This window comes from Alosa pseudoharengus, unplaced genomic scaffold, assembly GCF_046254945.1.
Source record: "Alosa pseudoharengus isolate Yale_2024_CS ecotype anadromous, Long Island Sound unplaced genomic scaffold, YU_APseudo_1.1 YU_APseudo_1.1_scf_4, whole genome shotgun sequence".
NCBI classification, from domain to species: Eukaryota; Metazoa; Chordata; class Actinopteri; order Clupeiformes; family Clupeidae; genus Alosa; species Alosa pseudoharengus.
This window is the reverse complement of record NW_027468774.1, coordinates 35,917,532-36,040,534: the sequence shown is the minus strand read 5'-3', so window position 1 is coordinate 36,040,534 and position 123,003 is coordinate 35,917,532. Positions and strand designations below refer to the sequence as shown.

General features: G+C 41.5%; 8 protein-coding genes and 1 long non-coding RNA gene across 15 annotated transcripts; 6 read left to right on the top strand and 3 right to left on the bottom strand.

Moving 5' to 3' along the window:
- Positions 1–1,363: 1,363 nt before the first annotated feature.
- On the top strand, positions 1,364–13,632 carry LOC143103257 (myosin-16-like). The gene is made up of 42 exons (XM_076267076.1): positions 1,364–1,693; positions 1,962–2,105; positions 2,259–2,415; positions 2,560–2,587; positions 2,683–2,782; positions 2,990–3,082; positions 3,168–3,231; positions 3,314–3,412; positions 3,676–3,779; positions 3,897–4,035; positions 4,139–4,407; positions 4,590–4,760; positions 4,860–5,036; positions 5,310–5,498; positions 5,735–5,822; positions 5,923–6,040; positions 6,161–6,281; positions 6,392–6,528; positions 6,649–6,730; positions 6,829–7,002; positions 7,179–7,406; positions 7,630–7,734; positions 7,927–8,013; positions 8,115–8,260; positions 8,387–8,477; positions 8,562–8,618; positions 8,701–8,787; positions 8,874–9,119; positions 9,228–9,345; positions 9,431–9,558; positions 9,672–9,868; positions 10,102–10,234; positions 10,507–10,723; positions 10,839–10,975; positions 11,150–11,253; positions 11,486–11,678; positions 11,919–12,122; positions 12,246–12,371; positions 12,499–12,669; positions 12,849–13,049; positions 13,215–13,435; positions 13,566–13,632. The coding sequence occupies exons 1-41, from the start codon at positions 1,484–1,486 to the stop codon at positions 13,413–13,415; spliced, it is 5,841 nt and encodes a 1,946-aa protein (XP_076123191.1). The 5' UTR covers positions 1,364–1,483; the 3' UTR covers positions 13,416–13,435; positions 13,566–13,632.
- A 952-nt stretch (positions 13,633–14,584) lies between these two features.
- On the top strand, positions 14,585–20,471 carry arpc1a (actin related protein 2/3 complex, subunit 1A). Of its 2 annotated transcripts, XM_076266080.1 has the most exons (10): positions 14,585–14,745; positions 15,651–15,736; positions 15,823–15,927; positions 16,102–16,324; positions 16,442–16,549; positions 16,736–16,948; positions 18,194–18,269; positions 18,507–18,700; positions 19,830–19,920; positions 20,049–20,471. In XM_076266080.1, the coding sequence occupies exons 2-10, from the start codon at positions 15,673–15,675 to the stop codon at positions 20,085–20,087; spliced, it is 1,113 nt and encodes a 370-aa protein (XP_076122195.1). In that variant the 5' UTR covers positions 14,585–14,745; positions 15,651–15,672; the 3' UTR covers positions 20,088–20,471. The 2 variants fall into 2 exon arrangements, with proteins under 2 accessions (XP_076122195.1, XP_076122196.1); XM_076266081.1 differs by lacking the exons at positions 19,830–19,920; positions 20,049–20,471 and adding an exon at positions 19,674–19,743.
- Positions 20,472–20,992: 521 nt separating this feature from the next.
- arpc1b (actin related protein 2/3 complex, subunit 1B) lies at positions 20,993–27,805 on the top strand. The gene is made up of 10 exons (XM_076266082.1): positions 20,993–21,152; positions 21,795–21,881; positions 23,445–23,549; positions 24,342–24,564; positions 25,358–25,465; positions 25,691–25,897; positions 26,416–26,491; positions 26,592–26,785; positions 27,303–27,393; positions 27,501–27,805. The coding sequence occupies exons 2-10, from the start codon at positions 21,818–21,820 to the stop codon at positions 27,537–27,539; spliced, it is 1,107 nt and encodes a 368-aa protein (XP_076122197.1). The 5' UTR covers positions 20,993–21,152; positions 21,795–21,817; the 3' UTR covers positions 27,540–27,805.
- An 887-nt stretch (positions 27,806–28,692) lies between these two features.
- Positions 28,693–39,383, bottom strand: wipi2 (WD repeat domain, phosphoinositide interacting 2). Of its 2 annotated transcripts, none has more exons than XM_076266077.1 (12): positions 39,111–39,383; positions 37,737–37,819; positions 36,808–36,977; positions 36,263–36,374; positions 35,978–36,075; positions 35,808–35,900; positions 35,631–35,701; positions 35,323–35,430; positions 34,886–35,050; positions 34,643–34,750; positions 31,609–31,706; positions 28,693–30,868 (listed from the first exon to the last, which is right to left on the bottom strand). In XM_076266077.1, the coding sequence occupies exons 1-12, from the start codon at positions 39,182–39,184 to the stop codon at positions 30,756–30,758; spliced, it is 1,293 nt and encodes a 430-aa protein (XP_076122192.1). In that variant the 5' UTR covers positions 39,185–39,383; the 3' UTR covers positions 28,693–30,755. The 2 variants fall into 2 exon arrangements, with proteins under 2 accessions (XP_076122192.1, XP_076122193.1); XM_076266078.1 differs by having other exon boundaries at positions 36,263–36,359; positions 39,111–39,381.
- Positions 39,384–40,217: 834 nt separating this feature from the next.
- Positions 40,218–53,705, top strand: mmd2a (monocyte to macrophage differentiation-associated 2a). 2 transcript variants are annotated; one of them, XM_076266076.1, is made up of 8 exons: positions 40,218–40,464; positions 40,737–40,923; positions 47,510–47,591; positions 48,899–49,059; positions 50,729–50,803; positions 51,082–51,183; positions 51,559–51,628; positions 51,934–53,705. In XM_076266076.1, exons 2-8 carry the CDS (start codon positions 40,895–40,897, stop codon positions 52,135–52,137), a joined length of 723 nt encoding a protein of 240 aa, XP_076122191.1. In that variant the 5' UTR covers positions 40,218–40,464; positions 40,737–40,894; the 3' UTR covers positions 52,138–53,705. The 2 variants fall into 2 exon arrangements, with proteins under 2 accessions (XP_076122191.1, XP_076122190.1); XM_076266075.1 differs by lacking the exon at positions 40,218–40,464 and having other exon boundaries at positions 40,668–40,923.
- On the bottom strand, positions 52,913–65,771 carry ap5z1 (adaptor related protein complex 5 subunit zeta 1). 2 transcript variants are annotated; one of them, XM_076266073.1, is made up of 18 exons: positions 65,664–65,771; positions 65,280–65,420; positions 64,954–65,140; positions 64,727–64,871; positions 64,414–64,526; positions 63,858–64,026; positions 63,676–63,717; positions 62,924–63,064; positions 62,646–62,683; positions 62,160–62,322; positions 61,533–61,711; positions 60,433–60,575; positions 59,128–59,277; positions 58,762–58,873; positions 58,549–58,646; positions 57,919–58,051; positions 57,462–57,676; positions 52,913–54,276 (listed from the first exon to the last, which is right to left on the bottom strand). In XM_076266073.1, exons 1-18 carry the CDS (start codon positions 65,702–65,704, stop codon positions 54,006–54,008), a joined length of 2,481 nt encoding a protein of 826 aa, XP_076122188.1. In that variant the 5' UTR covers positions 65,705–65,771; the 3' UTR covers positions 52,913–54,005. The 2 variants fall into 2 exon arrangements, with proteins under 2 accessions (XP_076122188.1, XP_076122189.1); XM_076266074.1 differs by lacking the exon at positions 63,676–63,717.
- Positions 65,772–69,429: 3,658 nt separating this feature from the next.
- Positions 69,430–75,906, top strand: dnaja3a (DnaJ heat shock protein family (Hsp40) member A3a). Its single transcript, XM_076266072.1, has 11 exons — positions 69,430–69,650; positions 71,615–71,751; positions 71,895–71,978; positions 72,323–72,541; positions 72,692–72,844; positions 73,050–73,197; positions 73,568–73,632; positions 73,902–74,030; positions 74,309–74,424; positions 74,633–74,730; positions 75,092–75,906. The coding sequence occupies exons 1-11, from the start codon at positions 69,443–69,445 to the stop codon at positions 75,112–75,114; spliced, it is 1,380 nt and encodes a 459-aa protein (XP_076122187.1). The 5' UTR covers positions 69,430–69,442; the 3' UTR covers positions 75,115–75,906.
- A 189-nt stretch (positions 75,907–76,095) lies between these two features.
- On the bottom strand, positions 76,096–89,218 carry hmox2b (heme oxygenase 2b). 2 transcript variants are annotated; one of them, XM_076266069.1, is made up of 7 exons: positions 89,138–89,218; positions 87,998–88,053; positions 87,131–87,227; positions 86,670–86,787; positions 85,346–85,837; positions 84,498–84,621; positions 76,096–78,030 (listed from the first exon to the last, which is right to left on the bottom strand). In XM_076266069.1, the coding sequence occupies exons 3-7, from the start codon at positions 87,196–87,198 to the stop codon at positions 77,903–77,905; spliced, it is 930 nt and encodes a 309-aa protein (XP_076122184.1). In that variant the 5' UTR covers positions 87,199–87,227; positions 87,998–88,053; positions 89,138–89,218; the 3' UTR covers positions 76,096–77,902. The 2 variants fall into 2 exon arrangements, with proteins under 2 accessions (XP_076122184.1, XP_076122185.1); XM_076266070.1 differs by lacking the exon at positions 89,138–89,218 and adding an exon at positions 88,864–89,111.
- A 3,653-nt stretch (positions 89,219–92,871) lies between these two features.
- On the top strand, positions 92,872–97,511 carry LOC143102478 (uncharacterized). Of its 2 annotated transcripts, XR_012982596.1 has the most exons (4): positions 92,872–94,322; positions 95,931–95,989; positions 96,557–96,646; positions 96,955–97,511. It is a non-coding gene; the product is annotated as an uncharacterized LOC143102478 (long non-coding RNA). The 2 variants fall into 2 exon arrangements; XR_012982595.1 differs by lacking the exon at positions 92,872–94,322 and having other exon boundaries at positions 94,330–95,989.
- The last annotated feature ends 25,492 nt before the right edge of the window (positions 97,512–123,003 follow it).

The following is a 123,003-nucleotide window of genomic DNA, read 5'->3' as shown; positions in this document are numbered from 1 at the left end:
TAATGCAAACAAGATATCAAAATTATTTTTACAAGGACAAAGATATGGCGCAAATGGCCTTTATCTTCTTGTATGACATGACAGCCCATAGAGAATGCAGTTGACAGTGTTAAGTGTTGAGCAACACTTTTTCAGTTTCTCAGCTTACAGTATGAATGAAAATAATGTTGCTGCTGTTCATGTATTTACAAATTCTGCCGGTTAAACTGTTGTAGGCTAGTGATTTAGATGAGTCAGTCATGGCGTGGGCTTCCATGCCATTAATTTGGCTCCACAAAGACACATACTGTACATTTAGATACAGATGCAGCATGATAACTGGAATGGGCTAAAGATTCTTTGGACAACTGTCTCTGCTAATATACGTAGATATCAGACTGATTTGGGGATGGAACAAAGACACTAAAACACAAAGACCACACATTTACAACTTAAAGTGACTCAACAGACATTAAAAATATACAAAGACATTAACATGGTGAAAACGCCAAACAGCACTAAAACTAAATCACACTCACTACATGCCACACTATAAAAGTATAGTTACATTTATGGGTTCACCAACAATAACGCTACTTTTCCTGGCTACAGCTAGAAACTCTATGGAAAAGAAATCTATCTAATTTGGTCTGAAGATGGTGAGTGTGTGTTCGTTTAAAACTCATTAGCCCCTGTCATCAGCTATTACGTACTACTTGGTAATTTCCCCAGAGGAATACACCAACAGCTGCTTATGTTAACAGTTTTCCTTCAGGAACTAGGTTAGTTAATAGAACTTTAAACTGGAATCATACATTTTGTGGTATAGGAAATCTTTATTTGAAGAACTATTTAAATAAGTATATTTTTTAAAATGTATGTAAAGGCCTAATTGCACTTAACTTCCCTTGCTAAACCAAAGCATTAAGTCAATGAAGTAGCAGATCATGTCACTGAAATGAATGTATCAATGGTATATCATTGTTTTAAAACCAAAATACATATATTTCAACCTGAACTTCTTTATTATGGTTTATTTTTTTTATTATTTACTGAGGATTTACCAATACCTAAATATACAAACACGTTAGTGACACACAGCAACCAGTCTCCTGGCTGCCAAAAAAGGTCATAGAGTGCTTGCAGAATTCCCTATTCTCCAAGCTATGAGAGGATCTTCCTCAGATAGGATAATTCCACCCTTTGGGCTTCTTTAATGGCTCCTGCCATATCTGGAGCCTCCCCGCAAATATATAAACGCCCGTCCAGTGCCCTAGCACCCTCATCATTGCTGCTGGTTTATCTGCTGCCTTATCCCTGGTAAATATCTTGTGGCCTAGTCACTATGTGTTGAGTGTGTACTTGAGGCTTAGCCATAATAATTTTAACCTTCTTTCAGCATTAGAGTTTTACCTCATGTCTTTTGTTTTACAGGTGTACAGCATTCCTGAGGGAACCTCTCTCGGTGCTTTTGGACTAGAGGTTGCGTTTGTCAAGCGTAACCATGCCAGGTGGATACAAAGGAGAGTGTGGGGATGAGGTGGACCCCATGCCATTCCTGGCTCCTACAGAGAAGGAGAAGCTGGATGCCGTTAACAAGCCCTACGACATCAAGAAGTCTTGCTGGGTGAAGGACGACAAAGACGCCTTCGTCGCCGGCGAGATCCAGTCCGATGAGGGAGACAAAGTCACCGTCAAGACTGTGAAAAACGCTGTATGTATACTTTATACACTATAATATTTTTATAGACAGTTTATAAACTGTATATATTTTCAGTTAATGAAAATTACTTACTATATGGAATAAAATTGCATTTGCATTGTTCATCAAACTTTTCTAATTATTTCACTGTGGGAATTCAAAGCCCACAAAATTAACATTAATATTCTACTTACAATATAATTAAGGTTATGGCCTAAACCCATGATGATATTAGAATAACAAAGAACATGTCTTTGTTCTTAATTTTTTTTTTCTTCAGACGGTCAGCATAAAGAAAGATGACCTCCAGCAGATGAATCCACCCAAGTTCTATCAGGCAAACGACATGGCCAATCTGACCTTTCTAAACGAGGCCAGCGTGCTGGAGAATTTGCGCTCCCGATATGTGAACATGAGAATCTATGTAAGCAATTGCAAAAAAATTAAATGCATTTTAATATTCATTTTATATTAAATATTTTGTAAGCCACATCCATAAAAATAACTCATATCCTTAAAAAGTCACCAGGTGATGAACAGGATATTTATTCCGATTCTGAATTTCTCTCTTTGCCAGACATACTCGGGCTTGTTCTGTGTGACTGTGAACCCTTACAAGTGGCTCCCAATTTATGGAGCCAAGGTGGCCAACATGTATAAGGGGAAGAAACGCAACGAAGTTCCTCCTCATCTCTTCTCCATCTCTGATAATGCTTACCATGACATGTTGATGGGTAAGAAATGTATCATTGCATCACTGTATGTTTAAGATAAACATTGCAGGTTTTACATTGTGCATATCAAACACAGCTTCTTGCAAAGTTATTCGCTAACATACCTTTATGCCTGTGTCCTTTTCATATTTCATGTAAATTCAGAGCAAGAAAACCAGTCTATGCTGATCACGTAAGTATATGATCAATTACGGTCATGACACAATAGTGCCGAAGTAATGGTCCACAGACCATTTGCATTTTAATTATGTTTCAATCTATTCATAGTGGAGAATCTGGTGCCGGCAAGACTGAAAACACCAAGAAGGTCATCCAGTACTTTGCAAATATGGGGGCCACTGGGGCCAAGCCAGGAGCAGACTCTAAGGTGATCTTACATTTTAATTTACATTTTTTCCATTTAGCAGCAAAACCTTTAACAGGAAACCTACACATACGTTTACAAAATTAAGATTATATATAAATTAAGATAAATTATATTATTCACAAATGTACAGTATGGAATATTTTATTTGCAAAAAACAATCTGATAAAAAAAAATAGGATAAACTAATATTACCTAATTGTTTATCAGGGCTCCCTGGAGGATCAAATCATCCAGGCTAATCCAGTTCTTGAAGCTTTTGGGAATGCCAAAACCACCAGGAACAACAATTCCTCTCGATTTGTGAGACATCCTTTCTGTAGTTCAGCATTATAAAAGATCATAAGTGATAAGGTTTCATAACTTAAAACTGTAACTCTTCTTTTAGGGTAAATTCATCCGAATCCACTTTGGACCAACAGCAAAGCTGGCTGGTGCTGACATTGAGAGTTGTGAGTTCAATACTGATTGTATTGATTCTGTTGAGTCTATTCACCGCCATGCCAATACTGAATATGTATTCATCTGCTTTAGATCTGCTGGAGAAGTCTCGTGTGATCTCCCAACAAGCTGCGGAACGTGGCTATCACATCTTCTACCAGCTTCTGTCAGGGAAGAAACCTGAACTGCTAGGTGAGTGATTATGGGCAATATCCCTTCACAGGGCTTGGGTAGTGTTCTGATATGTCACAATTTCTTGAAACCTATATTATGATTCTCATAATAAAATGTCATATATAGTTTTACTATTTACCATTTTATTTACTACAGTTTTATAGTTTTACTTAAATTAACATATACAGTATCACTACATTACACAAGTCTTCATTTCAAATAATGTTAATTACACATTTTAAATGAGAAAAACTCATTTGTTTTTGCTTTTTTGTTTTAAGAGGCACTTCTGTTGGTGAAAGACCCAAAACAGTATGTGTGGGTCTGTCAAGGGGTCACTGTGGTAGACAACATGGATGACGGTGAAGAGCTTATGCTCACTGATGTAAGTCTCTCTCCAGCTTGCCTTAGTCAAGCTCTCTGAATTACATGGTGCTTGCACATTTTACATGAATGTTCAGTCACAGAGATAAGTTTTCTTTTTCTCATTCTAATTCAAAAGGTTGCCTTTGATGTTCTCGGCTTTACTCTTGAGGAGAAAATGGGCATCTATAAGCTGACAGGTGCCATAATGCATTTCGGCAACATGAAATTCAAGCAGAAGCCGAGGGAGGAGCAGGCTGACGTTGATTCCACTGAGGGTGTGTGTTTACATCAGACAGCTGAAGCAGAAAATGACACTGTCGGTTTTTATCATCTGTGTCTTGTGTGACTGACTGTGTTCTATTCTCATCCAACGCACAGTGGCTGACAAAGTTGCCCACCTCATGGGGATCCAATCTGGGGACCTCCAGAAGGGAATCACCAGGCCACGAGTCAAAGTTGGAAATGAGTTCGTGACCAAAGGTCAAAACCAGGACCAATGTGTCTACTCCATCGGGGCATTGGCTAAAGCCATCTACGACAGAATGTTCAAGTGGATGGTGCTCAGAATCAACAGGACCCTGGACACCAAAATGCAGCGCCAGTTTTTCATTGGTGTGTTGGACATTGCAGGATTTGAGATCTTTGAGGTAATTTCTATTGATCTTATGATTTATTCATTTACATGTAGTTTTATTTTCATGGTGACTCCTTTATGTCTCGGTTATGAACATGTTTATGTGTATTGGAATGCATAAATACATTTATATATACTTTATACTTATATGTGTTTTGGAATGCATAAATACATTTCTATTGTGTTTTTTTACAGTACAACAGCTTTGAGCAGCTATGCATCAACTTCACCAACGAGAAACTGCAACAGTTTTTCAACCACCACATGTTCGTCCTGGAACAGGAAGAGTACAAGAAAGAGGGCATAGACTGGGTCTTCATTGATTTTGGCCTGGATCTGCAAGCTTGCATCGAGCTTTTAGAGAAGGTAAAGCCTACACCATCGCAGTGTTTCTGAAGGTCATTTTCTAGGTCACTGTAAAAGGAAAAGAAGTTTTGATGTCGTGTCATGGCTTTCTCATTACAGCCAATGGGAATCTTCTCCATTCTGGAGGAGCAGTGTGTATTCCCTAAAGCCACTGATGCCACGTTTAAGGCTGCCCTGTATGACAATCATCTGGGCAAATCAAGCAACTTCCTCAAGCCAAAAGGGGGGAAGAAGGGTCCTGAGGCTCATTTTGAGCTGGTGCATTACGCTGGCACTGTGAGTTTCTTTTTGTTTTTTTTATCATATAACTGTAATTCTGCATTTATTTTGTCATAATTTTGCAAAAACAAAACACCTATTTTTTTAGATAATGTCAAAAAAATTTTAATTAGCTAAACTTTAAAAGCTTTTGATCTAACACTACTTGACTGAGACGGAGTCAGCTGATGAAGCAAGGTCTCCATGGAGGAGACCCTATATTACAGAAGTGACATTACCCAATAACCCTTGAAGCTCATTTGAAAGTCAAGGCTGTTTGCTGCTTTTCAGGTGGGCTACAACATTGCAGGTTGGCTGGAGAAGAACAAGGACCCTCTGAATGAGACAGTGGTGGGCCTGTTCCAGAAGTCCTCCATGCCCCTGCTGGCCATTCTCTTCAAAGAAGAGGAGGTAGCAGCGGGAGTTAAAAAGCAACAGAAGAAGGGTTCCTCCTTCATGACTGTGTCCAATTTCTACAGAGTGAGCTTCAATGTGTTTTAAACAGTGGTATCTGTTTCCTGCATAGACACTGGGTCAGATCAAGCTACTGTATCCTCATTTGAACACTAGTTAAACACAACTTAACAGATGCACAGATGTTTAAGAGCTCATTTGCACCATGGTGAAGCCTTCCCAATGTTCCCATTGCCAGTGCGTGTGTACACAGTGTACAAAACTGTCATATTTCATCAGATAATTTCATGACTCCCAAACAGGAACAACTGAACAAGTTGATGACCACACTGAGAAGCACTGCTCCCCATTTTGTCCGCTGCATCGTTCCCAATGAGTTCAAACAATCTGGTAAGAGCATTAGTCTAATATATCCTCATGTGTGAAAAGTATTTATTCATTATTTGTAGTTGAGCCAGTTGGGTCATTTGTACGTATTTCATCTACCCAGGTGTGTGTGATAGCTTCCTGATCTTGCACCAGCTGGCCTGCAATGGTGTCCTTGAGGGAATTCGTATTTGCAGAAAAGGCTTCCCGAACAGGCTCCAGTATCCTGAGTTCAAACAGAGGTTTATAGTGCTCTTAAACTCTATACACTCTGTGGATGGCACATTGCAATATCAAAGAGGCGATATTAAAGTGCTGCATTAGTCAGCAACAAAATAATCTCTTTATCTGACCTTTTTCAGATACTACATCCTGAACCCCAATGTAATCCCAAAGGGATTTGTTGACAACAAAAAAGCATCAGAACTAATTCTATCCTCAACTGGTTTAGATAACATGGAGTACAGAATTGGACACACCAAGGTACACCCATCAACTATACAGGCCACTGTTGAGAAATGTGAAAGGTTACAGTGCTGCTACACTTATATGAGGCCATCGTAGATTATTGTGCATCGTCTAACGTGTTGCAGGTGTTCTTCCGTGCTGGAGTCCTGGCTAAGCTTGAGGACATGCGTGATGAACGCCTGGCAAAGATCATCACCATGCTGCAGGGTCGTCTCAGAGGAACCCTCATGAGAATTGAATTCAAGAAGATGCTTGACAGAAGGTGTGTGAATAAAGAAAGCATGCAATGTTTCTAACTGAAATACACTCAACATTTAGCTGCTGAGTAGTCCTACTGTAGATGTGTCATTAAACTTTTCCCCCCTCTTTGGCTTGATTTCAGAATTGCGCTCATTGCAATTCAGCGGAATGTGAGAAAGTTCCTCCAGCTGCGATACTGGGGTTGGTGGAAACTCTATACAAAGGTACACCTAATTTGTTTGGCAATTATAAAACCAGAGCACCAGTTTGCAAGACAAACTGAGATGTCACTTCTTCATGACCTCCTCCTCTTCTCCTCCAGGTGAAGCCTTTGCTCCAGGTGGCTCGTCAGGAGGACGTTATGAAGGCCAAAGAGGAAGAGTTGCGAAGTGCTCTTGAGAAGACAGCAGAGATGTTGGAGAAGATCAAAGATCTTGAAGGGAAACTGGCCACTCTCTCCCAAGAGAAGAATGACCTGGCTATGGCACTGGCTGCTGTAAGCCAGCACTGATACATGACACACACACACAACTTACCAAAACTTTAACTTTTAACAGTATCAGAAACTCAGTATAATTTGCTCAGATGAGTTACTTTCGAGAAGGGTGATGTTTCAACTTTAAGTCAACTCATGATGAAAAATGATGTCCATTTTGATCTTTGAACATATAGGAGCAAGATAATACCAGTGATGCAGAGGAACGCTGTGGTCAGCTGATGAAGCAGAAGGTTTCCATGGAGGAGCAGATCCAGGATATGAAAGAAAGGCTGGAGGAGGAGGAGAGTACTGCCAGCCAACTGAGTGCTCAGAAGCGCAAGGTGGAGACAGAGCTCGTTGACCTTAAACGAGATCTGGAGAGCCTGGAATCAACTCTGGCCAAGTCAGAGAAAGAGAGACAGGTGAGAGATGACAACCGTGAGTAAAAAAAACAAAAAACAACATAACTGTGTTTACTGGTGTTTTTCACTAGGGTGAAAAGACTAAGTCTACATTGACGCTGAAGGACAGATATCAAAAACATTATGAAATCAAGCAATTTTTATTTGATTTAATGTAGAAATTTTATCTTCAGAATTTCTTCTGGAGATTCACTTATTCAGAAGTTGTTATTCACTGTTTTAGGCTCTGGACAATAAAGTGCGAGGACTAAGTGGGGATCTTAGTCAGAGGGAGGACGCCATTGCCAAGCTAAACAAGGAGAGAAAAGCCCTCGAGGAACTTCAGCAGGTAAAAGAGTAAAATAAAACACTTTTATATCTTCAAACAGATGCTGGCAAGAAAAACATGGATCAAATCATTAAGTGTGTTACAAAGTTATTAATGTTTTTTAAAACATCTGCCAGAACTTTTTGTGCTATTAATTTGCAAACTGAGAAGAGTTGTTATCCTTGATGAAATCCAATGATATAATTCTGACAGAAAACTCTGGATGACCTTCAAACTGAGGAGGATAGAGTCAACAGCCTGACTAAAACCAATAGCAAGCTCACCACCGAAGTGCATGAGGTAGGAAATCCTAGAAATTGCATTTTGCATGGGTGTTTACTAGTATAGACATAGATGGATGGCAATGGAATCTCTGAAGCTAAAATGTTCTACCTGTTTAGCTGGAAGACAACTGGGAACAGGAGAAGAAAATCCGTGCAGAGGTAGAGAAAGCCCGACGCAAAGCAGAGGGTGATCTCAAAATGACCATTGAGAATCTCAATGAAATGGAGCGAGCTAAGATTGATCTTGAGGAGGTTATCAAAAAGTATGTGGACCATTTCCTGCATGTCCTTCTAGAGCTACTGTATATCAAAGCAGTAATTAATTACCAATGACCTAAAACAGACAACATGATAGGGCTCAGTAACTCAGTGTCTTCTTAACCTTTTAGGAGGGACTTTGAGATAAACAATATGAATGCTAAACTGGAGGATGAGCAGTCTCTAAGCACCACTTTACATCGGAAGCTCAAAGAGCACCAGGTAATAGAAAAAGAATCTGTAATATGCATATGAAAAGCTGCATTTAGTTTCTTTATCCCAACTGACACATCATATTATTGACAGGCTCGTATTGAGGAGCTTGAAGAGGAGCTTGAGGCTGAGCGGGCCATAAGAGCCAAGGTAGATAAGTAGTCATTTAATTTCTTTTCTTTTCCTCAAGTTTGTTATTCAGATACTCAATAGACTTTTTCTTGGTCTTCAGGTAGAGAAACAGCGAATCGATCTGTCTCGAGATCTGGAGGATCTTGGAGACAGACTGGAGGAAGCTGGAGGAGCAACGGTTACTCAGGTACCTCACCAACACACTGACTTCAGCTATATCAAGCAATCTGACTTTGCCAAAACTATATGCTTGATGTTCTTCTTGCCTCTTAGATTGAGCAAAACAGGAAGCGTGAGGCTGAGCTCCTGAAACTCCGAAGGGAACTGGAGGAGGCTTCACTGCAGTCTGAAGCCACTGCTTCAGCTCTCCGCAAGAAACACTCCGATTCGATGGCTGAGCTGGGAGAGCACGTAGAGAATCTACAGAGGGTCCGCATCAAGCTGGAGAAGGACAAGCAGGTCATGAAGGCAGAGATTGATGATCTCAACGCCACAATTGAGTCTGTCCAGAAAGCTAAGGTAAGGGTACTACCCTGATAAAACAGAATTTTTCTGAAGGGTACAGTAAGTACAGCTGAAAGTCTTCAAGCTAAGCTTTGAACTGATTTTTTTCCATATGCATTGCAGATGAACTCTGATGGCCATGTCCGTAAATTGGAAGACAACCTAGCTGAAGCTAATGCAAGGCTAGCAAACATGGAGAAAAACCAGGCAGAGCTGAATGCCTTCAAGATCCGTTTGTCAGGTAAAACCTGACACTGACATTTTCAAAATACAAAACATTCCTTGTTCTGATTTCTTAACACAGTATCATCTGCTTCATTCTGCAGCGGAGAACAGTGATCTGAGTCGTGATCTAGATGAGTCACAAAGTAAGCTCAGCCAGATCACACGTCTGAGGTCAACACTGATCAATCAGGTTGATGAGCTCAAGAGGCAACTGGATGAAGAGTCAAAGGTAAAAACAATAAAGCCTTTTCTCTAGGTCAGACCAGGTACAAGAAATGAATCTTGGCTTACCTACTGCTTTCTATGTCACTCTGATCGCATGTCACTCTATGTCACCCCCAGGCTCGAAGTGCAGCTGTTGTGGGATTGGCCAATGCTCGCCATGACTTGGACCTGCTCAAAGAGCAGCTAGAGGAAGAGCAGGAGGGCAAATCCGAGATGCAGCGTCTCATTTCTAAGCTCAATGCTGATGTCACTACTTGGAGGACTAAGTATGAAACTGATGCCATTCACAAAACGGAGGAGCTAGAGGAAACAAAGTGAGTTCAATAGCGTCATATATGTGCATAAGGAAACACACAAATATTACATACTTTTATTTATTGGACTCTTTAAAGATGGTCAGCATTGCAGTAATAACAGCGTTTCAACATTTGATTGATTGAAAGTAGTGGTAGTGGCAGAAACTTCCTGTCTTACAAGTTGTTCGATAGCCAGTATTTCCACAAGTAACTGCTACCTACGATTTATGGCCGATTGTTCCTTCACACAGACGCAAGCTGGCCATCCGTCTGCAGGAGGCTGAGGAGTCTGCGGAAGGAGCCCAGGCCCGGGCTGCCAGTCTGGAGAAGGTCAAGCAGAGGCTGCAGGGAGAGGTGGAGGATCTCACCATTGACCTCGAGAAGGTACAGCTTACATTTGAAACAGTCAGGGTCAGAAAATAAAATCTTCCCAAATCCACATTCAGAGCCATCTTGAGGTGATCGGTGATATGAGGTAGAGTGAATTATTACATTAGATGGAAAATAAATAAGATTTATTACATGGGACATAAATAATGCATGCTGTTCATCTCTCGGCTTTGGAGGACCAAACTAGCCATCTTCTATCAATGCTTCATTAATTGCACTGCTCCCTTGAAACCACTACTAAGATTGTCTCTCCTGGTCCCATGCAGTCCAATGCAGCTGCAGCTGCACTTGACAAGAAGCAGCGCACCTTTGACAAGATGATTGCCGAGTGGAGCCAGAAGTGTGAGGAGCTTCAGCTGGAGCTGGACACGTCACAGAAGGAGTGCCGCTCCTACATGACTGAGGTGTACAAGCTCAAGACTGCCTATGAGGAGTCCCTCGATCATCTGGAGACTGTGAAGAAGGACAACAAGACCCTCACAGGTGACCCTCACAGGACATTTTCACATGCTATAGGAACATGACAACATACAAATGGTGATTAAGTGGAGGTTTGTTATTTTGTCTGTTCTGTAACAAATTCTAAATTGATGCACAGAGGAGATCAAAGATCTCGTGGACCAGCTTGGTGAAGGTGGGAAGAGTGTCCATGAGCTGCAGAAGGCCAGAAAGAAACTTGAGGTTGAGAAGGACGAACTGCAGATGGCTCTGGAGGAGGCTGAAACCGCTCTGGAAGTAAGTGGAGGCTGCCAGTCAGGCTTGAAAAGACCTCATGTTACATTTTTACTAGTTGGAAAAATACACATTTCCAGACCGATTTTCATAAATCAAAAGTTATTGCTTTTGGCATGTCATTCAATACTGTATGAGGTAGACGGCTCGTGCGAACTTGCTGTTTTTTGCCCCAAGGTTGAAGAGGGGAAGTTGGTCCGTGTCCAGCTGGAACTGGCTCAGGTCAAAGCAGATATTGATCGCCGAATCCACGAGAAGGAGGAAGAGTTTGAAATTACAAGGTTAAAATGATAATACACTTACACATATTTGGTCAACCCCAGATACACACACAGACACAGACACAGACACAGACACACACACACACACACACACACACACACACACACACACACACTGTTCTTCAGATTTGCACAAACTTGTACAAACAGTTTCCATATAATGCTCAACAGGTTTTCAGAAAATGTCTGCTGGATATTTTTACACTTAATTTGCATTGAATTTGTTTCTTAGGAAGAACCACCAGCGTACGGTGGAATCCCTTCAAGCCAGCCTTGAGGCAGAGGCCAAAGGTCGTGCCGAAGCTCTGAGGATGAAAAAGAAAATGGAGACCGATCTCAATGAGATGGAGATCCAACTGGACCATGCCAATAAGAACAACAGCGAGCTGGTCAAAACCCTCAAGAAACTGCAGCAGCAGATCAAAGTGGGCCTAAAAAAACTCAACACAAATCCAACTAATCTTACACTTTTGTAGACTAACGTATGTCTCAAAACAATTAGCACACCAAGATGAGAGGCAAACAATGAACCCTCTGGTGACAAATATATCACCTTGCTCTTGCTGGTACCATTCTGACTGAGCTTTACACACATAATGACAGATATGTGATTTTAGACACTGAATAAATCCCTGTCTGATGTGGTCCCTCTCGGCCCCTGACAGGAGATGCAGATGCAGATGGATGAGGATGCCCGTCACCATGAGGAGCTGCGGGAGCAGTACACCCTGCAGGAGCGCCGCCTCAGCCTGCTCCAGACCGAGATGGAGGAGATCCGCAGCGGACTGGAGGCCTCCGAGCGTTCCCGCAAAAACATGGAGCAGGAGTTGATCGAGGTCACTGAGCGTCACAATGAGCTCCATGTCCAGGTAAAAAAAGAGAGGGCAGCTGGAGTTTGTTCAATACCCAGCTGATAAATAAAGATAGACTAGTTGTCTGTTAAAGAAGTTGAACAATTGCACAATCAACAAAGCATATTTTTTTCCAATCAGAACCAAAGTCTGATCATCATAAAGCGCAAAATGGAATCTGACATGACTCGAATCATGAATGAAAACGAGGAACTGATCAGCGAATTCCGTGCAGCTGATGAGAGAGCCAAGAAAGCAATCACTGATGTGAGTACTTGCCCATTTTAATCCCACTATTACCTCTGACAGTATTATTATACTTAACAATATTATTGTTAAAATTAAACAATATAATCATTACCTAGTTAAACCTGTAATACCAAATGTCTTATAGGCCTCACGTATGGCAGAGGAACTCCGCCAAGAGCATGACCATGCTGCACATTTGGAAAAAATCAAGAAGAACAATGAGATCACCATCAAAGAACTGCTACTTAAGGTTGAGGAGGCAGAGCAGATTGCCTTGAAGGCTGGAAAAAGGACTATCCAAAAATTGGAGATCAGGGTCTGCATTATATTCACTTCTTTTTGCTTCTGTTATTTTCTTTTCTCACATTCTGTTTCCTTCACTCACATACAAGCCTTCTTTCACTCCCACACAAACACAAAAACACAAATTTACATATACAAAAAATGGCCAGCAACACAAACCTCTGACAATGAGGTACTCTTGTGTCTTCCTAGATCCGAGAGGTGGAGACAGAGCTGGATGGCGAGCAGAAACGGCATGTTGAGACAGTGAAGGTCCTGCGTAAGAATGAGCGTCGTCTGAAGGAGCTGGTCTTCCAGACTGAGGAGGACCACAAGACCAATGAGCGCATGCAGGAGCTTGTGGAGAAACTCCAGAACAAGCTCAAGTGTTACAAGAGGCAGATAGAGGAGGCTGTAAGTGTACAACCTCATTTATATAATAGCAGCAAATGTAATTTCAACAAATGAAAACACTGATAATGGGTTTACCAGTTACCTTAGATAAAAAGAAAAATCCAACTCAATCAAATCAGTGAAAATAGGATTAACATTATGTTGTACTTACCTGTGCTTTATTAGGAGGAGCAAGCCAATTCCAGTCTGTCCAAATACAGGAAGACTGTGCATGAGCTTGATGATGCAGAGGAGAGGGCTGGCAATGCAGAGATGGCCCTGAACAAGCTGCGCACCAGGAATCGTGCTTCAGTAGGAAAGGGCTTCACCTCTGTGGAGATCGTTCAGGTCACCAAATCCTCCTCTAAAGGCTCTTCTGAAGAGTAGACCCTCTAGCCAAACAGCTGGTGAGTACTTTCCACTCAGTTCAGCTCTCTGTCATATAAGTTCATAATTAGAGGCTGGATTGGCACAGACAGCAATCAAGAAATGTAATTGTGATATACATTTTCATTCATTGTCATTCTTCTCTTCTAGGGTGACATACCCTCCGAGCCACTCATTTCCTATTTGGAGTTGACTGAAACAAGCTCAAGAATGTTTGGCCCTTAATGGAACCAAATGTCTTAAACTTCACTAAATAGTCTTAAAATGTGAGTGGGGATATGGTATTGTCATTTTTGTGCAAAGCATGTTATGTAAGCTTCTTTTACTTTGTATGTTGTTTTTGTGATTTGTGAGTGCTTCTGTTTTTGTTTGAACAAGCTCTGTTAAAGTCATTTCAAATTTGGGGAATGATGGAAGGAAACCTGCACTCTCATGTCAAGGATGGAGAGTACACCACTGTATGTCACCCAGATGTTATAAGCCCACACTTAGATCCAATAGTCTTAATAAAGCTTGAGCAATTCAATTGTGTGTTCATTCATTCCTATTCTTCAAAATAAGCAGGCTTAGTAGTAGCCTGATGTAGGCCCTAGCTCAATTCTTGTGGGCGGGGTTGAATTCGGGCTGGCTTCCAGGCTAGGCTTAGCCTATTTCCACTGAAATTAAAAAAAGGTGTCTACTGTCTGTTACTTTCAGCATTGACATGCATGCTGTAGGCTATTTGCCAGAAACTGGAGTAGACAATGGTGGAATAGTGTAAGAATTTAGACAGATTATATTTCTATTCTAAACAAATCTGCAATATGTTAATTAGCCTAAGCCTTCTGTCATGAAGACAATACGAACCAAGGTTCCTGGCAAATAAAAAATAGGCCTACAAGATTTTATAAACAATCTCCAGGCTATTAATAGATTGGGAATCAGTGCAACATACCCACCTGATAAATTGGGACTAGGCATGGCCACAGGCCATCGCTAGGCCTAGTGTTTTCGTCTTTTCCGGGCAGAATAGGCTGAATGAGGCTGCTGGCAGCCAAACCTGTTGAACAGGCCTGACGGAGAATGAGGATGACAATGGGTGAGGTCTGATTACTGATAGTAGTGATTTCGCCTAGCTGAGAGGGGCACGCCTTCAACTCGATTTGTACACGCCTGCGCAATGAGTACCGGTCAGTGCATAGACGTTGCCATTTCCTGTATTTCTTGACAGACCGAAACGTTAGCTAGCTAGCAATCGGAGTGAATTCGTGTCGACTGTCCAGAGTCCGCGAATTCAAGTCCGTCCCCGTTCACCAGAGAAGGAGAAGCTACAGATTTCAGTTTTGTAAAGGTACAGTTTTGATTATGTCTGAATGTAGGAAACCAATGGCTGTGTCATGCCGTTATCAAACAGCAGGGAGCGGAAAAAGCCGGCATTTTGTTGGGACTCGTTTTATTTTGTAGCTTCCAAGCTAAGAAGTTAGCAAGATAATGATAAAACAAAAGAGAAATTTGAATTGTTTAACTATGGATACATGTTTGATTGTTTCAGTGTGTGTGGTGGATATGTGATAACGGTACTGATGATCCTGTTAAAGTGGAGTAATATATGATAAGATACGCTAACTATGATATGATAGCGCTAGCTAACAGGGTTGTGGCAAAACGGCTAATAGTCCTAGCTATGTAGCCAATAGCCAGCTGAGTGAAAATACGATTCTTATCAGTACTTCAGGTTTATAATTGAAATAATAGCATTTCCATTATTTTACATGTGTTGGTCAATTAACAATTAGCTATAATAGCACCCGAAATAACAACCTTCCAGTCAGGCTTTAACGTTAGTGTTTGTAAGATTGCCCCGATTTAAGTGGGTGGTGGTGAAATGGCTCATCCCATATTAGCTAATAGCGAGCTACTAGCCATCTAATCTTGCAAGAATGCTATGCTAGTTGGCTAATAGAAAGCTGCTCATTCGTAGTAGACATTTGATGTGGGAACTTGTACACAATCTATAATCGGTAAATTGGACAATTTGTGGAAGTTCGTTTGCGCCCATGAATGTGCTGCTGATGTTACTCATTCATAGTGTTTCTTATTGTAGCCTGGTTGCTTTATGTTAACGTTAGCCATTGTTAGCGGCCTGATAAAGTATTTGTTGGTTAAATGACTATTTTAGTTGATCTTGGTGGTATTATTTTGCCTAGGTTACCTATACATTTTGTAACTAAGTTTTGTTTTTAATCCTCACCACAGATCTTTCAGACAGCTGACCATAATGTCGCTTCATCAGTTTCTTTTGGAGCCCATCACATGTCATGCCTGGAATCGGGACAGAACCCGTAAGTATTTTGTCAAAACCGCAGCTCTTTTTCCCCACTGCATTGTCATCGAAACGTAATCTTTCATGGTAAATATTTATTTTCAGAAATTGCCATCAGTCCGAACAATCACGAAGTCCATATATATAAAAAGAGTGGAAACCAATGGGTCAAAGCCCACGAATTAAAAGAGCACAATGGACACATCACAGGTAATGAAATGTCTTGCCATTTTGAAAATGTACCACTCTTTCTGCTTTGCTGTGTGGGGGTAGTTTTTCTGCTTTGATAGTATTTTGATGTGAACATTCAGTGGATTTGTTAAGAGGAATTGCATGGTGGGATTGGGAGTTTTTCAATGCATGTCATTCTCAAATTATCCTCAGGCATTGATTGGGCCCCTAAAAGTGACCGGATTGTGACCTGTGGAGCGGATCGCAATGCATACGTGTGGAGCCAGAAAGATGGCGTTTGGAAGCCCACTCTTGTCATTCTCAGGATCAACCGTGCTGCCACCTTTGTCAAGTGGTCTCCCTTGGAGAACAAATTTGCTGTCGGCAGTGGAGCTCGCCTCATATCTGTTTGCTACTTTGAGTCTGAAAATGACTGGTACGTTGTGGAACTTGCATTCATTTCCCTTTTAAGCTGTAGAATTCAGGCTGAAGTGATGCAACCATGTCTTCTTTTGTTTTGGTTGGATGAAATTTATCTTTGCATATATTTCAGGTGGGTGAGTAAGCACATCAAGAAGCCTATCCGCTCCACTGTCCTCAGCCTAGACTGGCATCCAAACAATGTGCTTCTGGCAGCAGGATCATGTGACTTCAAGTGCAGGTAATACATCTTATATAGTTCCTTTTTTGTGACCAGATGGCTGAAAAAATAGGTTAGGTTAGAAATACCTACCTAAAAGGCAGTAGGAAAAAATATTTGTAAATAATGGTAAATTTACATTCATTTAGCAGACGTTTTTATCCAAAGCAACTGTACGTGGTGGTGATGAATGTTTTATTTTCATAGGGTATTCTCTGCGTACATAAAGGAAGTAGATGAGAAACCTGCTCCAACACCGTGGGGGTCCAAGATGCCTTTTGGGCAGGTGATGGCAGAGTTCGGTGGCATGGGCAGTGGAGGATGGGTCCACAGTGTAAGCTTTTCTGCCAGTGGAAACAGACTGGCCTGGGTGAGCCACGACAGCACTGTGACGGTGGTGGACCCAACCAAAAGCTCAACGTGAGTGTAACACGGAGGCATGTTTGGTCATTCCAAAGATTATACATAGGCAGAGCAGGATACTTTGTCGTAGTTCATGTCTATGGGTGCGAAATAGGGATAGATTCCTGTCTGCATAAAGAGGCGTGTCATTGACGTATTGATGACGTTCCACCGGTCGGACAGCTAGCAACCGGCCAACAGCAGCAGATTAAATAACAGGTGCACACCTGATATAAGGTCGAATTTATCCAGACTGGAATGCTCAAAAATGCTAAAAATGTACATGATATGGTCAGAAGGGTTTGAGGATCATGAAACCTTGCCCCAAATTCCTCCTGATGAAGTATCTTGCTCCGCCTATGTATAATCTTTGGTAAATCCATGAGGTGGAAAAGTCTGGCTTCAGAAAATAAAAGTCCTACCATGTATTGGTTCTACCTGTGCAGTTAATACAGGTGATCTCACTAATTAGCTAATCTACCAGGCTGAAGAGTTTAAACAAGTCCCCCCACTAAGCGGCCATCTTGGTGACGTGTTTCGGGCAGTAATTGGGAAGCTGTTTTCCTATTCAAATGAATAGGTAAGCATACCTAAGTGAGGTCATATTCACCTAAAGGTAAATTTGAAATCTGAATTGTATGATATTAATATTTCCCCTGCAAATCACCAAAATAAGGCCAAAAATGACAAAAATGTGGTTGGTTACTTACAATAAAAGAAGAGGCAGGATGTGTACAGACAATAACTGCCATGTTTGCATTACGAACTAACCCCATACATTTGGAAGATTTTGAGTGATGTGTCTCCTCATAAGGAAGTCTCTGGTTGAAGTAGGATCAGCTGGTGTAAGTGAAGGATTGGCACAGATATGTGGTAGAACTTTTGCTCTCTGAATCTGGACTTTTTCGCCTCTGGTAAATCTACAGACCAAAATGTCATGACGTTAATACTGTGGTCCAAGTGATGCAATACTCTCAGCCATTTGACAATGAGTCACACAATATGAATGGCATGCTGTGTAAGTGAATTGTATTTGTATTTGTTATAAGGACTAAGTTAAAATTCACTGTGTATTTGCAGTGTCCATCATAATAATGTAACATTTTATGTCTATACATTACACACGAAGGGTACTTTATCTGAATGTTAATATTGAACATGTAATCGTTTGTTACTGGTAGTATTATGATGTGGTATTGCAGCGTAGTGACTCCCCAGGAATGCTATTTAATGCTTCTCTGTAATGTAAAATATTTCCTCCAGACCAAGCCAACTGAAGACAGAATTCCTTGCACTTCTAAGTGTGATATTCATTTCTGAGAACAACATTGTGGCAGCAGTAAGTGATCACTTTAACACATTAGCTTCTCATGGGACTAGTTTGTTCCATGTGTAGTACATGTTATATGTATATGTTCTGATGGGACTAGTGTGTTCTATGTGTAGGTATTTTGTTAATTTCATATGATTATTAGACAGCTTTCATTTCAAAACGATCCTATTAAGTAAAGTTAACTTGAATGAACTGTGCATGGCTGAGTGGAATTCTGACTTTGCGGCCCCTTTCCTCTTTCAGGGCCACGACTGCTGCCCAATGCTGTTCAGTTTTGATGACGGTGGAGCCCTCACATTTATTTCCAAGTTGGACATTCCAAAGCAGAGCATCCAGCGCAACATCTCTGCCATGGAGCGCTTCCGCAACATGGACAAGAGAGCCACCACAGAGGATCGCAACAGCACCCTGGAGACCCTGCACCAGAACAGCATCACGTAAGGCCAATGCAGCATTACTCGCTCAGACTAGCTCCACACGTACCACACAGTTCCAAAAAGCTCAGGGAGTCATTTGGTCATTTCCCTGTCTGGGCCCTTTGTCAATTGTTCCCCCCGGTTCAGAAATGGTTTGAAGATGTTTCACAGATTTGGCCGTAAAGGAACACGCCAACTTTTTGGAAAAAGTATGCCCCGTTCGATTTGCGAACTCGTAGCTCGTCAGTGACGTCATGTAATACGAGCTGTTTGCGTTCTGTTTGTCAACCAGCTATGCTACCGTGTGTTAGCATTTGGCTATTGTTAGCAGTTGTTACTAGCCAGTTTGTAACAAAACATTAACACAGTGTTTTACCCAAACAAACGTCATAACTTCATAGCGACAGATAGAGGTTGGACACTGTTGTTTCTACGACTGATGTAATGTGACACAAATCCAACAGAACTGCTAATAAACAGAGCATATAAGGCTCGCCTTTACTGTAAATGGGCGCAGCCATCTTGGAAATTCAAACTCGTAGTACTCTGGACTAGACCGAGTTGAACTGAAAACAGCTCGGAAAATGACTTGAAAAGACAAATAGAACGGGGTATTACTGTATACCCTAGAGTTAGATAAGACCAGTTAACCTATAAGATACCCTACAGCTAAAATGAGCTGTAAGTTAACTAGTCTAACCCACTTCCAGTGAATTATGCTAAGCATATTGCAAGCACAGGGAAGAGGAGGATATGTATCATCTTATGTAACTCTAGGGTAGACAGCAAATGAGCTGATAATTCCCAAAAAGTTTGTGTGTTCCTCCTATAGATATATATGGCAGACAGTGAAGCAGGGAAAGGGAGACAGAAGTAAACCCAATTCAACCATAGGTGTCTAACCTGAAAATTCCTTTAAAAAAAATATTAAAAAAAACATTTTTGTGGCTTGTCTTTCTAAAAAAACTTTATTCTCTCACATTTGTATCTGTAGCCAAAGTCAGGTGGAATGCATAGGTTACAACGGTATACAATATAAAAGGTATTAACTACCTCAGCACAGAGATTGACATATTGCGTTTGTTATTGAGTATATGATAACATTGTATTGTATTACAACAGTGTTGTTCACGCTGTTTTTTCTTCATAGCCAAGTGTCTATATATGAAGGAGACAAAAGAGATTGTCGTAAATTCTGCACTACTGGAATCGATGGCGCGATGACCATATGGGATTTCAAGGTTCGTTTAAAATGATGAGCAGCAAATGTACACAATCTGCTATACACAGAACACACACTATTCTTCAGACTATATATGATGAATTAACATTAATAATAATCATTCTTTCCCTACTTTCACTCCCACAGACTCTGGAGTCATCCATCCAAGGACTGCGGATCATGTAATCAAGCTCACTCTGATCACTAGCATGACCCCAGCACAAGCAATACAGCTGGAAGACTAGGACAAGGAGATTTGATAACACATCTGAAAGTTTTTAACTGAAACACTACAAAAAGAAAGAAAAAGAAAAAAAAAACATGTGAAGCACTGAACGGCGGTGTGAACTGACCTGTGATATTATTCACTCCTTCAAATGGGAAATACACTAATGGAAAAAAGGGTTTAGAATCTTTGGGTTTTAAAGTTCTATGCCAAAGCTGGTACTCCAGCAGTGAGACCTCCTGATCATGGTGCTCTGAGACCCCAGAGGAACTAAAGAGTAGTTAACTTAAAAGGAGAATTTTATGTAAATGGTCTGCTAGAAATAAATGAAGTATACTACACCACATATGTCTGGTGTGGCCTTGTTTTGTGTGTGTATGTTTTGAGCTTGAGATCTTATTCTTTTAAGTTGTACACTTTGGTGTGTCTTCAACAAAATATAACACACTGGTTTTAATATAATATTATTTGGGTATGCTCTAAAAACAACTTCACCAGTGTGTGCCCCCTCTCAGCACTTAAGAGTGTTGACATCTCCATGCAAAAGGAGTGGTTTTGTTTGGGAGCACACAGTGAATTTTATTCAGCTGATCTCATGTGATGGCACAGACACAATCTGCTGTTCAGCCTGAAAAAAAAAAAAATGAAGGAGAAACTACAAGCCCTCCGGCTGCAGCCTCCTGTCCAGTTGGAGAGCTTTTGCAAAGGCGTGCACTAGAGTTATGCTTTTCCACGGCCGTGTTGCATGTCATGTTAAGGGGAGTTGAGGCCAAGGGCCCTCCTCGCCTGCAGACAAACGCCCACACAAGGAAGTGGTTATGTGTCTAGGGCAGGAAGAGGGAAGTGGACCGTTTTTTGAGAGAAACTAACGTCTAAGGAAATACCTTAGTTCATTCTGAGGCAAGCCAGCGTTTGTGTTGACTGCTCAGAGTCCACGAACTTGGGCTACTGGTTCACATCTTGACGACCCCCTGCTCCTGAGGGATTTGTTTCAACCCCCACCCTCTCTTTTTTCACTTACCAGGGTAAGTAGGATAACACATGTTTTTTGTTTATTTCAGCTTGAAAAGTAATTTTTAGGTGCGGAGAAGCGCAGGGTGCTGACCTCTAACTTTAGAGAACATGACATTTGTATTGGTCTAAAAAGTATTAAAGTTTATTGTTTCATTCAGATGATTTTAATATGACTTTTGAAAGGCCTGGTGACATTTTCTAAATTTAACTAATTTGATATTGCTGGTAACAAAAAAAGACAATCCTGCACTTTGTGGTGAAGCAAGTGGAACACTGAAAAGGTCTTACGTGTGTTTTATTTTTGAACTAGTATGCTTTGTCTGCCTTTACATTCCTTTCTGGTCTGGTTTCAATTTACCAAGAAACTGGATGTATATATAATCCATGTTTTTCTTCGGTCTTGCTACATCTAAACCAAAATGCAACATGGTCAGTGAGCAAATCAGAAAGACAAAAAGTGTAAAACATTTGGGTACAATGATAGTTTTATAACTTCTCTTTTTGAGAAACATTTGCGGAAGTTACTGCAGCAGCATGCAACACCACCTTTCAAACCTGTAGCATCCGTCACACGTGAGATCATCAGACACTGTGGTGGCACTTGCCCTGTAGAGCACCAACCTCATTAAACTCAACCTACATCTCGTTTGCAGCGTCTGACTTCTCTGTAGCACCAATGGCTTACCACAGCTTCCTGCTGGAACCAATCAGCTGTCATGCCTGGAACAAAGACTCGAGCCGTGAGTTTACTACTTCTGACTGCAGTTCACAACTCTATGTCCAGTATCAAAGAAGTCTTAAGATGATGGGTCTTGAAAGTGGGGACATGTTGAAGTCCCTTAAAGTAAGAAAAATATTAAAAGTAAAGTTACATTTGCATACTGTATGCTCATGCCTTCCAGAGATGAGCAGAAGTGATCTTTTTTTTTACTTCCCTTGTTTCAAGATGTCCTGTGAAGTGGGCATGTATCATATGTACAGTTAGGAAGTTAAATATAACTGTTGGCTAAAGGCCAGGTATCGCGAAGAATTTCCTCCATAGTCAAATAGACTAGGTCTTCAGTCTTCGAGTCTCTAGTTTCTGTGATTTTAAGGGAACTTGACACTTACTACAGAGAAACTCACAACAGGGCACATACTGTAGTATGTGAAATACGGTATCATGTTGCTTTAATCTAAGCTCCTCTGGTTCAGAGGTGAATCATGGTACAGAAAATGTTATAGGAAGAGGTCTGAGACATTTTAAATGAGTGTGCACAATTACACATTCATCTCGTTCTGAATCTAGCCCCCACTTCTTGGCTCCCGGTGACTTTCATGTCTTTGCTGACTTCCCGTCTGCTGAGTTGTGCATTTAACAGACTTTTGCAGATTCTTTTTTTTCTTGTTACATAAAGCCCCAGAAGTAGCAGCATACATGGAACATGTCTCTAGGTGTTCCCCCTCCACAATAACAGTTCCTCACCATTACCAAAATCACTCTAGCTCTGTGTACGCTGGTGCCCACCTCCCAGCCTCCTGAGAGGAAGGTTTGAGCCATGAGAAGGTAGACACTCGTTAGGTTAGAATCTACGCTCTGTCTGGAGGCTGAACGCTAAAGAATGTGAACACTGAGGCTCATTTGGATGATTAAAAGCAGAGGTTTGGGATCACACGGACATGGTAATTTGCTCTCTGACTCAAAACCACCACACTTGTGTGTGTGTGTGTGTGTGTGTGTGTGTGTGTGTGTGTGTGTGCGCGCACGCTTTTTTTTCTTCCCCCCTCTTCTTTTTCTCCGGCCTGATGAGAGAAGCAGTGATGACTAATTCTCCCCTGACTTCCTGTTTTACCCTGACTTACTGTTTTACCCTGACTTCCTGTTTTACCATGAATGGTGCTCTGTTGCTGATGTCGGATGTCTTGAACAGACCAGACTACAGAGTATAGGCGAGAGGCTCGGGCTTCTCTGGGCTGCTGGCAGGCCTTCCAGTGTGGCAGCAGCAGGAACAACAGAGGCCTTATTAGCCCACATCAGAGGATGACAAGAATAGCAATTATGAAACATTAAGGCCAGGGTAGTTATTCAGTGTGGCCATTTTCCTCTGGCAAATGTCTGATGGCTAATTTGTTGTCTTGTCTAGTGTGTAAATTTGCACAGGATGTTTTGCACGGCTGCAGTAGCCCTGCAGGATTAGGATCAAACATTCTCACGTCTTGGAAACTGGCTGGGTCTGAAATACAATGTCAGCTTCCTTTGTGTTTGTGATGACATGAATAAGAACACTGCCCCCCCCCCCCTTTTTTTTTTTTACTTTGTCAAGAGATTGCCTTGTGTCCAAACAACCATGAGGTTCATATCTACAAGAAGGCAGGCAACAGCTGGACCAAAATTCATGAACTGAAGGAGCACAATGGCCAAGTGACCGGTAAGGCCCTTGACAAATGTGTCTCTGCAAACAGTTAAGGTGGCCTAATTGTGTAATGTTTCAGTATATATTTCAATATGCATTTTATGAAATGTTCCTATGTGGCCTTCTGCTCAAAAACTATAATGGCATAATAAAATGAATAACATTATTTTTTGTCTGCTTCAAGCTCATTAATCATTCATGCAATCACTCACTCCATCAGTAGTCATACATCTCAACATTTTAAGTAGAACATTTATATTGAGTGACTATTGTAATTTGTTAGCTGAATTTGTAGCTAAAGGAAAACATTAGCCCTGAGTGTAGTTCTAATCTATTTATGCTTGTAACAACATTATTGATGTTGACAGTTGACATTGACAGTGCCATATTTGTATTCTCTTATCTAAATGAGACCATTGTAAATGTAGTAATATCAGGGTTCCCACTTTAAGTAAAGTGTAAAATTCCATGACTTTTCCCCGACAAAAACCCTGAATTTCCATGACAAATGAGAAGATTTCAAAGCAGCTGCATAGCGTTCAAGAATCTTTGCCTTTTTTTAAAGCGGAATATGAATAAATGGGCATTGAATAAACAAATTTGGGCTAACCATCATCACTCAAACAAGCAGTAAAGCTAATAACCAGATATACACCAATTATGTGTGGATATATATTTATATTAATGTGGCAAGTATATTCTAAACTGCTACAACAAAATTCCCTGATATTCCATGACTTTGGCCCAAACATGATACAATTCCCTAATCCTAATTCCTAATCTGATATCACCCTACGTTTCGCTCAGGGATTGACTGGGCCCCAGAGAGCAACCGTATCGTGACCTGTGGCACTGACCGTAACGCCTACGTGTGGACCTTGAAGGGGGACACCTGGAAGCCAACCCTGGTCATCTTGAGGATCAATCGCGCTGCCCGTTGTGTGAAGTGGTCCCCAAAGGAGAACAAGTTTGCCGTGGGCAGTGGTTCCCGCCTCATCTCCGTGTGTTACTTCGAGCAGGAAAATGACTGGTGAGTTGCCATCTTTTCTCCCATCCCTTTGCTGGAAATGGTTATCTAGATATATTTGAGTGAGCACAGTCTGAAACTGGTAGTCTGCTTATGGTGGGGTGTTTTGGATCATTTTAATGACAGATTTTGTCTGCTGCACAGCCAGTCAGTCTTCTCATTTTGTGTCCTTTAGCTGCTCCTGACATTTCTCTGCTAATACCAACGCAAAACACAAGATGGTGTTTAGTATTTATGGTACTCAAAACTCCTCTAAGCTATGTTCACATAAATCTATCTAAAAAGATTTCAAAAATAGCTCAACCATCTGTTCCTATGGTGTGGGCCATACTGGCCATCAATATATGATGACAACATATTGTGCTGTCATTAGTCCCATCAAATCTTCTCTCATGATACTGTGACAGACAAGATCTGCACAACAGCTTCATAATTTGGATAATGCATGCTGGTATGGTATTAAAATTCATATTTTGAAGGATGGTGAGCATTTGCGTATGTGAGGGCCCATATGGCATGCTGATGTGGGAACCGTAACAGGGGAATACTCACTGGCGTATTTATTCCTGAACCCCCTGCTGTTCTCATGCAGTTGGGCCAGAGCCACATAATCCTGTCGGCTTCAAAGACCTGAGTCACTGTCCACTGATGTCGGTCAAACATTGAAAAGCTGGCCTGCATGCCCCAGAATGTCTGTGTCCCACAATGATGCATGAAATGTATGCAGTTCCCATGGTGAATCGATGGAATGTCCCCAGTTTCCAGTGTGTAATCTTTGTGTGTGTGTGTGTTCTAGGTGGGTGTGCAAGCACATCAAGAAGCCCATTCGTTCCACTATCCTGTGCTTGGACTGGCACCCAAACAATGTTCTGCTGGCAGCTGGGTCATGTGACTTCAAGTGCAGGTGTGCATGAAAGTCAGGCTGCTGGGTTTTCTGTGTGGTGTTGCCAGTACTAAATGTCAATGGCCTATGGCCAAGTTGTTATTATGAGCTATTTTGTGTAGGACACTGCTTTAAGGTGTCCACAAAATGTTGCTTGAAAAAGTAGTGGCTTTTTGGAATATTTGAAGGGGTAATAGGAGACTAAGATAACTAATCTGAGGTCTTGTTTTGTTGTTCTTTTTCTAGAATTTTCTCTGCTTACATCAAGGAGGTGGAGGAGAAGCCTGCGCCTACTCCATGGGGCTCCAAAATGCCCTTTGGGGAGGTGATGTTTGAGTCCAGTGGCACCGCTGGTTGGGTCCACGGAGTGAGCTTCTCTAGCAGTGGAGGCCGGGTGGCCTGGGCCAGTCATGACAGCACAGTGGCCGTGGCCGAAGGGGGCAAGACCGCTGTGTGAGTACCGGTACTACTATTTGTGTTCACATTATATAGCAACCAAAACATGGGACGGGGGTCATCTTAAAAAAATGATATCCTTAGTACTGAATTAACCGGTAGAGCATGGGTTGAGGCAACACAGTGGTTGTAGGTTTAGCTGAAAGCAGACAAGCCTACAACGGACACATATGCACTTAAGTCATATTATGGTTACAAGTCTCTGTGAAATCACTAAATATAATTTAACTCCACTGTGGTTTTTAGTATTGCACGACCACTGGTGTGGTTTCTGAGTACATGTTTCTTTAGCTTTTGTTCATACGACACCATTTCATTTTCCACTCCTTCATTTTATGTGTAACAGTGAGTACAGGTATATTGCAGTGCAGGTATAAATATTTTACCTGAAGGTGTCCAAAAATGCTCCATTTATCTTTACCAGTGCTTGTTTTTCCTTCTGACACTAAGACACAGTGGTTAATATTATCTCTGTTGTGTGGGCACTTTGCTCATGCATTCTTTCACGGCAAAAGGATCGCTAGTCTGTCCTCTGAGACTCTGCCTCTACTATGTGTGACCTTCATCACAGAGAACAGCATCGTGGCAGCTGTGAGTACATTTCTCCTTCTGCTCAACAACAGGCTGGAAACAGAGACTGAGAACAAAGGCTCCAACGTGTTTTCCCCATGACGTGTGTATGTCTCTCCAGGGGCACGACTGCTACCCTGTGCTGTTTGCGTATGATGCTGGAAAAGGGGCCATCACCTTTGGCGGGAAGCTGGACGTGCCCAAGCAGAGCGTCCAGAAGGGCCTGAGTGCCAGGGAGCGTTTCCAGAACTTGGACAAGAAGGGCGCAGAGACCAAAGAGACTGGACTGAACTCGCTGCACAAGAACAGCATCAGGCAAGAGATGTACTTTGGAAGACATAACACTGGTGCTTCAACTTTTTGCATGACTTGTTTGCGGTGCAGTGGAAATTCAATGTCACAACTCCAAACATGTTTTAAAAATATAGATGCACCATTTTGATAATTGAATCATCTTGAATTAATTCAAATTTAATTGAGAAAATTTCACGTTACATAGATTATTTATTTAACTTCTCCGCCTGAACAGTTGTGACAGCCAGTCACAATCTCAAACAGGCCTCAAAACTTCTTTTAATCATAATATTTTCCAGGCCCTGAAGGGATGGCCTCTTGGTAGACTTGATCTCCCTCACCACTAAGGAAATTCTCTAATTGACTAAGAATGCTCTCTCTGTCTTTGATGCCAAGCATATCATGTGTCCTGCTCACAATGGCCTTTACTCTGTCCTCTTTATCCCATGCCTTGGTATGAGTCATCTCATGACCTGCAGCTAAAAACACTGGAATTGTGTATAACAGATCCTGACACTTTGTCCTCTTTCATCCGTAGCCAAATCTCCATTCTGGAAGGTGGGAAAGCCAAGTGTGCCAAATTCTGCACTACTGGAATGGATGGGGGAATGGCCATTTGGGATGTGAAGGTAACTGCTTATCATCGTATTGGTACTATCTAATTGTGTGCCACAAGTTTTTTTCACTTGTTCCCTCCAGGTTGTTGAAAAATAATGTCACCCACATTTTATTTCAGACTATTGAATCTGCAATGAAGGACCTGAAGATCCAGTAAATGTTGAGCAATTAACTGCACCATGGTACTCAATTTGCTTTTTATACAAATACTATATGAAGTAATAAAACAACTGTTTTTTTCTGCTGTCTTTTTTATCAACCAGTGCCAAATTGGCATGGCAAAGTTGTTATGCTTTCAAAAAATAAAGCAGTTACTTAACGCTGCTCGTCAGTTATATGCTGGTCATAAAATGCTTTCTGTTCAAGTCAAGATATGACTTAAATGTTCTTATCTGTTTGAAATGAATAAAAAATTTCACCTGATGTAACTTTCTTTGATGAAATAATTGACATTTTACCCAACAAACAAATATGTATAAGTAGTTAGTTTTGTTGCTTGTTTTTTGGAATCAAAATATAAAAAGATTAAAGGTATACTATAAAAGTTCAAGTATTAGAGCCGTGATATATTTATATTTTACTCTGCCATTGTAAATGGCCTACTTCTCGTGGTTTGTTCCACCTGTACACAATGAAAATGCTTTTTTTGCTGAGGTGAAGCGCCCTCCTACGTACTTCCGCTCAATTTTAATTTCCCTTCAGTATGTCGTCTGGGATTTCGGTATATTCATGGGATTTCTCAGGCCAAATTTTACCTGTCCAATCAGCGAACAGAGGTGGTGGCTGAGAACGATGCCGTTGAGGTTGTGCGCTAGTTTGAGCATGGCGTACGTCACGATCAAACGTTAGCGATTGGTTATGGCAGATCCAGAGTGGCTCTGGGCAGAGCCAATAGTTTTAAACTTCATCAGAGTACTTGCCTTCAAGAAGTTAACGCTTGGTAATGGAAAGTGGCCAGACTCTCTGTACATTATGAAATGTACGAGAGTATGGTAGGACCAGGCTAGGATTAACTAGGTCCAAAGACCTATATCTACTGAAGGTAATGTTTCACAATTGTCGCGAGATGTCTTCGGTGCGCTGTTCTTGAAGTTGCATGACTGGTTCTCTCGTTAGCGACTCACTACGTCTATGCTGTATGGCTTTGCTAGGTGAACGATTCCAAGTTTGTTTACCATCAAATCGGCTTCGTAAAGGTTATATTGAGATAAAAATCTTGCATAGTGTACCTTTTAAGGTAAAAATGTTGCATAGTGTACCTTTAAATCATTGTTAGGAATCATTGATGTCACTGTATGCACAGACATGAATTGGACTTTCAATTGATTATTTATTTGACCTTTATATGGAACAATTCACATTTTATACAAAAATCATTAGAAAAGAAATGATAGGGCCTTTGAGCAATAGAGTCCATTGGTTGTGGCGATAAGTTATTACATTAATCATGTTGCTATGTGGTCTGGCAACTTAAGACCAAGACAAGCTTAAGGATTTCTCATGCATATCAATAACATCTCAAAATCTAGGGTGTTTTGAAGGTGCTCCACTTCTTTCTTGGCCATCTTGATGGAAAATGTGTGTAACTGTATGGTACACACCCCAAACACAATTTCCTGTTCTGTCTAAAATTAGACCCCATCCAAACATTTTCATTACTTCTGCATTTGGAGGTAGGGCTCCTGGGGACTTTGCCCTTTAAAGAGAGACTCCCACTGCCCAGGAGACCCGAAGGCTCTCATTTGACCCGTTGTGGTTCTGGCTCCGACACTGCCTACGTGACCCAAGCCCATGTTTGTTTATTAACTGAGAGCGTGCAGTGATGTCCGTGGGAACCTGCCTGGAGCCTGTGCTAGTGTTCGGCCGGTTACCAACATCAGCCCTGCGGGTCTGGGAGAGGCAAGGGAGATGGACACAGGCACTGAAGGCCGGCCTTTTCTTCTGCTCCAGCTACTCTCTCGTCTCCCACGTTCCCGGAGCCTTTTAACGATCAATTTAAAGCATGGTGACTTCCAGGGAGATATATGACTGCTGGGTAAGATTCAAAGCCAGGCCTGTCCTTGTTGACCACTGACTATTGTTATCATTAAATGCCATCACTAGGATGTGGGACGTTTGAAGTAATTTATTCAGGGGGATGGGGAAACTAAAAATTCCCACTGGGAAAACAAAATAGTGACTAATGGCTGACATTCCATCACATCTGCTGGAGTACCAGCTCCTCCTTAAAAATTAATGGAAAATCAACCATATTCAAGTTCCCATCAGGTCCTCGTAAAAACTCAAGCAATAAAACCATAACAATGAAAACGGTCTGGGCACAGTGTGGGGGACATTAGGACTAAAACAAGGGAATTATCACACCGACGTGTCGCACTTCATTAATGTTTGAATGGAGAAGTGAGCTTCATCAACAGTACAAAAAAAGAACAAACAAAAAGAAAATCAGACTGAGCACTTCTTTTCTGTCATTTTGCTTTGAGCGTTAAGTAATTTGTCATTTGGATTAAGATCAGTAGTTGCTGACTTCACAGAAGGGAGAGAGGAAAAACAGTTATCCGAAAATACTGTTTACATTAGGCCATTGGGTTCAGCGCTGGTCATGCTAAGTCAGGCTGTCAGTGTTCTGTAGCGGCGCGTCACAATTGTGCCTTGCTCAGGTAGACAATAATATTTACAAGCTCTGTGCAGAAGATGTATTCAGTCACACACACAAACACACAAGAAATTCCTCTCTGAAACAACAGGGACACTGTACACATTCCGATGTGGACAGGCAGAGAAGTCAAACTCACCGTTTTCAGTTCGATAATTTCTATTGTTGTCTTTCTTTCTTTTAAAAAAGGAGAAAATCACATTTAATTTCTGACAAGGCTTGAGAGACAAGAGTCCACCATACAGATCAGAACCATCGACATGAGAGCAAAGTTTTTGTTTGTTTTCTAAAACATCCTACACTTGGCACATGTACATGCAAAGCTAAGGGAGCAACACCTGCAGCTTGTCATTTCTTTTTTTGTTTTTGCTCATTTCGATCGATGATTAAATGTATAGATCTGGCCTTTGAAATTCTACCAGATGATCGTTTTTTTTGCATGTTTGTTTTCAAAAAGCCACAAGGGAGAAAACACATCTATATGTAACAATAGACAGAATAAGGCTACAGCTAGGCCTGCTTTTTAAAAATGCCCTTTCTGTTTAATCCCTCCGACTTCCATCCACCATGTCACATACGCCTTAGCAGCACCCAAGGAGGAGACCTCCCACTTACCCCCTCCCGAAACCCCCCCTCCCCAAATGTCTCTCAGTTGGTGTGGCCCTCTCTTTCTCCGCTTTCTCGCTCTCACCCTCCTCCATTTCATTCGTTTTTTGTTCAGTCTGTTTCCAGGATCAAGGGAGGCTGCTCGTTCTCCTCGTCCAGATGCAGGGTGTTCATGTCGTCCTCCACTCCGGCTCCGCCTACTGCCCCCTGGTCCTCAGAGTAACCTGGCCAAGTTGGAGGAGAGCTTAAGGTGTTTGCACATTCACTGCCCAGACAAACACCAACAAACTCCAACCAACATCAACAGTTGGATCAGTGGGCAATGCACCGTCAGTCTGTGTCTGCGGGGGTTTGTTCAATGGAGATGTTCAAGTTGTCTTGTCAATTACTGTTTGTGCGGTGTGGGGCTGAAAGTTGGTTTTCTGACCATTCTAAAGACTGCAACCAACAACTGCCAACTTTAGAGCTTAAGTCCAGCATGACTTAACACAGGACTAGGAAGTAACTACATTTAGAAACTGAATGTCATGGCTTATAATACATTGCATAGTGATTAGTTGATCAGAGTTGAAGTTGTTGTAGTTACGTTATGTAGAACTACAGTGTTAATACAGGACAACTCCAGTAAGTAAAAATGCTTTAAATCGTACTTCACTGTACTGAAACAGCTTTGTTCAAAAAAGCATGGCATCCCTTCCTAGCATGGAGGACAACTGACATGCAGACATGCAGTCCTCCTCACCTTGACTAACCTTCGACAGCATTCAGCTGAAGCCCAATCAAAACAATTTTGGCAGTTAACATTTAAACTGAATCCGTTTTTTTTCTTTCTCACTAGCACTGCAGATAGAAAGGTCAAAGCAATTAAATATCACAAGCACACCACCTTCATGTCTGTATACAACACAGATGTAAAAGAACATATCTGCGTGTGTCTACTGAGGGCTTTGAATGGTGAGCCTACCTTTGGCTACAGCAGCACTGTAGGTCTGTGGCACGAGTGGACGGTCATGTGCTGTCTGTTCTAGGATTTCATTGGCTGGTTCAGCGCTGCCATCCAATCTGAGTGAGGTGATAAAAATAGTTATGGTTATGGTTATGGTTATGGAATTTGGCCGATGCTTTTGTCCGAAGCGACAAATTAAATTGAAGGGACTGCCGTTGCATAGACAAACGTCACTGGTCATGTTTTTATTTTATTTTGTGATGTTTTGAGCTGTGTGGCTCTTCCTCTTCACAAATAAAATAAAACACTGTTAATGGGAGCTATCTGGTATGTGGATCATCTCGTTTGGATACTGATGTGCTGTAGAACCAGTAGAACCATGAAGCCGTGAAACTAGTTATAAGCGATGCAAAAGGCAAAGTAATTTAACAAGGAACCGTTTCTGAATGACAAAGTTAACTGTTATGCTCCAGTTTGCAAATTTGGATTTTTATTTGGACGTCAATCTCAAATACAATGGCAGAACGTACAACCCCAAAACAGAAAAAGTTGGGACATTGTGTAAAATGCAAATAAAAACAGAATGTCACAATATACAAGTCTCATAAACCTATATTTAGCAGCAAAAAAGACATAGATAACATATCAAATGTTGAAAATTAAATGTTGGACTCTTTCATGGAAAGTACATGTTAATTTTGAAATTGAGGCCAGCAACATGTTTCAAAAAAAGTTGGGACGGGAGCATGTTTACCACTGTACTGCTTCACCTCTTCATTTAACACAATTCTGTAAATGTTTAGGAACTGAGGAGACCATTTGCTACAGTTCTGAGAATGAAATGTTGTCCCATTACTCCCCGATATAGGATTTCAGTTGCTCAACAGTATGGGTTATTCTTAGTAATGCTTTTCATTCCATTATGCACCTAATTTGACAAATCTGGACTGCAGACAGGCCATCGTAGTACCTGGACTCTTCCTCTATGGATAAATACTATTTAAATATGTGCAGAATTCATTTTGGCATTGTTTTCCTGAAATATTCAAGGTCATCCCTGAAAAAGCCATTACCTTGATGGCAGTATATGTTGCTCAAAACCTGTATACATTATTCAGAATTGATTGTGCTTTGCCAAATGGTCAAGATGCTCATGCTGTAGGCACTAATGCTCCTCCACACCGTCATAGATGTTGGGTTTCGAACTGAGCGCTAAAACAAGTTGGATAGGTTGAATACTTGGATAGGCCCTCTCCTCTTTAGCCCAGATGAGTCCATCATTTCCAAAAAGAATGGCAGACTTTGATTGGTCTAACCACAGGACCTTTTTCCACGTTACAAGCTCAGGCCCAGATAAGAGGGTGGTATTTTCTGTATCATGTCTCAATACAATTTTTGCTGTTACAATTTTGACTGAATTGAGTATCAAACTGTGCACATAGACTATGGTTATCAGAGGTTTTCCTGAGCCCATACAATGACAGGTCTGGAAACACATCTGGTGTTGATGCAGTGCCATCTGAGGTCCAAAAGACCACGGCCATCCAATTTGTTTTTTAGCTATTTCCCTTGTTTGCAAAGATTTCTCTGGATTCTCTGAATGTTTTAATAATATTATGTCCTGTAGATGTTGAACTCCCTAAATATGTCACAATTTCATGTGAAGAAGCATTAAAATGACATTGTTTCATCATTTGTGCACACAGGTTTAATACTCCTACTTCTTTACTTCTAAGAGACCCTGCCTCTTTGGGCTGCTCTTTTTCATACCCAATTGTGTTGCCACCAGTGTTGTAGTACTCGAGTCCGAACAGCAAAATTGTGAATTTGAAATTGTGTAGGCTATTTAACAGCCAGAATTTTTTTTTAAATGCCCAGGGGAGGCCCTTTTATGATCCAAATTACCTCTTACAAAATAGGCCTACTCCAACGTCCATCTAGCTCTTGTGAAATATGAACTTCTACAACACTGCCTATACAATTGTCAGCAGTCAGTAACAGCATAATGTGACTTAATGGCCTGTATGATTGGGATGTGGATTGCTCATTTATTATGAGTAGGCCTATAGGCTATGGTATGGCTATGGTATTGTATTCTCTCCGATATAATAAATACAACACATTGGGTTTGGCAAGAAATTTGGCAATACTACTTTCACACAAGTGATGGCACCCCTGCTTGGAGACAGAAGATTGTCCGTTTTGCTTTTGCTTTTAAGGATTTCATCTGCAATGGGAAAAAATGGAACTACATGTAGGCTATGCTTACTTTAGTGCTGGACTTGGACTCGACTTGATCAATAGGGACTCGACTCGGACTCGACGTGGATCAATAGTGACTCGACTCGGACTTGACTCGGATGAGTAGTGGACTCGACTCGGACTTGACTTAGAATTTTTTTTTAATGACTTGGACTTGACTCGGACTTGAACACTGGGGACTCGAACCTGGACTCGGATTCGAGGCATAGTGACTTGACTACAACACTGGTTGCCACTTACCCTAATTAGTTGTGAAACATTCCTCCTTTTGTTTTCTTTATCATTACACAACTTTTCCAGCATTTTGTTACCCCCGTCCCAACTTTTTTTGAAACATGTTGCTGGTATCAAATTCAAAATGAACATATATTTTCCATGAAATAGTCAAATTTGCCATTTTCAATATTTGATATGTTGTCTGTGTCCTTTTTACAACCAAATTATGGGTTTAAGAGATTTGCAGATTATTACATTTTATTTTTATTCACATTTTACACAACGTCCCAACTTTTTCTGTTTTGGGGTTGTAAATGATGCACAGGTGTGCCCTTAAGCAAGAATTGCTAATATATTCACTTGATAAATGCATGGACATAGGCTGATGTTAAATGACAATGCTATTTATAAGGTTTTAATGATGTTTTGACAAGGATTTCCCCCTCATGCCCTATTGCACTGGACCCCCTATAAGAAGACCACCTGGAAAGTGGCCCGTAACAAATCGAGTTTGAGACCCCTGCCTTAAAAGCACAGTAATTATGTTCATGAGAAGCTTGTATATAAGCCTTACTTGTGCTGCTTCATTAGTGTGCATTCTCCACCCTCCTGTGGATCCAGGTTGTACAAGTATAGGTACCCATCTGCCGCTGCCACCAGAAGACGTGGAATCTTTTGGATTCTGTGGTAAGCATTCCATACATAAGACCGGGTCTCCAAAACACTTCACATCCCCACCCCCATAAAGCTAAACAGGAAAAACAGGACAATTATATTCTTTATTGGTGGCTCTGAGTTCAAATTAGAGACCGCTTACGTGGCAAGGGCGCAAATGTTCTTGTGTCCGGAAAATGGCAGTCTAACAGTAGCAAATGCTCGGCCTTGGGTGAACATCTCCGTCACCTGAGCTGGCAGGTATGTGGTGGATGCCATAAGTACCTTACCAAAGTACCCCGTCCAAGTAGTAGGCTCTTCCTGTGGTCTGATGAAGAAATAAAAGAAAATAAACAGACTTAAATATAAACATACTCCAAACATAAAAATGCATCTTTAGCATGTTTTTGTAGAAAGATGGGCTCATCAGAGCACAGCAGAGACTTTCCATCTACAGAAACAGGAAGCTAGCGCTAACTTGCCACATCTGGCTTTGTGTTATGTTTAGGACATACAGAGGACGTGAAAAGTTATTTATGCGAGTCGCTCTGATTTAAGCTGGCCAAACATTCCACATGGTAGAGACCCAAACCCACTTACTTCTCTCTCTGAGTCTCCAGCTTGAAGATGTGAACCGTCTCAGTGTTGCTGGAGGCAGACAGATAGAGTCCCTCCATGCTGAAGGCCAACGAGCAGATGCTCACACATCTGTTAGACAAGAGAAGCTGTTTTACTGTGCTTGTAAAGAATACCGCTAATATTCACAGACGATGACATGGCTCACTGACATAATTCTAATGAGAGGAGCCCTTTCACCGGGCTTGTAAGGAATATTTCTAATATTCACAGGTGATGACACCGCTCACTAATATGCCCTTCCATAGGGTGCTTCAGCCATGCCAACACACCTCTTCACTCCTCTTCGAAACTCAAAGAGCTTCTGCCCTTCTGGAATGGAAAACACCCGAATGACAGTTCCCTGACAAAACACAAAACACAACAACCAGAGTTTAAGGAGGACCATTTACTTATCAGAATTTAATTAATCTTATGCAACCCACAAATACTACACTACACTAAAATACCTTCTCTGAGGCAGTGGCAAGCTTTGTGCCACTGGCATCGAAGGCCAAAGCAGCAAGTGGACTATCATGAGCGGGGATCATGTTAGCTGCCCTCTGAAAAGACAAACCAGCTTAGTTCCACGTCCTTAAAAACACAGGTGTATTCCAAAAATAGTGAACTGAGATCTTACCAGGTTGATTGTGTCAAAGACTTGAACCTCTCCTATTGTTGCACTTCCAGGATAGGCCAAATAGCAGTTATCATTACTGATGGAAAGTGCACACAACCCTGCGAGGAAAATAAAACATATTAGACCTGGATAAGTTGTCTACATTAAAAAGGTACCAATTTCACACACTCTGACAAATTATCAGTAATATAACTACAAGATAACACACAAAGTTAGGATGATCTGATGCACAGCCCCTTCAAATGTACATCACAATGTATAAGGTTTTAATGAGAGTAGTATTACCTGATGGGTTTGGGGGAGTTTCTCGAATAGTATGCAGTACTTTCATATCCCTGATATTGTGGATATAAAGTGATTCTTCCAGGCATACTATCAATCTCTGAAAAAGAGAAGTCTTGATAATAAAGTATGAATGAAAGCAGATAAATGAAATTAAACATGAAGGCAGAGTAATTCACTTCCTGTGAATATACAAACTGCTATTATCTACTTGTGTCGTTTGATACTGAACAAAAGCAGTCACATTAGCTGTTGGTGAAAGGGTGCTTTGTGCCCCAGATCCAGAAAAAGGAGATTTTTCTCAAACTGCAAGACGGCCTATACTTTTGTAAAGACCACAGCAAATGAAACATCATAACCCTCATATCTATGTAAGCTAAAATATATTGTACATAACTACTGTTAACAAGTTACAAAGTTAAAATCGGTGAAAAATCATTAACTTTTACTCTTTTTAAGGGAAATTGGTTAAATCTCTAGAAGATTATACAGTATTTTCTATATTGTATTATGCTAAATAGAAAATGCACATAAAACATTTATTTTACCTGTCTATTTAGTTTCACTGCCAATATAGTGTTAGAGTAGCTGTAGTTACAAATCTCAGTCCCTTTCTTGAAGTGGCACACTTTCAACTTTCTGGGTGCTTTAAGGCTAACAATAGCAACAAGGCTGCTGGAAAACAGCCTTTCCACAATGCACACATCTTCTGTGTCAGCTGTGGAAGCAAAGAAGAAAACAGCTTACGCAACGTGTTGAAAATGTAATGACAGATTTATGCTGTCCATAATACGTCTGTGAAAATTTACTAGGATTTATCTTCCCATTGAATAGCCTATTGCAACCACAAAATAACCTTGACATCATCCTGTCCAGGTTGCTTTCATCACCGAGTGACATAAAAAGCCATGATCCCAAAATTATATCACTGACAATGCATCCAATTGTAAGTTTTCAAGACACACAAAAGACCTGACATTAAGTCAGACAGAAAGTGAAAGACGGATCTGAGGTATGCTGAAACCTTAAAATAACCCGAGTCTCTCAGAAAAGGAAGTTGAATCTTAACGTCTGGACACTTCTCGTACTCTGTTCCTGCAGTAGGCCAATGTTGCAACAGAACATGTTTTTCCCCCTTCTTCCACCATTTTTGGGAGGTGTCTCTCAAGATGGTACAGACAACTCTAATGCCTTATTGGCTACACAAACAATGTGTTGAGTAAAATGACAGCATATACCGGTATGTGATACAAATAGATAACTATGACACATGTCCATTGTTTTAATTAAATTAAATTATTTGCCCTTGTATTGTTTACAAATGTTTGTTCAAAGGGAATTCTAACAGGATTAGATACATTATATGGTATCCTACAGTTTACTTATAGTGAAACATTAACTAAATAGCATTTATAAATTGTGGCCCCTCTTGCAAATCAGAAACAATTAATGTGTGCTTGGAAATTATGTTACTTACTACATTCATAAATCTGTTCCAATTTGTCTACTGAGGACAATGAAAAAAACTTGTAGCCAGATTTTGTACCAACAGCCAAGGACCTGTAGTGTTGAGACAGGAACAATATTATATATTGAAATGACGTTATATACCTGTAATGCTATGCACAGTAACGTTATGCAACATTAAAAAAAAAACACACACACATTTAAGTTTCACTGGCTACAGGCTAACTCTACCAAGGTGTGAACTCGCTAACTGTTACCTAGTGACATCATACCGTTTTAATTTTGTTCACCGTTTGTAAATAACCTGCAAAAGTTACAACGTGTAACGTTGGTTGTCCAAATTAACATTCAGCAAACGACTTACTGCTAACGTTTATTAAATCATTACATTAAAAACATTAAAGTTACGTTAGAGTTAATGGGAGTTATCTGGTGTCAATGTTAGCTAACGTTAAGGTTAGTGCATGTACATGAGCTTAACAGACATTTACCAAGCAAGAAACAGTAGGTTAACTGCCAACAGTAAATTGCCAATTGTGCTCTACATCACAGACAACAAGAAAACATAAATGTGTAGATGTCTGACTTTCTTGTAACTCCTCTAATTTTTCATAAGCTAACGTTAATGTTATCACACCTAACGTTACGATGGCTAGCCAGCTAATGGACGTGTTAAGAGCTACTAGGGGTAGAAGCTAGCTAATGAGCTACCAAGAGCCACGGTTTTATTTAATGGACTTTTGTTTTTGTTGTTATGTGTTTAAGTGATGACCGCGTTAACTGGAAGAGATTGAGTGATGAATATCAGTTAACCTCATAATACTCGATGAGAAAAGCTGCCAAGACTGACGCGGACATGTTTTGAAACAATGATACTTGCTTACACAGATGCCAAACATTACCCAAGACAGCTAATGTTAGCCAAGGCTTCTAGCTACTAGCTAGCGGTTAGGTTTCGCATTAACGTCAACGTTCTACTAATAAGACCAATGCGTTAACAGGGTAGCAGTGCTAATTCAATTATAATCGACGTATACTACTGATGTCTGTATGTGAAATGTGTATTTGCTATTCGCATGGTAATATAGCTCTAACAACCTGCCAAAACAAAAATGACAAAACTGCTAGCCATCACAGCTGTCCCCACATAGCCAGTTAGCCAGACTATCTGGCTAAGCTAGTTATCAGGCTAGACGTCTTGCGATCTTTCTTATGTGCTTAGCATTTCAAGGGCCTTTAAGGGGTTCAACCACCTTTCTGTCTTGAACAACGTCAATGAACACATATGACAGATGAAAGGGTGTTACAAGACAACATATTCATGATTAGTCTGTGGGCCGCAACATCACCGATCTTAAAAAACACTGTCCCTGTTTCGCCTTACGTGTTGTCCTGGTTAAAGTTGGCGAAGAGAAGCTGGCTGCAGCCGGCCTCCCCGCTCTGACTCGCCAGGTTCATGGGCTCAGCACCATTTACAAGTAACAGCTGAAGTAGAAATAGCCGTAAAGACAACTGAGTGATACTGTCTTAGTTAATCTGAATTCTTCACTGATCCATGCGTTCCTCCCTTATTCCCGTTATTGTTGTTGTTTTTCACTGACTGTTGCTGTTCATCCCACGTACGCAAGCGCAACACAGCAACGTGCCTCGAGTCTATAACATTTAAAGGGAACACGACGTCCTCAGAGCCTCTGGACGCCCAATGCTGTTTTTTACCCACCCTCACTCTGAGCCCACAACTTTTAATAGGCTACAAACATTTTGCAATGCATGAAAGCCTACTTTTCTACATCCGACCTGTTAGGTTATTGCATGAATTGCTGGACTAATATTAATTAACATGACATGTTCTACCCATAAATTACACCCTAAATTCTTATCAGCAACACACAGATAATGGCAAATGTTGGTTGCTGTGTTGGAGGTGTGTGCCTGCAAAGCCTGACATTATTTTGTTAAAACAATATGAGTATTTGCATAATTTCATTCATCCCTGGACAACTGATAATTTAATGGTGGCAAACAATCTAAAAATAATGTTAGTTTATGGCACCACTTAGGAAGTAGCCTATAGCAAGTGGAAGTCTTTCTCATTTTGGTGTTCAAGTAGTCCTATCTATAGGCCTATAGCCCTATCTGTTTGCAGTGAGTGACATGAATGGATAACAATGTTTTGAAGATAGGTGTAGGCCTACTAGTTGGCACATTAAACGAAAGGACTTGTCAGGTTTACAGCCCACATTTTCAAAAATGGTTAATACCTTTTAACATTTTCTCCACCTCCAATAATGCTGCGGCCAGCAGGGGGCTTAGCATCCCATGCTTTTACGATCGTTGATTGTAAAAATGTTTTAAAACGCCTTGTGTTTAAATTCAGTATTCTATATTAGGCTATCAGTGCATCACACGTCATAATAGCCTAGACCACAAAATACATGAGCCAGTTTTTATATTTCTGTAGAGGTTCGGTTGATGTAGGCTACGAATCTATTCTTTTATTTAATCCCAAGTTTCCTTTCATTAGCCGTGAAGGGTGCCAACTGATCTCTCTGGAATGCCTTATGACCTGTTGCCATGCAAAGGCACTGGCTTTTGTGAAATAGACTCGGCTAGTCTATCGTTTTTGTCATTCCTTAAATCAGTCTAGACAAACAGTTCGGAAATCAGTTCGATTCATCCATTTATTTTGCCTTGAGACTTGACACATAATTTGCACGAAACCAACATGCTATTTTATGGTAGGCCTATTATTATTGTCTGTATTTATGGTATTATTATTGTCTGTATATTTTTTGAGAATGACATGATACATTTTGCACGCTTCTGGCAAAAACTGTAATGCCAGGCGATTGCTTTCTCGTAGGATTTCTCTGTGTTTACTTGGAATATCGAAGGGGAGGGGATTTAAACACGTTATCTGTCAAGCGCATAGGCTATTAGGAGGGGTCACGGAACAGAGTTTCGGATGTGGAGACAAGAGCAATTCCAATACTTTCTCTCTCTTTCTAAGGATTTCTGGAGAGGGAATTATGCATCCCACGTGTTTAATAATATTTCAACAAAATATCTGCGCGACTTGGAGAGGATAGAACACCCGGAGTCAGAATCTGGTTTGCCGCGCACAGGCTACTTACGGAACAACTTATAAAATGTACAACTATTTGCAATATGGATTTTAAGAAGACAAAGTATGGAAGGTAAGATACAGCTCATACATAACAGATTACACAAGGCGTTATGTCTGTTTAAGAAGTTCTCTATTGAGTTTAAGTAGCTCTTAGGCAGAGTATTGCTGTGTTGAGAGCAGGTAAGCTAAATAGAGAGATATTAATCTATATTCTTGCGAACTGAACAAGTTTATGGAGAAGGCTACAAGATCACATGGCTCACGTTTTGGGAATTCTCTGCTCCCATGGGCAACAATTGGGCAAAATCCTTTAGATGGGAAGACTGTTTTGATTAGGACTTGTGATCTGGCTACCTGGTACTATCAAGGTGCATATTTAAAAAAAAATCATATTGGCCGTATTGTTGTTGTTGTTGTTGTTGTTGTTGTTGTTGTTGTTAGACAGGTATTACAATAGTAGGGACACTTCTGCCGTTAGATAGCCTAATCACTCGCAGAGTAGGCTATAACCAAGTATACAGTTCCTTTGAATTTGCTGTTTGCAGTTCAAACATCAGTAATCTTCCAAATGGGTCGAAATTCTTTGATTCTGTAGACTCATAGGCTAGCTGGACTATTTCTTGGAAATTAACTTTGCTTTTCTAATCCACTAAATGCAATACAAAGAGAATATTATCACTGTAGGTTTGGGAAACCTCTACATAGGCTACTTTCTATCCCTTCTTTTAAAAATGCCATTGGTTTAAAAACACCAATCTTCTTACTGTTAGAAATCCTCTTAATGTATGGGGTTCTGTTATGGTTATGGGTATTGTATTTACCGCACGCTTTTGTCCAAAGCGACTTACAGAATATGAACCTTACAATAGTCAAAATGAACAGTAAACAGTTTTTAAAAGTTGGTATTAACGGCAACCCCCATTACCAAGGACAATTCCTTTGAAATATAATTAGGTAATTATTTTTTTCTTTTCAATCTGCACTTAAGTAAACTTGTTCCTCAAATAGCCTATGAGGATGCATTTGTCAATTGAGCCTCAAGGAAAATGGCAATCCACTCAACTTCAGCTCAACTATCAAAACATTGACAATGTATCATGCTCTATAGATTGTTTTGTTGTAGTAGCCTGGGTTATGCAATTGTTCTTAAAAAAAGGTGGGCAGAAAGAAAAACATCCTCATAGGACTTGTGAGGACTTGGGTGAAATGTTTGTAGGCCAGTAACAGGATTTCCTGTTTTAGCCATAAGGGATGTGCACACACAATACTTACACTCCAGACTTGGAGATGGAAGTGTCTCAGTGTCAAGAGTCTTGTGATGCAATGCTTCATGGAAGACCTAAGCTGCACATTCCAATTCCTATCAGCACGTCTGTCTCAGGATTTATGGTGCCAAATGTTCACCTTTTGATTTGAAACCTTCTTTGACTGAGAATTTTCATGAATTATGAATGATTAAGCATATAGTCATATTAGTCAGTGTGTGATACTTACATCTTAGGTTGTCACTGTTGTCGCTGTTAGTGTTACATCAGCCTAAAGAATGAGGCCAGATGGATTTTAAGTGGCTGCCGCAACTAAAATGTGACCTAACTAATATTTGTTTAACTAATTAATCTGCTTTTTGTAGAATTATAGTGATTTAAACGGTTTGCCTCATTACTATTTTGTGTTTATTTATTTATTCTGCCCACACTTCTAACTGCATTCTGATCATTTTGTAATGACCTCTATTTTATTAAAATGAAGATTTCTCCAGCTTAGCGGCCTGTGACACTTTAGCTAATCGTTGTGTGCCATGAAGATGCTGTTGAGTGTGAGCACTGTTTTATCATTGCACTACCTAAATAAGAGAGCAGTAAGACTGCAGTCGACAATGTAAACGTGAAAGAAAGGGGTGAGAACAGAGACAATGTAATCGTAAAGGCCTGCACCATTCTGATCCATCTGAATTGACATGTTCATTAAAGGCCAACTTTGATGGGAACGACAAGCCTGGTCTCTGTCATGTGTGATTACCCTCACTCTTTAATAAGTTAATCAACAGATATTACTGACTGGGTTGCTATGAGTTGGACCCTTTCATAACGGCAGTGGACCCAGGCAGATGAATGGGTAAATTCTGAGAACGGTTGGCAGGCAAAGCTTTTTGTTGGTCCCCATGACCCGAGGCGTTTTCTCTTCCCTGGCTACTGACCATGTTGGAATATGAAACAGGCTGATCAACTCAAGGTGGATTGTGTAATATGTATTCATTCAGTTGTGTTCAAGTGATATTTATTAGTGAATGTTCAACACCCTGATCCGTACCATGTTCCCCACTGCCGTCTGTCTGGAATTAACATTTTTAAAGGTTTAAATTGTCTTCTGATTTCATTTGAAAAGTTCAGCACTCTGGGAAAACATGCCTTTGATTGAACAGAGGGGAAAGTTTTTGGCCTGCACTTCGGACTAGCTCCATGCTCCATGAATCATGTTGCCAACACAGACTATGGAGGCATGCTAGGCATAAACAATTTAGATTGTTCTGCTTCACTGAGCAGTTGTCAGGGGCCACTGGTGAGGCAATCATGTCATTTTCAAAAGGATAGATAGTTCAGGTCTAAATTCTTTCCATATTGTGCTATTAAGCTTATTACTCTAATGTTATGTAATATATAAACACCTGTGGTTGCGGAGCAGTTTAGTACATTGTTATAAAATTTAGTAATACAGCATTTCAGCAGCAGTGTGCATGCATGGGAGGAAATGACTGGACTGCCATGCAGAACTGTAAGTACGTGGGCAGTTGTTTGTGGGTCAGCAAGCTTAGTGTATCTCCTCAGATGTCAGGCAGCCCCTTATCCTATATGACTGTGGGCGGAGGATGTAATGTAAACCACACTACTCAAATCACTCTTTTGTCTTTTATACATAACTGCCCAATCTTGCCAAACAAGACTAACCTCATGAAACCATTTCTACTGTGTGTTTTTTTTTACACAGCCAATTATTCATTGTAAATGTGTACTTTCATTTTGTTAGATTTTTTTTCTTTTGTAATTCTGTCCCCCCAAGAGAATGGTAAATGACTACACAACCCATTGGTGTGAAAAAGGAAAAATCTGCTCTCCAAATCAAAGCACTTAAGGGCTCCTTCTGCATGAACTCACTTGGTGTTTTATTTCATTACTGTGCCAAATGTACACGCTCTGGCTCTGCTCTGCACAAAGGCACCTGGACCATCTTTGTGAAAGGATTCATCCAGCGTGTGGACCTCACACCTGAGCCTTTACGGAAAACAGTCCAATCACTTATGCCATGTAGTGAGGTGAAATTCAGAGTAACCATTGCTAAATGTCATTCAGCACCCCCCCCACCCCCACCCCAAACAATATAAAATGATATGCAAGAATGTGACTGACATGTCTTGTGAAAACTGGTTTCATAACAGTCCCAGATAAATGGTAACTCTTTATGTAACCCTTGTTTTTTTTGGTGGGAAATAAAAACAGATTTAGTACTGATTGGATTGCATCATCTGACAACCAGTCTGGAGCTGGAGGACAGCCTAGCATCATTCCAAAATCAAATAAAGCCGACATACATTTACAGTCTCCCAGGTGGCGTGTTGCTCTAAGGTTGATACTACATGGGGGAACTCTTTAAGCAATGCTGGACACATATAATCAGTTCCATGTGTTCTGGTTGGATAAGATAATTTGCGTACTGATTATAACTGGTCATTTTAAGATTCACATAGACAGTCCTAACGATAGCACTTTTAAAGAATCTATGCCTTCTTTGACATGTTTTATTTGGTACAGCATATAACTGATGCCCCTCATATCCAAGGTCATACTCTGGATTTAGTTATCAATAACGGTCTCAGTATTCATTCAGTGAATGATGGACTGGAATGTTATGGACTGGAGCTCAATATGATAATTTCATTGATGGACTGCATGGTCTTTCCAATCACCCAAACCTAATCTAACACTGCCAATAACAAGTACATTAATGAGAATACCAGCACTCTTTTTATGGAAGCCATACAAATATAACAACTGAGTGTGTCGAAGACAATCTTAGTCACTTCAACTCTTAATATTCAGGGTTCTTGACTTTATAGCACCTGCCTGGGTTAAAAAGATTTTAGTGAACCTGAAGCATCATGGAAGAATATAACAACGGGAGCAAATTAGAAGAGAGAATGTGGGAAAAGCTTCACATTGACCACAATATCTTCAAATGCTTATTACTCTGAGTTAAGTAGGGCCAGACCATTTGTTCCTTTAATATGATTCATCAATAGGAACATGTATATATATGGTGCTCTGTTTGCCACTGTTGATAAGTTAACAAATTCCCCAACACACTTACTTCAAGGGTTTATGTCAGATAAAAAATATCCAACCTCTCCTGAAAAGAGAAATCTGGAATTGTCTATGCTTAACAACTACAGGCCTATTTCAAACTTTCCCTTCATGGGCAAGGTTACTGTGAAAGTAGTTTCTAACCAAATTAATAACTACTTAAACATGAATGGCCTGACAACCTCCAGTCAGGCTTTCGTCAACATCATAGTACTGAAACTGCTCTAGTTAAGGTAATAATTGAGATTCACCTGAATACAGTTATGGGCAAAATCTCCATTTTCATTCATCATTCTGTAAGTCATGTACTGCAAGATTTTAATGCAGCCTTAGTTGATCATAAAATACTGCCTAACAGATTAGAATACTGTGTTGGATTCTCAGGAAGTGTCCTCAGATGGTTCAAGTCCTTCAGAGGACAGGGATTACTTTCTTTCTTTTGCACCTATCAGAGAAAATGTCATGTAAGATCCCATAAGGATCCATTCTTGGGACTCTTTTGTTGAACTTATACGTGCCCTCACTTGGCCAAATCTTTCAAGAGTACAAGTTGGCTTATCATAGCTATGATACTGATATAGTTCTGCTTGGGAACAGGCAAATTGAAACTCAGCACCTACATCAAGGGCACTTAAGACTAGAACCTTTGTCAAAAACCGTGATCATAGATGGGATCATTTTATATAAGCACTTGATAATGAAGCCTATTTGTTGCGCACAGAGGCTGCTTTGTTGGTGATTTTGTATTTGGTTTGGTTTGTTGTCGGTATTTATTGGTAGAGGACCCATCATGAAAGTGTTGAGCCTTATGGAGGTGTCATGGGCCTAATTCAATGAAACGCCTATAAAAGAAGGTGCCTGCTTGATAACCCCAGTGAAATGCTCTTTGAAGGCTGTTCTGTTGTTGATGTTTTTGTTAGTGATTTGTAATTTTGGTTTTGACCGGAATCGAAATAGGCTTGGTTGTAGATTGGCCGCTGTGTGAATAGCACAAGGAATTTAACATCTCTCCTCTATATGTGAAATATACATATTCTTATTTACATAAATGTTTTTGTTTGTTTTTCTTTTAGATTTATATTATTTTATCTTTATAGTGCTGATCTATAATTGTCCTATGCAAAAAAGCACATTAAATGACCATTGTGTATGATAATATAAATAAATGCACGTGAATGTGAACATTGCTCAGAAAGTTGCTTTGTGTGTCATCAGCTAAAAGGCCTTGTACGCTGTCACTCCACGAGGCTTCCCACCCATAGTCAAAACTGAACCCTGTTAATTAAATTACACACATGAAGTGTGGTTAGTGGCAAATACAAAGAAAATGTCCAAGCCTCTGGTTGTCATGGGTACCGTGACATCATCACTCAGGCAGTCCACTGGGCACTCAGTATGTGTCGCATAAAGACTCTGAGATTCCAGACTGGATTACTGTAGACTGGGCTGCTTACTGATTGTTTGATAATGCTGTAAGCAAGTCTAAAATGTCCGGTAATTTTTAAATAACGTGATGTGGATCAGAAAGATTTTGAAGCTGTGTCATAGCCAAAAAAGGGCTGATAAAGAGCCTTTATACCCTTGGGTAAAGAACAAAATCTTTTTCCAAATCCTAAAACTATACCTGCTTATTCCTGGCCCTTGATGTTCTTTCACATAAAACCAGTCTCATTTTATTGTCGATACAGGGTGCGGAAATACCAAGTGCCCTTTAAATGGAGAGGAATTCACTGCCTCTCCCTGCTGGTGGCCTCAGTCATGCAAGTCAAATCACCCACTAAACCACAGGGACCAGTCAGACTAACAATTAGTTGTGTGCGAGGCAGGGATATGTCCATACAGGTTGGTAAACTCCAACACTGTTCTTTCCCTACTACGTCTTAGATGAATGACAAGCCAAATACAACCCACACACACACACTCACGCTTCAGCAGACCGGCTCGATAGATTAAATTCAGTCTTGTCAATGTGCAGCTGTTACTGCAGCTACAAGCTTAGTGCTTCCTCTCCTCCTCACCCATTGCCGATGTGATTACTCTCTCTAAGCTGAACTGATTGATGTCCAGGGGCTACACGTCAGTCCACACCAGAACCGGTGGTAATGATCTGGATGGGATCTGAATGGGAGGTCTCCACATTGACACAGAAACCTTGAAGCCATAAAACTGGAGTGGTGTTGGGGATGTGGTGCTCAGCATATGTGTTTCAGGTTTTGAGACAAACCAAAATTGTCATCCCTCATCATTAATATAGAGTTCACAAACTTAATTTGGAATGTTCTGTTTGTTGTCTTTTTTTAGATTCATGAACAGTAGAGTTCCCCCTACCAAGAGGTATCAGCCCACAGAATACGAACATGCTGCCAACTGTGCCACCCATGGGGTAGGTATGGTGATAAAGGGACTTTTCTTTACCACTTTCTGTGACCTCAGTGGGGTTTCTGTGGTCTACAAAGTTAAACTACAACTGAAAGCAAAACTGCCATAACACAGCAACTGTAACAATAAGGGAATGGGCATTGTTGTTTCAGTAACTGTCACACACGGATATGCTTTCACCTACTAAAAAAAACATTATCTGCACTGTGTTTTCTGCTTTATCTGCATATGTTTTAGTTGTCTTGACTTCCCTACAATGCTGGTGTTTTTTTCCTGTGTCTTCTTTGGTCCTTCTTTACAGTAATAGACCTCTCACTGCCGAGAGATCCCCCCCCCCCCTTTTTTATGAGCATGTTCCTGTGGTCTTGCAGAAGTGGTGCTGTTTGGATAACATCCTGTGCAGGCTGATCCCTGCTCGTTACAGCAGCACATCTGGCAGGCCTGCTCAAAGTGCAGGCTAGCGTGGAAGCGCAGCACGTCCGCGAACCAGAGATAAAATCCTCTCTGACCTCTTTACTAAACACACTAATACCACCGTGTATGCTGTGGATTTTTTTTTTTTTAAAGGAATCTAACGTATTTTCACTCAGTCAGTTAGCGTGTTGCTCTGTTTACTGTACTCTACCGTTCTTAAATTGTCCTAAAATTGTTGAGAGAATTGCTTAAAACTTAAACTGTTTACCATGTTGTTAGTCACTTTGGTTAAAAATGTAATGTAATGTAAGCTTTCCTTCCTCCTGAGGAGAGTGTCAGTCGCTGTCGCTTGCATCTCTTCCCTGGTTGTTCATGGGTGGGGTGAGAATTTGTGGAAGTCATTAGGCACCATTCACATTAGAGCCAGTGATCTGACAGCTTCGGCTATGTTCGCCACCCACAGTGGGAGGTAAAATCTGTAACCTTCCCAGGGCACTGTGAGCATTGACAGATAAATGTTTGATCTCGCGGACTCAGAGTGACAGATGGACAGAAGGAACCGGCAGAGGGCCCTTAGGTTTAATCTGAACCGCAGGCTTTGCCAGTCAATCAGTCTTCTGCTTCGCCTTGACCTGATGTGAAGCGAGTTACCCAATTTGTAAAACGTACTGGAGTGCCGCAGGGACCCTCAGTGCTTAGGGAGGGATTTAATTACCGGAAAAAGGAGGATGACTTAATTTTTTTCATCTGATAGTTGATGATTCAAAGTGCTGTAGCTAAATGATAATGCAAAGAGCAGATAATAATTTCCCCCGCTGCTTGCTAAGAGGTCTCTAGATGTGCTAATGTGGATGTCTCTCTCTCTCTCTTTCTCTCTCTCTCTCTCACTCCACTCAGCTTTGGATAATTCCTAGCATCCTGGGTGGGACTCTGCTCTACTTTCAGTCAGATGACCACTGGAAGTCCGTCACAGCCTGGATGTATGGTAGTGGGCTGTCCGGCTTGTTCATCATGTCAACCATGTTCCATACCATATCCTGGAAGAAAAGTCACCTCAGGTTTGTACACTGAAAGGGACAAACACGCATTGCACAAGGAGGCTCTGCAGATGTTGTACCCATCCTTCCCAAACAATTCTTCATTAAATAAGGGCTACTCATGATGATGTATCCCGTTGTAGATAACAGTCAGGTTTCAACCTTCTGTTCCCACCCCCTGGGAAGTAAAATAAGCACACAGTACCATACTCATTATAAATTGCCCTAGATATTATGAGTACTAATGAGTTTGTGTGTGTGTGTGTTTATGTTTGTGTACATTCAGTGCTGTAAGAGTAGTAGAAATGTACTTAAATTGGAAATTTACTTTATTTAAGTGGAAATATACTATTGTCTCATTTGTTGAACAAAATGCGTCAAGAGCTATACCAAATACAGCTGAGGTATTTAAGCCAAGATACATACTTTTGCCTGACAGCATGTTCTTTGTTGACTGTAAACAAAGGATGGAGTCAGGTGACACCTTTTCCCCTATAGACATTAGATCCTGGTAGGTTATTAACATGAGACTTAGATGTCAAAGCAAGTGCTGACACATATGCAAATAATAGGATATGCAAATATATTGGTGGAAGATATACAAACAACGGCAGTTGGAGTTATCTGGTGTGTAGCCTTGCATGACATGTTCCGTTGTTCCGCTACAATGTCTGGTGTAGCCAGTTCCATTGATTACAGTGGCAGCTAATTGTTGCAACAGACACTCCGTGAACAGAACACTTGAGTTACATGCCTGGTGTAGCCTCCCTGTTAGTTTTTGCAGTGTAATTGTTTTCTTGCAGCTCTGGCCTATGCAGTGGGGTCATAGGAACATAATTTATTAAAGTAGGCTGTTAGCCTAAAATGCATGCAAAGACTGCCACTGCAATGATCAGAACATAGAACAACAGTTGAGGTGATTTTAATATAGTGGGAAAAATCTTCGTAGTCCTACTTATGGCACATTTCCAATGCCTGACATTCACACACACTTTTGCAAGTCAGCCTCAGACATTGAAGAGCAATGAAGGCAAAACAGCTAATTGTATCTTTGGCTTGTTTTTTTGCCTTCAACTGTTATCAAAAAGGTTTTGAAACTATGTATTCCATTTAATTTGCATGAACAAGCAACCCCAGAGTACATCTATCACAGTAAAATTCAATAACTAAACTTTTAAAAAAAAACAGAGAACCGTGGCAATAGATACGCACAAGCTCCCTCCATAGGGTTACCTCAACTGTCTCTCCAAATAGTTGTTTTGCATCAGTCATCCTGCAGGTCTAATGACTCATCTGGACATGACATTTCATGTCTAATTCACTTATTCAGGTCTGCAGGAACTGCTGATGTTGGTCAACAAAATGCAAAAGGTAACTCACGCGGCATGGCATGAATCAGAACTAATTTGAATAAGCCATCATTCAATCTGTAGATATGACTCCATGCCAGAGACTTAACTATAGGAAGGAGAATACGTGAGGACATAGACCATGTTATGTGTTATTACACTTTCACTCTTTTTTGTGTGAAAGTGACACTTTGTCCTATTAGACTCATGCACACTTAACCCAGTGTTTTGTTTTGTTTCATTCGGACTCTCGGGAGTGCTGGGGAACAAAGGTGCTCCTTTCTGTGCTTGATGAAAGGTTGGCATGGCTCTCCTGAACACCTTTGTCCTTGTTTTGACAGGGCTATGGAGCAGCGCTTTCACATGTGCGACCGGATGGCCATCTACTTCTTCATCGCTGCTTCCTATGCCCCCTGGTGAGAGCAGGATGCATGTTCAGTCCACAGCATCGTGGCCCACATGCCGCCTATGATCCCAGTGTTATTTTTATTTTTGCCCTGCTTATTTCCCTAAATCCATTAAAAAAAAACATCCATTACTTATAATGAGGTTTCTTTTTTTCTGATTGCTGTTGAAGTATGGTTAGGGCTGGAAGTAGAACCCTTAAAATGGCATTAGACTGGCCTCGACTTGGTCCCCAGGCTGTGTTGTGGGTTTGTTAATGGGCTGTGTGGTGTGCTGTGCTGTTTGTCAGGCTCAACCTAAGAGAGCTGGGGCCCTGGGCTGGCCACATGCGCTGGGTGGTGTGGATCATGGCGTGCGTCGGCTCTGCGTACGTCTTCTTCTTTCATGAGAGGTTAGAAAACCCGCCAAGCTGTGCACCTTCTCATCATATTCTTTAGTCTTAAGAGATGTTCACAGTGTACAGTGCAGGGAGCAGGACTCAATCCCTTTCCACACAAAGAGCTCTTTGTTGAAAAATGGGTCCTGTGGGATCAGACAGATTCATTTACAGCTTCTTTTTACATTATACAATGAATCCCTCCTCAAAGGGCTCAAACTAAAACCTTTTAAGGACTCTTAAGAAGGGACAAAGAAGCTTAATGCATTCATTGTTCTGTGAATATTTACATTCATTGTGGTGAAAACACATAGCGTTTCCACAAAAAAACATAATCCAGGCTACAGCACATCAACTCATTCTGATGGGTTTTTCTGTTATGTATTTAAGGTACAAGATTTTAGAGCTGCTCTGTTACGTTACCATGGGTGTTGTCCCTGCCTTGGTGTTGTTGTCCATGGTAAGTGAAACTACCTGTACTAATATTTCAATTTTCTTTTCAGTTAAACAATCTTAATAGTAAACATCCCCATCATTCCACCCAAAATAAATGCAAAATATATTATTTAATTATCTATGTGAATGACAGAGTACAGTAGTTGCATAAAAGCTAGAATCAAGTGATTCTAGATGTGAAGCTGGTCTGTCACATTGAACATCCATAGGACACTTCAGAATCAGAGGAAACACTGATCAGTGATGTTCTGAATGTCCGCAACAAACAAGGTGAGGTCACCACTCATGTGTCCCACCCGTCCCCTGCAGGCTAACCGAGACGGCGTGCTGGAACTTTCCGTGGGTGGTGTCTTCTACTGCCTTGGTGTCGTCTTTTTCAAGAGTGACGGCCTCATTCCTTTTGCCCATGCCATCTGGCACGTCTTCGTGGCCATTGGAGCAGGCATCCACTACTACGCCATCTACGCCTATCTGTATTCGACGGAGAGCGGTTACATGAAGACGTCCAGGTGACAGTCTCTCAATCTGACAAAGAACCCCCCCCCCCCCCCCACGAGAGATCGGGGCGCAGGGACACACTGACAGGCCACCCAGAGGTGAAGAGCAGTGTGTGACAGCTGGGTTTTCTGACACACGCCGCAAACGCTGCCTTGATGGTCCTACTGGCAGCACAGTACGTTCCTGACATCTGATCACAAGTAGCCTTATAAACCTCCAAATGATAGATGACAACAAGAGGGATAAACTGTGGACCACTGATTTTGACTGAAATTGTTCTTCTGTCCTCAGAAAAAATCTGTTTACTGGTAGAACTTGAGAAAATCACTGAACTTGCAGACCCAATCCAATACACACAGTTAAACGACTGTACTGTTGCTGCATTTTATAGATTCCATTTTAATGTGTTCTGTGTTAGATGTTAAATTATTAAGAGCCATATCAGAGATCTTTCGAAGAGATTATACTGCCTTTTTTTCTAGTAGGAAGCGATCCTCCACGTATGTTTATGAATCAGATTTTTACTTCACTCGTGCCACCAAGAATCATTGTGTGACATGCTGTGTCATTCTGAGGTCATTCGAAACTGGTGGGACGAGCATATTCTATCAGCCTGCCCTCTTACCCTCAATAGTTTCTACTACGGATCATCAGTTACAATTGAGATACATCACTGCATATATATGCAGTACATGTGTGGGTGTATTACAGAGTGGGTTTATTAAACTTCCATGACTAGTATTATCTCTAATCCAGGTGATCTCATTGCAGAACAGTTTTCCGCTCCAGCTTTAGAGCTCATTAGCCATTGCTGCAGTGTTTGTTTGCAATCGTCGGTGGTGGTGATTATGTGTTGTTGAAGCATTCAGCTGCTTGTAAGTGCCATATGTGAGAATTCACTCCTTTGATGACAATGATCGATCATATCCTGCACAAGTTTGTCATGTATTTTTGACATACAGAGTAATATTGTGAATCTCCTGTTAGACGACTGAAAAATATCTTTATTTTATTTGTACAAGGCATATAATGTCTTTTTTTCAACCTCTGAAAAACAAAACTGACCGACAATCAACACTATTTAGTCAATGTTATTGTTGTATGTGCCTAACATACAGCAGTGATACTCAGGAAACTTCACATTTTCATGATAAGATGTAAGTCACAGAACTTTCTCATATCAGAATGCATTCCATGAGCATTAAAATAGTACAAGGCACATTGATTTGTAAACAAAGGGCAGATGATTCTGCTAAATTATCATTTAATTTGATGTTAATTCAGGAGAAAAATGTGTTCCCTTGTGACCTTATATCACGTTCATGGTGCTTGACCTTTTTCCAACATTCCAATCCAAGATGGTGTAGAACCGCTTTGTAGTCATTTTCCATGTATCAAAGTCAAGTATGCACATATATGCACTATAGCGTTACGACTGTTAGAACAGCTGAGGCTACTGATAAGGAGAAGTTAATGAGATGTTTATGTGTTCTTTGCAATTCAATGGCTGGACAATGTTTTGTGTGTTGACACCTGCAATGTATGTAATTTCAACCTGGAAATTAAAATGATTTTTAAGTGCATCATGATTTTCTGTCATTGTAGACATCAAAGGAAGAAGGGAGGATAAAGTGCATTAATTAATGCAATTGTGGCTAGGGGTGTGTGTGTGTGTGTGTGTGCGCGCCTGTGTGCGTGCATGTGTGCACAGAAGGCCACTCCAGACATCGCCATGAGCCTTCCGAATCAGTCTCACGGTCTCAGTCCTCTGTCCCGCTGAGCTCCACTGATTGAGTGATTGATTGATTGACAGCTGTCAACTCTTGACGCCCACAGAGGCAGCTGGCCGCCTCAGTCGGTCAGTCAGATAGTCAGTCTCCCACTCAGCCCGGGAGGAAGTTGGACTGTTTGTGCAGCAGTTCAGTGATGGTCCTCATGGCGCGGGGCAGGGATGTGTTGGTGTCCCGGTGCCATCGTGCGCTTTCGCCCAACGCGGGCGGCGCCAGCACGAACTGGGCCACGCTGGGCAGCTTCAGCAGGTTGGTGAGCTCGTGGGCGCGCGTGATGATCTCCTCCGTGTCCTCCTCACTGTAGCAGGCCAGCACGGGCTTACTGCGAGCGAACGTGCACAGCTTTGACAGGCTCAGAGACAACCTGGGGAGGACACACAAGGTGATTGGTCAGTGAGGGGGGCAAAAGAAAAGAAACACTACTATTACATGATGACAGTAACAAAGTGTTACACATCCATTTTCAAGCCTTCTTACACCAAGTGTAGAGTTTTAACTGCAGAGCTGAAATATTATCCCATTCCCACCGCAGAGTTTTTAAACAATGACAGATCCAAACAGAACTGAGAAACAGGAGAAAGAGAGGTTGGAGAGATGACAGGCAGCACAGTAAGACGAAGTGAGGAGCCTGCCGGAATGTTCCGGAATACAGGCAAGTGTCCATATGTAGCCCACGCTGTGTTAGACTGTAGTCTCTAGCCCAGGGCGCAGGAGATATTTTGAAAGTGAGGGGGACCAAATTGTGAACACAAACCCATAGTGAGATCAGATTTCCAGATATTGGATCGCCACCTCTGGCCCACTTTCGACCATCATATTTTAAACTTGCCAGAATATTAAGATAATACCCTTGATTGTTTTCAAAATATTTTTTGATAAAAATGGAGAAAACTGTGAGATGGGCACAACGCCAGATCTGCCCTCAGACCAGCTTCTTGCTATGTACAATTATTTAAAAAAAAAATTTTTTTGATTTATTTCACACTACTTGGGCCAATGGTAGAATACTGGTCACTACTTGGGCCAATGGTAGAAAAAAGCAACATGGGATGTTGATATTTTATGAAGCCATGAATGAATCATCATGCCTATGATCCAAACATAGACTACATGATCAAATAGCCTAGTTAGGCCTACTTAAATGGTCTGTAAACCAAATAAACTCTCCACTGTGTGTTTGCAGTTAATATTTATGCAACGTTAGAACTTAACAAGTGTTGGCTTAACAAGTTACCAGTCCAGAACACACAGAAAATTGCAACAGAAAGTTGCCTTTATAATCAGAAAGTTGCCTTTATAATCAACTATTTGTTCCAACAGCATTTAAACAAAGCATTTATAAAATTGAAAAAAGAAATTACATAAGAAGTAAAATAAAATACTGTTAGTGTAGTAACTGTATCACATTATCCCAAGCTTCAAAGAGCTCCCCATGTCTGTGACAGGCAGACGTGACACCGCTAAATTCTCAGCTTGTTTATACCCCACACTGAACGCATAAGAACGCTAGGCCCATCACTCTGGGGTGTGGTAGCCTACTCTCTGGGATTTATGCACCAAGGTAACTGAAGTATCCAATTTGTGTCTTGAAATGTTTGAAATAAATGTCTTAGAACAAAAACGTTGATAGACTTGTATTTTATAGTTAGGCTAGTGAAAATGAGTTGATAAGTAGGCTAGTTGAGTTTGTTATCAATAAACATAACAGCTAATGTCATGTTGAGCAGGAGGAGTTGAGCACTAGGCTACCATAAATCCTCAAATTATGCCCGGCATTGATTCTATTTATAGCAGGACAAATAAAGGCAGGTTCCCATATACAATTGCCTGATATACCAACAATTGCCATCAGTCCACTAGAAGACATTGTTTCGATTTAAGTCAATGAAATAACACCTCTTCTTAATATTTTATTATATGTTGTATTGTATTTTATTATGTTGGTTGGATTAATAGCCTACGGTTGGCAAAGAAAAGTCGTTTTCCTACCATGGGTCTCCAACACAGTTCTCAAGCTCATTCTCTTGCCGACCCTTTCGAGCTAATTGCCAGAGGCTGAAGCCTTAAACACAATTGTTGCGACTCAAGGCATTCCAGCCCACAAATTTTATAAAAAAAGTACTAAATGATGCATAATTAAACAATAACTCAATTTAGGCTACGCAAAAAGGTTTCCATTAGGGCCTACAGCACAACCCCTATTCAATGAAGGGCTGCCTTGTCTCGCAATAAACAGCAGTGGAAATCCTGACACTTTTTCAACTGCATGAAACTTAACAATGAACCATCAAATATCTCCCAGATTTCAGTGCCCATCAGTCCCAACATTTAGCAATATAATCATACAGTCCAAAAGTAAATTAAATCCCAAACCAAACCGAAAATGCTTTTGATAGCCTACCTGTATGCCGCTCCAAACGAAACGCATGTCTAAATGCAGGTTAGAAATATTTAAAAAAGCCTGCCTCGAATACCAGCCTGCCTCAAATAAAGATGATGATGAATGATCCAGCAAGTAGCCTGGATTATTTTATGATTGTTAGTAGACAAACTGGCTTCAGATATCCAACAGAGTGAATATGAGATTGTGCAGTCTTACAGTATTGTAGATGGCTGTGGTTTTCATGATGTGATGCTGTTAATGGGGAGTTTTACATAGTTAGCACAAATCCTATAGGTTATTATTTATTTAGCGTACCTATAAGGCTTTTTGTCCTTATCAAAAGTGAGGGGGACGACGGCTGTCTCTTCAGCACTGCGGGGGACATATCCCCCACATCCCCCATGCCTCCTGCGCCCCTGCTCTAGCCTAAAGCTCGAACCCGCAAACGTGCAGCCCCTTGGACTCAGAGGGGTGGGTGCTAGGTGCTAGCATGGAGGCTGAAACCCATGGGTTAAAAGCTAAAGCTGACTGATATTTAGCAGATGCTTCCATTCAAATTGACCCGAACTTGACCAAGTGTTAGTCGGTGACATGACTGCTGCTCCCCCACGCCCACCCATGGATGCTACTGTAACGTCTCTCGCTAGCACGTGTTTTAAAGTGTCCAGGGGGGTGGTCTACATACTTACCACATAGCTAATGTATCCACTGGCTAACATTAAAGACAAACATTTTTTTTTCAGTTGATCACAAAGAGGAAATATGCTGCCGCCTAGAGAAGAAGCACTGCAACCATTTTGTTTTTCAGAGCATTCTACCTGTTTTGTGTGGCCAATATGTGCGCTTCTAGTAATTATCTCTGAACTTTTCAGAAAGTGTTCTGCCATAAAAACAACCTCCACAACCACCATAATGGTATACGATGTATGTATATGTATGTATGCATTTATTTTTTTATTTATCCTTTGTTTAACTAGGGTAATCACAGTGAGGACATCTCTTTTCCAAGTGAGCCCTGGCCAAGAAAAAATGTACAAACCCTGGCCATTGCATAAAACTGCAACGACCCACAGTGCCATGTCTAGACAGCTAGACAGGAGAAGACTCAGTGTTATGGAAGCAGGAGAAGTGAGGAGAGGAACGGGACACCGCTCCTTCACATGTACCTGGGGATGAGGTCCTGGCTGCGGGAGGCGAGCTTGGCCAACGTGGTCATGAGGGTGGTGAGGACGTGTGGCGGGTAGGAGGGCGGGCTGGCCGACTGGCGCACCTGTGAGATCTCGAAGAGCACCGCCTCCAAGCTCTCGAAGAACGAAGTGATGAGCTCCACAGAGCAGCGTGGGTCGTGTGCCACTGACAGGTATTCACCGATGAGCCACACCTGGATAGCCACACACACACACTAATGTTGATTTGATATAACTTCATGGCATTATTGCTAATAAAAAGAAAACCAGCTTGACAGGTTTCTCAAATATGCCCCAGGGTTTCTGTCCATAACTGAATTTGGGGATTGAGAAATCCTGTCTAGTCAACAATCCATCCACGTCAGTCCTGAGCATCCGACCACTAGAGGCAGCATAGGAGCTTTGATGAGGAGCTTTGTCCTCCCCTTGAACTCACCACATTGGTGTAGAGATCCTCCTTGCTGTAGATGTTGGCCGTGCTCCCAGCAAAGTCCAGCAGCTCCCGGGACTGGTCAACAATGAGAGAAGGGTGGAGCTTGCACAAGGCACGAATATGAGTGCTGAAGACCCTTTAGCGGGAGAGAGAGAGAGAGAGAGACTTAGAGACAGAGACAGACAGATTAGTCAACTGACACTCACCACATCCCACTGAGAAGATTGCATGACAATAGCAGTGCCAATATATTCAAGTTCAGCATTCTCAGACACCTAAGGTCTATGTCAATCATTTTGTCAAAGCAAACTTTGAGAATAATTCAGTGACTATATACTCCATGACAATCAAACAATGTTCATTTTTTGATAATCCCCCTTGATCAACATTTAGACAAAACAACCTCTAGCCACTGGTAGTGATTAGACATGAACTCACTGATTTGGAATAATATGAACTAATCATAATTTTAAGAAAGACTGGGGGGTTTGTTTGAGCATTGAAACCAGCACTTATTTGGGGTTAAGGAATGAGTATTTTCCTAGGCATTAAGTATAATTATATTTATTGAATAAGATACAATATGGCACTCATGACTAGAACACAATCCCTGCTCTCTCACCAGACACTTACCTGAATAGCTCTATTTTAAATTGATTGATGTTGTAGAGCAGGCTGCTTCTTTCCAGCAAGACCAGGGTAAGCTGGTTTGTCAGCTTCTGATCAGCAAACTAAAGGGAGGCATCAAGCAAATCTACTTATTTTATGTTTACACATATGTTTTATGTTTTCTGGTATATATTATAAGGCAATATTAAAAACAATAATGCAATGGCTGCCATTTACTTCAGTGACGTTATTGAAGAAGACGTGAAGTAACACAGGGACAACTTGGGCACACTGCATGACCCGCGGACTTGCAGCCATTTCAGACAGGACCTCATGGAGTATGTTTAATCTGTGGCACACAAGCAAACCCTTTCACCAAGAGGACCAAATACAAGCAGTGACAGTAATAGTGTCATTTTACCAGCATCTAGGCCAATAGCTAAAATGCCTACAGGACCGATACATACTAATAATAACAATCTTAACACTATATTCACAAGCTTGACCTCTGTGTGAGATTTGCAAAAAACTGTGAGCCATATTTGAAAACTGCATGGGATCTTTAAAGACCTCCTTGAAAATGTTCCCACAGATAGTACTTACCTGTCTATGGTGTCCCCGGAGCCAGCCTCAGGCCGGAGGATATACAGAAACAGGCCTCTGTAAGATGGCTGCCTGAAGACCTCCAGAGCGCCGGCGATCTTGGAGCCATGGTCCCACAGCACACGTTCAGAGGCCTGGTAGGTGGCCGACCTGCATAGAGCACCACCAGCCGAACCACTCAGTCTTTTGATTGAAACAAACTTAGTTTTTAATTCAGTGCCATGCCCAATGGATGAGTGTAACGGTATCTAGCTGTTACGACAGCTGCGCAGTATGCACGTTAAGTAAACCTCCTTCTCGCCGCCTTAAGAGACATGCTAGTAAGAGATGCTAGCACCCATGGGTTTTTAGCTCCCTTGCTAGCGCACTTGTCTCCCAATCCAATGATACTGCAAGTTGGGGTTTCGAGTCCAGGCAAGTGCTTACTGTAATTTCCTGTGTATTAGCCGCATTGTGTATAAGCCGCAGGACAGTGTTTTATGCACTGTATTAGTATTTATGTTTTACCCTTGGTTATGCTACCAACACATCTGGGTTGAGTTACAGGAGGAAATATATTTTGTAATATCTCCATAAAAATAACACAGCCTGAATAAAGGATTGGCTAATGGAAGAGTCTGCTGGTAAGAAACAAGTTAGTATGCTTTGAGTAAGACTTGCAGACTGACACCGTTTGAGCAAGCCAACCCTGCCTTAGGTCACAGGTCTCTGCAAAAATATTTCCTCCAGACTGTTTATCTTCGTGCTGCTGTTATTACACTGAGAATTTCAACACAGATCTCCCTGTAACGTCTGTTGGCTTTGGGAATGGGATGTACCCCTGTTCCAAGATTTAAAGAGACAAAACAAGGTTTCAAACCACTCAAAGCTGACTATCCATGTTTACAATTTGTCCTGTTGACTATAAAAAAAGTCAGCAATATTCACAGCAAAATTGGATTGATCCCATTCTGAGCCAGAGCATGCATGGAAATATAAAATTGGCCAGGTCCACAAAGAATGGTCCATACTTGGTAAAATTCCAGTCAGTTTTAGTTTCTTCCAGTGGCTTCACTTTTGACTGTGTCTTTTTTAATTGGCCTTAAACACAGTCCTGCAGTTTACACACAATGTCGCTAACACACAGAAAATTACTGTATAACAGTTACTTGATTGCCAGCATAGACTATATACAGTCTATGATTGCCAGGTTTTTGATTTGAACCTCTATAACTCAGGAGACCTGGAGGTTTACAGTGTAACTGTTGACTTGAATTTCCAGCAGGCAGCTTGCATACTAGCGTGCTTGTATGGAATTATCCTTACCTTTGCTGAAGGTCCAGTGTGGCGGCCAGGCATGGCAGGTCCAGCAGGGAGTGGAGGATTTCCACAGCTGTGTCCGGGCTCATCAGTGAGGGCAGCAGCTCCATGTAGTCAGAGATGAGGGCAGGGCTGTTCCAGGCCAAGAACTGACGCAGGGGGAGGAGAAGCAACACAAGAAGTCAAGTGAATATTCTTAAAAAAAGTTTCAGTGCTCCCAAACATCTAACGTATCCAAGCATATAGTGTACGTCAGGGGTGTCAAACTCATTAGGTAGTGGGCCGGATTTGTTGGAATGAGACCTCGTGGGGGGCCGTCATTTCATGGTCATTTGTCTGCATGGGTATCAGAGTGTTATTTGATGATATCACTTATGAGCAAACAAGTACAAATAATGTACTGCTGTCATAAACTGCTCTCTCTCTTGAAATGCCCAACTTCCATGTTAGTTTTTCCGCTTCTTCCTTCCTGAGGATGGTTTGGAGTGCATATCTTTGTGAATATCTTTTTTTCTAATTTTCCCTTCCTACCTAAAACATCTGGGAGGCCGTATGAAACCTGCTGGCGGGCCTGATCAGGCCCCCAGGCCTTATTTTTGGCACCCCTGATCTATGTCGACCTGTTACTGCACAAATTCTAAAGTAACAAAATGCAGGAATTCCCCTTTTTCGTAAATTTACAATGTACCAGGCAGAGGTACCCGTCAAAAAACAAGGGAAAAAAAGGCCCATGCTCCTATCCATGATAATAGTCAGAGAGGCAAGAAGTTAGTGTTAGTAAGTTAGTGAATTTTTTTGCCTAGCTATTAAATTAGCTTTAGTTAGACTTTAGACTTTGCACTTTGCCCATCATTAAAGTTAGGGCACATTGTGTTGCTTTAAACTGTGTAAAAAAATATATGAAAATATATGCAAGCTAAGTCCATATTGCTGCAATCTGGAACAGAACATTCTATGTGGTTATAAGTTGGAAAATGTCTCATTTTTCAGATAGAATTTGCTAAGGTTAGGCATCTAATTCATGTCACCAAACTCTGTTATTCAACTGTATGAGGTATTTAGGCCCCGCTACAAAAGGTGTAATGACCCATGTACCCTGCACTTACCTTAAACAGGTTGGGAAAACTCTGCCTGTACAGTGAAACTCCATCCTTGAGCACAGCTATGTTGGCTCTGCAGAACTGGACCAATTCGTATGCCAGCGCTGGTTCGTTGAACAGCTCAGATGGGAAGCGAGAGAAGAGCTGTCTGAACACCACCTCCGAGTCCACTGCTGCCATCTCACCTAAAAACCACACATCTCAATTGGGCACCTCATTTTTACACATGTATGTTCTCATGAAACTATTGCCTGATTAAGCATTATTTGTATTTGCCAAAGATACACTGTATGAGCCAAATCAGTCATTATAAACATAGACCTTTTTGTTACATGTCATAAGGCATTACCATCTGGCTTCACTGATACTGACAATATTGAATAGCCTTGAATTTCCCCTTGGGGATCAATAAAGTATCTATCTATCTATCTATCTATCTATCTAATATAAAACAGTTATAATGAATAATGAATAAATGTTCTTGACAAATGCAAAATTAATTCCTTGTATACTGTACATCATTAGATAGTCATTAAAAGCAGCAGAAGTAAAGCAAAAATATGCTCTATTATGCAAAAGGATGCTCAAAGGTGGAGCAGTGATTTGACCTGGAGACTGGCGTGGAGCACTTACTGTGGTTGAGGTAGAACTGGGCGATGGGGATTAGGACTCGGGCATAAGCCAGCTCGACACTTATGCGGCCGTAGAGGGCCTTCACGCTGGGGAAGGCACGGTACACGTACGATGGGTCTTCTTTACAGATGATATCCATAATGGTGACTGCCTCCACTATGCACTGAGAAAGCAGGATGATATTTGTGAGAAACCTTGGTAAGCATACTCCATTGAATATAAACTGGATATTCTTTTTGTGTAGACCTTGATTGATGTTAAACTGAGGAGTGCCAAGCTTATTGTAAATGACACTGTAAGCATCATTAAATCCATTCTTAGTTTCTATACCATATTATTCCAATGACACCTTAATGGGTCTTCTTTTATCCTTTCATACTATATTTTATCTATAAGTTCTATGTAATAGAAAGTTCCACAGTAATCTCACATCTGACATTAGTATAAAGAATAAATGCAGAAAAGTCACATTAGAACACTTCATACCGCTTTCTGAAGTTCTGTGTCAGTCCTTTTTATCGCCTCTGCAATAAGCACAAATGATCACATTTACGATATGAGAGAGCTCTGATAAAACATAAATACCCTCACTGCCATTAAAATATTTAACATCAGCTCACAGCAACCTGCTGTACATCTGCATTCACAGGAGGGGACATTCTCACTCAGCTAATTGATCATGTTGCAAGCAACAGTATGCATATGTATACAATAAACAATATCAGCAAGGGATACGGTGGAATAAGGGATAAGGCGTGACTCACTGCGGTCACTCTGTTCAATGAGCCGGTGGCAGTACTCAAAGGCCTTCTCCCGGAGCCTCTCCTTCGGGGGCAGGAGCCTGCTGGACGAAGATGTGGCTGAGACCATGGACACTACTGAGCTGTCCACCTCCGACCGGTCATCTGCTCAAAGCAAGAAACCCCCCTTGTCATTCACCCTCCCTGCTGTTTGTACTTATCTGTGTGTGTGTGTGTGTGTGTGTGTGTGTGTGTGTGTGCACGTACGTGTGTTTGTGCACCCATGTGAGTTTGTGTTTGTGTCAGCATCCTAACTGTCTTGCCTTTGAACATCTACCATCCCACAGAGTTAAGCTGCAACTTCTTCTGAGGGATTCAAGGCTGGACACCTAGTGGTAGTGAGTCTTATGTCCTTAGTCTGATTGCTAAATAGGCAGCTTAAGAATTATTATGATCAGCCAGCTCCATATAAAGGTGAAACAAACATGAGGTAAGGCCTTATGTGTCCAAAACCTCCACATACAGTATCTCTACCATTAACAACGTCACAGGATCAAGATGCAATTCAAAACCTGAGACATTATTATGAAGACAATTAAGATAATTGCAAATAGGGTGTGGCATGCTTGCACACACATGCATTTCTTTATTCAGCCCATTTGTAGCCCTTGATTAAAAAAGTAATGATCAGAGGCCTAATTTCAGAATGTTATTGAAGCCTTGATGGCGAGAAGAACGGCACACTGGGGGCGGACGGCTTATGTTCTGCAGCTTACCTTGTACCTGTGACAGCATGATCTGAATTGGACTAAGGTGGGCTAGCAAAGATAAAAATCCAACTGAATTATTTTTCTTTCACGTAAATGTATACTTAAATAAAACAATTGAAATCTTCCCCAACTGCGATCAAAGGAGACCATAAGTTCCAATAGAACACATGAAAGTAAAGTTCATCTACCTGACTCTCCACCAGAGGTTCCTTCGGTGTCGTAGGTGAGCAGCCACTTCCTGATCATGGAGAAGGCATACATGTTCATCCACTGGTCCTCCCCGAAGCTCCGACCCACACACAGCACGGTGAAGAAGTCCCCTGCCACTGCACCATCCACCTCTGTCACCGGAACAGGCTGGTGGCCAGCAGACGTTAACATACGGTTAATTATTTCCCTCTGATACATACACATTTAATTATTTTGAAGACGCATCATTTTGAATAACTTCCAGTGAAGACCTATTTTTCAGGCTGAGTGTTTTTTCTTCCATTTAGGGAAGTTGAGTTAAGAGTCCAAGTGGTCTGACACAGCTGTAAGGAATGGGGTTGAGTGAGGTGAGTGTTGGGGGTTCGAGTTCAGGTTTGTGTGTGGACAGGTAATGGTTAAATGCAGTTTGTTGACAGTTACTGAGTTAGTACGTAACTGGGAACACAAATAATTGAAAAGTGCTTTTGTTCAGTAGTAATTAATCTGAATGAACAGACTGAAGGCCAAGAGAGGGGTCTCTAGACACTACTTTACCTGTCGTGTTCTCGGTCCACTGAAAAAGCTACCAGAAGACATGGTGGCTCCCTGCTGAATGCTGGCATACCTCAACCAGTCGACCAGCTTCCGGCTCACCAGATTTACCTGATCTGTTGGACAGTAAGCTTGCATTAGTTGTTTTAACTGTGTTCCAAATCACAGAAGCATACACATATCAAGAAACATCTACAATAGCTACAATGTCCTATGCATCTGAAATATGTGTCGTTTCTGCATCACACTGAACAATGAACTACTGTTAAAGTGGATCCCAAATAGAAAAGGGTGAATTGGTGTTTATGTTGCTTACCCTCAGTGAGAATCTCTGGAGAGTAGCTGATAAGCTTGGTGAGAATGGGAAGCGTGTGTTTACATATTTGCCCGTCGGTTTGGCGGGCTTCCATGCATTTCAGCATATGCTGACAGACAGGGGCCACATCATCTTTACAAGCAACCTACGTATGGACACAAATTATTAACACAGGTGCACATTACGCGCATGGATAGGCTACTAACAACGAAAAGGGTTAACGTTACCTGCGAAAGAACAACAGCTGCAACATAGCTGCTGGATTTGACGTCCTCTGCTAGACCGGTAGAGAGGTCCTGGATGCTCAGGGGAAGGCTCTCCCGAAGAACAGACGAGAAGAGGACCTGAATCTGCTCCGGATGTGCCTTGGAAACCAACAACATCTGCAACTTCTTCTTGAGGTCTGATGGGAGTCTAGGAGTAGAATAACAACAGACGTTCACAAATTAACTTACTTCCCACGTTCACAAATTAACTTACTTCCCTATAATTTGGGCAAATGACGCCGAAGACAGGGGAAGCTAATCTTATACCAGCACTTTGTAAAACTTACGTCTTCGCATATTTCGTTGCTGAAACAATCAAGTTGAGCCTCTGAAGAGAGTCGATGGTTTCGTTTCCAAGATCTCTGTTGGTGTTTAGTAGTTTAGAAATGCGACCATAAAACTTCTGAAGCTCCTCGTCTTGTATTTCTCTGCCCAAAACAAATTGACACCAGTGACATCAACTGAAGGGATTCATAAACATATTTTGCAAGTAGGTCAAATGTTATTTTCCAGCAGCCTGCTGTCATGTCATGTCATGGGGTAGCCTAATATACTTGATGACATCCAGTTAGCCTCCTAAAAATATAGGAAGTAAACTAAATGTATCTAATTTGCTGTAAGAAGTGTCCTCTTTAACATTCACAATTTAAACTAAACAAGGCATAGCCTACCTGGCCTGTTTCAGCAGACTCTCGGTGCCAGTTGAATACATTTTCCTTGACACCTTTTGAAATCCAAAACAGAAACATTGATTCCGTTCATAAATATGTCCCGACTACAAATCACGTGCTATTTCTTGGGTTCCGGTTGACCCTGTGTGCTCATGTTTCTCACATGAGCACACATGCTAAAACGAAGCATCATATAGTTAACACGATCAGCCTGTTAATAATTAGTATAATAATTATACAGTTTCCCACAATAACGAAGCACTTTGGTAAATGTCACAAAATGACGCTGATTTTAAAGTTGAAGGGCCAGAGCCGTATACGGCTCTGTGAAGGGCTTAACTCTGGCGACATCTAGCGGTCATTTCACAAAATCAACTGACGTGACGGGCAGATGTTGCTGATGGGATCATGAGTGGGTGCCTGTGTTCCAGTTTAGATGGTGAGCAGGTTAACTTGTGATATTTGCATAAAATCCGTGAATATTCAACAAGACCCTGCCTACTTGTTAACAACGCTTTGCTCTGCCTCCGCCCTTCCAGTGCTGGAGATTCACATTTTCACAAGCCTACAGTGCGTCAGAATATGAAGCAAGATCTTGCCGAAAACATGCGGGAATCGCTATGTATAATGCATGTCTGCTTAAGCATCCACACAAAATGTTGTGCAAACAGGAAATGTGTCAAAGTAAATCAGCGAAGGTTTTGTTGGGTTTCGAACATGAGTCTCACTGAGGCAAAATGTTCTAAGCAGTAAGCACTATCACCACTACACCACAGAGAGCAACACTTGTTGTTAGTCTATTAGACTAGTCTACTAGCTTACTAACTATCCTGATGTCCATGTTAACTGGTGATAGCCTATAACATGAGAAAACACAGCGAATGCATGCCTTGAATAATGCAGATTAATTTTGCCTCAGTAATTTTGCATCACAAACAGTAACAAATGACCCTATCAGACGTAGCTCGTTTATTGTGCAGAAAGCAAAAATTATGAAGATCACTTAGGCCTCGAACTGCTCAATAAAATAGCAAGCTAGCAGCAATAGTCCACCCTGCTAACCAATTGCACCACTGGTTATTTTGTATCTATGCAATAGCATGGTGTTCCTATTAAATGAATGTAGGTCTATGTTGTCTTGTGACAGCTTATTTGTCAATCGATCAAGATATTCATTATAGCAAACATCTATAGGCTAAGTGAATGTTTTGCAACAGGCTGCTGAACAAGCAGTAAGTAGGCTAAACTATTTTCTAATTTAGGCTACGTGGGAATCTGAAACAGCAACATCTGTCATAAAACTCTCTCATCAAAGTTTTGTAATATATGCTACCATGATAACCATTTTGTGTCGTCAAATTAGGACCAACAAATTAAATAATATTTAACTCGGAGAAAATAAGTTTCATGTGTTCACTTCAAATCATTAGACAGCTCACTGCATAACTTCACCGAGACATGACACTAAGTTATGATAATTTTTGCACATGACTGACGTATTTCATATTATTAACCCCCAAAACGGAATAAAGTGTTAGTGGGACATGCCAGTTTGTTGTACATCAGTTAGGTTTTGGCATGTGAGGCAAAGATGAACCTATTTTGTTGTTTTGAGGCTTGCATATGCCCATGTTAAATTGTGATGGCACCAGTTAACATGGGCGTATATTTCTCACTTATGTTAACCTGTGTTAACTTTGACTAACAGTTCAATATATACATAGAAATCTGGCATTGGTTTCAGTGGCTCGTAGTGTAGTGGTATAGACGATGTAGAAGCTAATCCAATCAACTTTCTTGTCCATGCGTGGTTCGAATCCCAGCTAGATCGCTAGTTTTATTTTTTTCCATTCATTCAGTATGTGTCATATTTGTGGATAATGCTTAAACGGACATGTATTAGACATACACTGGTGATGTTTTCAGCGATATCCGTTATATTGTCTCACTTGCAAACACTTCGTGAAAATGTAGCCTAATATAAACCTGCACTATTGGAGGCAGAGCAGATTAAGAAGTAGGCAGGGTCTTGTTGAATATTCACTGATTTTATGCAAATATCACCAGTTAAACTGCTCACCATCTAAACTGGAACACCTGCATCAAGAGGCTTGCAATTTATATACCGGACACAGCATCGAAGTGGAATGATTTTTTTGGTAAGATTTTTTTGGTATTTGTTGGCGACTACGAGTGTGAAGGGGGTGGGTCTGGTATAGGTAGCTTTCTGGAAGTGCCCTGGGCCTAATTCAACGAAACTATGATAAAGGAAGGTGCCTAATTGCTAAACCCAGTGAAATGCACAAAAGTTGCTTTGTTGAGGATTTTGTTTTAGATGGTAAATGCTTGGTTGTTGATTGGCAGCTCTGGGTAATCCTTTAGTAAGGGTTCTCAAACTTTCTGATTCAAAGGAAAACATGTAGGGAAAGAAAATAATCATAACAATTATGCCATTCGTATTCTCTGAAGTTGTGGCCAGGTTTACCATCCCATGTTCTCTGGCAGGTTTGTAACTTGGTCGTATGTCTTATGTATGGGGGTGGGAGCAAAGACACAATTTGCTTATTGTTTTATCAGTGGAAAGGGTAGTCATCTGTAGATATGATTTGTGTGATATGATTATGTAAGCCCAAGGAGGGAAACAAAGAAATCACACTTAATGCACATCAAGACTGTGTATGATAGGTTATTCTATTATTCAAAATGTTTAAATTATCCAGACTTCCTGCGGGCTGCAGCGAGATGTAGCCTACTTGGATGTGGCTGGCTCCAATAGCCTACACCTCCCAATAGTGACAAAAGAACTCTAACATTTTCCTATTTACATGCTGTGATTTGTATAGTTATAACATGTACAAATAACTATGTCAAATGAGACACAGCCATTTTGTAAGCATACATACTTGGAACTATGTTTTCATTCAGGCAAAGCACTGCGCCTTGGGGTTTGAAGAAGTAACACCGGAGTTTTTCAGGTGCTGCCTGCAAAAGGAATCATATGGGAGAAGTGGCTGAGTACCCTGAACAAACAGTGACAGTTCTTCTCCATAGGCCTAAGAGTGAATGAGAATTGTAACCCATCTATTGTTTTGAGTGATGCATTTTCTTCTCAGCTTTGAATGCCTGTTTATTTTGGCTATTTACCCTACATTTATTTAAATTAGTTTAATTCATCCTTTCTTAAACAAGTAATTTAACCATTTTCACCCACACTTATTTGTAATATATCAAGTAAATTCAATCTTATATGGTTCTCTACAAATTGTAACATTAATATTGGTGATATTTAGGATAATGTAGATTAAGAATGACACATTCAATGGTCTGACAGTAGGACCAATGTTTAAACATGCTATTTAAAGCTGTATGTCCATATCATATTCCCGATAACAGGAAGCTAAAGCGATCCCCATCCTCAGCTGTGCTTTTTTTTTTATGTATGTAAAGTGACAGCCTCTTTTCTGTCTTAACTCTCCACTGGCCCTCCAGGCCTATACTAAGTACAGTAAGGCCTAATGCAATACTTGGAATGGATACATCTGTAAATAACCACGAAGGAACAGCTGAATACACCACTTATGGGCTTATTTTCAATGTATATTTCCATTTAATTTACCCTTTGCTTTATTATCCAGCCATAACTTTTGACCATTCCCTCTGTACTATCAACACTGTCTGGTTCACACTCCACCAACTCTTGAGGTTTACATCGTCAACCGTTTACGCATGCGTTTGGTTGAGAACATGCGCAGAGAACACCGTGAGGCTTGCACGGCGAAATGATGGCGTCCACGGCGGCCCGATGCACCTCACGTTGGATATCGTTTTCAGTGTCGACGGGCCACCGGCGGCCTGTGTCTGTCCTCAGTTGCCGTTTTATTGAAGCTAGTCGGGCTGTGTCAAATGTAGGAGGACGGCAACTATGGACAAGATGCCCCATCATAGCTGGGGGGACCACTAAAGGGTTGACATTGACGGGGTTGCCAGGTGAGACATGGCCAAGACAGCCAGCTGACAAGCAGGAACCTCTATATTTTAGTATTCCATTTTTATAAGTGTGATACTTGAAGTGAGCAACGTTGATATTTGGCTGCATCATCGGTGAATGTAGATTACGGTCACGATTGTAGGCCTATCAAGTTCAGAACTGAAATGTGACCAACTAGCTGCCCCTTATTGCTAGCTTGAACATGTGATGTAGGCTAATGTAACGTTAACCTCAGAGTGGAGTTTATGGGTCACCCAGCCAGCTAGCTAACATGCAAACAAGTTCTCAAAGTGCCAGACTTCGGCTTGTCGATATAACGCGAGAAGTGGTTGAAATACTGTGGATACTTTACGTTAATCACTTGCCTCCTCTTTCAGCATGTAATACGATTGGCGTGAGCTGATTCTCATGTCGTTTGACACACTCGATTTGTATTTATTTACTTAGGGTGTCATTCTTGTGGGTTGGTTTTGTGCTCAGCGCTGGAGTCTGTGCTTGATATCTGAGGTTACAATGTGTCAGCCTGATACTGTCAGATGAATGTGAAACTTTGACGTGATCAGGTTTGGATTAGCATATTAGGCTATAAAGTAATACGTTAGCTAACGATCTTGTTTTTTGCAGGGTCAGTATTCTCATGACATGTCAATTCAGACTCCCTGTCTTTTTGTTCTTGGCTAATACTACAGTAGTGTAGCATTACATTATGTTACACCATATACACACTGCCTGGCCAAAACGTAGCACACTGACATTTCATTGGATGATATTTCGCTATAATAATGGCGACCATTCATGCACCATGGCATTGTTTCCACAACCTTATGCAAAATCACAATATTTGTTTTTGTCCTCAGTTGCATGAATTTTGTGCCAAGATTCCTCAGTGATGGGTGTTATGACCTAGGGGTAAGGCCACAACAAAAGAGGGAGTCGAGAGGTTGGATCTTTAACTAAAATATGGATTTATTAACCAAATAACAAACAAACAGTGCGAGGTGGGTCAAAGTCAGTCATCAGTAATGCATGGATGTTGTGTGTTTGTAATGTGTCTGAGTGCAGTGTTGCATGTCCAAAACCCAAAGTAAGAATGGCCCTCCTAAGGGGAGAGGCAACAGCCCTTTTAACTGGACACCTGCCCTCAGGTGCAGCTCATCAGCTCGTTAGCTCTTGAAGCACCTGAAGACAAGCAGACAAAACGAGCAGAGGGCCTAGTGGCCCTTCACATGGGATACTGCGGAAAGTCTCCAGCACATACCAAAGTCCCAGTGGTGTTAAGGTCAGAACTCTATAGTTGCCAATTAATGTGTGGAAATGATTCCCCATCCTCCCTAAACCACTCTTTCACAGTTTGAGACAGATGAATCCTGGTGTTGTTGCCCTGGAATGCGCCCATGCCAGCATTATGAGAAGATTGATACCACCTCAGATCATATCACTGCATCCAGAGGCATTTACAGTAGACACTATGCATGATTGGTGCATTTCCACACACACAAGGCATTTGAAAACTTCTATATTCCTATATACTATATTCCAGGATAACAATGCCAGAATTCATTGGGCTCAGATTATGGAAGAATGATCCAGGGAGCACGATGAATCATTTTCACACATAAACTGGCCACCACATAGTCCTGGCCTTAAACCCATTGAAACTCTTTAGCAAAATAAATGTGATCTCACACAAGGTCGTCAAAACAATGCCATAGCAAAAGGGAGCTGTATTAAAAGCTAAAGATAGTCCCAACAAATTTTAGAGTGTGTGACTGATTTTTGGCCAGTAGGGTTGCCCTTACAGATCGCAGGGTCATTGTTCATTGATTTGTCAATTCAGACATCTGGGATGTTCCTATACAAGATGGTGGTTAGGTGACTTTACTTTATGACAATTGGCCCATGAGTATAGCAATAGGACTAAACACTGATTTTATGTGTTTTACCTGATGGCTTGCACCCACAGGAGTGAGGCCCCATAATGCCATTTGCTCATCGTCCTTCCACACAAGCTGTTGGGCTCAAGGGAAACAGGACTTCTACCAGATCCTTGGGGTTCCTCGCACTGCGACCCAGAAAGAAATTAAAAAGGCCTACTACCAGGTACTTACCCTCCAGCTCAACACATAATCTGAAACATTTCCTAAATGTAATTTTTTTTCCCTTACACTTCATTCAACACCAGTTTCTATCTATTTATGCCATCTCTTGAAAACCGTGTTTATGAAATGTATATCCTCTTGTAGATGGCCAAGAAGTACCATCCTGACACCAATAAAGAAGACCCTCAAGCTAAGGAGAAGTTTGCACAACTTGCTGAAGCTTATGAGGTCTGATCAGCACTATCATCTAACAATCAGTCAAATTACATGAGGGTGAATCAATGTGTCATGTCACTGAGATTTTGAGGTGTAACAGTTAGTGAAACTAACATATTCTCATCTGTGGAAATGCTATGTGGAATATTCTCATCTGTGGAAATGGAAAATTATATACCTGTGGTATTTCATTAAGCCCCATCTTAACCGGGTCAGAAATTACTTTGATTGTATTATGTGTGTGGTCAAGCATAACAGTTTCAGTTGAGGTGAGTTATGACCCTGTGACCAGTATTGAGCATGCTCAGAGTGACCTAGTTCAAGTACAGACTTGTAGTTTTGCTGTGTGTGTGCAGATCTTGAGTGATGAGGGCAGGAGGAAACAGTATGACACATACGGATCAGCTGGATTTGACCCAGGACAAGCAGGAGGCGGCCAGCAGCAGTACTGGAGTGGAGGGGGTAGCAGCGTGGACCCTGAGGAGCTTTTCAGAAAGATCTTTGGAGAATTCTCTGGAGCACGGGGATTTGGAGACATCTTTGGAGACAACACCATTTTTAATCGTCCACAGGAGGTCAGACAGGCAGTCTGTGTATATGTATTAAGGCACTGATATTCAGTCAAGCACATTGTTTGTGAATGCATATGGTAACACTGGCCTGAACTGAATTTTTGGTAGATTAATTAGTGTGATATAACTACGATGTTCTGTGTCTGCTTCCAGTATGTGATGGAGCTGACATTCACCCAAGCTGCCAAAGGTGTGAACAAGGAAATTACTGTGGCCATCGATGGCACATGCCAGCGCTGTGATGGCAAAGGGCATGAACCTGGCAGTCAAGTTCAGCACTGCCACAGCTGCAATGGCACTGGCATGGTAGGTCAAATGCCATAAACTGTATATTGAATAAAAGGTTTGCGCTACTAAACTAAATGCAAAAAATGTTAAAAGATGCAAATGGCAAAAGATAATTATCTCAACTAGCCCAGATCATCAAGAAACTGTTTTCAGTTAAATATGTGATGTAGATGAATGCATACACTGAGGTAAATGGATACCTGTATGTTTGTCACTCTCAAAGGAAACGGTGAACACAGGGCCATTTGTGATGCGTTCTACGTGCCGGCGATGTGGTGGACGGGGATCTGTCATTTCTTCACCGTGTAGGTCTTGCCAAGGGACAGGGCAGACCAAACAGAAACGCACAGTTATGGTGCCTGTGCCAGCAGGTACCTACATATGTTTGTCTTTTGACAATCAAGCTATTTGTAAATTCTATTGTATGATATAATATAATCTAATATAATATGATAGCAATTATGCATTATGACGAAGTAAGTCTAATGTAATCTATCAAATCTATTATAATAGTCTTTTAACCCAGAAACCAAATACTGTTGTCTTATGTTCCCAAATATTGGTCTTCATTGTGAAAACAGGGCTGAGACATTTTAAAAGTGCAATGTGCCTGTACCATTTGTCTTTTCATTAAGTCACATGCGGGGCGTATCCTGTGTAGAAAATGTTTTTTTGAATGGACTAGGACATGGAGCAAAGGAATATGCATACAAGTCTAACTGTAACTCTGTGTGTTAACAGGCATTGAGGATGGGCAGACAGTTCGGATGCCAGTTGGGCAGAAGGAAATATTTATCACATTCAAGGTGAGTCTCAAAGTCAATCTTTTAACCTTTATTCAAGATTAACTATAACTTGACTATACCTCAAATGCTTTCTGTTTTTGTCTTGAGACTGCTTGTATTTTTAGTTGGAATGCGTTGTATTGACTCATGTGCATCATCATTAGTTTTTCTTCATAGCTATAGTGAATGTGATCAGACAGTTATGTAGATTTGTAACAACCTCTACATTGTCCTTAACCACACCCATACAATTTTGTCATAACTATGTGGTATCCTGGTGTGTCATTTAGGTCCAGAAGAGTCCGGTTTTCAGGCGGGATGGGGCTGACATCCACTCTGATGTGCTGGTGTCAGTGGCTCAGGCCATCCTTGGGGGCACAGTACGGGCACAGGGACTTTACGAGACCCTCAACTTAACGGTAAGAAAATCTTCAGTCGGAAGCTTCTCACTGTATAATCCTGTAACGTTACTGACAAAAATCTAAATCAGTAAATATTTTTCCTCTGTGCCCTTGGAATTACTCTTGCAGGCTAGTTCTGAAATGTTATTTCCTGTAGTCACAAATAAATTAGTCCAGACTATGAATGTTTTTTCTTTCCTAGCTTTCTGGGGGAATAATTTCTAATGAAATTATTGTGGTTATTTGATGAAAGCTCTTGCTACTTGAACAGTCCTAATGGTCATACTCTCATACAGATCCCAGCTGGTATTCAAACAGACCAGCGTATTCTTCTATCTGGTAAAGGCATTTCACGGGTCAGTGGCTATGGATATGGAGATCACTACGTTCACATCAAGATAAAGATTCCCAAGTAAGAACGTTATGAATTGAGGTTAAATATCTTTGATTTAAAGGCTTATCTTTGTATGACTACATACTAGTAATATACTTTCAGATTTCGGAAGTTTTTAAAAAACGAATGTGCCATGGTGTGTTTAGACCTCCAAGCAGATAGTGAATCAATTTAGTGAATATGTACTACTGTTCATCTTTTAAATTTTTTTTGTGCTGATGGATAGGATGCTGACAGACAGACAAAGAGCTCTTCTTACAAGCTATGCAGAGGATGAGACCGATGTCGAGGGGACAGTCAATGGAGTCACCAACACCACAGCAGGTACAGGACTCAAACATGCAGATCAGACACAATCATTATTAGACGAATGGAATTACTGTTACCTGTCTATTAAGATGTTGCAGTGGTAGAGTGTCAGGGCAGGACTAAGTGAAGGAAAAAACAGTTGTTTTTTTTTGCACCATCAGTATAATCAGCCCAAGTTCTCTGCCAGGAAGGTTGAAAGTTTTGTCTATCTAAACTCATGGCCAGATAAACTGGTAGGTCATTTCAAGATGTCATTTTGGTGGGTGCAATCAAATGGCCAAAGCAATTGCCTGTCCTTGCCAGGATCGTCCTAAGACCCCTCCATAAAAAGTGATCCACTGTGTAGCTTGGTTTCTAACTATTTATTTCTGTGCAGGAAAGAGATGGACAGGGAACTAGGGGCTATGTGACGAAGGAATGGACACAACCAGGAAGAATGGCTCCGGTGGAGACCAGTTGCAAGGACCTAGTGAAAAGCTGACAAGCAGTCACACACACAGTATCTGCAGAAAGACTCTCCCTCATTTACTACCTGTAGAAGAGTGCTCCAATATCCCAGAGGAATCCCTTAGCAGGTGCAGGTGAAACATTCTTTCAGTCAATATGGAAGTGTAACTAATCAAGGCATAAATGTCAAGGATGGCCTAAATCCATGGATAACATAAAGTGGAAGAACAGTTAATGTTTAAGAAATTGATTATCTGTAGCCATGGTAAATCTAATCCGATCCAAAAAAATTTGATGACTATTGAAGAGGACACTTGGACAATAATGGACTTCCTTATTCAGAGCAATCAGAGCAGTGTAAACTGGGCACAAAAACAAACTTACAGGACATGTGCCTTCGATTTGTGCTGCTCAACAGAAGGCGCTGCCCAGTACCTTTCAGCTGTGCATAGTCTGCACAAAAATCACACCCTCAAATCTTGGCAACATGGAAACTCTGGTCAGTTTAGTTGTGTATGAATTCTGGTGATGAGAAGTTCTCAAAGATGGATTTGTCAGGCATCTCAAATGCACATGAATGGCAGGAAACTACAGTTTGTTTCTTCTTGACCATTTAGGCTTCCCAGTTTTCTCCACTTGTTCTGCCATGCAAAATCTGTACATAGATTGCTGTTCAAAGTGCTATAATGTCTGTAGAAAATGTGTCTTAGGTGGCCTAATATTAAACATTACATGGAAAAATAACATGAAATGCATGGTCTTGTCTTCATCTTCAAACATGTTTCACATCAAGACTGGTATCTTCCCATCAAATGGATGGATTAACATTTAGATAGATAGATAGATAGATAGATACTTTATTGATCCCCAAGGGGAAATTTAAGTTTCCAACAAACTAAAGTATTTAATGTAAAAAGAGACGGACAGACAATGGACTCTTAGCACAGTTTATTTCACAAGTATACTGATAGCTAACTGTTAGCTAGCATTAAACTGGAATTAACTTTGTCACTGATGATGCTGGATAGATTGCACAATTTGGATGGATTAGATTATTGAACAGCAGCTCAACCGTTCTCAAGCAGGCACACATACAGCAGGTCAAATGTAAATTGTTTCAATCTGACAATGAATCCTAATGTTGTGCCACTAGGGAATGTGTTTTTACTTATGTGCCTTATTTGTTGGCCTGTGCAATGGAGGCAAACAATATGTTTTTTTTTTCACAAACCACAGTTGTTATGAAGCTGACTGTGATACAAGCATTCTTCAGTCTTGATGAATTGCAATATTTAATACTGATGGAGTTCATGGGCTCTGTCCGCCCTTGGACGGTCCACACTGTTCCCAAAATTCTATGATACCGCGCTAGCATTAAGTAACCTATATGCACAACACGTTATCATACCAAAGCTTTGAACCAATGAAAAATGCAATGCTGTTCCACAGCTTGGCCTAAGGTTTGAAATTAAAGAAACAAGGACTTAATCTAAATTTGCATCTAACATACCATAACTAATGCCATAATACATTGCAACTGGTATTCTTAGCAGCTAGTGCTGCACCTTCAAAATCATTCACACAAGTTATTGCTAAGGCAAAGATCCCACATACAGACTATTACCTGCTGTGGACAAGGCAAAAAAGCCAACCATAGCCTTAGCAGTATTTCAAGCCACACATTCTACCTGTCTATGCAACTGCCTGGCAGGACTACTGAATGATTATCTAATTAAGTACTTAACTAATGTATGGCAGTATCTTACTTTATTGTGCTGGGGCCCATTTTTAACTGCATACCAGTATATATTTGCATTCAAGTGACCTCTGAATCTAATTAGTAGGTATAAAACGACCAACAATGCAAAGTTAGTTTCATTAACCTTATATGAGGTATCATTATGGCATAGAGTCAGGGGTTTAACCAATAGACCAACCATTGGTCAATAAATGTTATCAAATGACAACGTAAGGAATACAGACATTGCTTCAATTAATTAAGAAGGTAACTGACTTAACTGAGTTGTGGTAAATGGACGCTTGACTCACACCCAAGAGTGGGAGCCTTGGAGTGACTGCAAGTGCAATCCTGCAGCTCGGCAGGGAGGGATGAGGCGTTCATCTACTTATTGCAGATGAAAGATGATACGACCTGTCTAAAAATTATTCTTAACTTGTGCATCAAATTGATATAGGGTTGCAAGTAACATAACACCATCAAACTCCATCCCATGGCCTCTTCAATAGCCAGTTCACAAACCAAAATCATACTTGTGTTGTGTATATTTACATTACAGCAAATTTCAACTCATCACTTTGTCCGTTGTCATTCTCAGTAATGATGTTTTATACCCATTCACTTGCCACTTCTGACAACAATCCATTATCCACCCAAGATTGTTTTTTTTTTTTTGTTGGTTTGTTTAACCGTATACAACACTGATTTGTGGCAAGAGTACAATGAGCGTCCTCCATGTGGACACTGGGAGATAATAGTAGAGTGGTAGGGCAGAACAGCACACTCAATGATGCAAGTTCACAGGACGGACCTCGGGGAACTAAAGGACTTAGAGAAGAGCAAGAGATGATTTGGAGGAGAGGAAGTCATCCATAAAGGGGTGTGGGGGGGGATTTCATCTCAACTGAGCTGCCAGCCCCTACTCTTCCTGCCCTTCTGCAATCTTCATTGAAAAACTCTTCTCCCAATTTCCTGCAGCATTCCTACTTGGTATAGATGGGATCACATTAGGTACCAGGCTGCCAATCCGGCCAAAGCAGCAACCCAGGCCGCCAGTAGGACCTGGCCAGTGGGATGTCGGAGGACGGACATGGCCATCTGACAGGCGTACGCTGACCCACCACTGGCCGCTGAGGAAAAAATAAACAGATCAGATTCACAACTTCAGTTCACCACAATGCATTCAAACACCCAGTATAGAATCTGTACTATTTCTACTAATGCCAAACCTGTCCACCACCTCCCTACTATGGCCACGTCACTGGCAGAAGAATTTAAAATTGTAGAAAACACACAAGATGCTATTATTTACTTCATTTATCATTTAATGCCATATATCATTTGTTTGTTCTTTCAAGGCTACCATGACATCTCTACTGTGACAACAGACATCAAGCAAATCATCATTTGTTACATTATCAATAGACTAGTGTTGCACGGTGTATCGATACTAGAAAGATATCACGATGCCTTCATGTAAAAAACGATACGATTTCCGACATTTTTAGAATCGATACTTTATTAAAATAATAACGTTCTATGTCTGTGTGGACTGCTCCTACTCTCCATGCTCCTTGCACGCATCTAAGCAAGTGGGCGTGTCAAGCAGGCAGCGCTGAGTGAGTGAGTGTGCAGCCAACGTCAACATAGTTCTTTGCCGACAGTCCTAGGCTTGCAACGTCAACATAGTTCTTTGCCGACAGTCCTAGGCTTGTGGATAAAAAAAAAGGTGAAGTGAATTCTGGAACTCTTTCGGATACATCGCGGAGCCTATCAGGTAGCCTACACAGAGGCCCGTTTCAGAGCCCGTCTACGGAGAGCCTGGCCACTCCGTATTAAGTCCCATTGTACCGAATTTTGGTTGCAGTTCCACCAGAGTTCCACTGGGGGCGATCGCCATGAGTGCAGAATGAATGGGAGTCAATGGAGCTAGTCTCTTTCTCTTTCTCTTTCACCTGATTGTCGTTGACAAATTTCAGATTTGATTGTAGTTTGTATAACTTCAACATGGGTTATAGGTCAAAAGTTGAATGAACGAGTACTTATGTCCTTTTGATTTCTTACAGGTTGGGTCGTTGTTGCCCATAACACGCTAGCATTGTGCTAATGAATGACTTGACACGTTTGAAAGGCTTTTTAGAACAATTAAGTGACTTTAGAAAATATAATACTCAACCAAGTGTATTTTCTTTGCCTCCCCTTTCAAATACAATATTCAAATTACTTGAAAAAAAATTATATCCCGAGAAAAGTGGATTTTGAGGGGTACAGCTCCATAGACCTCCATGCATTCTGCACTCGTGGACGAGCGCCCTCATGTGGAACCACAGACGGAACTGCAACCAGTTCAGAAACCGGAAGTTTTCCGAGAGTGGCAGTTCTCCCCTTATTAGACATTCTCTGCCCGTTTGTAAAATATGTCATTCAAAAGCAGTAGGCTACACATAGAATTTGGCTAGCACCTCGCAGACATATCCCAACATTTTTAAAGAGTTCAAAGAACGACAGATTAACGAACAGGCTATAGAAAACACCACTACATGATTAGTGCCAAATTCATCTCTTCAGTTTTAGTCTAGCCTAGGGATCGACCAATTATCGGCCTGGCCGATTATTAGGGCCGATATTTAGCATTTTTATAATAATCGGTATCGGTCATTTTTTCCACCGATAAGCCGATATTGAAATGGATAAAAAATGAAATGCGCTATTTTGTCTGTAAAGCGTCTCCCTGCATTTGCTACTCTGTGGTCAAGAGCATTGTCCCGCCCACTACACCGTCTGATTTGTATAGCACGAATGCAGCCAATCAGGATCGAAGACTGAACACAGATAAAGTTTAGGATTTTCACTGAGGCAGGCTGGGCTTCAGCTGTAGCCTACGGAGCTATTTTTTGAAGGCAAGGAAGGTAGCCTACATTGCTGAAGTTGCAGTGAATCACAATCATCTACACTGAAGTTACAAAAAACACCACGTTGTAAGCTATTGTCTCTTTGATCCGGATCAATAAGTAGCCTAAAGCACCCACTTCCTTCATTAAGCGAATTCCCGATTGATGCATGTTACTGATGCTGTTTACTAGTTAGCCCACAAACTCGGGTGCTGCGCGTCGGGAGTTCTCTGCCTCCGCCTCGTTCGTTAATTGTGAATAACGGGACACCTCGGCGGAGGACGGACATAGTACAGACAAGTCCTAAATTATGCGATAGCGAACGTCAAAAAGTCTAATAGCTCCTTTTTGAAACGGACTGTCAGAAAAGACTACATGCACCCAGGGCCAACCGTAATTTAATCTGACCTGAACAAAATCACGTCATGAGCTGGCTATTAACGTGCCTTTTAGGCTCTCAAAAGTGTAGCTTAGCCTTATATCCTACACATAGACACAAATTGCATGCTTAAATAGCCTAAGAACTATTTTAAAACTGTTTTGTTAAACTATTCAACCGTAACACTTGCCATCACGCATGCACCTCTTCCTCTCCCTCTCTCGTGCACTCACACACACGATGGCAAAGCATCCTCTTTGTGACAGGTCCCTTAACAAGCACATAGCCCATTGTGCAGGCCTACTCTATGAAAATAATTGCTATCACTCAGCTCTTGGATTAACATGATACACAGGATTTACACTTGCAAAGTGATGCAAGTTGATAAACAATTGTGTATCAAAAGAAGAAAGAAAAGTTTGCATAATTAAATGATTTTTTATTGAATTTTTGCAGCATATAGCCTTTACTATCTACCCCCCTTTTTGACAACTGACATATCGGTTTTACATATCGGTTATCGGGCCTCCTGTTTTGGTAATAATTGATATCGGTATCGGCCCTGAAAAAAACATATCGGTCGATCCCTAGTCTAGCCTACAAGTAGCCTATGGTTTTCTGGGATAAAGCGAACCTTCCTTCAGTGAATTTCCGTAACTTCCGTATCCATCCAACTTCCGGGCGTCGATTGTCTATGGGAAATAACATGGCGTTTCGATATATCATACCGGTAAAACATCTGTAGGTAGCGAAGTAGAAAAAAATGGTGGGCCGATTGGCCTACACACTTCTGCCATCTAGTTTCCAATGGGTTTTTTGATTGTCGGTGCCGTTAAAGTAGAAATATATCAGTAAGAAGCACTAAGCTAACGCATGCTTCAGACGCCGCGACTCCCCCAGTCAAGGTTGCATAGCAACGGCAATGTTTCATAGTTTGTCTTCACCGAAATGGAGTTCGTGACACCAGAGCCTGTCTACGGAGGTGGCACTAACCCTGCTTGAAATCATCATGTTTGATAGGTTGTTAATACATTCTGAAAACGTTACTGTTCTGATCAAGATCATGCAAAATAAAGCTATCGACTCAATACGATTCAGCCTCTGATTCCTAGTCTGCTTATCATTATCTGTTATAGGGATGTCCCGATCCGATATTTGGATCGGATCGGCCGCCGATATTAGCAAAAAATATGGGATCAGCCTGCACGGGAAAATTCCGATCCGGACTCCCGATCCAGTTTGTTTTCAAAACTCCGGTCCGTGTTTTCCAGTGCACCGATGTAGGTAATCCATTCCAGATTTTTCAACTCCCCCCCCCCCCCCCCCCCAAAGCCGGTCCGCGTTTTTCAGCACACCTAGCGACCAGTCCATCCCACTTGTCTGTGCATGTCCCACTAAGAATTTAAAGTTATCGAGCAAACATTTCATGTCACAGTTGAATTAATATAGCCTAATGTTAACCGCGAGTGTCCGCGAGACCCTCTTACTATTAAGGCTCTTATGCATGTTGCTGCTGACAGCTTTGCCTGTCTAACGAATGTTATCTCCGCGATTTAAGATTGTTTGTGTAATGTGTAGGCACAGCACGCACTTTAATTTCCCTATTTTTACAATCGGCTAGCCTAACAAACGCATTTAATTTCAAAAAGCAACCTGGTCAATCGCTAACAACTAAGTGCACCTAGGCCTACAACTCTACACATCCAAAAGGGTAGAAGCTTCCAGTAGGCTATCATAACTTTTTTTACCGTTTAGTCTGTACATCGGCGCAGCCTACGACGATGTGAATTAGTGACAGCTGTTGTCGCAGTAAACTTAAGCTCCTGTCTCTAAATAGTGTAGGTAGGCCTACTTGCTATGTTGCTTGATTTTCTGTAATAAATGCAGCCTGTAGCCTAGGTTACTTCAGCAAACCCAGACCAGTTGTGGCATCAGTTTCGCTTTTAAAACGCAACAGTGAGAGGCTTTTTAGCGCAGTCTCACTTATCATTGATGAGCACAGGAGCAGGCTGACACCTGAGCATGTTGAAATGATCACCTTTGTGAAGAAGAATCTCCCCATCATGCTCAGACTGCAGCCAGGGCAAACAGTAGAAATTGAAGGGAGTATGGAGATGGAGCAGTAAAGTGTGGAGGAGATAGCAATACTGTAGAAGGCGTGACAGCTAATTGGGTTGTTATAGCCAATTCAGTGTGTGTGTGGTAATTTGACTATTTTCTACTCAGGTTTTGTGTGTGTTGCTTTTATATATAATTTTATATTGTTTACAATATTGTTTACACTGATGGCTTTTTTAAGCCTTGGTTTACACTCTTGAGCAGAGCACTGATGCCAATTCCGTTTGTGTGGTTAATTGACTATTTATTTTCTACTCAGCTTTTCTGTGTGTTTTGCTTTTTTTTATAGTTTACAATATTGTTTGCACTGATGGCTTTTTAAGCCTTGGTTTACACTCTTGTTGTTCAAGAGCAGAGCACTGATGCCAATTCAGTTTGTGTGGTTAATTGACTATTTATTATTTTGTGTTTATTTAACCCTGTTAAGAATAAACAGGTCAGCTTTTCATTACCAACCACTGTGGATTATTCAAACTAACCTAATTAAGTTGGCTAGTTGTTAAGAGTAAAACCCTTTTCAACATGAGTATAACAACAAAATAAGTAAATATCTTTAATCTTTAATACATGCTTGGATCGGCCGGTATCGGTATCGGCCGATGCTAAAAGCTACAATATCGGTATCGGATCGGAAGTGCAAAAAGCTGGATCGGGACATCCCTAATCTGTTATTCATGAAAAAAAAACTCATCTCGTCATGTCTTTAGTGTCTTCGTCGGCAATTTCTTTCTTTTTCAAATATCTCGATAACAGCCAACAAACTCGCACAGTCAAACCAAAGTTAAGTCATGTTGAAAAGAGGCTGAACCTTGCAAACGATTTACATTTATAGACCACTGAAACCACGCATGAATCACACGTGAAAATGACCATCACGTTAGGTTGTGACTGGTTGGCTGTGAGCAAGATCTAACGCCCTCCTCCGCCCGCGTACATCGGAACTAGCTCCCGGTTAGCATTAATAATCGTTTACTACTTAAACGGCACCGACAATCAAAAAATCCAGTGGAAACTAGATGGCAGAAGTGTGTAGGCCAATCGGCCCACCAGCTTTTTCTACTTTGTCACCTACAGAGTTTGACAGGTACGATCTTTCAAAACGCCATGTTATTTCCCATAGACATTTGACGACCGGAAGTTGGATGGATCGGAAGTTACGGAGGCGGGACTTATTCTGGAGAGGTCAATGTTCACGCTAGTACATCACCATAACTTGCAAACGATCTATTTAATATTCGGGCAGTACTACTGGCAATGTTTGTCATATGGCATGGTAGACTGCAATTTGTTCAATAATTATTGCCCAGCTGTAGGATAGGCTACCCGAAATGCGCTAATTAAAGCCCACAGCATATAATACCACTGAAGCGTGTTGAGTTCTAATAATAATAGCAGCTTATTGTTACGAGGTAGCAAATAATGTTATCAAAGAAATATACGTAATGTACACAGATATATTGCAACAGGTAGCCTAATGGTGTAGGCCTATCTGACGAAGACCTGGTTGGAACGTCGTACTTGTACACTGGTCCCCTTTGCAACTGTCAAAGAAATTCCATAAACAAGGGAAGGCCTAGGTAGCCTACAGTAGGCTACATCAGATGGCCTAAAGATTAGGCCCTTCTGCATAGCATTCAGTGATTTGCATGCAGTAATTTCAACACTGACCTAGCCTAACTTTGGCTATTTAAAGGTACTTTATTGCCAAAACACAACACAATGTAAATTAACTATAACAAACAATAAAGGACTTAATCACACACAAATTACTATTTTACTGACTATAAAAAATAATAATTATGTAGGAAGTTTATAAGTTTAGAACCCATAATTGACCTGCACACTACAAAAATGCACCAAATTCAACACAAATGACTCAATACACTTGGAGGAGGTCTGCGTCCTTTCTTTTCCAGATATTTTAGGATTTCGCCGTGGTATTGTTTCAGTATCGAGCATCGAGATATTTATGGCAGGTATCGTATCGAAGTCATAATTTTGGTATCGTGACAACACTACAATAGACAACAAATTCCAACACACTAAATCAGACATAATCAAGTGTCAGAACTGAGTTGGCATTAATAAGCACATCATCATTGGTAAATCCCTTTTCTGCCCCGTAGGCTCTGTAGATTTTAGTAGTGTGACCAACTGTCTTTCAACAGGTTACAGACCAGTTTGTTTAGCTGTCTACGTCCATGCTTACCCATTTTAGCAGCATAGTAGGGGCATTTATTTATGTCTCCATCCATAGCTCCGTGAACGGGCATGCCTGCGTCCATCACCTCATCCTTTAAAGTTTTCCCAATTTCTTCCATCTCCTCAAACACCTATGCACACAAATGTTCGCACAGAGAGAGAGGCACACAGACTTATATTATATATAATACTGAAATTAGACCATCCGAAAAAACTTTACATCTACTTTAGTCAAGTTCACTGTAATCTGATTTTATCTTCTCATGGGATATTTGGCAGGCCATATATGTAACAATGATTTCCAAGCCATTTTTTTACCAACTTTTTCAAACACTAGGCCTATTTCAAGGCAGGGATGCAAACACATGCGGTGAAAAAAAATAGTAACACAACCACTTACACACTAATCAAGTCCACAGTTGCGTGTTAAAACTTCCAGCTGAAGTAGATGTACTGCAGAGGTAAGATAGGTAGGTAGGCCTAGCCTAGTGTGAACTGAGAGAGTTGCCTCCAAATGGAATGAGTGTAGCCTATATTTTCTTAGATGAGTGACAGAAGCACCGGACATTTGACCAGCAGGCCCATATGGGAAACACTGCTCTGGTTCATCTAGTAGCCTGCGGTAGATGACATGAAAAAAGCGAGTCGCAGAAAATCACGCTGTTGCATCCCTGACAGAGCCTCTCAGACCAACACCCTCCGCCCCCCCCCCCCGAAAAAAAACTATAAAACTCTTCGGATCTGCATGATTCACATAAGTCACCCAAACTGTAGTGAATTAAACGAGGGGCCGAGAAGCGAGCTGTTTGCATCCCTGTCAAGGCCACTGTATACACTGTATAAACTGTCTGTTACCTCAATGTTGAAGTGGAAGGCATGAACAGCCTCCTGCACTATCTTCTCCTTGGTAGCAGCATCTAGGTCAAGCTCATTCATCCGGCTACGATACAGCTGTTTGAAGGCCTTGGCACTGTGGATCCCTTCAAAGTGGTAGAACTCCAGCCCTTCCCCTGTGGCTGGCAACTTCAGCGCCCGCTGTGCCACTTTCTTGAGCACCTGCCCACCTGACAGGTCACCCATGTAGCGGGTATATGAGTGGGCTACCAGCAGAACAGGGTCTGACTGGCCCACCTCGTGGATGCGGTCCACATAGTGCTGTGCGGCAGGGGAGCAGCTGACCACGTTCTGCCAGTCTGGACCATAGAAGTACTCCAGATCCCTGGCCAAGGCCTCATGCCGGTGCAGCTCTGTGGGGAAGTAAAGTGGAGCAAACTGGGGATGGTCTTTGTTCTTCTCTATCTCCTCTTCCAGGGCTGTGTAAGTGAAATACAAGGCAACTGCCCCCAGCTGTAAGGAAAACGCATGATCAGACGTCAGGGTTTACCATCAGGAAGAAAGATTGCTGGCGCTTCCGAAACTGCTTCTATTAGTGGCTAGTCAGCTGACCTGTTGTGTAAGAGCATGACAGACACTGACAGCTCTTATTACTCCCTTATACACTATGTAAACAGAGTGTCATAGCAAACATATAACAAAAGAATGGTCATATTACTAGTGAATTGCTTGTTTAAACCTTAACTGATCAACTCATGTCATTATCTGAAAATGTAAAATGTCCCAAACTTAAATTTACTTGATTTATTTTATTTTATTGATCTGATGAAAGGTAATAAGGCAAAGGCGAGTGGGATTTAGCAGACAGGGTAGTCAAGATATATTTAGATTTATAAAGTATTGGTGATCTGAGGCTCACTTCACAGGTGGCCCAAACTGCCACAATGCTTTCAATCATGAATCATGCAAATATTAATGAGCGCAAAGTGGTGCGCAACCTACAACCCCCCCCCCCCCCCTTCCCCTAACAAAGCCTTCTATGAAGTTAGACAGCACTATGAAGCCGGGTCGACACTGTGCTGTTTTTTTTTTTTTTTTTGCATACGATGTGGTAAATCAGACTGTATGTTAAATCGAATCGGAACTGGAATATTCATTGGTACATCTTCTAATTGGTTCTTAGACAGCCTTTGCATAGAGAAATAGGCCAACATGTCTATAGATCACAGGCAGCCAACTCATTTCAGATCAGCTTATGCATCTCTAGAAGGGATTTGAAAGGAATTTCAAGTCAATACAGTGTGGACTGACAACAGATCAAGCGGCCGGTGTCAGTAAGGCAGACCTTAAAGAGCTCTTTGCGGATCCGGCCTCTCAGGAAATCTTTGACAAACTGGTTGTTCTCTGCTTTCTCATGGATATCCTTGGTGCCTGCAGCCAGCAGCTCAGACAGGTCATCTGGCCTGTGGTAGAAAAGGAAAAGTAAGATTATTTGCCCACAATACTGTTTGAAGGAACACACCAACCTTTTATGAAATTAGGTTATTTGCCATGTATCCCAGAGTTACATAAGAGGATACATACTTATCTGTGCCTGCAATAACCCTGTCTGACACTGTTAGCCTAGCTTAGCACAATTCAATGGACGTGGGTTAGACCAGTTAGCCTATATCTAGCCTACTGGGCGTCATTTTGGATCAAATGTTGTAACATGGCACCATCACATCTTATGTTATTTGGTAACTAACTAGGCCTTGCAAATATGTACAATTGTGCAAAAGGATCTTTGTGATTGGAAGGCAGTACCTGACATCGTCCTCCTCCTTCTTGTCATAAGCTACTCCAGTTCCGTTTCCCACCTTCTCAGTCGCCATCTTTCATTCAACCACAGGCTACACTTATTCTGAAAATGTGAACAGGAGATCTTATTCAGTTACACCAGTTTGGGAAATTCATTCAAGGATGCATTCGACATTGTCCAACCCATGATAAATTATCACTTGTACTATTGCACCACTAGCCACAGTATGGGAACTGTGTCAATGTCATGATATGCTCCTTTAATGTTTTTCAGGTAAGAACTAAATATTAAGTTCTTTAGGTCATGACACTCAACATAAGCATAATACATATTTCATGACTGATATTTGAAGCATCCATACGTTGTTTCAATTAGAAATTAATCATTATTCATGCTAACTTGAAAAACACATTTTTTTAGAGTGCACTGGAAGATATTTTCTGTTGTTTCTGCACCATTTCCGCCCCAGAGTAGATGGAGGAAGACTACTGATGTATTACAACAAACATGGAACAGTAAGTTCCCGAGGATAAACAAACCAGGAGGCTGTGAGAATCCCATAGGTTCTCATTGTTCGCATATACACAAACGTTACAGACATACATGAACATACATAATGTCCATTCATCAGGATATAGTTTATTTATATTTGTACAGTTATAATCATATAAACTGTACTCTGCAAGTCTGTATTTACCATAAACCTCCCACAGGGAGTTATCCTCATGAGGTAACTGTAAAGTGAATGTATATGCATTTCCAGGCAAGTTCCAGAGAAAAACTTGAATGCGTTATTGTGGCTTTATAACAACAGCAACATCAAACTCATAAAATAGCCTGAAAAATCACAGAGCATAACAGATTCTGTTTACCTTAAATTCTGTAGAGGTTGTGTTGTGTGGGAGTTATGACCTTCTCCAGGCACGTACTGTTGATGCAAGGAAATGTGAACATGTGACTAGTAGGGATATGAAACAGAAAAACTAGTCCGGCCTATCAGCAACTGGCTAAGAGCATGACAACATAGCACATGACAGAACACTCGCATTATACACTCTTTTAACTTGTCAACAATTCTATGTTTACCACGAGTGTACATGAAATGTTTTGTCAACAAAACAATAGTTTCACCTCACTGGATCTGTCTACCGAGCCACCAAGTTGATTTACGGTTTGGCGAACATGTATTCTCGAACAATTCGCAGCTGTTCAAGTTAAACATTGCCATCACTGCCATATACTGCCTTACTGGCGAAGTGTTAAATATCGTTGCCCTGGTGGTTGTTGGGCTGTTTTCTAATAGCAGGCCTACTAGCTAACCAAGGCTTCAGAGCATTCTTCACAGCTGGGGGGACCTACGCAGACTGCCAGAACTGTTATTGCACTGTTTAAAGATAAAAGTTTGTCCATAATGAGGGTTTAGTAGCTTCAGTTAAGTCTAACTTAATTTCTACAAACGTCATTTGCCGTTGGAAAGCTAATGTTAACGTTTGTCCAGTACAATTTACCTCTGGGACTAACCCCAGTTTAGATGACTAGCTTCTAATGTTTAACGTTAGATTACTTTTTAACGTTAAAATGAGCTCAATCTGAAGTAAGATTAGTCAGAAAGTTAGCTAAACTAACATACCTGTACTGTCCGTAGTTAAGTAACGACAACAGTATCTGTGTACCTAAATAGCAACTCGTTTCAAATGGAACGTCAACAATGTAAACAAACAACAAAGGCACTGCTAACCTTGCAGACTCTGATAGCTGATTCTCTGTAACATGTAGCAAGAGGCGCCTTAGCTAGCTAGCTAGCTGACAGGCTAATGTTTGTTAGTTGCTTCACCAATGTCTTGGGAAAAACTAATGCTCTGCTAACAAGGTTATAACCATGCAATAACAAAGTAGTATCAAAACATCTAACTGCTGATGATCAAACTTTATAATCACAACAAAATCGTTTAAAATATTAGCTAGATATAGTAATGTTATATCATATGACAAGCTGGAAAAAAGAAACAAACCCTTTTGACATTTGCCGCAGTACGAGCAAATAACAACTTGCTAAGAAGCTCCCTTCCGGTCTCTATTTACCGATGGGAGACAGGAACATTTCAAAATAAAAGCTTGCTAGCACAGTTAGCTCACTGATGGAAGGTACCCAGATAGAGTGTGCCAGTGACTTCCGTTTTACTTCCGCTACAAGGGACCTGTCTTTCAAAAAAATATGAACGGGAGTTAATGGAGAGATAACAATTATTATTAATTATTACACTCTATAGCAAGAGGCTGGCGGACCACTGTCGGTCCATTGGGGGCATAGCTGGCGGTCTGCTGGCATTTTGCTCATCGGTTCTCTGGCGGTCCACTGGCGGGTCGCAGACAAATTGCCCAATATTTTGCCACTATTAGTCTAAAATCGTTTTAATTTGTTCAGTTATACAACCCCAAAACAGAAAAAGTTGGGACATTGTGTAAAATGTTAATAAAAACAGAATGTAATAATCTGCAAATCTCTTAAACTCATATTTAGTTGCAACATATCAAATGTTGAAAATGACAAATTTAACTATTTCATGGAAAATATATGTTAATTTTAAATTTGATACCAGCAACATGTTTCAAAAAAAGTTGGGATGGGGGTTAGCCTGGGTGTTCCCATGCTGCCTTGCGCGCGATTTGATTCACAAGGCAGCCTGGAGACCATGGAGCAAATTTTCGCCTGAGATAGGGGACCAATCACAGAACAAGGGGGAAAGCAAGACGATGATGAGCTATGCACAGGCGCATTTGATAGACATCCCAATAAACGGATCTGGGCATTTTTTTCAAATACGAGAAAATTAACATTTGGTTCCCAGACCACGTCTCATTGAGAAGTGGTGGCGCTAGCCAGGCTAGATGGGGGTAACAAAATGCTGGAAAGTTGTGTAGCCTAATGATAAAGAAAACAAAAGGAAGAATGTTTCACAACTAATTAGGGTAGGCTAACTGGCAACACCATTGGGTATGAAAAAGAGCATCCCAGAGAGGCAGGGTCTCTTAGAAGTAAAGATGTAGGGTATTCATCACTCTGTGTAAACCTGTGTGCACAAATGATGAAACAATGTCATTTTAATGCTTCTTAACATGAAATTGTGACGTATTTAGGGAGTTCATCATCTACAGGACATAATATTATTAAAACATTCAGAGAATCCAGAGAAATCTTTGCAAACAGGGGAAATAGCTGAAAAACAAATTGGATGGCCGTGGTCTTTTGGACCTCAGATGGCATTGCATCAACACCAGACCTGTCTCCAGACCTAACATTGTATGGGCTCAGGTCAGGAAAACCTCTGATAACCATTGTCTATGTGCCCAGTTTGATACTCAATTCAAAAACTGCAGGCAAAATTGTAACAGCTAAAATTGTATTGAGACATGATACAGAAAATACCACCCTCTTATCTGGGCCTGAGCTTGTTTAAAATGGACTGAGGTAATGTGGAAAAAGGTCCTGTGGTTAGACCAATCAAAGTTTGCCATTCTTTTTGGAAATGATGGACTCTGGGCTAAAGCCTATCCAATTATCCAATCTTTCCAACTTGTTTTAGTGCTCAGGTCGAAACCCAACATCTATGACGGTGTGAAGGAGCATTAATGCCTACAGCATGGGCATCTTGCACATTTGGCAAAGCACAATCAATTCTGAATGATGTATACAGGTTTTGAGCAACATATACTGCCATCCAGGCAATGTCTTTTTCAGGGACGACCTTGAATATTTCAGGAAAACAATGCCAAAATTAATTCTACACATATTTAAATAGTATTTCTCCATAGAGGAAGAGTCCAGGTGCTAAGATGGCCTGTCTGCAGTCCAGATTTGTCAAATTAGGTGCATAATGGAATGAAAAGCATTACTAAGAATTAGGGGTGTGAATCTCTCATGTTAAAGATGATACGATTCACATCTAGATACATGGGCACGATTCGATACAAGAAAAGATACATGTTCATAAAAAACGATTCAGTACGATTCGATGCGATGCAATTCGATGCAGTTGAAGAATGGAAAGCATTCTGAAAGATTTTTTATCATTTGCTTAAGGTGCACATACATTTTATATTATCAATTATCATGGTCATGTCAATTAGGCAAAAACAAATGTGTGAATATGATTATCTAAACTGAGGTTTGTATCATATGCTGTATTGAAATGAAAAAAAGAATAGTCTACATTTCAGTCAAACACAGCAGCCAAATACAACATAAAAATACATTTTTATAGACTTTATAGAGTTATATCTGATTGTTTTCAAGGAGCTGTAGCCTATTGTTGAGGTAAGACAATACCGAAATAAAATAAAACTGTGCTTAAGACAATCTTGGCCTTTTCTCATATAGCCTACAAGAATAAAATAGGCCTATGAACTGGGCCTATTTTGTTCCAAGTCTGAGTGAATATGAACAAAATAATAATAATTTGTGCATCGTTTTAGCAGCAAGGGCCAAATTATTATTTAACATTAAGGAAATCCCTTCATCAAACGTAAGGCTACTCTACAGACTGTCGTTGCCATTTAGAAAATGCTATAGTAACTGTTTAATTTTGCGCTGGATTTTGAAAAACAATGAGTGCGAGTTGTCACGTCCTTAAGTTGCAGTAGATGTATGGGTAATGAAGTCCTTTGACAACTTTGGGCAATTAATGTAGCCCAAAACGAACTGCATTACCCACAAATCCGTGCCACGTGTAGTTTCAAAACAGGAAGTGGGATGAACGCGCTGCTTGCAACGTAAATGAGAGTCTGAGCGAGCAGAAAAGATTGTGAACCGATTCGTAACAAGTAACTCGATATAACGACCGGTTCATTTCAGTTTTATTCCGATACGGGTTCCGATATGGTCCCCCCAGGTTCTAAACATTTACAGAATTGTATACAATGAAGAGGTGAAGCAGCACAGTGGTAAACATGCTTCCGTCCCAACTTTTTTTGAAACATGTTGCTGGCATCAAATACAAACACTGGCGGCTTAATGCAGGGGCTTACCTGGGCTTTAGCCCAGGGGCCTCGACCAGTGAGGGGCCTCCTAATAATAATAATGATAATCAATAATAATAAACGGCGTGTCCGTATTCGCGGCGTCATTAGCCTACTCTGGAGCTAGCCTAAATAATTGAGCACATCGTACTGCTCTACAATTACATCCATGCAGAGGCCCCCTTTGTCTTCTCCAATTCTAAAATGTAACAAAATGTAACAAAACGTAATAAATCCCAACGGGTGTAGAGGAGAGGCTGAAACTGACTGACAAACTTATCATACAAACTCTGGAGATAACGTGGGTAGGATTGAAGCAACGATAAACGAATGACGTGGATTCCTGTAACTGTCCATGAAAACAAGGCATATGAGGTAAATATCGTAACAAATAGCCTGGAAATGAAACGGCTTTAAAAACATGTATTTCACTTGTCTCATTGGAGTGAACGCAGAACATGGGCTGTGGCGCAAATAAATGAATTAGTGATCTGCATCTCCGTTCACCAACAGCTAAGTTTGTGCTAACCCATTCGCACATATAATAGTCTATGTTATGTTTTCTCCATTGTTAACGTGAGATATGTCTCCATGTAGTGTGATAATGCATAAGGTAGCCATGTTCACGTCACATGAGACAGCTTGTTCTGTAGGCTAAAAGTATTTCTGTCCCTCCCAAACTGCGTTAAACTTGTGTGTTAAGTAGACAGAATTTCAAAAAAACTCCTGGGGAACCCCCGACACGACAAACACATGCACTTTTGAAAAGCGTTTAAACGTCCATGTGTACCCATCTTTTAACTTAGCCTACAGCCAGTGTTGTAAAAGTTCAACGCTTGTTTTCGTGCAGTAGGCTAGCCTTTTTGATAAGCGATGTCATGGGTAGGCTGACGTGATTCGAGGGCTTTCTGTTCCTGTTTATGTAAAGGTTTTACGTGCTGAATAATGATAGGCTACACTGTATTCCCCAACAGTGTTGTAAACTCAATAAAATTGCTGAGCTGTACTCAAAGCTGCCATATTGTTCAGGCACCACAAAAGTTTTAAGTTCACTCGACTAGTTTCCCAGTTATTGATTATTTTGACAAGATTAACTCTTAGTATATGAGTAGAACTGACCCCCAAACTCATTTTTTTCAAGAGTGGATTGAAATTACGTCTGACGTAATAAAGACGTGCAACTTCATTGGTTAGGTTCATATCAACATGGCAAATAACCTAATAACCTACACAAACCAACATAAACCAATAAAAAAAATCAGAAATCCCAATGAATGGTGAATTAACTAGTCTACGATCGATTGTGGCAGTTAGTAGGGGTGTGACTTTCGAAACTGACGTCTCGAATCAGTGTCGAGGCTTCGAAGCACAAGTGTTTCGAAACGTGGTTCAAAACAGCCATATCATGTGACCACTGCTTCGAAACATCGTTCAAAATCCCCATATCATGTGACCAAAGTTAAGTGAACCTTCGGTACGTTTCACCGGTGTCGGCAGGCGTGCCAGCGCGTTCAATTAACAGTGTAGCTTTCTATTAAGCAATAACCATGATGGTGTAGTGGTTAGTGAGGGTGTTTTTTGCACGGTAGACCAGGCTGCTCAAATGTGGTTCGATCCCCGTTTGATTTGTAAGGTATTGTTTCAGATCGTAGGCCTATCTGTTTATGTTTTCTTACTTCACCATTAACCACACAGTTTCAACTAAACTCTCAAAAATCGAGAGTTTTTATAAGAAGAAAGTGATTTAGAGAACACATAGTTGCAGCAATAAGATTCTCTTTATTGTGACTTCATGTGGTCTCCCATCCAGTAATTGACCAAGGGTATGCTGCTTAGCTTTTCACAAAGACTGAACACAGGTAACACAGCGAGCCACGAACTTTAAAGACTACATTTCCAATACGAAGTATTTGACAGATTTGTTTCACCCTAAACAGCTCTAAGGTGTCGGAATTGTTTCAAAGCTTCGGAACAATTCGGCACAATTGCTTGGAACGTTTCAGTGTTTCATAAAGGCTCGCTTTGCCCATCCCTAGCAGTTAGTAAATTGATACACTTTGACATCGTAGGCCTAAGACTAATTGTTTGCAAGGACTGCTGCGCACCCGGATGTAGGCAGGCAAGCTGCAAGCAATCAATGAGATGATCCATCAATCATCATCAGACTGCTACTACACAAAGGTAAGAACGCGCCTAAATGGAGGTGTAGCCTACTTTGTTTATTTATTTGTGTAGCCTACCGTCTTCCAGCGGGCAGACCTCAGCTAAAGTGTAGGCTATGTAAGAGAGACCTTTTGCGGGCTAGCTGCATGTTTTATAGCGAGTTAACTAAAGTTTGTTGTCTGAGCTGTCAGCCAGCCAGCCAGCCTGTTGTTGCACTACTTTAGTGGAAACTGGACAGACAAACAGTATGGTTTAGCATTACCAAAGATCCTTTTATCAACCGTTTCTGGTGTGGCCTACTTTGGCCGCGCAGGTTAGACACCAAAGCAACGTTTCATAAGTTGGAAATAAAACACATGACACGCACAAACAGGCAGCGCACTTTTAAACATTTTATTAGTAGCATAAGGTGCCATAAGCTATATGGTTTGCATTAGCTGCTAGATGTAATGCAAAGTAACACTGCAGGGTAATTCTTCAACTATGATACTTTTCTTGTCCTTGGAAGAAATAAGAAAAACTAAAACATATTTAGGCTACTTTGGTTTTTGGTGGTGGAAATGGCATTGCCCTAAAAACACAGTTTATTTGCTTCATAGTAGGCCTACTAAAGAATCTAGTAGAAAAAAACATCATAATAACATAACATTTGGCAGGGACGCATTTTTTTTTAAAAATCTTAATGCTTTTAAATCTTAAATTTGTCTATGTATGTCATGTCATCTCCACCACACTTTGTCATTTCCAAGCACAACACATATTTTAAGTTAAACATGTAAAAATAATACAACATACAACATTTCTGGAAAATTAATAAATTGAATATTTTGGCTGATATGTGTAATATTTAATAAAATACATTTGGAACAGTAGATGTTATTTTTGCTTGAAAACACACGTTTTGTTGTGTTTTGGAAACATGTGATTGGGCAGTTGTGGCCTACTGGTTAGGGCTTCGGACTTGTAACCGGAGGGTTGCTGGTTCGAACCCCGACCGGTAGGAACGGCTGAAGTGCCCTTGAGCAAGGCACCTAACCCCTCACTGCTCCCCGAGCGTGGCTGTAGCAGGCAGCTCACTGCATTGGGATTAGTGTGTGCTTCACCTCAGTGTGTGTTCACTGTGTACTGAGTGTGTTTCACTAATTCACGGATTGGGATAAATGCAAAGACCAAATTTCCCTCACGGGATCAAAAGAGTATATATACTTACTTATACTGGAAATGACAGTTAGACTTTTGGAATAAAATGTCAAAAATATATATTATTCAAGTGAAATCTTTACAGCCACTATTAGGGCAAGTTTCTAGAAAGAGTAGATAATTAAACCATGCAAAAAGATTTTTACTGAAAGATGTTACATTTTCTGAAAATTACCAGGTCAAAGAGCGCCATAGTTGAAGAATAACCCTGCAATAGCATATGTCTTATATTAACGTCAATTCCAGTTTTGTTAACACGGATAGGAAGCCAAGTTGTAGCTCCGAACTTAATGACAATAGCCTAAGCATGATCAATGGCAACATCCGACTCTGATAGGCCTGCCTATACAGAAGAAGAAGAGACTGTCTGACTGACTTTTGTTCATAAAAGTGAAATAATACTGTTCATAATATTTTTCCCCTCAGGACCAGATGGCTGTGTGACATGTTTTCAGTTCTGTGCAAGGAACCACCATCACACCATGGTAAGTGATAACTTATTTGTCCTCCATTTACTAGTGTCACAATGTAGCCAACGTGTAGCCTATATTATTATAAGTTATAGGGATATTTTGTAAGCATTTATTTATGAGAATGAGAATAGCCTAGCCTAATGTTATCCCTTTGCATCTCTCCACAGGGATACACAAAGGCTAGGGTTGAGTGATGTTTTTGTATCAAAGAAGGGGTGACACCTTAGACTTATTTTATGTGGCATTTTCAAAATGTGTTGGCTATGCAGGTCATGTGACGCCTCTTCCGAGACACAGGCTCAGTTACTTAGTTAAATCACAGTCAGTTTTCAAGGGTCAGCCCATTACCATGCATACACCACTCATGCATTTGCTCATTCCAGTCTATTAATGCACTGAACATTCATCTCTCACGATTTCATAGAAAGACAGAGCAGGAGGTTGCATATCAGGAGCGTGAAGGAGTTAATCTTGTATTTACATGTCACCTGTACTATAGTCTTATTTAATATATGCATAGGATTAATATTCTGCTGATTTGTGTCTTCCACTTTGGCCAAAATCCCTCTGTCTTTCTAGGAAGACGTCAATGTCAACAGCAGAAGGAAAATTACTCTGCAGGCCCTTCCCATCTTCCTGTGGGAAGATGGATTTTTTAAGACCTGGAATGTAAGTTTTTGATTAAATAGTGTGTCCTTTTTCACTCTCTTCTTTTTTTACTTTGTCTTCTCTATATATCTCTATTTCTATTCAGCCCTCTCTGATACTACCTTGCAGCCAAAAGACAACAACCACAACCATCTTCCTAGCCACCAGAATAGCAAATAAATCATACTACAGTAATTCACCAAGAATGTCATATTTGGGAATTTTACATTAACTTTTCATTCACTGGTATTTCATATTATATTAAATACACACGTAGTGTTTTTCATTGACTACTCTACTCATTAACTAATTACTGTCATGTTCTTCAGGCAGAAGAAATTGACCTGCCAGACTTCTCAGCTATTCTCACTGTCTCGGGTGATACAGACTCCCTTGTGAAGTTTGGTCCTGCTATCCATTCTATAGTTCTTGACGGAGATATTGTTGTGTGTGATATAGCAGAGTTGACAGAGACATAATTTGGCTATTTGGCTTAATTTATGCACTTCATCTCGATTATCCAAAGCAATTGTCCTACACATTTAATTTCATTCAAAAAAATATAATGGGTTTGGAAGACCTGAAGCGGTTACCTCCTAGACTGCTGCTTAGCCTTAAAAATAAATTGCTGATGATGGATGAGTAAGCATTCTGTTTTCCAAATGTCATGGTTGATATTGCCAGCATGTTAATACTCAAGCAAGCAATGGAGCTTTTTCGCTTTTATTTATGTTGGCCTATTATTTTGTTATTTGAGTATTATTACCTTTGTTGAAGTGGTAAAAGTTTGTTATTTCTTTGATGTTCTGTATTAACCGCATTGCTGGGGATGTTGTTCTGTTAGAATTCTAATGGAATTCTTAAATAAATGGAATCTGCATTGAAATTGTCTTTTGAGTAGTTTTTTATTTGAATCATACAAATAAAATATTTTTGATTTTGAGGTAAATAGTAAACCTAAACAGTCAAAAAATGTGTTTCAATAGAGTGAAGTCGACTTAAAAATATAAGAGACTGAAGTGACAATGTTTAGGTTTGAGAAACTGAATGAGTCATGGTGATAACATGAATATATTATTAGGAGTGATAACTTAAAAAAATCAACTCCATTTCCAGTGTCAATTTTGTTAGTTTTAACAATGGTTTCAAAATTATCAGGTTCATTGAACTTATCAACAATTTAAGTAGCGATTACTTAAAATGTTTGTTTGTCAAATTATTATGTTTCAGTTCATCAACTTCCTAAAAAAATGAGTGTGAATAACTTCTAGTTTAGAGTAGTAATTACTTAAAATGTTTGTTTGTTGAAATTATTTGTTTTAATGTTGTTCATTTTCTCAAAGATTTGGAGTCTTAAGAGCTTGTCTGACTAATGTAACAATAACTTAAAATATCTATTTCTCACATTATTCTTTTTAATTTTATCCTTGTCCTTAAAGATTTTGAGCATTAAAAAAAGTCTCATTTTAAGTAGAAATTACTTAAAATATTTTTTAACATAGCTAAATATTTTGAGGTAATAAGTTTCATCAAATATTTTGAGTTCATTGAACCTGTTGGGGTTTACAGTGTACACTGCATGTTATTAACCAAAAGCGCACGCTATGTGTCGGGTCAGATCGCGGGCCGGGTATCATTTAATCATAATTAATATTTGCGGTTGGGGGGGGGGGGGGGTCCTTAAAAAACATATAGCCCAGGGGCCTCTGGTGGTGTTAAGGCGCCCCTGAATACAAAATTAACATTATGATATGTTGTCTATGTCCTTTTTGCTGCTAAATATGGGTTTACGAGACTTGTATATTATGACATTCTGTTTTTATTTGCATTTTACACAATATCCCAACTTTTTCTGTTTTGGGGTTGTACTCCATATATCATTTTATTAACTTTTCTTAATATTCATGACAAGTTAAGTTTAAAGAGATGGTGGTCCAACGGCGGACCACAAGTGGAACGCCACCGGTGGCATACCACCAGGCGGTCCTCTATCTGCCAATCTGATTTTGCTATCTGGGTAGTTAGGTGACCCAATGATAAAACATAGTGGCTAGGGCTGCACGATTATGGCCAAAATGATAATCACGATTATTTTGATCAATATTGAGATCACGATTATTTATCACGATTATTAATTAATTTTAGTGACAAAAATATTTTTTCCCTTAAACATATTGGACTTGCAATCTGGCTCACCCAAATTCTTCCCCTCACATTTACTCCCCAAAATTACTGCAAATATAGATTGACTGCGACTTCCAAACTTCCAGCTTGCTACTTTGTTAATATTTGGGGAAACGTTAACGGCAACACAGTAATGACAAAGTATTAAGAAATACTGTTAATTTGATGCTTTTTATTCATTTATAAATGGTGCACTGTCAATTTAAGACCCTTTGCCAGATCCACTCAAATAGCCTATGGCTAGTGCTGTGCCCACTGTTGCCATTGCGCTCTCTCTCGTGCACGCTCAAATGCGTTCCCAATTAAATGGAGTAGCATAACGTAGTTATCTGCTGCAATGGAGATACTATGTATCTCGATGTAACAAGCTGTTTTGACATTGACATTGTAAACGTTCTTTAGGAAGAGTGTAAAGCAGTTTGCAGTAGCCTGAAGTTAATCACAACGTCGTCTATCGCTGGGAAAAAAATAGCTAGCTATGATAACCTAATTATATGTGTAGTGAATTGGAGTTGAGGCGTCTGTGCCTTTAAGACACAGCGGCCGTATTGTGTCACACCTGACTGACGTCACTTGATGCGACACTCATTGTACCAATTGAGGGCTCCGGTGTTTCTTTAAAAAGTACGGCGCTGGTAATGCCACTGCAGCGGCAGAGTTTTGTTTGATTGTTTACCGTGTGTCGGTGTTCAATTCGGGTTTCTTCGGCGAGCTGGAGCCTGTGGATATTCGTCTCTTGACTGCAAAGGGTGCAGTTGTTGGCGTTGTGCTTAATAGCATCACTGGCGGTGCTTTTGCTGTCCTTCCCCCTGAGAGCAACCGGAGTGTTGCAGGCCGGAGGCTAGGTGGTTTCTGCCTTTTCGTTTCGGCTGCTTAGGTTGACTGTACGCCCCTTCCCGTTGCGAGGAAGTCCCTGTGAATCCCCGGTTGCGGTGGCCTGCTCACTGCAAGTAACTGAGGCTTCCTTCTCCCACTGACTGCTGTTTTGTTTATAGTGAATTTTATAATACGACCACCTTTTGATCATTGAGCCCGGCCCGTCCTTCACGTGTGCCCAGATCCTCAGCGTGGTAAGAGTCTGCATGCGTGATTGTGAGGTGTGGGGGTGCATGTGTGTATATGTGTGTGTGTGTGTAAGTGGGGTGCATGTGTATGTGTGTAATTGCGTGCATGTGGTTATTTGGTTAGTCTCATTTGGGTTTGTGTAGTTTCCCCATTCTGTGTGTCATATTTTGTTTGTTTTGTCTCTGTATCCTCTTTCTTCTTTTTGTGAAACCCCATTTGTGGCATGTTCCTCCCCATGTCTTGGCGCCTAACACCGTGTCGTTTGCCTGGGTATTTGTAGTGATTTCTTCTTAACGTGCCTTGCGGTGCCTGTTTGGGGTGTATTGGTTTGCTGTGCTGAATGTATCTGTCTGTGTAAACCACTCTTGTTTTATAACCGCCTAAGCAGACTAAAGGGGACATCTGTCGGCCGTAGAGGCCTGGGTTATATGCTGCATAACCGGTGTGGGTTTTGCCGTGTCTTACCCCTTTTCTTTTGTTTCAGGAGTGGAGACTCTCGGCAGGGAGGCTGGGCACCTGGTGGTAGGGAATCTGTGTGTCTCACCGTCAGTGCAGTGTAGTGTCACCTTGGTGTGCAGTGTTCACGTGTGGTCTCTTTGACCCCTCTTCCAGATCGCCTCCCTGCAGTAAGTTCTCCCTCCTAGTTTATGTGTGTTTTCCCATACCCACAGAACCAGTAGGCCTACTATAACCCAAACCAGTTCTGATTGTGTGTTGCTGCCCCATTTCTGTCCGAGTGCTTTGCACTCCTTTTACTGTCTTGTAACGTAACTTTGTGAAGAGAAATAAAGAAATTATTTATTGTCATAGAATCCTGTCTCTGCTTCATCCTTGCACGAACCTGTGTGCTTTATGTTCTGGTATCCTTTGTTAAGGCTATCCAATTTAGTTATCAATCTTTTCCCAAGGGTGACGTAGGTCCCCTAGGTGGCGTAGTCGACACTTCCAAATTCTAATTGGTAACCTGGTCCCGCTACATAGGATTAAAGTGTGGCGGGCCGGATCTATGATAAACTAATAAATGCTTGGCGGGCCGGATTAAAGTGCGTGGCGGACCGCAGTTTGGACACCCCTGGTTTAGTCATTCGTTGATATGTAAAACACTGACGTGTAGGCTACAATTTCATTATTGTTCACTCGTTTTGAGTAGGCTGTGTCTTGAAACGCATATGCATTGTAGGTTGCACATGTAGCTTATAAAATACATGAATATAATTCACGGATCCCGTCGTTAGCTCAACTCTTATTATAGGCTATATCGGAGGAAGCAAACAAGGACTAAAAGTTAACGTGATAAAAAGGCATGTGTGGTTTGATGTGATGTGTTTCACGGTATGAGTTGAGAGCCCTGCTTTGCTTAAGTTTTTGGTTAACTCCACTTGCCTGAAATCCGAAATATTTTCGAACAACGGATGATCCGTTTCGAGGGACAAGCTCTTGGCCTGCTGTGCCACACATTTGATTTTTGATCGTCGTTTTTTTTGTATAGTCTAACTAGCCTACTAATAGTTAACATAATGCTACTAGTCCACAGTGCATCCAAACTGAGCATTGCATCAGGCTGAGCAGTGCAGGGAACAGTTGTCATTGGTAGGCTGCATGCAGGCACATTGTTTTGTAGCGGAGTGTTCTATGGGTAGAGCACGCATTTTTAATATCGCTCGATCACGCAAATTTGATCGTGGGAAGCCAAAATCGTGATTAAAATTCGATTAATTGTGCAGCCCTAATAGTGGCTTTTAATTCATTTATTATATTTCCTTACATAAATATACTAATTTATAAGTTAATATTTATAATATATAATTTATAATATTTATTTAGGGTTTTCTGTTTGTCTTGGTGATAGTGGTGAACAAATACATCAATCCCATATAGGCCTAGTGTAGAAATCTGAACCTCATATATATATCCTTATAAATGCAGACATATAAGAGAAAAACTAACCGTGCAGCTTATACAAGCTCTACAATATGCCCTCAGAACTATTGAAGAAGGAACTGCTTTGAAGGCTGCAGTGTTTAGGCTGCAAAGCAGTTCTCTTTCAGTCGAACTACTCGGCGTTAACGGGAATACATTCCACGATCACGTGATCGCAACTGAAGTCCTCTTACAGGTCCTGCTAAGGTTCTGTTGGCGCGAAAAACGGCTCGGCTATAATAAGCCGCCGCGGCCAACGACAATCACTTTTTCATTCTTCAGCAACGTCGCTTGAAGTTCCCACAAGAGAATCAACACGGTCTTGCGAGAAAGAGGAAAGGCAGAGGATATCAGGAGAAGTTTAAGGAGCAGGAGAGACGAGACAGGTGTCATCGACTTCAGCCTTGCCGGGGAAGAAGACGACTGCTGCCGACTCTCTTTCTTTCTATACCTCTCTCTATTTTTCTCGCTTTTTCTGTCTTGCTTCTTAAATAAAGGTTAAAAAAAAATAATCTTTAAAGCATGTCTGAGTCGGTGACCGCCCAGATGCGTAGGTGCGGTCGGAGCTGCGGGATGTGGATCCCCGCTCTGGACCCACACCCGGTCTGCATAAGCTGCCTGGGTGTCGACCATGCCCGCGCAGCTTTGGTGGCCCCCGAATCCTGCCCGCACTGCGAGAGGTTGGGGCCGAAAGTTGTCATATACCGGGCTTGTGTGCTCGAGGAAATGGCAGCCAACGGCCCCCCTCCCAGCTTGGCCCTGGTGATGTGCTTGCGCTCCCGGAGCAGGGAGAGGCAACTTTGCCCGGGACGGCTGCAGGGTCCCCCGCTGGCTTTTTTGCTGAGACCTCCGCAGACAGCTCTCATGAGTCCGATGACGATGACAGAGTGTCCCTCGTCGCCTCAGAGAGCTGCTCGCTGGAGCAGCAGGGCCCGGTTGAGAGCACGGGGGATGATGCTCCACCAGAGTCTGCCCTCTCTCCCGAGAGCTGGCCACCGTTCTGGAGCACGCCACTAAGTTGCTCGGCATTCAGTAGTTAGGGAAAGTTAGGCTTTTTTTTCGCCAATCTGCAAAAAAAAATCTTACCAATAGCTTTTTTTACCATGTGTTCCTATAGGTGTAGTACAACCAGGAACATCATTGTGTGGTGGTCCGCCACAAATAAGTCAATGTATGGGAAACCCTGGACTCTCTCACAAACATTCACAACCACACACACACGCATCTATGCACATTGACTCTCTCACAAACACATTCACAACCACCCACCCACCCAAACACATATGCACACACTTACAAATAAAGTTCACACCTTCACTGATACTGTCTCTCTCTGTCTCTCACACACACGCACAAATACACACACATGCAAAATGTCCTTTCTCACACACACCATGTTGAGACAAAACTGTCTGTGATTATAGTACCAGTGTGTTACACGCAAAGTGTGTGAGTGTGTGTGTGTGAGAGAGAGAGAGAGAGAGAGAGAGAGAGTCCAATGCGGAGAGTGGATGGCGATCAACAAAATGTAAAACTCATGAGGATTAACAGAGTTAACTTTCTCTGCCCTAGATGGGACGGAGGACCAGGGGCTGGCTCACCTCCCTGAGGTGGAGGAGACGCTGGCGGCGTATCTTTGCCCCCAGGGAGCATCGGCCCGGGGACCGCCGGCACTGCCATCCAAGCCCTGTCGGGTTACGGCTGGCCAGGCATCCAAAGCGTATGCCTGTGTAGGGCAGGCTTGCCGGGCTGGAGCTGCTCTTCGATAGGAACGCAACCACTTGGGGCGCTGGTTTTCACTTTCCCTCCCTATGGAGAGGGCATTGTTTGGGCTTTCAACGATGGATGTAAGGAGGCTAGCCTATGACCTGGCAGAGAAATTAGGCTTGAACCATTGTTTTAATTTAGAGCGCAAGATGGCAGGGAAAGACCGGTTCTATGAAGACAAGGAACCCTGTCTGTCAGGACTCAAGAGGCAATAAGCATATGGTGGGGTTCAACAGACCAAAAGTGGACCTGTTCTTCCATATTTATGAGGACGAACTCCATATGCTAGGCGAAAACGTTGACCCCCACCCGTCTGTGGAATATGGATGAGGTGGGTGTCCAGAACGTACAGAAGCCAAACAAAATTGTTGTTACAAAGGGGAAGAAAGAGGCAGGTGCAAGAGTCACAAGCGCAGAAAGAGGCTTTACTGTCACTGCTGCCTGTTCCATGAATGCCGCTGGGCAGTTTGTACCACCACTGTTAATTTTTCCAATAAAAAGAATGAATGAGCGCCTGCTGTATGGTGTCCCAGCAGGATCAATTGATGGAACTACTGACTCAGGGTGGATGGACAGCACACTGTTTCATCAGTTACTGAGACATTTTTGTGACACCATTGGATGCACTCCTCAGAGGCCTCATAATTTGATACTGGATGGCCACAACTCGCATAAGACCCTCGAGGCCGTGTTGCTTGCGAGAGAGCGTGGGGTGATAATGATTACCATCCCACCCCACTGCAGCCACAAGATGCAGACATTAGACCGCACCTTTTTCAAGTCTTTTAAATCAAAATAGAACACAGCTGCAGATAACTGGATGACCTTTCACCCAGGACAACAAATTGATATTCATGCTGTGTGTGGTGTTTTCGATAAAGCCTACATCATCAAAACATAAGCATCATGTAGGCCAGCATTTCTCTATGGGCCGCAGTCCGCAAAGTGGACACTGCTGGTCTGCAGAGTGAAATTATTCCAGGGGCTTCATCTGATAATTTGCAGCGCAATTGATCAAGGAACGGCGGACCGACAGAGAAAGAAAACAAATGTTTCTGCAATCAGTAGAAAATACTTGCTAATTTGGGGTCATTAAACATAGAGGCATACAATTAAGTCGTGGTATGAGCGTTTATTCAATGCATGCGTGTGCACATCTGCGCGAGAAACCACTCGATAATGTTGGTAGTAGCAAAGCTCCGCTCCAACCTATTGGAAGGCTATTTAATTATGAAATTACATTTAATAGAACGACGTGGATTTATGCAACTTCCTTAAAAACAGAGCACAGACTATATAAAACACAGTCTAGCATTAAGTATTAAAAGTCAAATTTGAATATAACGTGGCCAAAAGCTATTGATTAGTCTTAATTACTAAGATCTCCAGATCAGTGATTTAGGCCTATCTGATCCATTTACAATTCACAAAAGCTTGTATTGTGTTTCCTGAATCCTTACATTCAGGCATTCAAATGAAATGTAATTAAATAGCATATTCTTTCTGCCTCCCAGTGTATGATGCTTGCACAAGGGAAACACCCCAAAACAATGGCACCCATATAATTGCTGTTGTTTTGAGAAGTGTTTTTCTCATGCAAGCATCATGCAACCATGCAAAAACAATGAAACTAAAGTAATTAAATGTTACATTAGTAAAGCAGTCCTCTGATGTGCATGTTTTCACAAACTTTTGTGAACAATCTTAGCACTTTAAACATTGACTGCTTTGAAGTGCATGCATAACAATATAGCATAACAATAAATGGAGATATCATAATGATAATTTGATTGGGGGGGGGGGGGGAGGTTCATAGGTGGGCCCTATGACCCCAAAGTATGCCTTGACTGAGCCTCAGGTCAGAGAAGTTTGAGAAAGGCAGAATTGTAGGCGACAAAGCAGCAAGGAGGCGTCATGATCATTTAAATGAATTTTATGACAAGGTCGGTGAGGATGGGGGAAATCTTATATTTCTGGCAAACTTTGCCCGCCGGCTTTCAAAAAAGAAAATCCACACTTCAGTCACATCCACAGCAAACCTGAAACAGCATGTTGAACTGAAACACCCGGCTAGCCTTTCAAGGTATGTACAATCCGATAAAAAATCGAAAGACAGATCCTCGACCCTAATCCCATTAACTGCATTCTATATGGGCTCTGGTAATAATTGTGAAAAATAATAGCTCGCAGCAACATATGAAAAAAAGAACTATGAACTAGTTCATTTTTTGGAACTGTGAACTTAGTTCAAAATTTGGAATATTGAACTATGAACTGAACTAGTTCATTTTAAAATGTGTGAACTGAACTTTGAACTAGTTCACTAGTAACACTGCCTCTATTACTGTTAGGCTACTGTCATTGTCATCATCATCATTATCTTATTCATCACTAAATTGTATGTTTGTATGTGTGTGTTCTTTTGACAGGCCTCAGTGGGTTTCTGGATTCTAATGTATTTTTTTACAATTTAAAGGACCGAGTCAGTCACCCTCCTGGATTCTAGAAGAGCTGTCCCCAAGGCCAAGAATAAAAAACAAGAGGCCACGAAAGAGGGCATGGGAATCTTCAGCTGTGCTGACCTTCTCTCCATATATATTTTTTGTTTGGAGGACAAGATAGCTGTGCACGAAACAAATGGCTGCCCCAAGTAGGCCACGGCTGCCCCAGCTGGGAAAGGCTGTCGCAAATCCCTTGAACAGGTGGTCAATCAGAGATTTCAAACAAACGAGGGAACAACATATCACAATGCAACATGCTGTTTTCCCTTGATGAAAGTGAAACCATGAGTTTAACCACATCTCAACTTTGGCCAAAGTTTTCAGAAATAATCGTTTTCAGTGATAAAACCACATTGAAATAATATGTATTTTCCTAGCCTAGAAATCTAGAAATTACATTTGCTGCCAGGGCTAGTCTAGCAACTCTCCGTTGGCTTGTGAGCTTGAAAAATTAAACTTCTATCAGGCCAATCAAATCGTGTATAGAGTCATTAGGCGGGCTTAACATAATGATTGATGGCAGAGTTGCAACGGTTTGGCTTGAATTCCCTGCTACTTGAAAACAAATAAGATAATGTTGCTGTTGGCGAACAGTGTGACACGAGTTAAGCTTTTATAAACTAGCCAACTAGCTCCGCTGGTGGGAAACGCATGGGACTCATAGCGCTGTCCTATTGCGTGCAGAGGGAATTTGAAAGACAACCGATTATCCCGCCCCTCGGACTGAGCACTGCGAACGGTGAGTGCCCAGACCCTACATTTTAATCAGGCTAGCATTTTCCATATGGGGTCTTAGAAGCCATCTGTCTTCTTCTAGCCACAGCGTTTTTTTTTGCAAACATAATCAACCTAAGCATGCTCAGATCACGTGATAGACGATGCGCTGTTGCTCACCTGTCCATCATCATAAAGCCCGATTTGATTGGTCCACCAGATTTGGGGCGAGCATAGTTGCTCCACAACGGAGCAATGCCAGACCGAACTTCCCGACCTCAAATGTTGTGGGTGGTTCTAAGTTCGGCTGGCACCCAGGCTAAAGGGGTTCCTTAACATGGGGGAGAATGGTGGAGTGCTCAGGTTTTGCTGCCTTCTCTATGACACCATCTATCAACTTAGCAACTTCTCCAAGTCACTGCAGAGGTCAGTGTCAACCCTGGCTGAAGCTCAGAGCTGCCTTTCCTCCACTCAGGCTGTCATAGAAAAGTACAAGTCAAGGTATGTATCATATATCCTACAATTTATGATTTGATTTTAGGTTGTGTTGGTGTGTTTTTACCTCAGTATAAATAAATAATAATAATAAAAAAAGATGCTCATCCATCTATCTCTGCACAACTCTAGACCTGGACCTAAACTGAGAGCAGTGCTGGACAGAGACACCTATGAGGGAGTCCTCCTGAAGCCTACTGATGCCGACCAGCATGACAAGAAAGAATGAGCTAATCGATTCTCTGTGCCGGTGCATCACTGCTAGATTAAGTGATGTAAACAGTGGTGTCCTGCAGGCTATGCGGCTGACCAGCTATGAGGCAGACGTTCAGGTTAGGAATTCAAATGTAATGAACAAATCTTTGCACATTTTATGTTTTAAGACAACTGCTTAACTTTATATTAATGTTTTCCCTTTTGTTCTTAGATTTTGGTGATGAAGAGGTAGACAAACTCATCAGTTACTTCTGACCTCTTTTACTGTCTAGTCTTTAACTTGTCTTTATAGTCTTTTCTAGTCTCAGTCTTTTCAGGAGGCGAATCAAACCGACATCGCTGAAGTGATATCCTTCGTGCAGAAGGAGCTGCGGGGAAATGGCCAGATGGAATATCGTTGGATGCACCTTCGAGCAATCCAGAATGGATGGTGGTCTCGCAAGATACAATAAGGCAGATCATCAAGTTGCTTGATCCACAGGGTGTGGAAATGAGACTAGCCCATCGTCTGAGGCGGCGCCAGTATACTACTACTAGGCCTATTCACGGTTATGACTTTATTCTTGTAGCCTAACATTATGACTTTATTCTCGTAACGTTACGACTTTAATCTCGAAGTATAATACTTTTTTTTGTATTTGCGTGGCCCTAATACTCTTCCGTCTTTGAGTAATCGTATAATACGATTACAAACAATTATCGAGGAAAATTCTCTGACTCAAAGCTTTGTTTAATTCCTATCACTTGCGTTATGTGGCCTAGTGAGCTCAGGTATTATCGCTTCACACGGACTGACGCGCACACCACTTTCAGCATTAAGTGGGTGAGATGACAGAGAGCCAAGAAATCGTCCATAAAAGGCAGAGAATGTCCAAAGGTTTGGGATCATTTCAAACTTAGAAAAGAAGACAAGGTGCAATGTGTCTACTGCAAAGCAGAACTGGCGTAGGCTAGCACAACAGCGAACAATGATTCAACATCTGAGCCGAAAGCAGCTCTCCAAGCGTAGCCGACATAAGGCAACGTAAACACTGATGTTAGCTGATTTAATGTATTATCTAGTTAGAATGTACGGTATTTGTAGCGGCTGTAGCCTAATGTCGTGAGTCGATACAATGTTAAGTTGTGGACATTTTAACTAGTAAACTAATTTATGTAACATTACAAGTGAGCCAAATTCATCACACACAATATATTAAAGCCCAAAATAACTGCATTACTTCAAGTGTCAAAACTGCAGTTTTCTGAGTATCAAAACAGTTTTTGAGGAAATATTAAAGTTGCAGGAAGTATTTTGGACACTGTATTGTACTGCCTACTATACTTTACTGCAAAAATGCAGTATTTTGGACATGAAGTACTGCACTGTATTATAGTCTAACTACACTGTAAAAACTGCAGTTATTTTTTGTAAGGGAGGTTATTTGGTAGTATTGGTAAATGCTGCAGATGCACAAATAATTTACTTTAAAGTGACTAGGGCTAGTTTACAGCACAACATTTGTTGTACATATTAATAAATTGCACTTAATAACGCAAAATTATTTTTATCCAATTAATCGATGAAATAATTGCTAGAATACTCGATTCCAAAAAGAATCGATAGCTGCAGCCCTACTTGAAAGTGACATGAGTTGTCTCTCCCTGGTTGTGCCTGCACTACTGGACTTAAAGAGCCACCTGTCAGACTTCTCCCTTGCTCATGCCAAGAGCTACAGGAATGTAGCTACACCGGAACAGAAGATGTCTGCAAACATGGATTTACGCTTCGGCTGTTTTCTGGATTTGTAGGCAAGCAAGTTTTCTCTTATTGCAACTGCTTGTTTTGTTGACACTAGTGTGTCAGCAGAAGCCTTGATTGACAATGATAAAGATGACATACAGAATTTCTCAAGTAAAACTGAAGAGTACATCATTGGCAGTGTACCAAGAAGAGGTGGCTGATGATGAGGACATTGAAAATGCAGAGGTCTCAGAGGCGCCTCTGCAAAAGCGTCCTAGTTTCAGTTTTTTTAGTGTCCATCGGCCATCAAGACCAAGGACCTCCAAGATCTCCATCAGACAAGAGGTCCAAAAATTCAAAGAAGCGTCCCATGCCCAGAAGAATGAGGCATGGATTTCTGGTCTTCTCGGCCATTCGTGGGCGTCTCCCAGCGGAGCATCGCTCTCCGTCAGCGCAAATCACTTCGGGCACTTTGCTATAAGCGGGAGAAAATGCTTGAGCGCAAGGTACACTGTTAAGAGCTCTGTTAAGATCATTTATGTGCAGCTGCTGCAGCTGTCTGTTCCATGTCCCCCTGATCGCTCGCCCGTCGCACACCCCTCCCCAGCCAAGGAGGCTGGCGTCTGTAGTCACAACCTGCCTGTGAGCTACTCTCCCAAGCGGGGCTCCAGTTGAGAGGTTCTCGGAGGTGCACCAATAGGCAAGAGCTTTCCAGCATCCCCGATCCACTCGAACGCGCTTGTGTCTGTCCCTGACAGGATGTGCATGGAGCGCTGCAAACCATACTTGGGGATCTCACATGTGGAGAAGGCCGAGGGGAACCGAATGCAAAGCCGCCACCATTAGCCCCAGAAGGCGTAGCGTAGGCATAGGGTCTCAGCGAAAACTGCTGATGCAGCACTGAAGGCCTGTCCGACATGCCTGAGACATTTTCACTGTCTTGCCCACCGCTGTCACGGGTAGGAGGCGCTAGAGCCACACCCTTTAAGTCTTTTTACCACCGCTGGTGAGCGTGCTGTACCCTTCAATAAAGCCAGAGACTAAACATTAGTATAAAAATATATTTATTGCTTTTAGGCTAAAAATGTGCTAGTCAGACTCAAAGTCCACATGGCAGTCCGGGTAGTAGTCTTCAGATGGCAGCACACCAGTCTTGAGCTCCTGACCCCACCTCAGTCCTCCTTGGGGATTAATTGACCTGTCGCTAAGCCCCGCCCCCCATTGTTACCGTGTGACAACTCGGACAAACAAACCAGACTTGAATAGAAATACATTGTGGACAATGGCAGCTGACAGTATATGAAAGCAGGCTTTGAGGACGTTTTGGTCGATAAAAGGATTTACTTTCCTCCAGAAGCTATCAAAAGGGACTTAATTATGCTATGGAGGGGTGTTTTCAAAACTTTAGAATACATACAAGGTGACAAGCAGTTGTGGCGAGTAGCCGTGCAAATCACCTGCAAAAACCACTGACGTTAATGCTAGCTAGCTAGTGGAAGATTGATACTAAGATATGTTAGGTTACGTTAATATTTGATGTAGTAAGAATATAGTTGGTTAATGAGCGTTTTCATCTTGGGATTTAACAGGGAACCTGTGCCCACGTTGTTGGCTTAGTAGCCTACATTATGTCGAGCTGTTGCAAACGCGAGAGACGTCCTGTAGGCTACTGTTGATGAAAATATACCCCGTTTTCTAGCATCTCGGGATACCGGCTATCAGTATTACACGTCCCCCATGCAAAAAGTTTGACCATGGTTATCCGTCGGGGTTTTTTGAGTTAATAAATTCCATAAATAACCATTAATTTGTCATTTTATGCCTGCTCCCTGTTGTTTCCTATGGAGTTGTCCGAGCTGATGTCCGAGTCCCGTCGAGGCTGGACTGTCATTGGCTCATCAGCATTCTAAGGATGGCGCTTAGCGACAGGTCAATTGGGCGAAGGCTGGCAAATGGAAGGGTGACCCATGTGGAATCCTGGTCCACCGTCTCAATCCTCTGTGGTAGGCTAGAAAACAGGCAGGGGCAACAGTGTTTGAGCGTCGATTATGCTATGCACAGCAATCCTCCCGCCGCTTAGGCCCATTTGAGATAACAGAAGTTTCTCATAATCACAATCACAGCATACGTGAAAAGCACAACATCCAATTCCCACTACCCCCACTAAATGGCTACTGAAGGTAGCGAAACTTGTATCAATCACCAGTATGAAAGGTAAACTTAATTTCACAGCAACCAATAAAAGCACTGCAAGTAAACGGCTTCAAATCGGCTGTTACTCGTCAGGGCGTTGGAACATGCAGGTAAGTAGGGGTGTCACGATTCTCCAAATCCTCGATTCGATTTAATATTCGATTTTCGATCTTTTTTAAAACTATTACTATTAATGCATTGCTTATGTTATTTATTTTGGCCTTTTCTGGATCGTGGGGCTTTTATTTTGAAACCACTTTTTATTTTGAAACGTTCCAACCACGAGGTTGTAATGTAAACAGAACAAACATTAGGCTAAACAGAGACGTGAACATAGTCAAATGAAACACATGAATGATAATTTGATTGTTTCAGCACACTCCGAAGAGTCCCAAGGTTAGTGTTCATGGAATATTATCAATGCATTTTAAGCCTTAACATTTTTGGACTGTAACTTGATCATCTTTTCACTTGCTACGCTGAGTAGGCTAAGTTAACGTTCGTGTGAATTGACATGAATGAACGACAAAATACTTCCACACGGTGATTTCCGAGTAGCAAGAGGGGCTTTGATTTCGGTAGGTTGATGTGTTAACTTAGCCTGGCGGGCCATCCTATATCATTGAAATGTATAGTCTGGAATCGAATCATTCACCTGCTTAATCCAAGGGGCGGGCAGAGAATTGTCTTTCAAACTGCCTAGGCATGCAATAGGCCAGCGCTACGATCATATCTGGTCGGCAAAACGGCAAATACATCCTTCTTCGAAAGGAATGACTTAAGTGCATTGTGTTGCTCTACTTTCAAAGAAAAGCACAAGTCCAACTCCTCCAAAGTTGACGCCAACGCCGATTCAAACAACCGCTCTTCGTTCGCCATAGCCACCTTCCTTGTTGTTTACCGTCGCAGGACTGTCGTTATCCTGTTAAGCCCGCCTTAAGACTCTCTAACGAAATAGAGCGCTGTGATTGGAGAACATCCACGGTGTTAAGCCAATAGAAATTCCTATGGTTCGATTCTAGACGTACAGGCTGAGCAAATTAATTTGCTGCCGCTAGGGTGCGTCTAGATTTCTAGGCTAGTGTTAACTGGCTGCAGCCTAAAATTAGAGGAGTGTTGACGTCGCAGTTCAGCACGTGCGTGTGCGTTTGTGCGTCTTGGCATACATGTTGCACATGAGATTGGGGGTGTGGCTGCATCGTCGATTCTACTTTTGAGTTCGAAGTTCGAGATTAAGAGATAACTTCGATCGATTTCGATATAAAATCGAAATCGTGACACCCCTACAGGTAAGTCGCTATGACGGTATTTATGCAACAAACACTTTAAACAGCTAAGTCCAATTTAGTCCAGGGGTGTGGCGCGAGTGCGCCGCCATGAGAGAGGGGAGGAGAAGCAATAGGAGGGAGAGCAAAGACAACGGACGCCACAGGAATTAATCAACCATTTAAAAGCAATACGGTCAACATTCAGGGAAACCCGGAGGTACAGAAGGGCTACTTAACTCGGCGAGGGGTGAACGATTTCACCCCTCTATCATCTCTCAGAGCCGTGATCACAAGGGGATTATCCCAGGCTTCGTAGCGTTCGTGGCTCGTAGAGCCCAGGCAGCAACACTCCAAACTGGCCTCTAAAGGATCCGTTTCCACGGTCCGCGGCTTGGCCGCTGTGGGCGACACGTCTTGTGGGCGCCCCGTCCAGGCCTTCTCGTGCACTGAAAGCCTATGGTTTAAAAACCCAAGCCCAAAACCCGTGCACCAATCACCACCACCACATTTTCCCGCTACACACCTGTAAGCCATTGTAAACAATCTCCCGGCTAGGGAGCGGCCATCTTGGTGTTCCCCCAAAAGGGTCCCCCACGGAAGCTCAGTGTCAACCCATACTTAATTCCCCCCGCACTGTTCTTTCCCCATTTAGTCACCCTGTGACACCGAATCGAGCTCCAGTCCCAGGTAGGGATTGTCTGCGCGGGCGTGAGTCGGCTCTTTGCCCAATTCACCTGGAAACCTAGTCGCTTGAGATGGCCAAGTGTCTCGGCTACATGCTGTTCCAGAAGGGCCCTGGAGTCTGCCAGTAAGACCCAGTCGTCCAGATAATTCAATATACGAATACCTCGCCTCCTGAGAGGGGCCAACGCCTCCTGAACGACCTTGGTAAAGCTAGCCCAAAGCATAAGACCGAAAACTCCTACACCTCGTCCTCGAACACAAAGCGCAGGTATTTTCTGTGCCGAGGATGAATCGGAACATGAAAATATGTATTCTTCAAGTCTATTGTGACCATCTAATCTCCCTGCTGCACACTCTGAACAATGCGCTGCAGCGTCAGCATCTTGAACAGAATCTTTGATAAGTATGTGTTCAGTGGTCGGAGGTCTAGGATGGGCCGAAGGCTGCCATCCTTCTTGGGAACTAAAAAGGAGGCTTTGCTAACGTATTGTAACCTGTTGAAAGCGAACCACGATAGCCATCAGCACGAAGTTACATTGACATTACATACAGTACAACTTTGGCAGATTTTGACATTGGTTTAACAAAATTTATTACACGGTTCTTCACAAGGCAAGTAGAACGCTCCATTGACTTGAATGGGCTTTCCCAAAGTTCTACGGTAAAATATTTTCATGTAATTACCGCTGCAAACATATAATTACCGCTGTCAACGGAGTTTGTGCTTCTACTTCAGGTATTTCATTAGCCTAGAAATCTAGACACACCCTAGCGGCAGCAAATTACATTTGCTGCCAGGGCTAGTCTAGCAATTCTCCGTTGGCTTGTGAGCTCGAAAAATTAAACTTCTATCAGGCCAATCAAATTGTGTATAGAGTCGTTAGGCAGGCTTAACATAATGATTGATGGCATGGAGTTGCATGATGGAGTTGCAACGTTTTGGCTTGAATTCCCTGCTACTTGAAAACAAATAAGATAATGTTGCTGTTGGCGAACAGTGTGACGAGTTAAGCTTTTATTAAGTTGGCAAAAGTTTGAACTAGCCAACTAGCTCCGCTGGTGGGAAATGTATGGGACTTATAGCGCTGTCCTATTGCGTGCAGAGAGAATTTGAAAGACAACCGATTATCCCGCCCCTCGGACTGAGCACTACGAACGGTGAGTGCCCAGACCCTACATTTTAATGTGGGTCTGGCTTTCATATCACTACGCAAGAACTGGAACTTCATTCAAAAGTGAAAGCAGACGGTTGATCAGCTGTGTTCTAAAGAATGTTTGATTCAAGTTCAACGTGTGTTGTTGCGAACTATGTATCTCAGCAAATGCCACGACGAACAGTAACAAATAGGCTAGGCTATGTAGGCTAAAGTCATATCGTGGGAAGTTCATTATTTCGTTTTGGCAAGTAGCCGTGTAATAAGCGGGATAATGTATAGAACGCCGGTAATTATTGGGAAAATAAGTCCCTTCAGGGCGCTGCACGTCGGAGTCCGGTTTGCCCTGTCGGGACTTATTTTCCTAATAATGACCGGCGTTCTATACATTACCCCTTACCTATTTTAATGACTGCAGCACTGTGTGGGTTACTACACTAACCACCATGTTAACAAGTAACAGTATTTGATTTAGTACAATTTATTCATATCGAACATTGCAAGCTTACCTGATCGTATGGGTCCCAAGGGTCCAGAAATGAGATATGTCTGGTGCAGTACGTTGGTCTACCACCCGATGATCTCACAGTCAACCAAAAATCGATTTTCAATCATATTTCCCAGTCGATGGCTTTTTTAACAACAGGTCGTTTCCCGGTCAACTCTTAATCAATTACTTTTCAACACATTGGCAATATCACCCGGTAACTCAAATATCAATGCTTATCAATCATAATAGATCATTGTTCCAATTTTGTTGCTATCAACATTAATAACGTCAGGTTTCATCAATATGGTAATGGTGATTCAACATTTATTTTCCATTACACATTTCAATATCAACCATAATGATTAAATGTCAGCGGAAAAAATAATTCTTTAGAGATGCACCAATTGATTAGCCTGGCTAACGCCAGACCTCAACTCATTGAGATGGGGTCTGGTAACTACACATTAATTTTCTCGTATTTGAGACGTGGCTTACGAATGCCCGGAGCCGTTTATTGGGCACTACCTATGTCTATCAAATGCGTCTGTATGTAGCTCATAGCCGCTTCGGTGTGTCGTCATCGTCTTGCTGTCCCCCCTCCGTTCTGTGATTGGTTCCTTCGTTGAGGTGAAAATCGGGTCCATGGAATCCAGGCTGCCTAGCAGCGCGAATAAAATCGCACGCGCAAGGCAGCAGGGGGAAACCCAGGCTGGTGACTGGAATTGGACGATTTTCACGTGATGGGCCATGAACGACGACCGCCCAGTCAGTCTGAGACATGCCGATTTTATGCCGGTCAAATGCACTCGCATTTGTAACAACACTCAGCTGAGTTTGCAAAGTTTGAAGAAGTTAGCAACCAGGCCAACACTCAGGGCTGGATGTACAAAGAAGCGCTAATAGGCTACTGAGTTTTTCTATGCAGCGGACGCTGTGCTTTGCCATATTGCGTGGAATTTACTAAGCTGTCACTTCATTAGGCTACATAAACATTGCTCATGGCCGCCTGTCCCTGCCGCTAATTGCGTGCCCACAGCTGAACCACAAGCTCAGCTGAACGGAGATAACCGACCTTTATCTACATTAAAAAGAATAAAAATTTCGATCATAGGCTACATGATGTCAACAAGCAACGACATACAGCAGCCCTAGTAGTTCTACTCCACTTTGTATTTTTAGTTGGATATTGGATGTGGAAAAAAAAAAAAAAGTGTGTTTCATAACAGTACATTTATATTAGTATTGTGTGAAATTAATGTCCCACACTGGGAAGCATTGATACTGCAGCTGAAGTTAGACTTGAAGAAGAATCTCTCTGCTCACCGGTTCCCACCGGTGCCATTCCATTATTGATAAGTTGATTATATTTCTATATTAAAGGACAATTCCTCTCACGTTGCACGATGTTGGACTGGAGCAACGTGAGCTGAACTGACTGTTTTCCCAAGATGGCACCCGCTTGTATATGTGAACGGTACTGTTTTTAAACGATCTTTTTAATAAACTGTCTGTACACTTACAAAGTTCTCAATGCTTCGGTTTACATGTAGGGCCCCTCATAATGCTACTGTGGAAGTGTGGTGCTATTTTGAGCCTTGTTAGTGGTATAGAAATAGTGATTTCTTTTTACTTTGCGTGTGCCCCAAATACTAAACCCCGAAGGTTAAACGCTAATTATTCAAGTCAGTTTTATTTAGTATAGCGCATTTAACATGCACAAAGTGCAACCCAAAGCGCTCCACATACAGGACATTGACAAAAAAACAAAAGACAATAAGACAAAAAATGCCAGACGGAGCGGCGTAGTCACTAGCGTTGACACCACATGACAAAAAAAACATTTTAAAAATAACAAACCTGCCAGATCTGCACCTGATAGAGGTTTCAGCTCTGCTAGCAATGCTGTTTTATCACCGGTTTACAGATTTGTCCCAGGTCCGATTTCCGCAACTCAACCGGAAGTCAGGAGATGCGTTTAAAATACAAAACACTGATTTGGCCTAAACCTGGATTACGGATATGAGCCGGAGGACCAAACTGTTCCCTCTGTTTTTTTGTCACTCCCTTGGATGAAGTAGCCTATTGCCAGTTCTACCACTACACCAGGAGATCGTGTCTCGACGAAGTTTTCAACACATTTGTGTAAGTATTTGGTCATGCAAACATTGACATTTAAGGTTGAATAATGGTTGATAAATGATATGCTGCCTTTAGTTCAGGACTGACATTTTGTTAGGTCAATGTAGTTATCATGCATTCCAAATTAAGGATATTTTTTCATTATGGAACAAGCATGGAGGCTGTGAACTAGCACGGCTATGAGCTAGCACTTAGGGTAGGCTAGCCTCCATAACTTTCCTTGATAAGAAGTCTTTGTTTCTTGTGACTTCCACCATTCACATTCGTTTTGTTATTCATTTTCATTATTACTGACTGAATATGCATTAACTGTGTGAGAGTAGGGGCAGGGAAAAGCAGTTCAACATCACACCATAGACTCACACTTAGACTTGCGTGGAATGTGCATTGTGCACTTATCGCGATTGTTAGTTAGCTGAGATAAATTTGCGGGATTTCCTGCTTATTAGCCTCTGCCTACATAGCAATGAGCATTGAGCCCAATGAGATGTGCCAGTCCAGCACGCTCCTAGAAAATATTAGGACCAGCCTCAGCATCAGCATTCACACCTGCACTAGCCTCAGCATCAGCCCCAGCATTAGCACTCACACCTGAAGTAGCCGTTCTTAACTTATCACTTGACTTGATGGACATTTTCACCCTGCCAATGCATGAGGAAAGTTTATTTGTGTTTCTTGAGCGTAATGAAGCACCAAGGACCACCAGGCTACGGATTCACAGGGGGAATGCCTTTAAAAATGGGACTGTTTCTATGGATGAGCTGCTATTGGAAATTGAGATGGTACTTCCAAACGGCACAACTGAGGAAGGAGAAGACAATGGTGGAATTCTGCGTGACACATGGGAGTGAGTATTGGGAGACCTTCTTCACGAAATGCACATCTGGGAACAATCTGAAAATACCAATGACATAACATGAAGGATGACTGGGTAAACGTTGCAAAAGTCCTCGTCCATGGCTACATGGTGAAGTATTTCCCCATCGTCCTTGCAAAGCCCTTCGTTGCCTACTGCCTTGGAATGGAAGTTAAGGAGGAATATCTTCTTGGGACCTTCTTGGAAACGGTACCCTAAAAAGAGAAGCAGGTTCTGGTGCAGGCACTGAGAGATTTAAAAGAAACATCAGGGAGTGAAGAATTTTTGGATTTCCTGGAGGCGCATGACATAAAAACCCATGTGACCGAGTCCAATTTCCACAAAACTCTTTTCGAGGTTGCACACAAGGAGATCATACAGGAACCTGCATACATTGCAGAGTGTTGGCACAGTGTGCTAAAGCAGCTTAAGCTTCCCAGCAGAAGACTGGATGAGGTGCTGACCAGTCTAACGCCAACTGCCAGGAAGGTTGTGTCTATTCTACAACATGAGACCATGCTGAGCAAAAGAGACAGCCAAACTCTGGATTTCCTGAAGAAGTTTATCAGGAACTGCAGTGAACTTAGGCTGCAGAAATTCCTTAGATTTTGCACTGGTCATTTTCGTTGGTTGGTAAAGTAACTATTAGTTATGTAGTGGAGGCATAACTACATTATTATGACCGCCGCGCAGCGAAGCGGCGGTCATATAGGTTTAGTCAGATTTTTTTTTTCGCATGTCCAAATTTCCGTAAAGGATTCCCGGGACACTGAAAGACCGGGGTAGACGAAACTTGGTGGGCATGTAACCCCATATGGATAGCATGGAACCATCGTTTTTCGTTTTGATCTGTAGCCCCCCCGCTGGACTGGACCCCCTGAAAGGAGGGTAGGGCAGACACAGTTTTCTGTGAATATCTCGAGAACCGTAGGGTTTAGGAGGACCATTTCTTTTTGTATGTTGATCTCAAAGGGCCATGTCAACCCATTCCATAACCACTCATTTCATGTATAGCGCCACCTAGTTAAACACAAAAAAGTAAAAATGAGGTGTTGTACTCGCAGGTATTTGTGACCTAACATAGTCAAAACTGCAAGAAATTGGAAGTGTAGGATCATTATCACACCCTCTGAATGCACGCCAAGTTTCGTGGAATTCCGTTCATGGGGGGCCACACAATAAATTAATTTATGTTACTATACACTAACTGGCCTGTAGGTGGCCGGAGACCGTTTTCTGTGAATATCTCGAGAACCGTAGGGCCTAAGACAGGGGTGGGCAACTAATTTCCCCAAGGGGCCACATGACAAACTGGGACTGTTGAGGAGGGCCGGACTCAAAATACCGAACTCAAGTCTGAACTCAATTCTGTTCAATTCTATTCTGTTCTTGTATAACATTAAGTAAATCATATGGTTTTGTTTACTAGTCGTAAGAACAGATGAAAATGTGAGGGAGACAAAGGAAAAACAGCAATATTTAATCTATGTCCAGTATTTAATCCTCATTCTCGAAAATTATTTTTTGACATTGACATTTTTTCAGTTTTCAAAGACTGATATAAAAAAGTACTACAATATCTATATAATTAGGCTAGGTCATGAAAATGTGAAGGAGTCAGTACCTACAACTGATAGGCCTGTGCCACCATTTCATCAACACTCAGCAATATTTCATCATTAAATCATTACCATCATTAAATTAACTCTATGCAAAATTAGACTACGAAAATGTGGAGCAGACAGTAGTAGGCTGTCATTAGTTAATCAACATGCACAAAGAAAACTATTTAAAAAATGTAGGCTATGTTTTTGCTTTAACTTTATGCACATAACTGTGATTGGTGAACTCGCTCTGTGTGTTGAGCCGGCTGCTTCAAGCAACCTGTGAGTAGTAGCAGCATCATACTAGTTCGCTAACAAAAGCTTTGCAAATAATTACGGGGTTATCCGATTGTAAACTGTCTATCTGCCAGTAACGTTTTGAAATGAACACTTCGTATCGCCAACGAGCAGCAGTAGGAGTTCGTTCTAACAACCTTTGCGGTGGTGAGCGACGCAGACATAAGAGACACAAAACTTTGAAAGGTTTACGCCGACATAAAGGCAACTGCATTGTGTCGACGCAGAAGCATAAATTCTATTCACCAGCACATCAGTGGGGTATACTACGAAGCACGTTAGACATATCTAGGCTATGTAGACATATCGAGGCTTGACAAAGCCTTGACTCAAGGGTATACGTTAAGTGATACTACGATTGCAGTTATGTGATATATTTGTCGAACTAGGCTTTCAGCTCAGATCTGTGCGCGTTCTCTGTGTTGGGATGACTTTGGCCAATCGTGTAACGTGGAGACTCACAAGACCGCCTCTATTTAAAAACAATTACTTCCGCATTCATGAGCGATAGCTTAATCTACACTGCGGTGATTTTTTGTGTCTAACCTATAACAACAAATAAATCAATTGTCACCAGTTGTTGTATGGTATGCACGTCCATAGTGGGATATTTGCACGCACAGCACTATTAAAGCGCATTCGAGATCCAAAATGTTAGTAGAGGCGGAGCTCCACCTGTAAGATATATGACAGAATCCTACACGTGAGATAACTTCGTTTTTAAGACAATTGATTGGTCAGTGTGCGGTAGATTACACGATTTGAGCTATAACTTAGCACATAACCTCCTCCCGACCAGGTTTGTTTGACAGCATAAGATACCATGGTGATATAGCTACACTAAAACAGATCCACTTTCGTGTCACAGCATAGCCTGGCTTTGAACGCAACATACCTCGCTAACCCACTAATCGAGATTCGTAGTACACCCCACAGTGAGGGTGTTTACGTCGTATGCATCCACGCACAAATGGATGGGCGTACAAATAGCAGTCGCTTTCAAAATAAAAACAACGATATTGATTTGCATGCATTGTCTCTATAGGCTCTTGACTATTGTTCTTTCAAGGACCTTACGCGGGCCGGTCAGGGAAAGCCCACGGGCCGGATGTTGCCCATGTATGGCCTAGGAGGTCCACCTTTTTTTTGTATGTTGGTCTTAAGGGGGCATGTCAACCCATCCCATTACCACTTATTTCATGTATAGCGCCACCTAGTTAAAAATGAAAAAGCAAAAAATTAGGTGTTTTCATCACAATATCTCTGGCTGACATGGTCAAAACTGCACGAAATTGAAAGTGTAGGATCATTATGACACCCTCCGAATGCATGCCAAGTTTTGTGAACTTTCGTTCATGGGGGGCCTTACAATAAAATAATTTATGTGTACATTTAGTGACCGTACACCAACAAGGATTCCCGGGACACTGAAAGACCGGAGTACACGAAACTTGGTGGCATGGATAGCATGGAACCATCGTTTTTCGTTTTGATCTGTAGCCCCCCCGCTGTACTGGACCCCCCGAAAGGAGGGTAGGGCAGACACAGTTTTCTGTGAATATCTTGAGAACCGTAGGGCCTAGGATGACCAATTTTTTTCCGTATGTTTGCCTCCAGGGGTCATGTTAACCCATTCCATGTGCACACATGTGCATAAACAGATACACACGCACAGACATACATTCACAGTAATCATACGTATGACACATACTCACACAGTAGACATATGTACGCATGCATGCACAAACACACATACGCAGGCAAACACACAAGCACACACACACACATAAACATAAACGTGTACACACACACATGCACACAATTCAAGAATTTCTCAGAATTATGAACAGGCAAGATGGGGGTGGGGTTGTATAAAATTAATTTTACATGTGAAATCTATGAACTAATTATGTTTTGGTACTTGTTGTCTAGCAGATACCAGTGAGAATTGAGTGTGGATAATGCAATTTAGTGAGACAGTTAGAATCATATAGGCCTTTCAGCGTGATTTATTTTTGTGGAAAAAATGTGCTGGACTGGGCGGCGGTCATATTTTGTACTGCTCTTCGGTACATCTAGTTTATTTCACTGTTGTGTCATCTGTGCTAATATAAGGTTATTTTTCTACTCATGTCATTGACAGGTGCAGACCTCCTTGTTGTAGATAAGATCCACGTGCGGTTCATTGAGCTAGAGAGCATGTTCTCTAGAAGACCCCAGTCCCACACATGTGGCTGTGTGTTGGAGGTGCCAAACAATTACATCTCATACCCGGAGTTGGCGGAAGAGTTTGGCAATGTTCTTGATGCAAATATATGGGTTATGGACATCATTTAGAAGATCCTGATGCTGGGGCTTGGGCTGACACACACAGAGAGATATGGGAACAGAACATAGCTCAATGTGTTGTGCTGTGACTGCCAAACCAAGCCTGGCTTTTTGGTGTTACAGTCAGGCTGCCGGTTAGGGAGTTCAAGGCTTGGTGTGGTTACTGTCCCTCTCTCTTTGCTACAGGTGTCAAGTCAAGTCAGTTTTATTTTTAAAGCACATTTAACATGCACAGAGTGCAATCCAAAGCGCTCCACAAACAAGACACATAACAACAAGACAAAAGATGCCGGATGGAGCGGCGAAGTCGCCAGCGTGCCCATGACATCAAGACATGACAAATACATTTAAAAAATAACAAATATAAAAAATGCTGGATGGAGCGGCGTAGTCGCCAGCATACCCGTGACACAACCCGTGTCAGAGGTGGGACCACTGTGAACCAACGGAGGTGTGCCCAGCACGTGAGGCATATGAGGGACCCCAAAGTCAGGTCAATCCCTGTGTGAAGGACTCTAGAGTGTGCACTGCCCTGGGATAGGAGAAGTTTGTTGCGGGTGGTGGGGGAACATGTGGGACACCTGTTTGCACAAAGTACATGGGTGAGCTTTCTAAAGAGATGGAACAGCACAACAGAATGTAGTCACTACAGTTGACTGTGTCCTCTGATTGCTACACAAACAAGCACGGCTCTTTGGTGTTACAGACAAGCTGCTGAGAGAGGATAGATAGAGAGAGGGGATGGAGATAAATTCTATCCATGACGAATGCGGAGCAGCC

Bases quoted from the DNA above. Each gene is read 5' to 3' on its own strand.
- LOC143103257 (XM_076267076.1), top strand. From the start codon at position 1,484: ATGCCAGGTGGATACAAAGGAGAGTGTGGGGATGAGGTGGACCCCATG. The intron at 6,041-6,160 runs GTTTATAGTGCT...GACCTTTTTCAG, and splicing joins TATCCTGAGTTCAAACAGAG to ATACTACATCCTGAACCCCA. The intron at 10,724-10,838 runs GTGACCCTCACA...ATTGATGCACAG, and splicing joins GGACAACAAGACCCTCACAG to AGGAGATCAAAGATCTCGTG.
- arpc1a (XM_076266080.1), top strand. From the start codon at position 15,673: ATGTCGCTTCATCAGTTTCTTTTGGAGCCCATCACATGTCATGCCTGG. The intron at 16,550-16,735 runs GTAATACATCTT...TTATTTTCATAG, and splicing joins TCATGTGACTTCAAGTGCAG to GGTATTCTCTGCGTACATAA. The intron at 18,701-19,829 runs GTAAGGCCAATG...TTTTCTTCATAG, and splicing joins CTGCACCAGAACAGCATCAC to CCAAGTGTCTATATATGAAG.
- arpc1b (XM_076266082.1), top strand. From the start codon at position 21,818: ATGGCTTACCACAGCTTCCTGCTGGAACCAATCAGCTGTCATGCCTGG. The intron at 24,565-25,357 runs GTGAGTTGCCAT...TGTGTGTTCTAG, and splicing joins TTCGAGCAGGAAAATGACTG to GTGGGTGTGCAAGCACATCA. The intron at 25,466-25,690 runs GTGTGCATGAAA...TTCTTTTTCTAG, and splicing joins TCATGTGACTTCAAGTGCAG to AATTTTCTCTGCTTACATCA.
- wipi2 (XM_076266077.1), bottom strand. From the start codon at position 39,184: ATGAACCTGGCGAGTCAGAGCGGGGAGGCCGGCTGCAGCCAGCTTCTC. The intron at 36,375-36,807 runs GTAAAATAAATG...TTTATTATCAAG, and splicing joins CAGTGAAACTAAATAGACAG to ACTTCTCTTTTTCAGAGATT. The intron at 30,869-31,608 runs GTAGGCTCACCA...CAACTTGGCCAG, and splicing joins CAGTGCTGCTGTAGCCAAAG to GTTACTCTGAGGACCAGGGG.
- mmd2a (XM_076266076.1), top strand. From the start codon at position 40,895: ATGGATTTTAAGAAGACAAAGTATGGAAG. The intron at 40,924-47,509 runs GTAAGATACAGC...GTCTTTTTTTAG, and splicing joins AAGAAGACAAAGTATGGAAG to ATTCATGAACAGTAGAGTTC. The intron at 49,060-50,728 runs GTTTGTACACTG...TTGTTTTGACAG, and splicing joins TGGAAGAAAAGTCACCTCAG to GGCTATGGAGCAGCGCTTTC.
- ap5z1 (XM_076266073.1), bottom strand. From the start codon at position 65,704: ATGTATTCAACTGGCACCGAGAGTCTGCTGAAACAGGCCAG. The intron at 65,421-65,663 runs GTAGGCTATGCC...TGTTTTGGGCAG, and splicing joins AGTCTGCTGAAACAGGCCAG to AGAAATACAAGACGAGGAGC. The intron at 61,712-62,159 runs GTAAGTGCTCCA...TGTGGTTTTTAG, and splicing joins CCAGTTCTACCTCAACCACA to GTGAGATGGCAGCAGTGGAC.
- dnaja3a (XM_076266072.1), top strand. From the start codon at position 69,443: ATGATGGCGTCCACGGCGGCCCGATGCACCTCACGTTGGATATCGTTT. The intron at 73,198-73,567 runs GTACCTACATAT...GTGTGTTAACAG, and splicing joins TATGGTGCCTGTGCCAGCAG to GCATTGAGGATGGGCAGACA. The intron at 74,031-74,308 runs GTAAGAAAATCT...ACTCTCATACAG, and splicing joins ACGAGACCCTCAACTTAACG to ATCCCAGCTGGTATTCAAAC.
- hmox2b (XM_076266069.1), bottom strand. From the start codon at position 87,198: ATGGCGACTGAGAAGGTGGGAAACGGAACTGGAGTAGCTTATGACAAG. The intron at 86,788-87,130 runs GTACTGCCTTCC...TTTCTACCACAG, and splicing joins AAGGAGGAGGACGATGTCAG to GCCAGATGACCTGTCTGAGC. The intron at 85,838-86,669 runs GTCTGCCTTACT...TTTTCCTTACAG, and splicing joins TCCGCAAAGAGCTCTTTAAG to CTGGGGGCAGTTGCCTTGTA.